Here is a 136,713-nt window from a genome sequence, read left to right on the forward strand (position 1 = left end):
CTGAGGCTAAGGCTAGGGCTCCCCTAGTCTAAGGCGAGGGCACACGTAGGCTTAGGCTAGGTCTCCCCTAGGCTTAGGCTAGGGAACCCCTAGGCTTAGGCTAGGGCACCCCTAGGCTTAGGCTAAGGCTACGGCTCCCCTAGCCTCAGGCTAGTGCACCACTAGACTCAGGCTATGGCACCCCTAGGCTTAGGCTAGGGCAATCCTAGGCTAGACTAAGGCTAGGGCTCCCCTAGCCTCAGTATAGGGCACCCGTAGGCTCAGGCTAGGGCACACCTAGGCTCAGGCTAGGGCACCCCTAGGCTTATGCTAGGGCACCCCTAGGCTTAGACTAGGGAACCCCTAAGCTTAGGCTAAGGCACCCCTAAGCTTAGGCTAGGGCACCACTAGTCTTAGGCTAGGGCACCCCTAGGCTTAGGCTAGGGCACCCCTAGGCTTAGGCGAAGGTTAGGGCTCCCCTAGCCTAACCCTAGGGCACCCCTAGGCTTAGGCTAGGGCACCCCAAGGCTTAGGCTAGGGCACCCCTAAGCTTAGGCTAGGGCACCCCTAGTCTTAGGCTAGGGCACGCCAAGGCTTAGGCTAAGGCTAGGGCTCCTCTAGCCTAAGGCTAGGGCACCCCTAGGCTTAGGCTAGGGCACCCTTAGGCTTAGGCTAGGGCACCCCTAGGCTGAGGCTAGGGCACCCCTGGCTTAGGGTAGGGCACCCCTGGGCTTAGGCTAGGGCACCCCTAGACTTAGGCTTAGGCTAGGGCACCCCTAGACTTAGGCTAAGGCTAGGGCTACCCTAGAGTAAGGCGAGCGCACCCGTAGGCTTAGGCTAGGGCACCCCTAGGCTTAGGCTAGGGCACCCCTAGGCTTATGCTAGGGCACCCCTAGACTTAGGCTAAGGCTAGGGCTCCCCTAGACTGTCCCTAGGGCACCCCTAAGCTTAGGCTAGGGCATCCCAAGGCTTAGTCTAGGGCACCCCTAAGCTTAGGCTAGGGCACCCCTAGTCTTATGCTAGGGCACCCGTAGGCTTAGGCTAAGGCTAGGGCTCCTCTAGCCTAAGGCTATGGCACCCGTAGGCTTAGGCTAGGGCACCCCTAGGCTTAGGCTAGGGCACCCCTAGGCTTAGACTTAGGCTAGGGTTAGCTAGCCTAAGGCTAGGGCAAGCCTAGGCTTAGGCTAGGGCACCCCTAGGCCTCGGGTAGGGCACCCCTAAGCTTAGGGTAGGGCACCCCTCGGCTTAGGCTAGGGCACAACTAGGCTTGGGCTAGGGCACCCCTAGGCTTAGGCTAGGGCACCCCTAGGCTTAGGCTAGGGCACGCCTAGGCTTAGGCTAGGGCACCCCTCGGCTTAGGCTAAGGCTAGGGCTCCCCTAGCCTAACCATAGGGCACCCCTAGGCTTAGGCTTGGGCACCCCAAGGCTTAGGCTAGGGCACCCCTAAGCTTAGGCTTGGGCACCCCTATTCTTAGGCTAGGGCACCCCTAGGCTTAGGCTAAGGCTAGGGCTCCTCTAGCCTAAGGCTATGGCACCCGTAGGCTTAGACTAGGGCACCTCTAGGCTTAGGCTAGGGCACCCCAAGTCTTACGCTTAGGCTAGGGCTCAGCTAGCCTAAGGCTAGGGCAAGCCTAGGCTTAGGCTAGGGCACCCCTAGGCTTAGTCTAGGGCACCCCTAGGCGAAGGGTAGGGCACCTTCGGCTTAGGCTAGGGCACACCTAGGCTTAGGCTAAGGCACCCCTAAGCTTAGGCTAGGGCACCCCTAGGCTTAGGCTAGGGCACCCCTAGGCTTGGGCTAGGGCACCCCTAGGCTTAGGCTAAGGCTATGGCTCCCCTAGCCTAACCCTAGGGCACCCCTAAGCTTAGGCTAGGTCACCGCAAGGCTTAGGCTAGGGCACCCCTAAGCTTTGGCTAGGGCACCCCTAGTCTTAGGCTAGGACACCCCTAGGCTTAGGCTACGGCTAGGGCTCCTAGCCTAAGGCTATGGCACCCCTAGGCTTAGGCTAGGGCACCCATAGGCTTAGGCTAGGGCACCTCGAGGCTTAGTCTTAGGCTAGGGATCAGCTAGCCTAAGGCTAGGGCAATCCTAGGCTTATGTTAGGGCACCCCTAGTCTTAGGCTAGGGCACCCCTAGGCTTAGGCTAAGGCTAGGGCTCCCCTAGACTAACCCTAGGGCACCCCTAAGCTTATGCTAGGGCACCCCAAAGCTTAGGCTAGGGCACTCCTAAGCTTAGGCTAGGGCACCCTTAGTCTTAGGCTAGGGCACCCCTAGGCTTAGGCTAAGGCTAGGGCTCCTCTAGCCTAAGGCTATGGCACCCGTGGGCTTAGGCTAGGGCACCCCTAGGCTTAGGCTAGGGCACCCCTAGGCTTAGACTTAGGCTAGGGCTCAGCTAGCCTAAGGCTAGGGATAGCTTAGGCGTAGGCTACGGCACCCCTAGGCCTAGGGTAGGGCACCCCTAGGCTTAGGCTTGGGCACCCCTCGGCTTAGGCTAGGGCACAACTAGGCTTGGGGTAGGGCACCCCTAAGCTTAGGTTAGGGCACCCCAATTCTTAGGCTTGGGCACCCCTAGGCTTAGGCAAAGTCTAGGGCTCCTCTAGCCTAAGGCTATGGCACCCCTAGGCTTAAGCTAGGGCACCTCTAGGCTTAGGCTAGGGCACCCCAAGTCTTAGGCTTAGGCTAGGGCTCAGCTAGCCTAAGGCTAGGGCTTCACTAGACTAAGGCTAGGGAACCCCTAGGCATACGCTAAGGCACCCCTTGGCTTAGGCTAGGGCACCCCTAGGCTTGGGCTAGGGCACCCCTAGGCTTAGGCTAATGTTGGGGCTCCCTTAGCCTAAGGCTAGGGCACCCCTAGGCTTAGGCTAGGGCACCCCTAGGCTTAGGATAGGGCACCATTTTGCTTAGGCTAGGGCACCCCTAGGCTTAGGCTAGGGCACCTTTAGGCTTAGGCTTAGGCTAGGGCTCAGGTAGTCTAAGGCTAGGGCAATCCTAGGCTTAGGCTGGGACACCCCTAGGCTTAGGCTAGGGCACCCCTAGGCTTAGGTTAGGGCACCCCTAGGCTTAGGCTAGGGCACCCCTAGACCTAGGGTATGGCACCCCTAGGCTTAGGGTAGGGCACCCATCGGCTTAGGCTAGGGCACAATTAGGCTTGGGCTAGGGCACCCCTAGGCTTAGGCTAGGGCACCCCTAGGCTTAGGCTAGGGCACCCCTAGGTTTAGGCTAGGGCACCCCTAGGCTTAGGCTAAGGCTAGGGCTCCCCTAGCCTAACCATAGGGCAACCCTAGGCTTAGGCTAGGGCACCCCAAGGCTTAGGCTAGGGCACCCATAAGCTTAGGCTAGGGCACCCCTATTCTTAGGCTAGGGCACCCCTAAGCTTAGGCTAAGGCTAGGGCTCCTCTAGCCTAAGGCTATGGCACCCCAAGGCTTAGGCTAGGGCACCCCTAGGCTTAGGCTAGGGCACCCCAAGTCTTAGGCTTAGGCTAGGGCTCAGCTATCGTAAGGCTAGGGCAAGCCTAGGCTTAGGCTAGGGCACCCCTAGGCTTAGGCTAGGGCACCCCTAGGCGAAGGGTAGGGCACCTTCGGCTTAGGCTAGGGCACCCCTAGGCTTAGGCGAAGGCTAGGGCTCCACTAGACTAAGGCTAGGGCACCCCTAGCCTTAGGCTAGGGCACCGCTAGGCTTAGGCTAAGGCACCCCTAGGCTTAGGCAAGGGCACCCCTAGTCATAGGCAAGGGCACCCCTAGGCTTGGGCTAGGGCACCACTAGGCTTAGGCTAAGGCTAGGGCTCCCCTAGCCTAACCCTAGGGCACCCCTAGGCTTAGGGTAGGGCACCCCTAGGCTTAGGCTAGGGCACCCCAAGTCTTAGGCTTAGGCTAGGGCTCAGCTAGCCTAAGGCTAGGGCAAGCCTAGGCGTAGGCTAGGGCACCCCTAGGCCTAGGGTAGGACACCCCCAGGCTTCGGGTAGGGCACCCCTCGGCTTAGGCTAGGGCACAAATAGGCTTAGGCTAAGGCTAGGGGACCCCTAGGATTAGGCTAAGGCACCTCTAGGCTTAGGCTAAGGCTAGGTCACCCCTAGGCTTAGGCTAACGCACCACTAGGCTTAGGCTAAGGCTAGGGCTCCTCTAGCCTAAGGCTATGGCATCCCTAGGCTTTGGCTAGGGCACCCCTAGGCTTAGGATAGGGCACCACTAGGCTTAGGCTAGGGCACGCCTAGGCTTAGACTAGGGCACCAGAAGGCTTAGGCTAAGGTTAGTGCTCCTCTAGCCTAAGGCTATGGCACGCCTAGGGTTAGGCTAGGGCACCCCAAGGCTTAAGCTAGGGCAACCCTACGTTTAGGCTAGGGCAGCCATAGGCTTAGCCTAAGGCTAGGGGTCCTCTATCCTAAGGCCTGGGCACCTCTAGGCTTAGGCTAGGGCACCCCTAGGCTTAGGCTAGGGCACCCCTAGGCTTAGGCTAGGGCACCCCTAGGCTTATGCTAAGGCTAGGGGACCCCTAGGATTAGGCTAAGGCACCTCTAGGCTTAGGCTAAGGCTAGGTCACCCCTAGGCTTAGGCTAACGAACCACTAGGCTTAGGCTAGGGCACCCCTAGGCTTAGGCTAAGGCTAGGGTACCCCTAGGCTTAGGCTAGGGCACTCCTAGGCTTAGGCTAGGGCACCCCTAGGCTTAGGCTAGGGCACTCCTAGACTTAGGCTAGGGCACCCCTAGGCTGAGGCTAGGGCACCCATAGGCTTAGGCTAAGGCTAGGCCTCCCCTAGCCTAAGGATAGGGCAACCCTAGGCTTAGGCTAGGGCACCCCTAGGCTTAAGCTAAGGAACCCGTAGGCTTAGGCTAAGGCTAGGGCTCCCCTATCCTAAGGCTTGAGCACCCCTAGGCTTTGGCTAAGGCACTCCTAGGCTTAGGCTAGGGCACCCCTAGGATTAGGCTAAGGCTAGGGCTCCCGTAGCCTAAAGCTAGGGCACCCCTAGGGTTAGGCTAGGGCACCCCTAGGCTTAGGCTAGGGCACGCCTAAACTTAGGCTAGGGCACCCCTAGTCTTAGGGTAGGGCACCCCTAGGCTTAGGCTAAGGCTAGGGCTCCCCTAGCCTAAGGCTAGGGCACAACTAGGCTTAGGCTAGGGCACCCCTAAGCTTAGGCTAGGGCACCTCTAGGCTTAGGCTAGGGCTCCCCTAGGCTTAGGCTAGGGCACCCTTAGGCTTAGGCTAGGGCAGGCCTAGGCTTAGGCTATGTCTAGAGCTCCCCTAGCCTAAGGCTAGGGGCCCCCTAGGCTCATGCTAGGGCATCCTTAGGCTTAGGCTATAGCACCCCTAGGCTGAGGCTAAGGCTAGGGCTCCTCTAGCCTAAGGCGAGGGCACCCGTACGCTTAGGCTAGGGCACCCGTAGGCTTAGGCTAGGGCACCCCTAGGCTTAGGCTAGGGAACCCCAAGGCTTAGGCTAGGGCACCCCTAGGCTTAGGCTAAGGCTACGGCTCCCCTAGCCTCAGGCTAGTGCACCACTAGACTCAGGCTATGGCACCCCTAGGCTTAGGCTAGGGCAATCCTAGGCTAAACTAAGGCTAAGGCTCTCCTAGCCTCAGTATAGGGCACCCGTAGGCTCAGGCTAGGGCACACCTAGGCTCAGGCTAGGGCACCCCTAGCCTTATGCTAGGGCACCCCTAGGCTTAGACTAAGGAACCCCTAAGCTTAGGCTAAGGCACCCCTAGTCGTAGCCTAAGGCTAGGGCTTCCCTAGCCTAAGGCGAGGGCACCCGTAGGCTTAGGCTAGGGCACCACTAGGCTTAGGCTAGGGCAGCACTAGTCTTAGGCTAGGGCACCCCTAGGCTTAGGCTAGGGCACCACTACGCTTAGGCGAAGGCTAGGGCTCCCCTAGCCTAACCCTAGGGCACCCCTAGGCTTAGGCTAGGGCACCCCTAGGCTTAGGCTAAGGCACCCCTAGGCTTAGGCTAGGGCACCAGTAGTCTTAGGCTAGGGCACCCCTAGGCTTAGCCTAGGGCACCACTACGCTTAGGCGAAGGCTAGGGCTCCCCTAGCCTAACCCTAGGGCACCCCTAGGCTTAGGCTAGGGCACCCGAAGGCTTAGGCTAGGGCACCCCTAAGCTTAGGCTAGGGCACCCCTAGTCATAGGCTAGGGCACGCCAAGGCTTAGGCTAAGGCTAGGGCTCCTCTAGCCTAAGGTTGGGCACCCCTAGGCTTAGGCTAGGGCACCCTTAGGCTTAGGATAGGGCACCCCTAGGCTTAGGCTAGGGCACCCCTAGGCTTAAGTTAGGGCACCCCTAGGTTTAGGCTAGGGCACCCCTAGGCTTAGGCTTAGGCTAGGGCACCCCTAGACATAGGCTAAGGCTAGGGCTCCCCTAGACTAAGGCGAGGGCACCCGTAGGCTTAGGCTAGGGCACCCCTAGGCTTAGGCTAGGGCACCCCTAGGCTTAGGCTAAGGCACTCCTACGCTTAGGCTAGGGCACACCTAGGATTAGGCTAAGGCTAGGGCTTCCGTAACCTAAAGCTAGGGCACCCCTAGGGTTAGGTTAGGGGACCCCTAGTCTTAGGCTAGGGCACCCCTAAGCTTAGGCTAGGGCACCCCTAGTCTTAGGCTAGGGCAACCCTAGGCTTATGCTAAGGCTAGGGCTCCCCTAGCCTAAGGCTAGGGCACCACTAGGCTTAGGCTAGGGCACCCCTAGGCTTAGGCTAGGGCTCCCCTAGGCTTAGGCTAGGGCTCCCCTAGACTTAGGCTAGGGCACCCCTAGGCTTAGGCTAGGGCAGCCCAAGGCTTAGGCTATGTCTAGGGCTCCCTTAGCCTAAGGCTAGGGCACCCCTTGGCTCAGGCTAGGGCATCCTTAGGCTTAGGCTATACCACCCCTAGGCTTAGGCTAAGGCTAGGGCTCCCCTAGCCTAAGGCGAGGGCACCCGTAGGCTTAGGCAAGGGCACCCCTAGGCTTAGGCTAGGGAACCCCTAGGCTTAGGGTAGGGCACCCCTAGGCTTAGGCTAAGGCTACGGCTCCCCTAGCCTCAGGCTAGTGCACCACTAGACTCAGGCTATGGCACACTTAGGCTTAGGCTAGGGCAATCCTAGGCTAGACTAAGGATAGGGCTCCCCTAGCCTCAGTATACGGCACCCGTAGGCTCAGGCTAGGGCACACCTAGGCTCAGGCTAGGGCACCCCTAGACTTATGATAGGGCAACCCTATGCTTAGGCTAGGGCACCCCTAGGCGTAGGCTAAGGCTAGGGCTCCCCTAGCCTAAGGCTAGGGCACCCCTAGGCTTAGGGTAGGGCAACCCTAGGCTAAGGCTCGGGCATCCCTAAGCTTAGGCTAAGGCTAGGGCTCCCCTAGCCTATCGCTAGGCCACCCCTAGGCTTAGGCTAGGGCACCCATAGGCTTAGGCTTGGGCACCCCTAGGCTTAGGCTAGGGCACCCCTAGGCTTAGGCTAAAGCTAAGGCTCCCCTAGGGTTAGGCTTGGGTACCTCTAGGCTAAGGTTAAGGCACCCCTAGGCTCAGCCTAAGGCACCCCTAAACTTAGGCTAAGGCTAGGGGACCCCTAGGTTTAGGCTAAGGCACCCCTAGGCTTAGGAAAGGGCATCCCTAGGCTTAGGCTAATGCTAGGGGACGCCTAGGCTTAGGCTAAGGCACCCCGAGGCTTAGGCTAGGGCACCCCTAGGCTTAGGTTCGGGCACTATTAGGCTTAGGCTAGGGCACCCCTAGGCTTAGGCTAGGGCACCCCTAGGCTTATGCTAGGGCACCCCTAGGCTTAGACTAAGGCTAGGGCTCCCCTAGCCTCAGTATAGGGCACCCGTAGGCTCAGGCTAGGACACCCCTAGGCTAAGGCTAGGGCACACCTAGGCTCAGGCTACGGCACCCCTACACTTAGGCTAGGGCACCCCTAGGCTTAGGCTAAGGCTAGGGATCCCCTAGTCTAAGGCTAAGGCACCCCTAATCTTAGGCAAGGGCACCCCTAGGCTTAGGCTAGGGCACCCCTAGGCTTAGGCTAGGGCACCCCTTGGTTTAGGCTAAGGATAGGGCTCCCCTAGCCTAAGGCTAGGGCACCCCTAGGCTTAGGCTGGGCACCCCTAGGCTTAGGCTAGGGCACCCCTATGCTTAGGCTAAGGCTAGGGATCCCCTAGCCTAAGGCTAGGGTAACCCTAAGCTTAGGCTAGGGCACCCCTAGGCTTAGGATAGGGCACCCCTAGGCTTAGGCTAGGCACCCCTAAGCTTAGGCTAGGGCACCTCTAGGCTTAGACTACGGCACCCCTAGGCTTAGGCTAGGGCAGCCCTAGGCTTATGCTAAGGCTAGGGCTTCCCTACCCAAAGGTTAGGACACCCCTAGGCTTAGGCTAGGGCACCCGTAGGCTTAGGCTAGGGCACCCCTATGCTTAGGCTAGGTACGCCTAGACGTAGGCTAGGACACCCCTAGGCTTAGGCTGGGGCACCCCTAGGCTTAGGCTAAGGCTAGGGCTCCTCTAGCCTAACGCTAGGGCATCCCTAGGCTTGGGCATTGGCAGCCATAGGCTTAGGCTAGGACACCCCAAGGCTTCGGCTAAGGCGAGGACTCCCCTAGCCTAAGGCTAGGGTACACCTAGGCTTAGGCTAGGGCACCCCTAGGCTTAGGATAAGGCTAGGAATCCCCTGGCCTAAGGCTAGGATACCCCTAGGCTTAGGTTCGGGCACTCCTAGGCTTAGGCTAGGGCACCCCTAGGCTTAGGCTAGGGCACCCCTAGGCTTATGCTAGGGCACCCCTCAGCTTAGGCTAGGGCACCCCTAGTCTTAGGCTAGGGCACCCCTAGGCTTAGGCTAAGGCTAGGGCACCCCTAGGCTTAGGCTAAGGCTAGGCCTCCCCTAGGCTTAGGCTAGGGAACCCCTAGGCTAAGGCTACGGCACCACTAGGCTCAGCCTAAGGCACCCCTAGGCTTAGGCTAAGGCTAGGGGACCCCTAGGTTTAGGCTAAGGCACCCCTAGGCTTAGGCTAGGGCACCCCTAGGCTTAGGCTAAAGCTAGGGGACCCCTAGGCTTAGAGTAAGGCACCCCGAGGCTTAGGCTAGGGCACCCCTAGTCTTAGGCTAGGGCACCCCTAGGCTTAGGCTAAGGCTAGGGATCCCCTAGCCTAAGGCTAAGGCACCCCTAAGCTTAGGCTAGGGCACCCCTAGGCTTAGGCTAATGCTAGGGGACCCCTAGGCTTAGGCTAAGGCACCCCTAGGCTTAGGCTAGGGCACCCCTAGGCTTGGGGTAGGGCACCCCTAGGCTTAGGCTAAGACTAGGGCTCCCCTAACCTAAGGCTAGGACACCCCTTGGCTTAGGTTAGAGCACCACTAGGCTTAGGCTTAGGCTACGGCTATGCTAGCCTAAGGCTAGGGCAAGCCTAGGCTTAGGCTAGGGCACCCCTAGGCTTAGGGTAGGGCACCACTAGGCTTAGGGTAGGGGACCCCTGGGCTTAGGCTAGGGCACGCCTAGGCTTAGACTAGGGCATCCCTAGGCTTAGGCTAAGGCTAGTGCTCCCCTAGCCTAAGGCTAGGGCACCCCTAGGGTTAGGCTAGGTCACCCCTAGGCTTAGGCAAGGGCAACCCTAGGTTTAGGCTAGGGCAGCCATAGGCTTAGCCTAAGGCTAGGGCTCCTCTATCCTAAGGCGTGGCCACCCCTAGTCTTAGGCTAGGGTACCCCTAGGCTTAGGCTAGGGCACCCCTAGGCTTAGGCTATGGCACCCCTAGTCTTAGGCTAGGGCACCCGTAGTCTTAGGCTAAGGCACCCCTTGGCTTAGGCTAAGGCTAGGTCACCCCTAGGCTTAGGCTAAGGCACCACTAGGCTTAGGCTAGGGCACCCCTAGGCTTAGGCTAAGGCTAGGGCACCCCTAGGCTTAGGCTAAGGCTAGGGCACCCCTAGGCTTAGGCTTGGGCACTCCTAGGCTTAGGCTAGGGCACCCCTAGGCTTAGGCTAGGGTACTCCTAGACTTAGTCTAGGGCACCCCTAAGCTGAGGCTAGGGCACCCATAGGCTTAGGCTAAGGCTAGTTCTCCTCTAGCCTAAGGCTAGAGCACCCCTAGGCTTAGGCTAGGGCACCTCTAGACTTAAGCTAAGGCATCCGTAGGCTTAGTCTAAGGCTAGGGCTCCCCTATCCTAAGGCTAGGGCACCCCTAGGTTTGGCTAAGGCACTCCTAGGCTTAGGCTAGGGTACTCCTAGGATTAGGCTAAGGCTAGGGCTCCCCTAGCCTAAGGCTAGGGCACCCCTAGCATTAGGCTTGGGGACCCTAGGCTTAGGCTAGGGCACCCCTAAGCTTAGGCTAGGGCACCCCTAGTCTTAGGCTAGGGCACCCCTAGGTTTAGGCTAAGGCTAGGGCTCCCCTAGCCTAAAGCTAGGGCACGACTAGGCTTAGGTTAGGGCACCCCTAAGCTTAGGCTAGGGCACCCCTAGGCTTAGGCTAGGGCTCCCCTAGGCTTAGGCTAGGGCACCCCTAGGCTTAGGCTAAGGCTAAGGCCCCCCTAGCCTAAGTCGAAGGCACCCGTAGGCTTAGGCTAGGGCACCCCTAGGCTTAGGCTAGGGAACCCCTAGGCTTAGGCTTGGACACCCCTAGGCTTAGGCTAAGGCTACGGCTCCTCTAGCCTCAGGCTAGTGCACCACAAGACTCAGGCTATGGCACACCTAGGCTTAGGCTAGGGCAATCCTAGGCTAGACTAAGGCGAGGGCTCCCCTAGCCTCAGGCTAGGGCACCCGTAGGCTCAGGCTAGGGCACCCCTAGGCTCAGGCTAGGGCACCCCTAGGCTTAGGTTAGGGAACCCCTAAGCTTAGGCTAGGGCACCCCTAAGCTTAGGCTAAGGCTAGGGCTCCCCTAGCCTATGGCTAGGGCACCCCTAGGCTTAGGCTAGGGCACCCATAGGCTTAGGCTAAGGCACCCCTAGGCTTAGGCTAAAGCTAGGGCTCCCCTGGGCTCAGGCTAGGGCACCCCTAGGCTAAGGCTCCGGCACCCCTAGGCTCCGCCTAAGGCACACCTAGGTTTAGGCTAAGGCTAAGGGACCCGTAGGTTTAGGCTGAGGGATCCCAAGGCTTAGGTTAGGGCACCCCTAGGCTTAGGCTAATGCTAGGGGACCCCTAGGCTTAGGCTAAGGCACCCCGAAGCTTAGGCTAGGGCACCCTGAGGCTTAGGCTAGGGCACCCCTAGGCTTAGGCTAGGGCACCCCTAGGCTTAGACTAAGGCTAGGGGACCCCTAGGCTTAGGCTAAGGCACCCCTAGGCTTAGGCTAGGGCACCCCTAGGCTAAGGCTAGGGCACCCCTAGGCTCAGGCTACGGCTCCCCTAGGCTTAGGCTAGGGCACCCCTTGGTTTAGGCTAAGGATAGGGCTCCCCTAGCCTAAGGCTAGGGCACCCCTAGGCTCAGTCTAGGGCATCCCTAGGCTTAGGCTATGGCACCCCTAGGCTTAGGCTAAGGCTAAGGGACCCCTAGGTTTAGGCTAAGGGACCCCTAGGCTTAGGTTAGGGCACCCCTAGTCTTAGGCTAATGAGAGGGGACCCCTAGGCTTAGGCTAAGGCACCCCGAGGCTTAGGCTAGGGCACCCCTAGCCTTAGGCTAGGGCACCCCTAGGCTTAGACTAAGGCTAGGGGACCCCTAGGCTCAGGCTAAGGCACCCCTAGGCTTAGGATAGGGCACCCCTAGGCTAAGGCTAGGGCACCCCTATGCTCAGGCTATGGCACCCCTTGGCTTAGGCTAGAGCACCCCTTGGTTTAGGCTAAGGATAGTGCTCCCCTACCCTAAGGCTAGGGACCCCTAGGCTTAGGCTAGGGCACCCCTAGGCTTAGGCTAGGGCAGCCCTAGGCTTAGGCTAAGGCTAGGTCTACCCTAGTCTAAGGCTAGGGCACCCTTAGGCTTAGACTAAGGCACCCCTAGGCTTAGGCTAGGGCACCCCGAGGCTTAGGCTAGGGCACTCCTAGGCTTAGGCTAAGGCTAGGGCTCCCCTAGCCTAAGGCTAGGGCACCCCTAGCCTTAGGCTAGGGCACCCCTAAACTTAGGCTAGGGCACCCCTAGGCTTAGGATAGGGCACCCCTAGGCTTAGGCTTGGGCACCCCTAGGCTTAGGCTAGGGCACCCCTAGGCTTAGGCTAAGGCTAGGGCTCCCCTAGCCTAAGGCTAGGGCACCCCTAGGCTTAGGCTAGGGCTCCCTTAGGCTTAGGCTAGGCCACCCCTAGGCTTAGGCTAGGGCAGCCCTAGGCTTAGGCCAAGGCTAGGGCTCCCCTAGCCTAAGGCTAGGGCACCCCTAGGCTCAGTCTAGGGCATCCCTAGGCTTAGGCTATGGCACCCCTAGGCTTAGGCTAAGGCTAGGGCTCCCATAGCCAAAGGTTAGGGCACCCCTAGGCTTAGGCTAGGGCAGCCCTAGGCTTAGGCTACGGCACCCCTAAGCTTAGGCTAAGGCTAGGGCTTCCCTAGCCTAAGGTTAGGGTACCCCTAGGCTTAGGCTAGGGCACTCCTAGGCTTAGGCTAGGGCACCCCTAGGATTAGGCTAAGGCTAAGGCACCCCTAGCCTAAGGCTAGGGCACCCCTAGCGTTAGGCTAGGGGACCCCTAGGCTTAGGCTAGGGCACCCCTAAGCTTAGGCTAGGGCACCCATAGGCTTAGGCTAGGGCACCCCTAGGCGTAGGCTAAGGCTAGGGCTCCCCTAGCCTAAGGCTAGGGCACCACTAGGCTTAGGCTAGGGCTCCCTTAGGCTTAGGCTAGGCCACCCCTAGGCTTAGGCTAGGGCAGCCCTAGGCTTAGGCCAAGGCTAGGGCTCCCCTAGCCTAAGGCTAGGGCACCCCTAAGCTCAGTCTAGGGCATCCCTAGGCTTAGGCTATGGCACCCCTAGGCTTAGGCTAAGGCTAGGGCTCCCATAGCCAAAGGTTAGGGCACCCCTAGGCTTAGGCTAGGGCACCCGTAGGGTTAGGCTAGGGCACCCCTATGCTTAGGCTAGGCACCCCTAGACTTAGGCTAGGGCACCCCTAGGCTTATGCTGGGGCACCCCTAGGCTTAGGCTAAGGCTAGGGCTCCCCTAGCCTAACGCTAGGGTACCGCTAGGCTTAGGCTAGAGCACCCCTAGACTTAGGATAGGGCACCTCTAGGCTTAGGCTAGGGCACCCCTAGGCTTAGGCTAAGGCTAGGGCTCCTCTAGCCTAACGCTAGGGCATCCATAGGCTTGGGCATGGGCAAACCTAGGCTTAGGCTAGGACACCCCAAGGCTTCGGCTAAGGCGAGGACTCCCCTAGCCTAAGGCTAGGGTACACCTAGGCTTAGGCTAGGGCAACCCTAGGCTTAGGCTAGGGCACCCCTAGGCTTAGGTTAAGGCTAGGAATCCCCTGGCCTAAGGCTAGGACACCCCTAGGCTTACGCTAGGGCACCCCTAGGCTTACGTTCGGGCACTCCTAGGCTTAGGCTAGGGCACCCCTAGGCTTAGGCTAGAGCACCCCTAGGCTTAAGCTAGGGCACCCCTAAGCTTAGGCTAGGGCACCCCTAGTCTTAGGCTAGGGCACCCCTAGGCTTAGGCTAAGGCTAGGGCTCCCCTAGGCTTAGGCTAAGGCACCCCGAGGCTTAGGCTAGGGCACCCCTAGGCTTAGGCTAATGCTAGGGGACCCCTAGGCTTAGGCTAAGGCACCCCGAGGCTTAGGCTAGGGCACCCCTAGGCTTAGGCTAGGGCACCCCTAGGCTTAGACTAAGGGTAGGGGACCCCTAGGCTTAGGCTAAGGCACCCCTAGGCTTAGGCTACGGCACCCCTAGGCTAAGGCTAGGGCACCCCTAGGCTCAGTCTATGGCACACCTACACTTAGGCTAGGGCACCCCTAGGCTTAGGCTAAGGCTAGGGATCCCCTAGCCTAAGGCTAAGGCACCCCTAAGCTTAGGCTAGGGCACCCCTAGGCTTAGGCTAATGCTAGGGGACCCCTAAGCTTAGGCTAAGGCACCCCTAGGCTTAGGCTAGGGCACGCCTAGGCTTAGGCTAGGGCACCCCTAGGCTTAGGCTAAGGCTAGGGCTCCCCTAGTCTAAGGTTAGGGCACCCTTAGGCTTAGACTAGGGAACCCCTAGGCTTAGGCTAGGGCACCCCTAGGTTTAGGCTAGGGCACTCCTAGGCTTAGGCTAAGGCTAGGGCACCCCTAGGCTTAGGCTAGGGAACCCCTAGGCTTAGGTAGGGAACCCCTAGGCTTAGGTTAGGGCACCCCTAGGCTTAGGTTAGGGCACCCCTATGCTTAGGCTAGGCACCCCTAGACTTAGGCTAGGGCACCCCTCGGCTTAGGCTAGGGCATGCCTAGGCTTAGGCTAGGGCACCCCTAGGCTTAGGCTAAGGCTAGTGTTCCACTAGCATAAGGCTAGGGCACCACTAGGGTTAGGCTAGGGCACCCCTAGGCTTAGGCTAGGGCACCCCTAAGCTTAGGCTAGGGCACCACTAGGCTTTGGCTAGGGTAGCATAGTCTTAGGCAAAGGCTAGGGCTGCTCTAGCCTAAGGCATGGGCACCCCTAGGCTTAGGATAGGGCACCCCTAGGCTTAGGCTAGGACAACCCTAGGCTTAGGGTAAGACTAGGGCTCCCCTAACATAAGGCTAGGGCACCCCTTGGCTTAGGCTAGGGCACCACTAGGCTTAGGCTTAGGCTACGACTATGCTAGCCTAAGGCTAGGGAAAGCCTAGGCTTAGGCTAGGGCACCCCTAGGCTTAGGGTACGGCACCCCTAGGATTAGGTTAAGGCTAGGGCTCCCCTAGCCTAAGGCTAGGGCACCCCTTAGCTTAGGCTAGGGCACCCCTAGTCTTAGGCTAGGGCACCCATAGGCTTAGGCTAAGGCTAGGGCTCCCCTAGCCTAAGGGTAGGGCACCACTAGGCTTAGGCTAGGGCACCCCTAAGGTTAGGCTAGGGCACACCTATGCTTAGGCTAGGGCTCTCCTAGGCTTAGGCTAGGGCACCCCTATGCTTAGGCTAGGGCAGCCCTAGGCTTAGGCTATGTCTAGGGCTCCCCTAGCCTAAGGCTAGGGCACCCCTAGGCTCAGTCTAGGGCATCCCTAGGCTTAGGCTATGGCACCCCTAGGCTTAGGCTAAGGCTAGGGCTCCCCTAGCCTAAGGCGAGCGCACCCGTAGGGTTAGGCTAGGGCACGCCTAGGCTTAGGCTAGGGAACCCCTAGGCTTAGGATAGGGCACCCCTAGGCTTAGGCTAAGGCTACGTCTCCTCTAGCCTCAGGCTAGTGCACCACTAGACTCAGGCTATGGCACCCCTAGGCTTAGGCTAGGGCAATGCTAGGCTAGACTAAGGCTAGGGCTCCCCTAGCCTCAGGCTAGGGCACCAGTAGGCTCAGGCTCTGGCACCCCAAGCTCAGGCTAGGGCACCCCTAGGCTTATGCTAGGGCACCCCTAGGCTTAGGCTAGGGAACCCCTAAGCTTAGGCTAGGGCACCCCTAAGCTTAGGCTAAGGCTAGGGCTCCCCTAGCCTATGTCTAGGGCACCCCTAGGCTTAGGCTAGGGCACCCATAGGCTTAGGCTAGGGCACCCCTAGGCTTAGGCTAAGGCTAGGGGACCACTAGACTTAGGCTAAGGCACCCCTAGGCTTAGGCTAGGGCACCCCTAGGCTCAGGCTACGGCACCCCTAGGCTTAGGCTATGGCACCCCTTGGTTTAGGCTAAGGATCGGGCTCCCCTAGCCTAAGGCTAGGGCACCCCTAGGCTCAGTCTAGGGCATCCCTAGGCTTAGGCTATGGCACCCCTAGGCTTAGGCTAAGGCTAGGGCTCCCCTAGCCTAAGGCGAGGGCACCCGTAGGCTTAGGCTAGGGCACCCCTAGGCTTAGGCTAGGGAACCCCTAGGCTTAGGCTAGGGCACCCCTAGGCTTAGGCTAAGGCTACGGCTCCTCTGGTCTCAGACTAGTGCACCACAAGACTCAGGCTATGGCACCCCTAGGCTTAGGCTAGGGCAATCCTAGGCTAGACTAAGGCTAGGGCTCCCCTAGCCTCAGGCTAGGGCACCCGTAGGCTCAGGCTATGGCACCCCTAGGCTCAGGCTAGGGCACCCCTAGGCTTAGGCTAATGCTAGGGGACCACTAGGCTTAGGCTAGGGCACCCCTAGGCTTAGGCTAATGCTAGGGGACCACTAGGCTTAGGCTAAGGCACCCCTAGGCTTAGGCTAGGGCACCCCTAAGTTTCGGCTAGGGCACCCCTAGGCTTAGGCTAAAGCTAGGGCTCCCCTAGGCTCAGTCTAGGGCACCCCTAGGCTAAGGCTACGGCACCCCTAGGCTCAGCCTAAGGCACACCTAGGCTTAGGCTAAGGCTAAGGGACCCCTAGGTTTAGGCTAAGGGACCCCTAGGCTTAGGTTAGGGCTCCCCTAGGCTTAGGCTAATGCGAGGGAACCCCTAGGCTTAGGCTAAGGCACCCCTAGGCTTAGACTAAGGCTAGGGGACCCCTAGGCTTAGGCTAAGGCACCCCTAGGCTCAGGCTTCGGCACGCCTTGGCTTAGGCTAGGGCACCCCTTGGTTTAGGCTAAGGATAGGGCTCCACTACCCTAAGGCTAGGGCACCCCTAGGCTTAGGTTAGGGCACCCCGGCTTAGAGTAGGGCTCCCCTAGGCTTAGGCTAAGGCTAGGGGACCACTAGGCTTAGGCTAAGGCACCCCTAGGCTTAGGCTAGGGCACCCCTAAGTTTAGGCTAGGGCACCCCTAGGCTTAGGCTAAGGCTAGGGGACCACTAGGCTTAGGCTAAGGCACCCCTAGGCTTAGGCTAGGGCACCCCTAAGTTTAGGCTAGGGCACCCCTAGGCTTAGGCTAAAGCTAGGGCTCCCCTAGGCTCAGGCTAGGGCACCCCTAGGCTAAGGCTATGGCACCCCTAGGCTCAGCCTAAGGCACACCTAGGCTTAGGCTAAGGCTAAGGGACCCCTAAGTTTAGGCTAAGGGACCCCTAGGCTTAGGTTAGGGCACCCCTAGGCTTAGGCTAATGCGAGGGGACCCCTAGGCTTTGGTTAAGGCACCCCTAGGTTTAGGTTGGGCAACCCTTGGTTTAGGCTAAGGATAGGGCTCCCCTACCCTAAGGCTAGGGCACCCCTAGGCTTAGGCTAGGGCACCCCTAGGCTTAGGCTAGGGCAGCCCTAGGCTTAGGCTAAGGCTAGGGCTACCCTAGTCTAAGGCTAGGGCACCCTTAGGCTTAGACTAGGGCACCCCTAGGCTTAGGCTAGGGCACCCATAGGCTTAGGCTAGGGCACCCCTAGGCTTAGGCTAAGGCTAGGGCTCCCCTAGCCTAAGGCTAGGGCACCCCTAACCTTAGGCTAGGGCACCCCTAAGCTTAGGCTAGGGCACCCCTAGGCTTAGGCTAGGGCACCCCTAGGCTTAGGCTAGGGCACCCCTAGGCTTAGAGTAGGGCAGCCCTAGGTTTAGGCTACGGCAACCCTAAGCTTAGGCTAAGGCTACGGCTTCCCTGGCCTAAGGTTAGGGCACCCCTAGGCTTAGGCTAGGGCACTCCTAGGCTTAGGCTAGGGCACCCCTAAGATTAGGCTAAGGCTAGGGCTCCCGTAGCCTAAGGCTGGGCACCCCTAGGGTTAGGCTAGGGGACCCCAAGGCTTAGGCTAGGGCACCCCTAAGCTTAGGCTAGGACACCCCTAGTCTTATGCAAGGGCACCCCTAGGCTTAGGCTAAGGCTAGGGCTCCCCTTGCCTAACTCTAGGGCACCCCTAGGCTTAGGCTAGGGCACCCCTAGGATTAGGCTAAGGCTACGGCTCCCCTAGCCTAAGGCTAGGGCACCCCTAGCGTTAGGCTAGGGCACCCTAGGCTTAGGCTTGGGCACCCCTAAGCTTAGGCTAGGGCACCCCTAGTCTTAGGCTAGGGCACTCCTAGGTTTAGGCTAAGGCTAGGGCTCCCGTAGCCTAAGGCTAGGGCATCCCTAGGCTTAGGCTATGGCACCCCTAGGCTTAGGCTAAGTCTAGGGCTCCCCTAGCCTAAGGCGAAGGCACCCGTAGGCTTAGGCTAGGGCACCCCTACGCTTAGGCTAGGGAACCCCTAGGCTTAGGCTTGGACACCCCTAGGCTTAGGCTAATGCTACGGCTCCTCTAACCTCAGGCTAGTGCACCACAAGACTCAGGCTATGGCACCCCTAGGCTTAGGCTAGGGCAATCCTAGGTTAGACTAAGGCTAGGGCCCCCCTAGCCTCAGGCTAGGGCACCAGTAGGCTCAGGCTAGGGCACCCCTAGGCTCAGGCTAGTGCACCCCTAGGCTTATGCCAGGGCACCCCTAGGTTTAGGTTAGGGAACCCCTAAGCTTAGGCTAGGGCACCCCTAAGCTTAGGCTAAGGCTAGGGCTCCCCTAGCCTATGGCTAGGGCACCCCTAGGCTTAGGCTAGGGCACCCATAGGCTTAGGCTAGGGCACCCCTAGCCTTAGGCTAAGGCTAGGGGACCACTATACTTAGGCTAAGGCACCCCTAGGCTTAGGCTAGGGCACCCCTAAGTTTAGGCTAGGGCACCCCTAGGCTTAGGCTAAAGCTAGGCCTCCCCTGGGCTCAGGCTAGGGCACCCCTAGGCTAAGGCTACGGCACCCCTAGGCTCAGCCTAAGGCACACCTAGGCTTAGCCTAAGGCTAAGGGACCCCTAGGTTTAGGCTGAGGGACCCCTAGGCTTAGGTTAGGGCACCCCTAGGCTTAGGCTAATGCTAGGGGACCCCTAGGCTTAGGCTAAGGCACCCCGAGGCTTAGGCTAGGGCACCCCTAGGCTTAGGCTAGGGCACCCCTAGGCTTACAGTAAGGCTAGGGGACCCCTAGGCTTAGGCTAAGGCACCCCTAGGCTTAGGCTAGGGCACCCCTAGGCTAAGGCTAGGGCACCCCTAGGCTCAGGCTACGGCACCCCTAGGCTTAGGCTAGGGTACCCCTTGGTTTAGGCTAAGGATAGGGCTCCCCTTGCCTAAGGCGAGGACACCCGTAGGCTTAGACTAGGGCACCCCTAGGCTTATGCAAGGGAACCCCTAGGCTTAGGCTAGGGCACCCCTAGGCATAGGCTAAGGCTACGGCTCCACTAGACTCAGGCTAGTGCACCACAAGACTCAGGCTATGGCACCCCTAGGCTGTCTAGGGCAATCCTAGGCTAGACTAAGGCTAGGGCTCCCCTAGCCTCAGGCTAGTGCACCCGTAGGCTCAGGCTAGGGCACCCCTAGGCTCAGGCTAGGGCACCCCTAGGCTTATGCTAGGGCACCCCTAGGCTTAGGCTAGGGAACCCCTAAGCTTAGGCTAGGGCACCCCTAAGCTTAGGCTAAGGCTAGAGCTCCCCTAGCCTACGGCTAGGGCACCCCTAGGCTTAGGCTAGGGCACCCATAGGCTTAGGCTAGGGCATCCCTAGGCTTAGGCTAAGGCTAGGGCTCCCCTAGCCTAAGGCGAGGGCACACGTATGCTTTGGCTAGGGCACCCCTAGGCTTAGGCTTAGGCACCTCTAGGCTTAGACTAGGGCACCCCTAGGCTTAGCTAGGGCAGCCCGAGGCTTAGGCTAAGGCTAGGGCTTCCCTAGCCAAAGGTTAGGGCACCCATAGGCTTAGGCTAGGGCACCCGTAGGCTTAGGCTAGGGCACCCCTATGCTTAGGCTAGGCACCCCTAGACTTAGGCTAGGGCACCCCTAGGCTTAGGCTGGGGCTCCCCTAGGCTTAGGCTAAGGCTAGGGCTCCCCTAGCCTAACACTAGGGTACCGCTAGGCTTAGGCTGGGGCACCCCTAGACTTAGGCTAGGGCACCTCTAGGCTTAGGCTAGGGCACCCCTAGGCTTAGGCTAAGGCTAGGGCTCCTCTAGCCTAACGCTAGGGCATCCCTAGGCTTGGGCATGGGCACCCCTAGGCTTAGGCTAGGACACCCCAAGGCTTCGGCTAAGGCGAGGACTCCCTTAGCCTAAGGCTAGGGTACACCTAGGCTTAGGCTAGGGCACCCCGGGGCTTAGGCTAGGGCACCCCTAGGCTTAGGATAAGCTAGGAATCCCCTGGACTAAGGCTAGGACACCCCTAGGCTTAGGCTAGGGCACCCCTAGGCTTAGGTTCGGGCATTCCTAGGCTTAGGCTAGGGCACCCCTAGGCTTAGGCTAGGGCACCCCTAGGCTTATGGTAGGCACCCCTAAGCTTAGGCTAGGGCACCCCTAGTCTTAGCCTAGGGAACCCCTAGGCTTAGGCTAAGGCTAGGGCTCCCCTAGGCTTAGGCTAGGGAACCCCTAGGCTAAGGCTACGGCACCCCAAGGCTCAGCCTAAGGCACCCCTAGGCTTAGGCTAAGGCTAGGGGACCCCTAGGTTTAGGATAAGGCACCCCTTGGCTTAGGCTAAGGCACCCCTAGGCTTAGGCTAATGCTAGGGGACCCCTAGGCTTAGGTTAAGGCACCCCGAGGCTTAGGCTAGGGCACCCCTAGGCTTAGGCCAGGCCACCCCTAGGCTTAGACTAAGGCTAGGGGACCCCTAGGCTTAGGCTAAGGCCCCCCTAGGCTTAGGCTACGGCACCCCTAGGCTTAGGCTAGGGCACCCCTAGGCTTAGGCTAAGGCTAGGGATCCGCTAGCCTAAGGCTAAGGCACCCATAAGCTTCGGCTAGGGAACCCCTAGGCTTAGGGTAATGCTAGGGGACCCCTAGGCTTAGGCTAAGGCACCCCTAGGCTTAGGCTGGGGCACCCCTAAGCTTAGGCTAAGGATAGGGCTCCCATAGTCTAAGGCTAGGGCACCCTTAGGCTTAGACTAGGGCACCCCTAGGCTTAGGCTATGGCACCCCTAGGTTTAGGCTAGGGCACCCCTAGGCTTAGGCTAAGGCTAGGGCACCCCTAGGCTTAGGCTAGGGCACCCCTAGGCTTAGGTAGGGAACCCCTAGGCTTAGGTTAGGACACCCCTATGCTTAGGCTAGGCACCCCTAGACTTAGGCTAGGGCAGCATAGTCTTAGGCAAAGGCTAGGGCTCCTCTAGCCTAAGGCCTGGGCACCCCTAGGCTTAGTCTAGGGCACCCCTAGGCTTAGGCTACGGCACCCCTAGGCTTATGGTAGGACGCCCCTAGGCTTAGGCTAGGACACCCCTAGGCTTAGGCTAAGGCTAGGGGACCACTAGGCTTAGGCTAAGGCACCCCTAGGCTTAGGCTAGGGCACCCCTAAGTTTAGGCTAGGGCACCCCTAGGCTTAGGCTAAAGCTAGGGCTCCCCTAGGCTCAGGCTAGGGCACCCCTAGGCTAAGGCTATGGCACCCCTAGGCTCAGCCTAAGGCACACCTAGGCTTAGGCTAAGGCTAAGGGACCCCTAAGTTTAGGCTAAGGGACCCCTAGGCTTAGGTTAGGGGACCCCTAGGCTTAGGCTAATGCGAGGGGACCCCTAGGCTTTGGTTAAGGCACCCCTAGGTTTAAGTTGGGCAACCCTTGGTTTAGGCTAAGGATAGGGCTCCCCTACCCTAAGGCTAGGGCACCCCTAGGCTTAGGCTAGGGCACCCCTAGGCTTAGGCTAGGGCAGCCCTAGGCTTAGGCTAAGGCTAGGGCTACCCTAGTCTAAGGCTAGGGCACCCTTAGGCTTAGACTAGGGCACCCCTAGGCTTAGGCTAGGGCACCCATAGGCTTAGGCTAGGGCACCCCTAGGCTTAGGCTAAGGCTAGGGCTCCCCTAGCCTAAGGCTAGGGCACCCCTAACCTTAGGCTAGGGCACCCCTAACCTTAGGCTAGGGCACCCCTAGGCTTAGGCTAGGGCACCCCTAGGCTTAGGCTAGGGCACCCCTAGGCTTAGAGTAGGGCAGCCCTAGGTTTAGGCTACGGCAACCCTAAGCTTAGGCTAAGGCTACGGCTTCCCTGGCCTAAGGTTAGGGCACCCCTAGGCTTAGGCTAGGGCACTCCTAGGCTTAGGCTAGGGCACCCCTAAGATTAGGCTAAGGCTAGGGCTCCCGTAGCCTAAGGCTGGGCACCCCTAGGGTTAGGCTAGGGGACCCCAAGGCTTAGGCTAGGGCACCCCTAAGCTTAGGCTAGGACACCCCTAGTCTTATGCAAGGGCACCCCTAGGCTTAGGCTAAGGCTAGGGCTCTCCTTGCCTAACTCTAGGGCACCCCTAGGCTTAGGCTAGGGCACCCCTAGGATTAGGCTAAGGCTACGGCTCCCCTAGCCTAAGGCTAGGGCACCCCTAGCGTTAGGCTAGGGGACCCTAGGCTTAGGCTTGGGCACCCCTAAGCTTAGGCTAGGGCACCCCTAGTCTTAGGCTAGGGCACTCCTAGGTTTAGGCTAAGGCTAGGGCTCCCGTAGCCTAAGGCTAGGGCATCCCTAGGCTTAGGCTATGGCACCCCTAGGCTTAGGCTAAGTCTAGGGCTCCCCTAGCCTAAGGCGAAGGCACCCGTAGGCTTAGGCTAGGGCACCCCTACGCTTAGGCTAGGGAACCCCTAGGCTTAGGCTTGGACACCCCTAGGCTTAGGCTAATGCTACGGCTCCTCTAGCCTCAGGCTAGTGCACCACAAGACTCAGGCTATGGCACCCCTAGGCTTAGGCTAGGGCAATCCTAGGTTAGACTAAGGCTAGGGCCCCCCTAGCCTCAGGCTAGGGCACCAGTAGGCTCAGGCTAGGGCACCCCTAGGCTCAGGCTAGTGCACCCCTAGGCTTATGCCAGGGCACCCCTAGGTTTAGGTTAGGGAACCCCTAAGCTTAGGCTAGGGCACCCCTAAGCTTAGGCTAAGGCTAGGGCTCCCCTAGCCTATGGCTAGGGCACCCCTAGGCTTAGGCTAGGGCACCCATAGGCTTAGGCTAGGGCACCCCTAGCCTTAGGCTAAGGCTAGGGGACCACTATACTTAGGCTAAGGCACCCCTAGGCTTAGGCTAGGGCACCCCTAAGTTTAGGCTAGGGCACCCCTAGGCTTAGGCTAAAGCTAGGCCTCCCCTGGGCTCAGGCTAGGGCACCCCTAGGCTAAGGCTATGGCACCCCTAGGCTCAGCCTAAGGCACACCTAGGCTTAGCCTAAGGCTAAGGGACCCCTAGGTTTAGGCTGAGGGACCCCTAGGCTTAGGTTAGGGCACCCCTAGGCTTAGGCTAATGCTAGGGGACCCCTAGGCTTAGGCTAAGGCACCCCGAGGCTTAGGCTAGGGCACCCCTAGGCTTAGGCTAGGGCACCCCTAGGCTTACAGTAAGGCTAGGGGACCCCTAGGCTTAGGCTAAGGCACCCCTAGGCTTAGGCTAGGGCACCCCTAGGCTAAGGCTAGGGCACCCCTAGGCTCAGGCTACGGCACCCCTAGGCTTAGGCTAGGGTACCCCTTGGTTTAGGCTAAGGATAGGGCTCCCCTTGCCTAAGGCGAGGACACCCGTAGGCTTAGACTAGGGCACCCCTAGGCTTACGCAAGGGAACCCCTAGGCTTAGGCTAGGGCACCCCTAGGCATAGGCTAAGGCTACGGCTCCACTAGACTCAGGCTAGTGCACCACAAGACTCAGGCTATGGCACCCCTAGGCTGTCTAGGGCAATCCTAGGCTAGACTAAGGCTAGGGCTCCCCTAGCCTCAGGCTAGTGCACCCGTAGGCTCAGGCTAGGGCACCCCTAGGCTCAGGCTAGGGCACCCCTAGGCTTATGCTAGGGCACCCCTAGGCTTAGGCTAGGGAACCCCTAAGCTTAGGCTAGGGCACCCCTAAGCTTAGGCTAAGGCTAGAGCTCCCCTAGCCTACGGCTAGGGCACCCCTAGGCTTAGGCTAGGGCACCCATAGGCTTAGGCTAGGGCATCCCTAGGCTTAGGCTAAGGCTAGGGCTCCCCTAGCCTAAGGCGAGGGCACACGTATGCTTTGGCTAGGGCACCCCTAGGCTTAGGCTAGGGCACCTCTAGGCTTAGACTAGGGCACCCCTAGGCTTAGCTAGGGCAGCCCGAGGCTTAGGCTAAGGCTAGGGCTTCCCTAGCCAAAGGTTAGGGCACCCATAGGCTTAGGCTAGGGCACCCGTAGGCTTAGGCTAGGGCACCCCTATGCTTAGGCTAGGCACCCCTAGACTTAGGCTAGGGCACCCCTAGGCTTAGGCTGGGGCTCCCCTAGGCTTAGGCTAAGGCTAGGGCTCCCCTAGCCTAACACTAGGGTACCGCTAGGCTTAGGCTGGGGCACCCCTAGACTTAGGCTAGGGCACCTCTAGGCTTAGGCTAGGGCACCCCTAGGCTTAGGCTAAGGCTAGGGCTCCTCTAGCCTAACGCTAGGGCATCCCTAGGCTTGGGCATGGGCACCCCTAGGCTTAGGCTAGGACACCCCAAGGCTTCGGCTAAGGCGAGGACTCCCTTAGCCTAAGGCTAGGGTATACCTAGGCTTAGGCTAGGGCACCCCGGGGCTTAGGCTAGGGCACCCCTAGGCTTAGGATAAGCTAGGAATCCCCTGGACTAAGGCTAGGACACCCCTAGGCTTAGGCTAGGGCACCCCTAGGCTTAGGTTCGGGCATTCCTAGGCTTAGGCTAGGGCACCCCTAGGCTTAGGCTAGGGCACCCCTAGGCTTATGGTAGGCACCCCTAAGCTTAGGCTAGGGCACCCCTAGTCTTAGCCTAGGGAACCCCTAGGCTTAGGCTAAGGCTAGGGCTCCCCTAGGCTTAGGCTAGGGAACCCCTAGGCTAAGGCTACGGCACCCCAAGGCTCAGCCTAAGGCACCCCTAGGCTTAGGCTAAGGCTAGGGGACCCCTAGGTTTAGGATAAGGCACCCCTTGGCTTAGGCTAAGGCACCCCTAGGCTTAGGCTAATGCTAGGGGACCCCTAGGCTTAGGTTAAGGCACCCCGAGGCTTAGGCTAGGGCACCCCTAGGCTTAGGCCAGGCCACCCCTAGGCTTAGACTAAGTCTAGGGGACCCCTAGGCTTAGGCTAAGGCCCCCCTAGGCTTAGGCTACGGCACCCCTAGGCTTAGGCTAGGGCACCCCTAGGCTTAGGCTAAGGCTAGGGATCCGCTAGCCTAAGGCTAAGGCACCCCTAAGCTTCGGCTAGGGCACCCCTAGGCTTAGGGTAATGCTAGGGGACCCCTAGGCTTAGGCTAAGGCACCCCTAGGCTTAGGCTGGGGCACCCCTAAGCTTAGGCTAAGGATAGGGCTCCCATAGTCTAAGGCTAGGGCACCCTTAGGCTTAGACTAGGGCACCCCTAGGCTTAGGCTATGGCACCCCTAGGTTTAGGCTAGGGCACCCCTAGGCTTAGGCTAAGGCTAGGGCACCCCTAGGCTTAGGCTAGGGCACCCCTAGGCTTAGGTAGGGAACCCCTAGGCTTAGGTTAGGACACCCCTATGCTTAGGCTAGGCACCCCTAGACTTAGGCTAGGGCAGCATAGTCTTAGGCAAAGGCTAGGGCTCCTCTAGCCTAAGGCCTGGGCACCCCTAGGCTTAGTCTAGGGCACCCCTAGGCTTAGGCTACGGCACCCCTAGGCTTATGGTAGGACGCCCCTAGGCTTAGGCTAGGACACCCCTAGGCTTAGGCTAAGACTAGGGCTCCCGTAACATAAGGCTAGGGCACCCCTTGGCTTAGGCTAGGGCACCACTAGGCTTAGGCTTAGGCTACGGCTATGCTAGCCTAAGGCTAGGGCAAGCCTAGGCTTAGGCTAGGGCAACCCTAGGCTTAGGGTAGGGCACCCCTAGGCTTAGGGTAGGGGACCCGTGGGCTTAGGCTAGGGCACGCCTAGGCTTAGACTAGGGCATCCCTAGGCTCAGGCTAAGGCTAGTGCTCCCCTAGCCTAAGGCTAGGGCACCCCTAGGGTTAGGCAAGGTCACCCCTAGGCTTAGGCTAGGGCAACCCTAGGTTTAGGCTAGGGCAGCCATAGTCTTAGCCTAAGGCTAGGGCTCCTCTATCCTAAGGCCTGGCCACCCCTAGTCTTAGGCTAGGGTACCCCTAGGCTTAGGCTAGGGCACCTCTAGGCTTATGCTAGGGCACCCCTAGGCTTAGGCTAGGGCACCCCTATTCTTAGGCTAAGGCAACCCTAGGCTAAGGCTAAGCCTAAGTCACCCCTAGGCTTAGGCTAAGGCACCACTAGGTTTAGGCTAGGGCACCCCTAGGCTTAGGCTAGGTAACCCCTTGGCTTAGGCTAGGGCACCCATTGGCTTAGGCTAGGGAACCCCTAAACTTAGGCTAGGGCACCCCTAGGCTTAGGCTAAGGCTAGGGCTCAGCTAGCCTAAGGCTAGGGCACCACTAGGCTTAGGCTAGGGCACCCCTAGGCTTAGGGTAGGGCACCACTAGGCTTAGGCTAGGGCACCGCTAGGCTTAGGCGAGGGCACCCCTAGGCTTAGGCTAGGGCACCCCTAGGCTTAGTATACGGCACCATTAGGCTTAGGGTAGGGCACCCCAAGGCTTAGGCTAAGGCTAGGGCTCCCCTAGCCTAAGGCTAGGGCACCCCTAGGCTTAGGCTAGGTCACCCCTAGGATTAGGCTAAGGCTAGGGCTCCCCTAGCCTAAGGCTAGGGCACGCCTAGCGTTAGGCTAGGGGACCCTAGGCTTAGGCTTGGGCACCCCTAAGCTTAGGCTAGGGCACCCCTAGTCTTAGGCTAGGGCACTCCTAGGTTTAGGCTAAGGCTAGGGCTCCCCTAGCCTAAGGCTAGGGCACCACTAGGCTTAGGTTAGGGCGCCCCTAAGCTTAGGCAAGGGCACCCCTAGGCTTAGGCTAGGGCTCCCCTAGGCTTAGGCTAGGGCACCCCTAGGCTTAGGCTAGGGCAGCCCTAGGCTTAGGCTATGTCTAGGGCTCCCCTAGCCTAAGGCTAGGGCACCCCTAGGCTCAGTCTAGGGCATCCCTAGGCTTAGACTAAGGCACCCCTAGGCTTAGGCTAAGACTAGGGCTCCCCTAGCCTAAGGCGAAGGCACCCGTAGGCTTAGGTTAGGGCACCCCTACGCTTAGGCTAGGGAACCCCTAGGCTTAGGCTTGGACACCCCTAGGCTTAGGCTAATGCTACGGCTCCTCTAGCCTCAGGCTAGTGCACCACAAGACTCAGGCTATGGCACCCCTAGGCTTAGGCTAGGGCAATCCTAGGTTAGACTAAGGCTAGGGCCCCCCTAGCCTCAGGCTAGGGCACCCGTAGGCTCAGGCTAGGGCACCCCTAGGCTCAGGCTAGGGCACCCCTAGGCTTATGCCAGGGCACCCCTAGGCTTAGGTTAGGGAACCCCTAAGCTTAGGCTAGGGCACCCCTAAGCTTAGGCTAAGGCTAGGGCTCCCCTAGCCTATGGCTAGGGCACCCCTAGGCTTAGGCTAGGGCACCCATAGGCTTAGGCTAGGGCACCCCTAGGCTTAGGCTAAGGCTAGGGGACCACTAGACTTAGGCTAAGGCACCCCTAGGCTTAGGCTAGGGCACCCCTAAGTTTAGGCTAGGGCACCCCTAGGCTTAGGCTAAAGCTAGGCCTCCCTTGGCTCAGGCTAGGGCACCCCTAGGCTAAGGCTACGGCACCCCTAGGCTCAGCCTAAGGCACACCTAGGCTTAGCCTAAGGCTAAGGGACCCCTAGGTTTAGGCTGAGGGACCCCTAGGCTTAGGTTAGGGCAACCCTAGGCTTAGGCTAATGCTAGGGGACCCCTAGGCTTAGGCTAAGGCACCCCGAGGCTTAGGCTAGGGCACCCCTAGGCTTAGGCTAGGGCACCCCTAGGCTTAGAGTAAGGCTAGGGGACCCCTAGGCTTAGGCTAAGGCACCCCTAGGCTTAGGCTAGGGCACCCCTAGGCTAAGGCTAGGGCACCCCTAGGCTCAGGCTACGGCACCACTAGGCTTAGGCTAGGGCACCCCTAGGCTTAGGCTAAGGCTAGGGCACCCCTAGGCTTAGGCTAGGGCACTCCTAGGCTTAGGCTAGGGCACCCCTGGGCTTAGGCTAAGGCACCCCTAGGCTTAGGCTAAGGCTAGGTCACCCCTAGGCTTAGGCTAAGGCACCACTAGGCTTAGGCTACGGCACCCCTAGGCTTAGGCTAAGGCTAGGTCTCCCCTAGCCTAAGGCTAGGGCACCCCTAGGATTAGGATAGGGCACCGCTAGGCTTAAGCTAAGGCACCCGTAGGCTTAGTCTAGGCTAGGGCTCCCCTATCCTAAGGCTAGGGCAACCCTAGGTTTGGCTAAGGCACTACTAGGCTTAGGCTAGTGCACCCCTAAGATTAGGCTAAGCCCAGGGCTTCCCTAGCCTAAGGCTAGGGCACCCCTAGCGTTAGGCTAGGGCACCCCTAGGCTTAGGCTTGGGCAGCCCTAGGCTTAGGCTATGTCTAGGGCTCCCCTAGCCTAAGGCTAGGGCACCCCTAGGCTCAGTCTAGGGCATCCCTAGGCTTAGGCTATGGCACCCCTAGGCTTAGGCTAAGGCTAGGGGTCCCCTAGCCTAAGGCGAGGGCACCCGTAGGCTTACGCTAAGGCACCCGTAGGCTTAGGCTAAGGCTACGGCTCCTCTAGCCTCAGGCTAGTGCACCACAAGACTCAGGCTATAGCACCCCTAGGCTTAGGCTAGGGCAATGCTAGGCTAGACTAAGGCTAGGGCTCCCCTAGCCTCAGGCTAGGGCACCTGAAGGCTCAGGCTAGGGCACCCCTAGGCTCAGGCTAGGGCACCCCTAGGCTTATGCTAGGGCACCCCTAGGCTTAGGCTAGGGATCCCCTAAGCTTAGGCTAGGGCACCCCTAAGCTTAGGCTAAGGCTAGGGCTCCCCTAGCCTATGGCTAGGGCACCCCTAGGCTTAGGCTAATGCACCCATAGGCTTAGGCTAGGGCACCCCTAGGCTTAGGCTAAGGCTAGGGGATCACTAGATTTAGGCTAAGGCACCCCTAGGCTTAGGCTAGGGCACCCCTAAGTTTAGGCTAGGGCACCCCTAGGCTTAGGCTAAAGCTAGGGCTCCCCTGGGCTCAGGCTGGGGCACCCCTAGGCTAAGGCTACGGCACCCCTAGGCTCAGCCTAAAGCACACCTAGGCTTATGGTAAGGCTAAGGGACCCCTAGGTTTAGGCTGAGGGACCCCTAGCTTAGATTAGGGCACCCCTAGGCTTAGGCTAATGCTAGGGGACCCCTAGGCTTAGGCTAAGGCACCCCTAGGCTTAGACTAAGGCTAGGGGACCCCTAGGCTTAGGCTAAGGCACCCATAGGCTTAGGCTAGGGCACCCCTAGGCTAAGGCTAGGGCAACCCTAGCGTTAGGCTAGGGGACCCCTAGGCTTAGGCTAGGGCACCCCTAAGCTTAGGCTCGGTCACCCCTAGTCTTAGGCTAGGGCACCCCTAGGCTTAGGCTAAGGCTAGGGCACCACTAGGCTTAGGCTAGGGCACCCCTAAGCTTAGGCTAGGGCACCCCTAGGCTAGGTTAGGGCTCTCCTAGGCTTAGGCTAGGGCACCCCTAGGCTTAGGTTAGGGCAGCCCTAGGCTTAGGCTATGTCTAGGTCTCCCCTAGCCTAAGGCTAGGGCACCCCTAGGCTCAGTCTAGGGCATCCCTAGGCTTAGGCTATGGCACCCCTAGGCTTAGGCTAAGGCTAGGGCTCCCCTAGCCTAAGGCGAGGGCACCCGTAGGCTTAGGCTAGGGCACCACTAGGCTTAGGCTAGGGAACCCCTAGGCTTAGGATAGGGCACGCCTAGGCTTAGGCTAAGGCTACGGCTACTCTAGCCTCAGGCTAGTGCACCACAAGACTCAGGCTATGGCACCCCTAGGCTTAGGCTAGGGCAATGCTAAGCTAGAATAAGGCTAGGGCTCCCCTACCTCAGGCTAGGGCACCTGTAGCCTCAGGCTAGGGCACCCCTAGGCTTATGCTAGGGCACCCCTAGGCTTAGGCTAGGGAACCCCTAAGCTTAGGCTAGGGCACCCCTAATCTTAGGCTAAGGCTAGGGCTCAGCTAGCCAATGGCTAGGGCACCCCTAGGCTTAGGCTAGGGCACCCATAGGCTTAGGCTAGGGCACCCCTAGGCTTAGGCTAAGGCTAGGGGACCACTAGACATAGGCTAACGCACCCCTAGGGTTAGGCTAGGGCACCCTTAAGTTTAGGCTAAAGCTAGGGCTCCCCTGGGCTCAGGCTAGGGCACCCCTAGGCTAAGGCTACGGCACCCCTAGGCTCAGCCTAAGGCACACCTAGGCTTAAGGTAAGGCTAAGGGACCCCTAGGTTTAGGCTGAGGACCCGTAGGCTTAGGTTAGGGCACCCCTAGGCTTAGGCTAATGCTAGGGGACCCCTAGGCTTAGGCTAAGGCACCCCTAGGCTTAGACTAAGGCTAGGGGACCCCTAGGCTTAGGCTAAGGCACCCATAGGCTTAGGCTAGGGCACCCCTAGGCTTAGGCTAAGGCTAGGGCTCCCCTAGCCTAAGGCGAGGGCACCCGTAGGCTTAGGCTAGGGCACCACTAGGCTTAGGCTAGGGAACCCCTAGGCTTAGGATAGGGCACGCCTAGGCTTAGGCTAAGGCTACGGCTACTCTAGCCTCAGGCTAGTGCACCACAAGACTCAGGCTATGGCACCCCTAGGCTTAGGCTAGGGCAATGCTAAGCTAGAATAAGGCTAGGGCTCCCCTACCTCAGGCTAGGGCACCTGTAGCCTCAGGCTAGGGCACCCCTAGGCTTATGCTAGGGCACCCCTAGGCTTAGGCTAGGGAACCCCTAAGCTTAGGCTAGGGCACCCCTAATCTTAGGCTAAGGCTAGGGCTCAGCTAGCCAATGGCTAGGGTACCCCTAGGCTTAGGCTAGGGCACCCATAGGCTTAGGCTAGGGCACCCCTAGGCTTAGGCTAAGGCTAGGGGACCACTAGACATAGGCTAACGCACCCCTAGGGTTAGGCTAGGGCACCCTTAAGTTTAGGCTAAAGCTAGGGCTCCCCTGGGCTCAGGCTAGGGCACCCCTAGGCTAAGGCTACGGCACCCCTAGGCTCAGCCTAAGGCACACCTAGGCTTAAGGTAAGGCTAAGGGACCCCTAGGTTTAGGCTGAGGGACCCGTAGGCTTAGGTTAGGGCACCCCTAGGCTTAGGCTAATGCTAGGGGACCCCTAAGCTTAGGCTAAGGCACCCCTAGGCTTAGACTAAGGCTAGGGGACCCCTAGGCTTAGGCTAAGGCACCCATAGGCTTAGGCTAGGGCACCCCTAGGCTAAGGCTAGAGCACCCCTAGGCTCAGGCTACGGCAACCGTAGGCTTAGGCTAGGGCACCCCTTGGTTTAGGCTAAGGATAGGGCTCCCCTAGCCTAAGGCTAGGGAACCCCTAGGCTCAGTCTAGGGCATCCCTAGGCTTAGGCTATGGCACCCCTAGGCTTAGGCTAAGGCTAGGGCTCCCCTAGCCTAAGGCGAGGGTACCCGTAGGCTTAGGCTAGGGCACCCCTAGGCTTAGGCTAGGGAACCCCTAGGCTTAGGCTAGGGCACTCCTAGGCTTAGGCTAAGGCTACGGCTCCTCTGGACTCAGGCTAGTGCACCACAAGACTCAGGCTATGGCACCCCTAGGCTTAGGCTAGGGCAATCCTAGGCTAGACTAAGGCTAGGGCTCCCCTATCCTCAGGCTAGGGCACCCGTAGGCTCAGGCTAGGGCACCCCTAGGCTCAGGCTAGGGCACCCCTAGGCTTATGCTAGGGCACCCCTAGGCTTAGGCTAGGGAACCCCTAAGCTTAGGCTAGGGAACCCCTAAGCTTAGGCTAAGGCTAGGGCTCCCCTAGCCTATGGCTAGGGCACCCCTAGGCTTAGGCTAGGGCACCCATAGGCTTAGGCTAGGGCACCCCTAGGCTTAGGCTAATGCTAGGGGACCACTAGGCTTAGGCTAAGGCACCCCTAGGCTTAGGCTAGGGCACCCCTAGGCTTAGGCTAGGGCACCCCTAGGCTTAGGCTAGGGCAGCCCTAGGCTTAGGCTATGGCACCCCTAAGCTTAGGCTAAGGCTAGGGCTTCCCTAGCCTAAGGTTAGGGCACCCCTAGGCTTAGGCTAGGGCACTCCTAGGCTTAGGCTAAAGCTAGGGCTCCCCTGGGCTCAGGCTGGGCACCCCTAGGCTAAGCCTTCGACACCACTAAGCTCAGCCTAAGGTACACCTAGGCTTAGGGTAAGGCTAAGGGACCCCTAGGTTTAGGCTGAGGGACCCCTAGGCTTAGGTTAGGGCACCCCTAGGCTTAGGCTAATGCTAGGGGACCCCTAGGCTTAGGCTAAGGCACCCCGAGGCTTAGGCTAGGGCACCCCTAGGCTTAGGCTAGGGCACCCCTAGGCTTAGACTAAGGCTAGGGGACCCCTAGGCTTAGGCTAAGGCACCCCTAGGCTTAGGCTAGGGCACCCCTAGGCTAAAGCTAGGGCACCCCTAGGCTCAGGCTACGGCACCACTAGGCTTAGGCTAGGGCACCCCTTGGTTTAGGCTAAGGATAGGGCTCCCCAAGCCTAAGGCTAGGGCACCCCTAGGCTCAGTCTAGGGCATCCCTAGGCTTAGGCTATGTCACCCCTAGGCTTAGGCTAAGGCTAGGGCTCCCCTAGCCTAAGGCGAGGGCACCCGTAGGCTTAGGCTAGGGCACCCCTATGCTTAGGCTAGGGAACCCCTAGGCTTAGGCTAGGGCACCCCTAAGCTTAGGCAAAGGCTAGGGCTCCCCTAGCCTATGGCTAGGGCACCCCTAGGCTTAGGCTAGGGCACCCATAGGCTTAGGCTAGGGCACCCCTAGGCTTAGGCTAATGCTAGGGGACCACTAGGCTTAGACTAAGGCACCCCTAGGCTTAGGCTAGGGCACCCCTAAGTTTAGGCTAGGGCACCCCTAGGCTAAGGCTAAAGCTAGGGCTCCCCTAGGCTCAGGCTAGGGCACCCCTAGGCTAAGGCTACGGCACCCCTAGGCTCAGCCGAAGGCACACCTAGGCTTAGGCTAAGGCTAAGGGACCCCTAGGTTTAGGCTAAGGGACCCCTAGGCTTAGGTTAGGGCTCCCCTAGGCTTAGGCTAATGCGAGGGAACCCCTAGGCTTAGGCTAAGGCACCCCGAGGCTTAGGCTAGGGCACCCCTAGCCTTAGGCTAGGGCAACCCTAGGCTTAGACTAAGGCTAGGGGACCCCTAGGCTTAGGCTAAGGCACCCCTCGGCTTAGGCTAGGGCACCCCTAGGCTAAGGCTAGGGCACCCCTAGGCTCAGGCTTCGGCACCCCTTGGCTTAGGCTAGGGCACCCCTTGGTTTAGGCTAAGGATAGGGCTCCCCTACCCTAAGGCTAGGGCACCCCTAGGCTTAGGCTAGGGCACCCCTAGGCTTAGGCTAGGGCAGCCCTAGGCTTAGGCTAAGGCTAGGGCTACCCTAGTCTAAGGCTAGGGCACTCTTAAGCTTAGACTAGGGCACCCCTAGGCTTAGGCTACGGCACCCCTAGGCTTAGGCTAGGGCACCCCTAGGCTTAGGCTAAGGCACCCCTAAGCTTAGGCTAGGGCACCCCTAGGCTTAGGCTAGTGCACTCCTAGGCTTAGGCTAAGGATAGGGATCCCCGAGTCTAATGCTAGGGCACCCTTATGCTTGGACTAGGGCACCTTTAGGCTTAGGCTAGGGCACCCCTAGGCTTAGGCTAGGGCACCCCTAGGCTTAGGTTAAGGCAAGGGCTCCCCTAGCTTAAGAATTGGGCACCCCTAGGCTTAGGTTAGTGCACCCCTAGGCTTAGGCTAGGGCACCCCTAGGCTTAGGTTAGGGCACCCCTAGGCTTAGGCTAGGGCACCCGTAGGCTTAGGCTAGGGCACCCCTAGGCTTAGGCTAAGGCTAGGCCCCCCTAGCCTAAGGCTAGGGCACCCCTAGGCTTAGGGTAGGGCACCCCTGCCCTTAGGCTAGGGCACCCCTAGGCTTAGGCTAGGGCACCCATAAACTTCGGCTAGGGCACCCCTAGGATTAGGCTAAGGCTAGGGCTCCCCTTGCCTAACCCTAGGGCACCCCTAGGCTTAGGCTAGGGCACACCTAGGCTTAGGCTAAGGCTAGGGCTCCCCTAGCCTAAGGCTAGGGCACCACTAGGCTTAGGTTAGGGCACCCCTAGGCGTAGGCTAGGGCACCCCTAGGCATAGGTTAGGGCACCCCTAGGCTTAGGATAGGGCACCCCTAGCCTTAGGATAAGGCTAGGACTCCCCTAGCCTAAGGCTACGACACCCCTAGGCTTAGGCTAGGGCACCCCTAGGCTTCGGTTCGGGCACCCCAAGGCTTAGGCTAGGGCACCCCTAGGCTTAGGGTAGGGCACCCCTAGGCTTAGGCTAAGGCTAGGGCTCAGCTATCCTAAGGCTAGGGTACCCCTAGGCTTAGGCTAGGGCACCCCTAGGCTTAGGGTAGGACACCCCTATGCTTAGGCTAGGGCACATCTAGGCCTAGGCTAGGGCACCCCTAGGCTTAGGCTAGGGCACCCCTAGGCTTAGGCTAGGGCACACCTAGGGTTGTGTTAGGGCACCCCTAGGCTTAGGCTAAGTTTAGGGCTTCCCTAGCCTAAGGCTTGGGCACCCCTAGCATTAGGCTAGGGCACCCCTAAGCTTACGCTAGGGCACCCCTAGGCTTACACTAGGGCACCCCTAAGATTAGGCTAGGGCACCCCTAGTTTAAGGCTAGAGCACCCCTAGGTTTAGGCTAAGGCTAGGGCTCCCCTTGCCTAACCCTAGGGCACCCCAAGGCTTAGGCTAGGGCACCCCTAGGCTTAGGCTAGGGCACCCCTGGGCTTAGGAGAAGGCTAGGGTTCCCCTAGCCTAATGCTAGGGCACCACTAGGCTTAGGCTAGGCTGGCCCTAGGCTTAGGCAAGGGTCACCCTAGGCTAAGGCTAGGGCACCCCTACACTTAGGCTAGGGAACCCCTAGGCTTAGGCTAAGGCTAGGGATCCCCTAGCCTAAGGCTAACGCACCCCTAGGCGTAGGCTAGGTGACCCCTAGGCTTATGCTAGGGCACCCCTAGGCTTAGGCTAAAGCTAGGGCTCCCCTAGCCTAAAGTTAGGGCACCCATGGGCTTAGGCTAGGGCACCCCTAGGCTTAGGCTAGGGCACCCCTAGGCTTAGGCTAGGGCACCCCTAGGCTTAGGCTAGGGCACCCCTAGGCTTAGGCTAGGGCACCCCTAGGCTTAGGCTAAGGCTAGGGATCCCCGAGTCTAAGGCTAGGGCACCCTTAGGCTTAGACTAGGGCACCCCTAGGCTTACGCTAGGGCACCCCTAGGCTTAAGCTAGGGCACCCCTAGGCTTAGGTTAAGGCAAGGGCTCCCCTAGCTTAAGACTTGGGCACCCCTAGGCTTAGGTTAGGGCACCCCTAGGCTTAGGCTAGGGCGACCCTAAGCTTAGGCTAGGGCACCCCTAATCTTAGGCTAGGGCACCCGTAGGCTTAGGCTAGGGCACCCCTAGGCTTAGGCTAAGGCTAGGGCTCCCCTAGCCTAAGGCTACGACACCCCTAGGCTTAGGCTAGGGCACCCCTAGGCTTCGGTTCGGGCACCCCTAGGCTTAGGCTAGGGCACCCCTAGGCTTAGGGTAGGGCACCCCTAGGCTTAGGCTAAGGCTAGGGCTCAGCTATCCTAAGGCTAGGGCACCCCTAGGCTTAGGCTAGGGCACCCCTAGGCTTAGGGTAGGACACCCCTATGCTTAGGCTAGGGCACATCTAGGCCTAGGCTAGGGCACCCCTAGGCTTAGGCTAGGGCACCCCTAGGCTTAGGTTAGGGCACCCCTAGGCTTGTGTTAGGGCACCCTTAGGCTTAGGCTAAGGTTAGGGCTTCCCTAGCCTAAGGCTAGGGCACCCGTAGCCTTAGGCTAGGGCACCCCTAAGCTTACGCTAGGGCACCCCTGGGCTTACACTAGGGCACCCCTAAGCTTAGGCTAGGGCACCCCTAGTTTAAGGCTAGAGCACCCCTAGGTTTAGGCTAAGGCTAGGGCTCCCCTTGCCTAACACTAGGGCACCCCAAGGCTTAGGCTAGGGCACCCCTAGGCTTAGGCTAGGGCACCCCTGGGCTTAGGAGAAGGCTAGGGTTCCCCTAGCCTAATGCTAGGGCACCACTAGGCTTAGGCTAGGCTGGCCCTAGGCTTAGGCAAGGGTCACCCTAGGCTAAGGCTAGGGCACCATTACACTTAGGCTAGGGAACCCCTAGGCTTAGGCTAAGGCTAGGGATCCCCTAGACTAAGGCTAACGCACCCCTAGGCGTAGGCTAGGTGACCCCTAGGCTTATGCTAGGGCAGCCCTAGGCTTAGGCTAAAGCTAGGGCTCCCCTAGCCTAAGGTTAGGGCACCCATGGGCTTAGGCTAGGGCACCCCTAGGCTTAGGCTAGGGCACCCCTAGGCTTAGGCTAGGGCACCCCTAGCCTTAGGCTAGGGCACCCCTAGGCTTCGGCTAAGGCTAGGGATCCCCGAATCTAAGGCTAGGGCACCCTTAGGCTTAGACTAGGGCACCCCTAGGCTTAGGCTAGGGCACCCCTAGGCTTAGGCTAGGGCACCCCTAGGCTTAGGTTAAGGCAAGGGCTCCCCTAGCTTAAGACTTGGGCACCCCTAGGCTTAGGTTAGGGCACCCCTAGGCTTAGGCTAGGGCACCCCTAGGCTTAGGCTAGGGCACCCATAGTCTTAGGCTAGGGCACCCGCAGGCTTAGGCTAGGGCACCCCTAGGCTTAGGCTAAGGCTAGGCCCCCCTAGCCTAAGGCTAGGGCACCCCTAGGCTTAGGGTAGGGCACCCCTAAACTTAGGCTAGGGCACCCCTAGGATTAGGCTAAGGCTAGGGCTCCCCTTTCCTAACCCGAGGGCACCCCTAGGCTTAGGCTAGGGCACCCCTAGGCGTAGGCTAGGGCACCCCTAGGCATAGGTTAGGGCACCCCTAGGCTTAGGATAGGGCACCCCAAGGCTTCGGCTAAGGCGAGGACTCCCCTAGCCTAAGGCTAGGGTACACCTAGGCTTAGGCTAAGGCACCCCTAGGCTTAGGCTAGGGTACCCATAGTCTTAGGATAAGGCTAGGACTCCCCTAGCCTAAGGCTAGGACACCCCTAGGCTTAGGCTAGGGCACCCCTAGGCTTCGGTTCGGGCACCCCTAGGCTTAGGATAGGGCACCCCTAGCCTTAGGCTAGGGTACCCCTAGGCTTACGCAAGGGCACCCCTAAGCTTAGGCTAGGGCACCCCTAGTCTTAGGCTCGGGCACCCCTAGGCTTAGGCTATGGCACCCCTTGGCTTAGGCTAGGGCACCCCTAGGCTTAGGGTAGGGCACCCCTAGGCTTAGGCTAAGGCTAGGGCTCAGCTAGCCTAAGGCTAGGGCACCCCTAGGCTTAGGCTAGGGCACCCCTAGGCTTCGTGTAGGACACCCCTATGCTTAGGCAAGGGCACCCCTAGGCTTAGGATAGGGCACCCCTTGGCTTAGGCTAGGGCACCCCTAGGCTTAGGCTAGGGCACCCCTAGGCTTGTGTTAGGGCACCGCTAGGCTTAGGCTAAGGTTAGCGCTTCCCTAGCCTAAGACTAGGGCACCCCTAGGCTTAGGCTAGGGCACCCCTAGGCTCTAGGCTAGGGCACCCCTAGGCTTAGGCTAGGGCACCCCTAGGCTTAGGCTAGGGCACCTCTAGGCTTGTGCTAAGGCACCCCTAGGCTTAGGCTAAGGTTAGGGCTCCCCTAGCTTAAGGCTAGGGCACCCCTAGGCTTAGGCTAGGGCACCCCTAGGCTTAGTATAGGGCACCATTAGGCTTAGGCTAGGGCACCCCTAGGCTTAGGCTAAAGCTAGGGCTCCCCTAGCCTAAGGCTAGGGCACCCCTAGGCTTAGGCTAGGGCACCCCTAGGCTTATTCTAGGGCACCCCTAGGCTTAGGCTAGGGCACCCCTAGGCTTAGGCTAGGGCACCCCTAGGCTTAGGCTAAGGCTAGGGCTCCCCTTTCCTAACCCTAGGGCACCGCAAGGCTTAGGCTAGGGCACCCCTAGGCTTAGGCTACGGCACCCCTAAGCTTAGGCTAGGGCACCCCTAGTTTTAGACTAGGGCAACCCTAGGCTTAGGCTAAGGCTAGGGACCCCTAGCCTAAGGCTTGGGCACCCCTAGGCTTAGGCTAGGGCACCCCTAGGCTTAGGCTAGGGCACCCCTAAACTTAGGCTAGGGCACCCCGAGGCTTAGGCTAAGGCTAGGGCTCCCCTTGCCTAACCCTAGGGCACCCCTACGCTTAGGCTAGGGCACGCTTAAGCTTAGGCTAGGGCACCCCTAAGCTTAGGCTAGGGCACCCCTAGTCTTAGCCTAGGGCACCCCTATGCTTAGGCTAGGGCACCTCTAGGCTTGTGCTAAGGCACCCCTAGGCTTAGGCTAAGGTTAGGGCTCCCCTAGCCTAAGGCTAGGGCACCCCTAGGCTTAGGCTAGGGCACCCCTAGGCTTAGTATAGGGCACCATTAGGCTTAGGCTAAAGCTAGGGCTCCCCTAGCCTAAGGCTAGGGCACCCCTAGGCTTAGTATAGTGCACCATTAGGCTTAGGCTAAGGCTAGGGCTCCCCTTTCCTAAACCTAGGGCACCGCTAGGCTTAGGCTAGGGCACCCCTAGGCTTAGGCTACGGCACCCCTAAGCTTAGGCTAGGGCACCCCTAGTGTTAGGCTAGGGCACCCCTAGGCTTAGGCTAAGGCTAGGGACCCCTAGTCTAAGGTTTGGGCACCCCTAGGCTTAGGCTAGGGCACCCCTAGGCTTAGGCTAGGGCACCCCTAAACTTAGGCTAGGGCACCCCTAGGCTTAGGCTAAGGCTAGGGCTCCCCTTGCCTAACCCTAGGGCACCACTAGGCTTAGGCTAGGGCACCCCTAGGTTTAGGCTAGGGCACCCCTAAACTTAGGCTAGGGCACCCCTAGGCTTAGGTTAGGGCACCACTAGTCTTAGGCTAGGGCACCCCTAGGCGTAGGCTAGGGCACCCCTAGGCTTAGGCTAGGGCACCCCTAGGCTTAAGCTAGGGCACCCCTAGGCTAAGGCTAGGGCACCCCTACACTTATGCTTGCAAACCCCTAGGCTTAGGCTAAGGCTAGGGATCCCCTAGCCTAAGGCTAAGGCACCCCTAGGCGTAGGCTAGGTGACCCCTAGGCTTATGCTAGGGCACCCCTAGGTTTAGGCTAAAGCTAGGGGTCCCCTAGCCTAAAGTTAGGGCACCCATAGGCTTAGGCTAGGGCAACCCTAGGTTTAGGCTAAGGCTAGGGCTCCCCTAGCCTAAGGCTAGTGCACCCCTAGGCTTAGGCTAGGGCACCCCTAGGCTTAGGCTAGGGCACCCCTATGCTTAGGCTAAGGCTAGGGATCCCCGAGTCTAAGGCTAGGGCACCCTTAGCCTTAGACTAGGGCACCCCTAGGCTTATGCTAGGGCACCCCCACGCTTAGGCTAGGGCACCCCTAGGCTTAGTCTAGGGCACCCCTAGGCTTAGGCTAAGGCTAGGGCCCCCTAGCCTAAGGCTAGGGCACTCTAGGCATAGGCTAGGGCACCCCTACACTTAGGCTAGGGCACCCCTAGGCTTAGGATAGGGCACCCCTAAACTTAGGCTAGGGCACCCCTAGGCTTAGGCTAAGGCTAGGGCTCCCCTTGCCTAACCCTAGGGCACCCCTAGGCTTAGGCTAAGGCACCCCTATGCTTAGGCTAAGGCTAGGGCTCCCCTTGCCTAAGGCTATGGTACCACTAGGCTTAGGCTAGGGCACCCCTAGGCGTAGGCTAGGGCACCCCTAGGCTTAGGCTAGGGCACCCCTACACTTAGGCTAGGGCACCCCTAGGCTTAGGATAGGGCACCCCTAGGCTTAGGCTAAGGCTAGGGCTCCCCTAGCCTAAGGCTAAGGCACCACTAGGCTTAGGCTAGGGCACCCCTAGGCTTAGGCTAGGGCACCCCTAGGCTTCGGCTAGGGCACCCCTAGGCTTCGGCTAAGGCGAGGACTCCCCTAGCCTAAGGCTAGGGTACACCAAGGCTTAGGCTAGGACACCCCTAGGCTTAGGCTAGGGCACCCCTAGGCTTAGGATAAGGCTAGGACTCCCCTAGCCTAAGGCTTGGACACCCCTAGGCTTTGGCTAGGGCACCCCTAGGCTTAGGTTCGGGCACCCCTAGGCTTAGGCTAGGGCACCCCTAGGCTCTAGGCTTAGGCTAAGTCTAGGGCTCCCCTAGCCTAAGGCTAGGGCACCCCTAGGCTTAGGCTAAGTCTAGGGCTCCCCTAGCCTAAGGCTAGGGCACTCCTAGGTTTAGGCTATAGCACCACTTGGCTTAGGATAGGGCACCCCAAGGCTTAGGCTAGGGCACCCCTAGGCTTAGTCTAAGGCTAGGGCTCAGCTAGCCTAAGGCTAGGGCACCCCTAGGCTTAGGCTAGGGCACCCCGAGGCTTAGGGAAGGGCACTCCTAGGCTTAGGCTAGGGCACATCTAGGCTTAGGCTAGGGCACCCCTAGGCTTAGGCTAGGGCACCCCAAGGCTTAGGCTATGGCACCCCTTGGCTTAGGCTAGGGCACCCCTAGGCTTAGGCTAAGGCTAGGACTCCCCGTGCCTAACCCTAGGGCACCCCTAGGCTTAGGCTACGGCACCCCTAAGCTTAGGCTAGGGCACCCCTAGTTTTAGACTAGGGCAACCCTAGGCTTAGGCTAAGGCTAGGGACCCCTAGCCTAAGGCTTGGGCACCCCTAGGCTTAGGCTAGGGCACCCCTAGGCTTAGGCTAGGGCACCCCTAAACTTAGGCTAGGGCACCCCGAGGCTTAGGCTAAGGCTAGGGCTCCCCTTGCCTAACCCTAGGGCACCCCTACGCTTAGGCTAGGGCACGCTTAAGCTTAGGCTAGGGCACCCCTAAGCTTAGGCTAGGGCACCCCTAGTCTTAGCCTAGGGCACCCCTATGCTTAGGCTAGGGCACCTCTAGGCTTGTGCTAAGGCACCCCTAGGCTTAGGCTAAGGTTAGGGCTCCCCTAGCCTAAGGCTAGGGCACCCCTAGGCTTAGGCTAGGGCACCCCTAGGCTTAATATAGGGCACCATTAGGCTTAGGCTAAAGCTAGGGCTCCCCTAGCCTAAGGCTAGGGCACCCCTAGGCTTAGTATAGTGCACCATTAGGCTTAGGCTAAGGCTAGGGCTCCCCTTTCCTAAACCTAGGGCACCGCTAGGCTTAGGCTAGGGCACCCCTAGGCTTAGGCTACGGCACCCCTAAGCTTAGGCTAGGGCACCCCTAGTGTTAGGCTAGGGCACCCCTAGGCTTAGGCTAAGGCTAGGGACCCCTAGTCTAAGGTTTGGGCACCCCTAGGCTTAGGCTAGGGCACCCCTAGGCTTAGGCTAGGGCACCCCTAAACTTAGGCTAGGGCACCCCTAGGCTTAGGCTAAGGCTAGGGCTCCCCTTGCCTAACCCTAGGGCACCACTAGGCTTAGGCTAGGGCACCCCTAGGTTTAGGCTAGGGCACCCCTAAACTTAGGCTAGGGCACCCCTAGGCTTAGGTTAGGGCACCACTAGTCTTAGGCTAGGGCACCCCTAGGCGTAGGCTAGGGCACCCCTAGGCTTAGGCTAGGGCACCCCTAGGCTTAGGCTAGGGCACCCCTAGGCTAAGGCTAGGGCACCCCTACACTTATGCTTGCAAACCCCTAGGCTTAGGCTAAGGCTAGGGATCCCCTAGCCTAAGGCTAAGGCACCCCTAGGCGTAGGCTAGGTGACCCCTAGGCTTATGCTAGGGCACCCCTAGGTTTAGGCTAAAGCTAGGGGTCCCCTAGCCTAAGGTTAGGGCACCCATAGGCTTAGGCTAGGGCAACCCTAGGTTTAGGCTAAGGCTAGGGCTCCCCTAGCCTAAGGCTAGGGCACCCCTAGGCTTAGGCTAGGGCACCCCTAGGCTTAGGCTAGGGCACCCCTATGCTTAGGCTAAGGCTAGGGATCCCCGAGTCTAAGGCTAGGGCACCCTTAGCCTTAGACTAGGGCACCCCTAGGCTTATGCTAGGGCACCCCCACGCTTAGGCTAGGGCACCCCTAGGCTTAGTCTAGGGCACCCCTAGGCTTAGGCTAAGGCTAGGGCCCCCTAGCCTAAGGCTAGGGCACTCTAGGCATAGGCTAGGGCACCCCTACACTTAGGCTAGGGCACCCCTAGGCTTAGGATAGGGCACCCCTAAACTTAGGCTAGGGCACCCCTAGGCTTAGGCTAAGGCTAGGGCTCCCCTTGCCTAACCCTAGGGCACCCCTAGGCTTAGGCTAAGGCACCCCTATGCTTAGGCTAAGGCTAGGGCTCCCCTTGCCTAAGGCTAGGGTACCACTAGGCTTAGGCTAGGGCACCCCTAGGCGTAGGCTAGGGCACCCCTAGGCTTAGGCTAGGGCACCCCTACACTTAGGCTAGGGCACCCCTAGGCTTAGGATAGGGCACCCCTAGGCTTAGGCTAAGGCTAGGGCTCCCCTAGCCTAAGGCTAAGGCACCACTAGGCTTAGGCTAGGGCACCCCTAGGCTTAGGCTAGGGCACCCCTAGGCTTCGGCTAGGGCACCCCTAGGCTTCGGCTAAGGCGAGGACTCCCCTAGCCTAAGGCTAGGGTACACCAAGGCTTAGGCTAGGACACCCCTAGGCTTAGGCTAGGGCACCCCTAGGCTTAGGATAAGGCTAGGACTCCCTTAGCCTAAGGCTAGGACACCCCTAGGCTTTGGCTAGGGCACCCCTAGGCTTAGGTTCGGGCACCCCTAGGCTTAGGCTAGGGCACCCCTAGGCTCTAGGCTTAGGCTAAGTCTAGGGCTCCCCTAGCCTAAGGCTAGGGCACCCCTAGGCTTAGGCTAAGTCTAGGGCTCCCCTAGCCTAAGGCTAGGGCACTCCTAGGTTTAGGCTATAGCACCACTTGGCTTAGGATAGGGCACCCCAAGGCTTAGGCTAGGGCACCCCTAGGCTTAGTCTAAGGCTAGGGCTCAGCTAGCCTAAGGCTAGGGCACCCCTAGGCTTAGGCTAGGGCACCCCGAGGCTTAGGGAAGGGCACTCCTAGGCTTAGGCTAGGGCACATCTAGCCTTAGGCTAGGGCACCCCTAGGCTTAGGCTAGGGCACCCCAAGGCTTAGGCTATGGCACCCCTTGGCTTAGGCTAGGGCACCCCTAGGCTTAGGCTAAGGCTAGGACTCCCCGTGCCTAACCCTAGGGCACCCCTAGGCTTAGGCTAGGGCACCCCTAGGCTTAGGCTAAGGCTAGGGCTCAGCTAGCCTAAGGCTAGGGCTCCCCTAGGCTTAGGATAGGGCACCCCTAGGCTTAGGCTAGGGCACCCCAAGGCTTTGGCTATGGCACCCCTAGGCTTAGGCTAGGGCACCCCTAGGCTTAGGCTAAGGCTAGGGCTCCCCTTGCCTAACCCTAGGGTACCCATAGGCTTAGGTTAGGGCACCCCTTGGCTTATGCTAGGGCACCCCTAAGCTTAGGCTAGGACACCCCTAGTCTTAGGCTAGGGCACCTCTAGGCTTAGGCTAAAGCTAGGGCCCCCTAGCCTAAGGCTAGGGCACCCCTAGGCTTAGGCGAGTGCACGCCTAGGCTTAGGCTAGGGCACCCGTAGGCTTAGGCTAGGGCACCCCTAATCTTAGGCTAGGACACCCCAAGGCTTAGGCTATGGCACCCCTAGGCTTAGGCTAGGGCACCCCTAGGCTTAGGCTAAGGCTAGGGCTCCCCTTGCCTAATCCTAGGGCACCCCTAGGCTTAGGCTAGGGCACCCCTACGCTTAGGCTAAGGCTAGGGCTCCCCTAGCCTAAGGCTAGGGCACCCCTAGGCTTAGGATAGGGCACCCCTAGGCTTAGGCTAGGGCACCCCAAGGCTTAGGCTAGGGCACCCCTAGGCTTAGGCTTAGGCTAGGGCTCCCCTTGCCTAAGGCTAGGGTACCCCTAGGCTTAGGCTAGGACACCCCTAGGCTAAGGCTAAGGCTAGGGCTCCCCTAGACTAAGACTAGGGCACCCCTAGCCTTAGGCCAGGGCACCCCTAGGCTTAGGCTAGGGCACCACTAGGCTTAGGCTTGGGCACCCCTAGGCTTAAGCTTGGGCACCCCTAGGCTTAGGCTAGGGCACCCCTAGGCTTAGGCTAAGGCTAGGGCTCCCCTAGCCTAAGGCTAGGGTACCCCTAGGTTTAGGCTAGGGCACACCTAGGCTTACTAGGGCACCCCTAGTCTTAGGCTAGGGCACCCCTAGGCTTAGGCTAGGGCACCCCTAGGCTTAGGCTAAGGCTAGGGCTCCCCTAGCCTAAGACTAGGGCACACCTAGGCTTAGTCCAGGGCACCCCTAGGCTTAGGCTAGGGCACCCCCAGGCTTAGGCTAGGGCACCACTACGCTTAGGCTAAGGCTAGGGCTCCCCTACCCTAAGGCTAGGGCACCCCTAGACTTAGGCTAGGCCACCCCAAGGCTTATACTTGGACACACCTTGGCTAAGGCTAAGGCTAGGATTCCCATAGCCTAAGGCTGGGGCACCCCTAGGCTTAGGGTAGGGCACCCCTAGGCTTAGGCTGGGACACCCCTAGGCTTAGGCTAGGGCACACCTATGCTTAGGCTAGGACAACCCTAGGCTTAGGCGATGGCGCCCCTAGGCTTAGGCTAGGGCACCCCTAGGCTTAGGCTAAGGCTAGGGCTCCCCTAGCCTAAGTCTAGGGCACCCGTAGGCTTAGGCTTGGGCACCAATAGGTTTAGGCTAGGGCACCAATAGGCTTAGGCTTAGACTAGGGCACCCCTAAGCTTAGGCTAGGGCACCCATAGGCTTAGGCTAGGGCACCCCTAGGCTTAGGCTAGGGCACCCCTAGGATTAGGCTAAGACTAGGTCTCCCCTAGCCTAAGGCTAGGGCACCCCTGGGCTTAGGCTAGGGCACCCATAGGCTTAGGCTAGGGCACCCCTAAACTTAGGCTAGGGCACCCCTAGGCTTAGGCTAGGGCACCCCTAAGCTTAGGCTAGGGCACCCCTAGGCTTAGGCTAGGGCACCCCTAGGATTAGGCTAGGGCACCTAGGCTTAGGCTAAGGCTAGGGCTCCCCTAGCCTAAGACTAGGGCACCCCTAGCCGTAGGCCAGGGCACCCCTAAGCTTAGGCTAGGGCACCCCTAGGCTTAGGCTAGGGCACCCCTAGGCTTAGGCTAAGGCTAGGGCTCCCCTACCCTAAGCCTAGGGCACCCCTAGTCTTAGGCTAGGCCACCCCTAGGCTTATACTAGGACACCCCTTGGCTTAGGCTAAGGCTAGGGCTCCCATAGCCTAAGGCTAGGGCACCCCTAGGCTTAGTCTAGGGCACCCCTAGGCTTAGGCTAGGGCACCCCTAGGCTTAGGCTAAGGCTAGGGCTCCCCTAGCCTAAGGCTAGGGCACCCCTATGCTTAGGCTAGGGTACCCCTAAGCTTAGGCTAGGGCATCCGTTGCTTAGGCTAATGCTAGGGCTCCCCTAGCCTAAGGCTAGGGCACCCCTAGGCTTAGGCTAGGGCACCCCTAGGATTTGGCTAAGGCTGGGCTCCCCAAACTTAAGGCTAGGGCACCCCTAGGCTTAGGCTAGGGCACCCCTAGCCTTAGGTTAAGACTAGGGCACCCCTACCCTAAGGCTAGGGCTCCCTTAGGCTACGGCTAGGGCACCCCTAGGCTTAGGCTAGGGCACCACTAGGCTTAGTCTAGGGCTCCACTAGGCTTAGGCTTAGGCTAGGGCTCCCCGAGCCTAAGGCTAGGGCACCCTTAGGCTTAGGCTTCGGCACCCCTAGGCTTAGGCTATGGCACTCCTAGGCTTAGGCTAAGGCACCCCTAGGCTTAGGCTAGGGCACCCCTAGGCTTAGGCTCGGGCACCCCTAGGCTTAGGTTAAGACTAGGGCTCCCCTACCCAATGGCTAGGGCACCCATAGGCTTAGGCGAGGGCACCCCTAGGGTTAGGCGAGGGGACCCCTAAGCTTAGGCTAGGGCACCCCTAGGATTAGGCTAAGGCTAAGGCACCCCTAGGCTTAGGCTAGGGCACCCCTAGGCTTAGGCTCGGGCACCCCTAGGCTTAGGTTAAGACTAGGGCTCCCCTACCCAATGGCTAGGGCACCCGTAGGCTTAGGCGAGGGCACCCCTAGGGTTAGGCGAGGGGACCCCTAAGCTTAGGCTAGGGCACCCCTAGGATTAGGCTAAGGCTAGGGCTCCCTTAGGCTACGGCTAGGGCACCCCTAGGCTTAGGCTTGGGCACCACTAGGCTTAGGCTAGGGCTCCACTAGGCTTAGGCTTAGGCTAGGGCTCCCCGAGCCTAATCTAGGGCACCCTTAGGCTTAGGCTTGGGCACCCCTAGGCTTAGGCTATGGCACCCCTAGGCTTAGGCTAGGGCACCCATAGGCTTAGGCTAAGGCTAGGGATCCCCTAGCCTAAGGCTAGGGAACCCCTAGACTTAGGCTAGGCCCCCCTAGGCTTAAACTAAGGCTAGGGCTCCCCTTGCCTAAGGGTAGGGCTACCCTAGCCTAAGGCTAGGGCACCCGTAGCCTAAGGCTATGGCACCCCTAGGCTTAGGCTAGGGCACCCCTAGGCTTAGGCTAAGGCTAGGGCTACCCTAGCCTAAGGCTAGGGCACCCCTAGCCTAAGGCTAGGGCACCCCTAGGCTTAGGCTAGGGCACCCCTAAGCTTAGGCTAGGGCACCCCTAGGCTTAGGCTAAGGCTAGGGCTCCCCTAGCCCAAGGCTAGGGTACCCCTAGGCTTAGACTAGGGCACCCCTAGGCTTAGGTTAAGGCTAGGGCTCCCATAGCCTAAGGCTAGGGCACCCCTAGGCTTAGGCTAGGGCACCCCTAGGCTTAGGCTAGGGCACCCCTAGTCTTAGGCTGGGGCACCCCTAGGATAAGACTAAGGCTAGGGCACCCCTAGGCTTAGGCTAGGGCACCACCAAGCTTAGGTTAAGGTACCCGTAGACTTAGGCTAGGGCACCCCTAAGCTTAGGCTAGGGCTCCCCTAGGCTTAGGCTAGGGCACCCCTAGGCTTAGGCTAGGGCACCCCTAGGCTTAGGCTAAGGCTAGGCCCCCCTAGCCTAAGGCTAGGGCACCCCTAGGCTTAGGGTAGGGCACCCCTGCCCTTAGGCTGGGGCACCCCTAGGCTTAGGCTAGGGCACCCATAAACTTAGGCTAGGGCACCCCTAGGATTAGGCTAAGGCTAGGGCTCCCCTTGCCTAACCCTAGGGCACCCCTAGGCTTAGGCTAGGGCACACCTAGGCTTAGGATAAGGCTAGGGCTCCCCTAGCCTAAGGCTAGGGCACCACTAGGCTTAGGTTAGGGCACCCCTAGGCGTAGGCTAGGGCACCCCTAGGCATAGGTTAGGGCACCCCTAGGCTTAGGATAGGGCACCCCTAGCCTTAGGATAAGGCTAAGACTCCCCTAGCCTAAGGCTACGACACCCCTAGGCTTAGGCTAGGGCACCCCTAGGCTTCGGTTCGGGCACCCCAAGGCTTAGGCTAGGGCACCCCTAGGCTTAGGGTAGGGCACCCCTAGGCTTAGGCTAAGGCTAGGGCTCAGCTATCCTAAGGCTAGGGCACCCCTAGGCTTAGGCTAGGGCACCCCTAGGCTTAGGGTAGGACACCCCTATGCTTAGGCTAGGGCACATCTAGGCCTAGGCTAGGGCACCCCTAGTCTTAGGCTAGGGCACCCCTAGGCTTAGGCTAGGGCACCCCTAGGGTTGTGTTAGGGCACCCCTAGGCTTAGGCTAAGTTTAGGGCTTCCCTAGCCTAAGGCTTGGGCACCCCTAGCCTTAGGCTAGGGCACCCATAAGCTTACGCTAGGGCACCCCTAGGCTTAAACTAGGGCACCCCTAAGATTAGGCTAGGGCACCCCTAGTTTAAGGCTAGAGCACCCCTAGGTTTAGGCTAAGGCTAGGGCTCCCCTTACCTAACCCTAGGGCACCCCAAGGCTTAGGCTAGGGCACCCCTAGGCTTAGGCTAGGGCACCCCTGGGCTTAGGAGAAGGCTAGGGTTCCCCTAGCCTAATGCTAGGGCACCACTAGGCTTAGGCTAGGCTGGCCCTAGGCTTAGGCAAGGGTCACCCTAGGCTAAGGCTAGGGCACCCCTACACTTAGGCTAGGGAACCCCTAGGCTTAGGCTAAGGCTAGGGATCCCCTAGCCTAAGGCTAACGCACCCCTAGGCGTAGGCTAGGTGACCCCTAGGCTTATGCTAGGGCACCCCTAGGCTTAGGCTAAAGCTAGGGCTCCCCTAGCCTAAGGTTAGGGCACCCATGGGCTTAGGCTAGGGCACCCCTAGGCTTAGGCTAGGGCACCCCTAGGCTTAGGCTAGGGCACCCCTAGGCTTAGGCTAGGGCACCCCTAGGCTTAGGCTAAGGCTAGGGATCCCCGAGTCTAAGGCTAGGGCACCCTTAGGCTTAGACTAGGGCACCCCTAGGCTTACGCTAGGGCACCCCTAGGCTTAAGCTAGGGCACCCCTAGGCTTAGGTTAAGGCAAGGGCTCCCCTAGCTTAAGACTTGGGCACCCCTAGGCTTAGGTTAGGGCACCCCTAGGCTTAGGCTAGGGCACCCCTAAGCTTAGGCTAGGGCACCCCTAGTCTTAGGCTAGGGCACCCGTAGGCTTAGGCTAGGGCACCCCTAGGCTTAGGCTAAGGCTAGGGCTACCCTAGCCTAAGGCTAGGGCACCACTAGGCTTAGGTTAGGGCACCCCTAGGCGTAGGCTAGGGCACCCCTAGGCATAGGTTAGGGCACCCCTAGGCTTAGGATAGGGCACCCCTAGTCTTAGGATAAGGCTAGGACTCCCCTAGCCTAAGGCTACGACACCCCTAGGCTTAGGCTAGGGCACCCCTAGGCTTCGGTTAGGGCACCCCTAGGCTTAGGCTAGGGCACCCCTAGGCTTAGGGTAGGGCACCCCTAGGCTTAGGCTAAGGCTAGGGCTCAGCTATCCTAAGGCTAGGGCACCCCTAGGCTTAGGCTAGGGCACCCCTAGGCTTAGGGTAGGACACCCCTATGCTTAGGCTAGGGCACATCTAGGCCTAGGCTAGGGCACCCCTAGGCTTAGGCTAGGGCACCCCTAAGCTTAGGCTAGGGCCCCCCTAGGCTTGTGTTAGGGCACCCTTAGGCTTAGGCTAAGGTTAGGGCTTCCCTAGCCTAAGGCTAGGGCACCTGTAGCCTTAGGCTAGGGCACCCCTAAGCTTACGCTAGGGCACCCCTGGGCTTACACTAGGGCACCCCTAAGCTTAGGCTAGGGCACCACTAGTTTAAGGCTAGAGCACCCCTAGGTTTAGGCTAAGGCTAGGGCTCCCCTTGCCTAACCCTAGGGCACCCCAAGGCTTAGGCTAGGGCACACCTAGGCTTAGGCTAGGGCACCCCTGGGCTTAGGAGAAGGTTAGGGTTCCCCTAGCCTAATGCTAGGGCACCACTAGGCTTAGGCTAGGCTGGCCCTAGGCTTAGGCAAGGGTCACCCTAGGCTAAGGCTAGGGCACCCTTACACTTAGGCTAGGGAACCCCTAGGCTTAGGCTAAGGCTAGGGATCCCCTAGACTAAGGCTAACGCACCCCTAGGCGTAGGCTAGGTGACCCCTAGGCTAATGCTAGGGCACCCCTAGGCTTAGGCTAAAGCTAGGACTCCCCTAGCCTAAGGTTAGGGCACCCATGGGCTTAGGCTAGGGCACCCCTAGGCTTAGGCTAGGGCACCCCTAGGCTTAGGCTAGGGCACCCCTAGGCTTAGGCTAGGGCACCCCTAGGCTTAGGCTAGGGCACCTCTAGGCTTGTGCTAAGGCACCCCTAGGCTTAGGCTAAGGTTAGGGCTCCCCTAGCCTAAGGCTAGGGCACCCCTAGGCTTAGGCTAGGGCACCCCTAGGCTTAGTATAGGGCACCATTAGGCTTAGGCTAGGGCACCCCTAGGCTTAGGCTAAAGCTAGGGCTCCCCTAGCCTAAGGCTAGCGCACCCCTAGGCTTAGGTTAGGGCACCCCTAGACTTATTCTAGGGCACCCCTAGGCTTAGGCTAGGGCACCCCTAGGCTTAGGCTAGGGCACCCCTAGGCTTAGGCTAAGGCTAGGGCTCCCCTTTCCTAACCCTAGGGCACCGCAAGGCTTAGGCTAGGGGACCCCTAGGCTTAGGCCACGGCACCCCTAAGCTTAGGCTAGGGCACCCCTAGTTTTAGACTAGGGCAACCCTAGGCTTAGGCTAAGGCTAGGGACCCCTAGCCTAAGGCTTGGGCACCCCTAGGCTTAGGCTAGGGCACCCCTAGTCTTAGGCTAGGGCACCCCTAAACTTAGGCTAGGGCACCCCGAGGCTTAGGCTAAGGCTAGGGCTCCCCTTGCCTAACCCTAGGGCACCCCTACGCTTAGGCTAGGGCACGCCTAAGCTTAGGCTAGGGCACCCCTAAGCTTAGGCTAGGGCACCCCTAGTCTTAGCCTAGGGCACTCCTATGCTTAGGCTAGGGCACCTCTAGGCTTGTGCTAAGGCACCCCTAGGCTTAGGCTAAGGTTAGGGCTCCCCTAGCCTAAGGCTAGGGCACCCCTAGGCTTAGGCTAGGGCACCCCTAGGCTTAGTATAGGGCACCATTAGGCTTAGGCTAAAGCTAGGGCTCCCCTAGCCTAAGGCTAGGGCACCCCTAGGCTTAGTATAGGGCACCATTAGGCTTAGGCTAAGGCTAGGGCTCCCCTTTCCTAACCCTAGGGCACCGCTAGGCTTAGGCTAGGGCACCCCTAGGCTTAGGCTACGGCACCCCTAAGCTTAGGCTAGGGCACCCCTAGTTTTAGGCTAGGGCACCCCTAGGCTTAGGCTAAGGCTAGGGACCCCTAGTCTAAGGTTTGGGCACCCCTAGGCTTAGGCTAGGGCACCCCTAGGCTTAGGCTAGGGCACCCCTATACTTAGGCTAGGGCACCCCTAGGCTTAGGCTAAGGCTAGGGCTCCCCTTGCCTAACCCTAGGGCACCACTAGGCTTAGGCTAGGGCACCCCTAGGTTTAGGTTAGGGCACCCCTAAACTTAGGCTAGGGCACCCCTAGGCTTAGGTTAGGGCACCCCTAGGCTTAGGCGAAGGCTAGGGCTCCCCAAGCCTAAGGCTAGGGCACCACTAGTCTTAGGCTAGGGCACCCCTAGGCGTAGGCTAGGGCACCCCTAGGCTTAGGCTAGGGCACCCCTAGGCTTAGGCTATGGCACCCCTAGGCTAAGGCTAGGGCACCCCTACACTTATGCTTGGGAACCCCTAGGCTTAGGCTAAGGCTAGGGATCCCCTAGCCTAAGGCTAAGGCACCCCTAGGCGTAGGCTAGGTGACCCCTAGGCTTATGCTAGGGCACCCCTAGGTTTAGGCTAAAGCTAGGGGTCCCCTAGCCTAAGGTTAGGGCACCCATAGGCTTAGGCTAGGGCAACCCTAGGTTTAGGCTAAGGCTAGGGCTCCCCTAGCCTAAGGCTAGGGCACCCCTAGGCTTAGGCTAGGGCACCCCTAGGCTTAGGCTAGGGCACCCCTATGCTTAGGCTAAGGCTAGGGATCCCCGAGTCTAAGGCTAGGGCACCCTTAGCCTTAGACTAGGGCACCCCTAGGCTTATGCTAGGGCACCCCCACGCTTAGGCTAGGGCACCCCTAGGCTTAGTCTAGGGCACCCCTAGGCTTAGGCTAAGGCTAGGGCCCCCTAGCCTAAGGCTAGGGCACTCTAGGCATAGGCTAGGGCACCCCTACACTTAGGCTAGGGCACCCCTAGGCTTAGGATAGGGCACCCCTAAACTTAGGCTAGGGCACCCCTAGGCTTATGCTAAGGCTAGGGCTCCCCTTGCCTAACCCTAGGGCACCCCTAGGCTTAGGCTAAGGCACCCCTATGCTTAGGCTAAGGCTAGGGCTCCCCTTGCCTAAGGCTAGGGCACCACTAGGCTTAGGCTAGGGCACCCCTAGGCGTAGGCTAGGGCACCCCTAGGCTTAGGCTAGGGCACCCCAACACTTAGGCTAGGGCACCCCTAGGCTTAGGATAGGGCACCCCTTGGCTTAGGCTAAGGCTAGGGCTCCCCTAGCCTAAGGCTAGGGCACCACTAGGCTTAGGCTAGGGCACCCCTAGGCTTAGCCTAGGGGACCCCTAGGCTTCGGCTAAGGCGAGGACTCCCCTAGCCTAAGGCTAGGGTACACCAAGGCTTAGGCTAGGACACCCCTAGGCTTAGGCTAGGGCACCCCTAGGCTTAGGATAAGGCTAGGACTCCCCTAGCCTAAGGCTAGGACACCCCTAGGCTTTGGCTAGGGCACCCCTAGGCTTAGGTTCGGGCACCCCTTGGCTTAGGCTAGGGCACCCCTAGGCTTAGGCTAGGGCACCCCTAGACTTACGCTAGGGCACCCCTAAACTTAGGCTAGGGCACCCCTAGTCTTAGGCTAGGGCACCCCTAGGCTTAGGCTAAGGCTAGGGCTCCCCTTGCCTAATCCTAGGGCACCCCTAGGCTTAGGCTAAGTCTAGGGCTCCCCTAGCCTAAGGCTAGGGCACCCCTAGGCTTAGGCTAAGTCTAGGGCTCCCCTAGCCTAAGGCTAGGGCACTCCTAGGTTTAGGCTATAGCACCCCTTGGCTTAGGATAGGGCACCCCAAGGCTTAGGCTAGGGCACCCCTAGGCTTAGTCTAAGGCTAGGGCTCAGCTAGCCTAAGGCTAGGGCACCCCTAGGCTTAGGCTAGGGCACCCCGAGGCTTAGGGTAGGGCACTCCTAGGCTTAGGCTAGGGCACATCTAGGCTTAGGCTAGGGCACCCCTAGGCTTAGGCTAGGGCACCCCAAGGCTTAGGCTATGGCACCCCTAGGCTTAGGCTAGGGCACCCCTAGGCTTAGGCTAAGGCTAGGGCTCCCCGTGCCTAACTCTAGGGCACCCCAAGGCTTAGGCTAGGCCACCCCTAGGCTTAGGCTAAGGCTAGGGCTCAGCTAGCCTAAGGCTAGGGCTCCCCTAGGCTTAGGATAGGGCACCCCTAGGCTTAGGCTAGGGCACCCCAAGGCTTTGGCTATGGCACCCCTAGGCTTAGGTTGGGCACCCCTAGGCTTAGGCTAAGGCTAGGGCTCCCCTTGCCTAACCCTAGGGCACCCCTAGGCTTAGGTTAGGGCACCCCTTGGCTTATGCTATGGCACCCCTAAGCTTAGGCTAGGACACCCCTAGTCTTAGGCTAGGGCACCTCTAGGCTTAGGCTAAAGCTAGGGCCCCCTAGCCTAAGGCTAGGGCACCCCTAGGCTTAGGCTAGTGCACCCCTAGGCTTAGGCTAGGGCACCCGTAGGCTTAGGCTAGGGCACCCCTAAACTTAGGCTAGGGCACCCCAAGGCTTAGGCTATGGCACCACTAGGCTTAGGCTAGGGCACCCCTAGGCTTAGGCTAAGGCTAGGGATCCCCTTGCCTAATCCTAGGGCACCCCTAGGCTTAGGCTAGGGCACCCCTACGCTTAGGCTAAAGCTAGGGCTCCCCTAGCCTAAGGCTAGGGCACCCCTAGGCTTAGGATAGGGCACCCCTAGGCTTAGGCTAGGGCACCCCAAGGCTTAGGCTAGGGAACCCCTAGGCTTAGGCTTAGGCCAGGGCACCCCTAGGCTTAGGCTAGGGCACCCCTAGGCTTAGGCTTGGGCACCCCTAGGCTTAGGCTTGGGCACCCCTAGGCTTAGGCTTGGGCACCCCTAGGCTTAGGCTAGGGCACCCCTAGGCTTAGGCTAGGGCACCCCTAGGCTTAGGCTAAGGCAAGGGCTCCCCTAGCCTAAGGCTAGGGTACCCCTAAGTTTAGGCTAGGGCACCCCTAGGCTTAGGCTAGGGTACCCCTAGGCTTAGGCTAAGGCTAGGGCTCCCCTAGCCTAAGACTAGGGCACACCTAGGCTTAGTCCAGGGCACCCCTAGGCTTAGGCTAGGGCACCCCTAGGCTTAGGCTAGGGCACCACTACGCTTAGTCTAAGGCTAGGGCTCCCCTACCCTAAGGCTAGGGCACCCCTAGACTTAGGCTAGGCCACCCCAAGGCTTATACTTGGACACACCTTGGCTAAGGCTAAGGCTAGGATTCCCATAGCCTAAGGCTGGGGCACCCCTAGGCTTAGGGTAGGGCACCACTAGGCTTAGGCTGGGACACCCCTAGGTTTAGGCTAGGGCACCCCTATGCTTAGGCTAGGACAACCCTAGGCTTAGGCGATGGCGCCCCTAGGCTTAGGCTAGGGCACCCCTAGGCTTAGGCTAAGGCTAGGGCTCCCCTAACCTAAGGCTAGGGCATCCGTAGGCTTAGGCTTGGGCACCAGTAGGTTTAGGCTAGGGCACCAATAGGCTTAGGCTTAGACTAAGGCACCCCTAAGTTTAGGCTAGGGCACCCATAGGCTTAGGCTATGGCACCCCTAGGCTTAGGCTAGGGCACCCATAGGATTAGGCTAAGACTAGGTCTCCCCTAGCCTAAGGCTAGGGCACCCCTGGGCTTAGTCTAGGGCACCCCTAGGCTTAGGCTAAGGCTAGGGCCCCCTAGCCTAAGGCTAGGGCACTCTAGGCATAGGCTAGGGCACCCCTACACTTAGGCTAGGGCACCCCTAGGCTTAGGATAGGGCACCCCTAAACTTAGGCTAGGGCACCCCTAGGCTTAGGCTAAGGCTAGGGCTCCCCTTGCCTAACCCTAGGGCACCCCTAGGCTTAGGCTAAGGCACCCCTATGCTTAGGCTAAGGCTAGGGCTCCCCTTGCCTAAGGCTAGGGCACCACTAGGTTTAGGCTAGGGCACCCCTAGGCGTAGGCTAGGGCACCCCTAGGCTTAGGCTAGGGCACCCCTACACTTAGGCTAGGGCACCCCTAGGCTTAGGATAGGGCACCCCTAGGCTTAGGCTAAGGCTAGGGCTCCCCTAGCCTAAGGCTAGGGCACCACTAGGCTTAGGCTAGGGCACCCCTAGGCTTAGGCTAGGGCACCCCTAGGCTTCGGCTAAGGCGAGGACTCCCCTAGCCTAAGGCTAGGGTACACCAAGGCTTAGGCTAGGACACCCCTAGGCTTAGGCTAGGGCACCCCTAGGCTTAGGATAAGGCTAGGACTCCCCTAGCCTAAGGATAGGACACCCCTAGGCTTTGGCTAGGGCACCCCTAGGCTTAGGTTCGGGCACCCCTAAGCTTAGGCTAGGGCACCCCTAGGCTTAGGCTAGGGCACCCCTAGACTTACGCTAGGGCACCCCTAAACTTAGGCTAGGGCACCCCTAGTCTTAGGCTAGGGCACCCCTAGGCTTAGGCTAAGGCTAGGGCTCCCCTAGCCTAAGGCTAGGGCACCCCTAGGCTTAGGCTAAGTGTAGGGCTCCTCTAGCCTAAGGCTAGGGCACCCCTAGGCTTAGGCTAAGTCTAGGGCTCCCCTAGCCTAAGGCTAGGGCACTCCTAGGTTTAGGCTATAGCACCACTTGTCTTAGGATAGGGCACCCCAAGGCTTAGGCTAGGGCACCCCTAGGCTTAGTCTAAGGCTAGGGCTCAGCTAGCCTAAGGCTAGGGCACCCCTAGGCTTAGGCTAGGGCACCCCGAGGCTTAGGGTAGGGCACTCCTAGGCTTAGGCTAGGGCACATCTAGGCTTAGGCTAGGGCACCCCTAGGCTTAGGCTAGGGCACCCCAAGGCTTAGGCTATGGCACCCCTAGGCTTAGGCTAGGGCACCCCTAGGCTTAGGCTAAGGCTAGGACTCCCCGTGCCTAACCCTAGGGCACCCCTAGGCTTAGGCTAGGGCACCCCTAGGCTTAGGCTAAGGCTAGGGCTCAGCTAGCCTAAGGCTAGGGCTCCCCTAGGCTTAGGATAGGGCACCCCTAGGCTTAGGCTAGGGCACCCCAAGGCTTTGGCTATGGCACCCCTAGGCTTAGGCTAGGGCACCCCTAGGCTTAGGCTAAGGCTAGGGCTCCCCTTGCCTAACCCTAGGGCACCCATAGGCTTAGGTTAGGGCACCCCTTGGCTTATGCTAGGGCACCCCTAAGCTTAGGCTAGGACACCCCTAGTTTAGGCTAGGGCACCTCTAGGCTTAGGCTAAAGCTAGGGCCCCCTAGCCTAAGGCTAGGGCACCCCTAGGCTTAGGCGAGTGCACGCCTAGGCTTAGGCTAGGGCACCCCTAATCTTAGGCTAGGGCACCCCAAGGCTTAGGCTATGGCACCCCTAGGCTTAGGCTAGGGCACCCCTAGGCTTAGGCTAAGGCTAGGGCTCCCCTTGCCTAATCCTAGGGCACCCCTAGGCTTAGGCTAGGGCACCCCTACGCTTAGGCTAAGGCTAGGGCTCCCCTAGCCTAAGGCTAGGGCACCCCTAGGCTTAGGATAGGGCACCCCTAGGCTTAGGCTAGGGCACCCCAAGGCTTAGGCTAGGGCACCCCTAGGCTTAGGCTTAGGCTAGGGCTCCCCTTGCCTAAGGCTAGGGTACCCCTAGGCTTAGGCTAGGACACCCCTAGGCTAAGGCTAAGGCTAGGGCTCCCCTAGCCTAAGACTAGGGCACCCCTAGCCTTAGGCCAGGGCACCCCTAGGCTTAGGCTAGGGCACCCCTAGGCTTAGGCTTGGGCACCCCTAGGCTTAAGCTTGGGCACCCCTAGGCTTAGGCTAGGGCACCCCTAGGCTTAGGCTAAGGCTAGGGCTCCCCTAGCCTAAGACTAGGGCACACCTAGGCTTAGTCCAGGGCACCCCTAGGCTTAGGCTAGGGCACCCCTAGGCTTAGGCTAGGGCACCACTACGCTTAGGCTAAGGCTAGGGCTCCCCTACCCTAAGGCTAGGGCACCCCTAGACTTAGGCTAGGCCACCCCAAGGCTTATACTTGGACACACCTTGGCTAAGGCTAAGGCTAGGATTCCCATAGCCTAAGGCTGGGGCACCCCTAGGCTTAGGGTAGGGCACCCCTAGGCTTAGGCTGGGACACCCCTAGGCTTAGGCTAGGGCACCCCTATGCTTAGGCTAGGACAACCCTAGGTTTAGGCGATGGCGCCCCTACGCTTAGGCTAGGGCACCCCTAGGCTTAGGCTAAGGCTAGGGCTCCGCTAGCCTAAGTCTAGGGCACCCGTAGGCTTAGGCTTGGGCACCAATAGGTTTAGGCTAGGGCACCAATAGGCTTAGGCTTAGACTATGGCACCCCTAAGCTTAGGCTAGGGCACCCATAGGCTTAGGCTAGGGCACCCCTAGGCTTAGGCTAGGGCACCCCTAGGATTAGGCTAAGACTAGGTCTCCCCTAGCCTAAGGCTAGGGCACCCCTGGGCTTAGGCTAGGGCACCCATAGGCTTAGGCTAGGGCACCCCTAAACTTAGGCTAGGGTACCCCTAGGCTTAGGCTAGGGCACCCCTAAGCTTAGGCTAGGGCACCCCTAGGCTTAGGCTAGGGCACCCCTAGGCTTAGGCTAGGGCACCTAGGCTTAGGCTAAGGCTAGGGCTCCCCTAGCCTAAGACTAGGGCACCCCTAGCCGTAGGCCAGGGCACCCCTAAGCTTAGACTTGGGCACCCCTAGGCTTAGGCTAGGGCACCCCTAGGCTTAGGCTAAGGCTAGGGCTCCCCTACCCTAAGCCTAGGGCACCCCTAGTCTTAGGCTAGGCCACCCCTAGGCTTATACTAGGACACCCTTGGCTTAGGCTAAGGCTAGGGCTCCCATAGCCTAAGGCTAGGGCACCCCTAGGCTTAGTCTAGGGCACCCCTAGGCTTAGGCTAGGGCACCCCTAGGCTTAGGCTAAGGCTAGGGCTCCCCTAGCCTAAGGCTAGGGCACCCCTATGCTTAGGCTAGGGTACCCCTAAGCTTAGGCTAGGGCATCCGTTGCTTAGGCTAATGCTAGGGCTCCCCTAGCCTAAGGCTAGGGCACCCCTACGCTTAGGCTAGGGCACCCCTAGGATTTGGCTAAGGCTAGGGCTCCCCAAACTTAAGGCTAGGGCACCCCTAGGCTTAGGCTAGGGCACCCCAAGCCTTAGGTTAAGACTAGGGCACCCCTACCCTAAGGCTAGGGCACCCGTAGGCTTAGGCGAGGGAACCCCTCGGCTTAGGCGAGGGCACCCCTAGGCTTAGGCTAAGGCTAGGGCTCCCTTAGGCTACGGCTAGGGCACCCCTAGGCTTAGGCTAGGGCACCACTAGGCTTAGTCTAGGGCTCCACTAGGCTTAGGCTTAGGCTAGGGCTCCCCGAGCCTAAGGCTAGGGCACCCTTAGGCTTAGGCTTCGGCACCCCTAGGCTTAGGCAATGGCACTCCTAGGCTTAGGCTAAGGCACCCCTAGGCTTAGGCTAGGGCACCCCTAGGCTTAGGCTCGGGCACCCCTAGGCTTAGGTTAAGACTAGGGCTCCCCTACCCAATGGCTAGGGCACCCGTAGGCTTAGGCGAGGGCACCCCTAGGGTTAGGCGAGTGGATCCCTAAGCTTAGGCTAGGGCACCCCTAGGATTAGGCTAAGGCTAGGGCTCCCTTAGGCTACGGCTAGGGCACCCCTAGGCTTAGGCTTGGGCACCACTAGGCTTAGGCTAGGGCTCCACTAGGCTTAGGCTTAGGCTAGGGCTCCCCGAGCCTAATCTAGGGCACCCTTAGGCTTAGGCTTGGGCACCCCTAGGCTTAGGCTATGGCACCCCTAGGCTTAGGCTAGGGCACCCATAGGCTTAGGCTAAGGCTAGGGATCCCCTAGGCTAAGGCTAGGGAACCCCTAGACTTAGGCTAGGCCACCCCTAGGCTTAAACTAAGGCTAGGGCTCCCCTTGCCTAAGGCTAGGGCTACCCTAGCCTAAGGCTAGGGCACCCGTAGCCTAAGGCTATGGCACCCCTAGGCTTAGGCTAGGGCACCCCTAGGCTTAGGCTAAGGCTAGGGCTACCCTAGCCTAAGGCTAGGGCACCCCTAGCCTAAGGCTAGGGCACCCCTAGGCTTAGGCTAGGGCACCCCTAAGCTTAGGCTAGGGCACCCCTAGGCTTAGGCTAAGGCTAGGGCTCCCCTAGCCCAAGGCTAGGGTACCCCTAGGCTTAGACTAGGGCACCCCTAGGCTTAGGTTAAGGCTAGGGCTCCCATAGCCTAAGGCTAGGGCACCCCTAGGCTTAGGCTAAGGCACCCCTAGGCTTAGGCTAGGGCACCCCTAGTCTTAGGCTGGGGCACCCCTAGGATAAGACTAAGGCTAGGGCACCCCTAGGCTTAGGCTAGGGCACCACCAAGCTTTGGTTAAGGTACCCGTAGACTTAGGCTAGGGCACCCCTAAGCTTAGGCTAGGGCTCCCCTAGTCTTAGGCTAGGGCACCCCTAGGCTTAGGCTAGGGCACCCCTAGGCTTAGGCTAAGGCTAGGCCCCCCTAGCCTAAGGCTAGGGCACCCCTAGGCTTAGGGTAGGGCACCCCTGCCCTTAGGCTAGGGCACCCCTAGGCTTAGGCTAGGGCACCCATAAACTTAGGCTAGGGCACCCCTAGGATTAGGCTAAGGCTAGGGCTCCCCTTGCCTAACCCTAGGGCACCCCTAGGCTTAGGCTAGGGCACACCTAGGCTTAGGCTAAGGCTAGGGCTCCCCTAGCCTAAGGCTAGGGCACCACTAGGCTTAGGTTAGGGCACCCCTAGGCGTAGGCTAGGGCACCCCTAGGCATAGGTTAGGGCACCCCTAGGCTTAGGATAGGGCACCCCTAGCCTTAGGATAAGGCTAGGACTCCCCTAGCCTAAGGCTACGACACCCCTAGGCTTAGGCTAGGGCACCCCTAGGCTTCGGTTCGGGCACCCCAAGGCTTAGGCTAGGGCACCCCTAGGCTTAGGGTAGGGCACCCCTAGGCTTAGGCTAAGGCTAGGGCTCAGCTATCCTAAGGCTAGGGCACCCCTAGGCTTAGGCTAGGGCACCCCTAGGCTTAGGGTAGGACACCCCTATGCTTAGGCTAGGGCACATCTAGGCCTAGGCTAGGGCACCCCTAGTCTTAGGCTAGGGCACCCCTAGGCTTAGGCTAGGGCACCCCTAGGGTTGTGTTAGGGCACCACTAGGCTTAGGCTAAGTTTAGGGCTTCCCTAGCCTAAGGCTTGGGCACCCCTAGCCTTAGGCTAGGGCACCCCTAAGCTTACGCTAGGGCACCCCTAGGCTTAAACTAGGGCACCCCAAAGCTTAGGCTAGGGCACCCCTATGCTTAGGCTAAGGCTAGGGCTCCCCTTGCCTAACCCTAGGGCACCCCTAAGCTTAGACTAGGGCACCCCTAACTTAGGCTAGGGCACCCATAGTCTTAGGCTAGGGCACACCTAGGCTTAGGCTAAGACTAGGGCTCCCCTAGCCTAAGGATAGGGCACCCCTAGGCTTAGGCTAGGGCACTCCAAGGCGAAGGCTAGCGGACCCCTAGGCTTAGGCTAGGGCACCCCTAGGCTTAGGCTAAGGCTAAGGCTCCCCTAGCCTAAGGCTTGGGCACCCCTAGGCTTAGGCTAGGGCAACACTAGGCTTAGGCTAGGGTACCCCTAGGCTTAGGCTAGGGCACCCCTAGGCTTAGGCTAAGGCAAGGGCTCCACTAGACTAAGGCTAGGGCACCACTAGCCTTAGGCTAGGGCACCCCTAGGCTTAGCCTAGGGCACACCTATGCTTAGGCTAGGGAACCCAGAGGCTTAGGCTAGGGCACCCCTAGACTTAGGATAAGGCTAGGGCTACCCTAGCCTAAGGCTAGGGCACCCCTAGGCTTAGGCTAGGGCACCCCTAGGCTTAGGCTAGGGCACCCCTAGGCTTAGGCTAGGGGACCCATAGGCTTAGGCTAACGCTAGGGCTCCCCTAGCCTAAGGTTAGGGCACCACTAAGCTTAGGCTAGGGCACCCCTAGGCTTAGGCTAGGGCACCCGTTGGCTTAGGCTAGGGCACCACTAGGCTTAGGTGGGAACCCGTAGGCTTAACTTAGGGCACCACTATGCTTAGGCTAGGCTCCCCTAGACTTAGGCTAGGGCACCCCTAGGCTTACGCAGGGGCACCCCTAGGCTTAGGCTAAGGCTAGGGCTCCCCTAGCTTAAGGCTAGGGTACCCATAGGCTTAGGCTAAGGCCCCCCTAGACTTAGGCTAGGGCACCCCTAGGCTTAGGCTAGGGCACCCTTAGGCTTAGGCTAAGGCTAGGGCTCCTCTAGCCTAAGGCTAGGGCATCCCTAGGCTTAGGCTAGGGCACCCCTAGACTTAGGCTAGGACACCCCAAAGGTTAGGCTAGGGCACGCCTATGCTTAGGCTAAGGCTAGGGCTCCCCTTGCCTAACCCTAGGGCACCCCTAAGCTTAGACTAGGGCACACCTAAGCTTAGGCTAGGGCACCCATAGTCTTCAGCTAGGGCACCCCTAGGCTTAGGCTAAGACTAGGGCTCCCCTAGCCTAAGCATAGGGCACCTCTAGGCTTAGGCTAGGGCACTCCAAGGCGAAGGCTAGCGGACCCCTAGGCTTAGGCTAGGGCACCCCTAGGCTTAGGCTAAGGCTAAGGTTCCCCTAGCCTAAGGCTAGGGCCCCCCTAGGCTTAGGCTAGGGCAACACTAGGCTTAGGCTAGGGTACCCCTAGGCCTAGGCTAGGGCACCCCTAGGCTTAGGCTAAGGCAAGGGCTCCACTAGACTAAGGCTAGGGCACCCCTAGGCTTAGCCTAGGGCACACCTATGCTTAGGCTAGGGAACCCAGAGGCTTAGGCTAGGGCACCCCTAGACTTAGGCTAAGGCTAGGGCTACCCTAGCCTAAGGCTAGGGCACCCCTAGCCTAAGGTTAGGGCACCACTAAGCTTAGGCTAGGGCACCCCTAGGCTTAGGCTAGGGCACCCGTTGGCTTAGGCTAGGGCACCCCTAGGCTTAGGTAGGGAACCCGTAGGCTTAACTTAGGGCACCACTATGCTTAGGCTAGGCTCCCCTAGACTTAGGCTAGGGCACCCCTAGGCTTACGCAGGGGCACCCCTAGGCTTAGGCTAAGGCTAGGGCTCCACTTGCTTAAGGCTAGGGTACCCCTAGGCTTAGGCTAGGGCACCCCTAGACTTAGGCTAGGACACCCCAAAGCTTAGGCTAGGGCACCCCTAGGCTTAGGCTAAGGCAAGGGCTCCGCTAGCCTAACGCTAGGGCATCCCTAGGCTTGGGCTAGGGCACCCCTAGGCTTAGACGAAGGCTAGGGCACCCCTAGGCTTAGCCTAGGGCACCCCTAGGCTTAGGCTAGCTCACCCCTAGGCTTAAGCTAGGGAACCCCTAGGTTTAGGCTAGGTCGCCCCAAGGCTTAGGCTAAGGCTAGGACTCCCCTAGCCTAAGGCTAGGGCACTCCTAGGCTTAGGCTAGGGCACCCCTAGGCTTAGGCTAGGACACCCATAGGCTTAGGCTAGGGCACCCCTAGGCTTACGCCTGGGCACCCCTAGGCTTAGGCTAAGGCACCCCTAGGCTTAGGCTAGGGCAACCCTAGGCTTAGGCTAGGGCACCCCTAGGCTTAGGCTAGGGCACCCCTAGGTTTTGGCTAGGGCATCCCTAGGCTTAGGCTAGGGCACCCCTTGGCTTAATCTAGGGCACTCGTAGGCTTAGGCTAGGGCACCCCTAGGCTTAGGATAGGGCACCCCTAGTCTTAGGCTAAGACTAGGGCTCAGCTCGCCTAAGGCTAGGGCACCCCTTGGCTTAGGGTAGGGCACCGCTTGGCTTAGGGTACGTCACCCCTAGGCTTAGGCTAGGGCACATCTACGCTTAGGCTAGGGCACCCCTAGAATTAGGCTAAGGCTAGGGTTCCACTAGACTAAGGCTAGGGTACCCCTAGCCTTAGGCTAGGGCACCCCTAGGCTTGGGCTAGGGAACCCCTAGGCTTGGGCTAGGGAACCCCTAGGCTTGGGCTAGGGCACCCCTAGGCTTAGGCTAGGGCTCCCCTAGGCTTAGGCTAGGGCACCCCTAGGCTTAGGCTAGGGCACCCCTAGGCTTAGGCTAGGGCACCCCTAGTCTTAGGCTAAGGCTAGGGCTCCCCTAGCCTAACGCTTGGGCACCCCTAGGCTTAGGCTAGGGCACCCCTAGGCTTAGGCTAGGGGACCCCTAGGCTTAGGCTAGGGCGCCCCTAAGCTTAGGCTAGGGCACCCCTTGTCTTTTGCTAGGGCACCCCTAGGCTTATGCTAAGGCTAGGGCTCCGCTAGCCTAAGGCTAGGGCACCCCTAGGCTTAGGGTAGGGCACCCCTAGGCTTAGGCTAGGGCAACCCTAGGCTTAGGTTAAGGCACCCCTAGGCTTAGCATAAGGCTAGGGCTCCCCTAGTCTAAGGCTAGGACACCCCTAGGCTTTGGCTAAGTCACCCCTAGGCTTAGGCTAGGGAACCCCTAGGCTTAGGCTAGGGCACCCCTAGGCTTGGGCTAGGGCACCCCTAGGCTTAGGCTAAGGTTAGGGCTCCTCTAGCCTAAGGTTAGGGCTCCCCTATCCTTAGGCTAGGGCACCCCTAGGCTTAGGCTAGGGCACCCCTAAGTTTAGGCTAGGGCAACCCTTTGCTTAGGCTAAGGCTAGTGCTCCCCTTGCCTAACGCTAAGGCACCCCTAGGCTTAGGCTAGGGCACCCCTAGGCTTAGACTAGGGCACCCATAAGCTTAGGCTAGGGCACCCATAGTCTTAGGATTGGTCACCCCAAGGCTTAGGCTAAGACTAGGGCTCCGCTAGCCTAAGGCTAGGGCACCCCTACGCTTAGGGTAGGGCACCCCTAGTCTTAGGCTAGGGCAACCCTAGGCTTAGGTTAAGGCACCCCTAGGCTTAGCATAAGGCTAGGGCTCCCCTAGTCTAAGCCTAGGACACCCCTAGACTTTGGCTAAGTCACCCCTAGGCTTAGGCTAGGGCACCCCTAGGCTTAGGCTAGGGCACCCCTAGGCTTAGGTTAGGGCACGCCTAGGCTTAGGCTAGGGCACCCCTAGGCTTAGGCTAGTGCACCCCTTGGCTTAGGCTAGGGCACCCCTAAGCTTAGGCTACGGCACCCTTAGGCTTAGGCTAGGGCACCCCTAGGCTTAGGCTAAGGCTAGATCTCAGCTAGCCTAAGGCTAGGGCACCCCTAGGCTTAGGCTAGGGCACCCCTAGGCTTAGGGTAGGGCACCCCTAGGCTTAGGCTAGGGCACACCTAGGCTTAGGCTAGGGCACCCCTAGGCTTAGGCGAAGGCTAGGGCTCCACTAGACTAAGGCTAGGGCACCCCTAGGCTTAGGCTAGGGAACCCCTAGGCTTAGGCTAGGGCACCCCTAGGCTTGGGCTAGGGCACCCCTAGGCTTAGGCTAAGGTTAGGGCTCCTCTAGCCTAAAGTTAGGGCTCCCCTAGCCTTAGGCTAGGGCACCCCTAGGCTTAGGCTAGGGCACCCCTAAGTTTAGGCTAGGGCACCCCTTTTTTAGGCTAAGGCTAGTGCTCCCCTTGCCTAACGCTAGGGCACCCCTAGGCTTAGGCTAAGGCACCCCTAGGCTTAGACTAGGGCACCCCTATGCTTAGGCTAGGGCACCCATAGTCTTAGGCTTGGTCACCCCAAGGCTTAGGCTAAGACTAGGGCTCCCCTAGCCTAAGGTTAGGGCACCCCTAGGCTTAGGCTAGGGCACCCCTATGCGTAGGCTAGGGCACCCCTAGGCTTAGAATAGGGCACCACTAGGCTTAGGCTAAGGCTAGGGCTCCCCTAGCCTAAGGCTAGGGCACCCCTAGGCTTAGGCTAGGGCACCCCTAGGCTTAGGCTAGGGTACCCCTAGGCTTAGGCTAAGGCTAGGGTTCCACTAGACGAAGGCTAGGGCACCCGTAGCCTTAGGCTTGGGCACCCCTAGGCTAAGACTAGGGCACCTCTAGGCTTAGGCTAGGGAACCCCTAGGCTTAGGCTAGGGCACCCCTAGGCTTAGGCTAGTGCACCCCTTGGCTTAGGCTAGGGCACCCCTAAGCTTAGGCTACGGCACCCTTAGGCTTAGGCTAGGGCACCCCTAGGCTTAGGCTAAGGCTAGATCTCAGCTAGCCTAAGGCTAGGGCACCCCTAGGCTTAGGCTAGGGCACCCCTAGGCTTAGGGTAGGGCACCCCTAGGCTTAGGCTAGGGCACACCTAGGCTTAGGCTAGGGCACCCCTAGGCTTAGGCGAAGGCTAGGGCTCCACTAGACTAAGGCTAGGGCACCCCTAGGCTTAGGCTAGGGAACCCCTAGGCTTAGGCTAGGGCACCCCTAGGCTTGGGCTAGGGCACCCCTAGGCTTAGGCTAAGGTTAGGGCTCCTCTAGCCTAAAGTTAGGGCTCCCCTAGCCTTAGGCTAGGGCACCCCTAGGCTTAGGCTAGGGCACCCCTAAGTTTAGGCTAGGGCACCCCTTTTTTAGGCTAAGGCTAGTGCTCCCCTTGCCTAACGCTAGGGCACCCCTAGGCTTAGGCTAAGGCACCCCTAGGCTTAGACTAGGGCACCCCTATGCTTAGGCTAGGGCACCCATAGTCTTAGGCTTGGTCACCCCAAGGCTTAGGCTAAGACTAGGGCTCCCCTAGCCTAAGGCTAGGGCACCCCTAGGCTTAGGCTAGGGCACCCCTATGCGTAGGCTAGGGCACCCCTAGGCTTAGAATAGGGCACCACTAGGCTTAGGCTAAGGCTAGGGCTCCCCTAGCCTAAGGCTAGGGCACCCCTAGGCTTAGGCTAGGGCACCCCTAGGCTTAGGCTAGGGTACCCCTAGGCTTAGGCTAAGGCTAGGGTTCCACTAGACGAAGGCTAGGGCACCCGTAGCCTTAGGCTTGGGCACCCCTAGGCTAAGACTAGGGCACCTCTAGGCTTAGGCTAGGGAACCCCTAGGCTTAGGCTAGGGCACCCCTAGGCTTAGGCTAAGGCAAGGGCTCAGCTAGCCTAAGGCTAGGGCACCCCAAAGCTTAGGCTAGGGCACCCCTTGGCTTAGGCTAGGGCACTCCTAGGCTTAGGCTAGGGGACCCCTAGGCTTAGGCTAGGGCACCCCTAGGCTTAGGCTAAGGCTAGGGCTCAGCTAGCCTAAGGCTAGTGCACCCCTAGGCTTAGGGTTGGTCACCCCTAGTTTTAGGCTAGGGCACATCTACGCTTAGGCTAGGGCACCCCTACGCTTAGGCTAAGGCTAGGGCTCCACTAGACTAAGGCTAGGGCACCCCTAGCCTTAGGCTAGAGCACCCCTAGGCTTAGGCTAGGGAACCCCTAGGCTTAGGCTAGGGCACCCCTAGGCTTGGGCTAGGGCACCCCTAGGCTTAGACTAGTGATCCCCTAGGCTTAGGCTATGCTAGAGCTCCTCTAGCCTAACGCTAGGGCATCACTAGGCTTGGGCTAGTGCACCACTTGGCTTAGGTTAGGGCACCCTTCGGCGTAGGGTAGGGCACCCCAAACTTAGTCTACGGGTAGGGCTCAGCTACCCTAAGGCTAGGGCACCCCTAGGCTTAGGCTAGGGCAACCCTAGGCTTAGGCTAGGGTACCCCTAGACTTAAGCTAAGGCTAGGGCTCCACTAGACTAAGGCTAGGGCGCCCCTAGCCTTAGGCTAGGGCACCCTTAGGCTTAGGCTAGGGCACCCCTAGGCTTAGGCAAGGGAACCCCTAGGCTTAGGCTAGGGCACGCCTAGGCTTAGGCTAAGGCTAGGGCTCCCCTAGCCTAAGGCTAAGGCACCCCTAGGCTTAGGCTAGGGCACCCATAGGCATAGGCTCGGGCACCCCTAGGCTTAGGCTAGGGCACCCCTAGGCTTAGGCTAAGGCTAGGGCTCCCCTAGCCTAAGGCTAGGACGCCCCTAGGCTTAGGCTAGGGCACCCCTAAGCTTAGGCTAGGGCACCCTTTGTCTTATGCTAGGGCACCCCTAGGCTTAGGCTAAGGCTAGGGCTCCACAAGCCAAAGGCTAGGGCACCACTAGGCTTAGGCTAGGGCACCCCTAGGCTTAGGCTAGGGCACCCCTAGGCTTAGGCTTGTGCACTCCTAGGCTTAGGCTAAGGCAAGGGCCCAGCTAGCCTAAGGCTAGGGTACCCCTAGGCTTAGGCTAGGGCACCTCTAGGCTTAGGTTAGGGCACCCTTAGGCTTAGGCTAGGGCACCCCTAGGCTTAGGCTAAGGCTAGGGCTCCCCTTGCCTAACCCTAGGGCACCCCTAGGCTTAGGCTATGGCACCCCTATGCTTAGACTATGACACCCCTAAGCTTAGGCTAGGGCACACATAGTCTTAGGCTAGGGCACCCCTAGGCTTAGGCTAAGACTAGGGCTCCCCTAGCCTAAAGCTAGGGCAACCCTAGGCTTAAGCTAGGGTACTCCTAGGCGTAGGCTAGGGGACCCCTAGGCTTAGGCTAGGGCAACCCTAGGCTTAGGATAAGGCTAAGGCTCCCCTAGCCTAAGGCTAGGGCACCCCTAGGCTTAGGCTAGGGCAACCTTAAGCTTAGGCTAGGGCACCCCTATGCTTAGGCTAGGGCACCCCTAGGCTTAGGCTAGGGCACCCCTAGGCTTAGGCTAAGGCTAGGGCTCCACTAGACTAAGGCTAGGGCACCTCTAGCCTTAGGCTAGGGCACCCCCAGGCTTAGCCTAGGGCACACCTACGCTTAGGCTAGGGAACCCCTAGACTTAGGCTAATGCTAGGTCTACCCTAGCCTAAGGCTAGGGCACCCCTAGGATTAGGCTAGGGCAATCCTAGGCTTAGGCTAGGGCACCCCTAGGCTTAGGTTAGGGGACCCCTAGGCTTAGGTTAACGCTAGGGCTCCCCTAGCCTAAGGCTAGGGCACCACTAAACTTAGGCTAGGGCACCCCTAGGCTTATGCTAGGGCACCGTTGGCTTAGGCTGGGGCACCCCTAGGCTTAGGCTAAGGCTAGGGCTCCCCTAGGCTTAGATAGGGCACCCCTAGGCTTACCTAGCTCACCCCTAGGCTTAGGCTAGGGGACCCCTAGGCTTAGGTTAACGCTAGGGCTCCCCTAGCCTAAGGCTAGGGCACCACTAAACTTAGGCTAGGGCACCCCTAGGCTTATGCTAGGGCACCGTTGGCTTAGGCTGGGGCACCCCTAGGCTTAGGCTAAGGCTAGGGCTCCCCTAGGCTTAGGATAGGGCACCCCTAGGCTTACCTAGCTCACCCCTAGGCTTTGGCTAGGGAACCCCTTGGTTTAGGCTAGGGCGCCCCAAGGCATAGGCTAAGGCTAGGGCTCCCCTAGCCTAAGGCTACGGCACCCCTAGGCTTAGGCTAGGGCACCCCTAGGCTTAGGATATGGCTAGGGCTCCCCTAGCCTTAGGCTAGGACACCCCTAGGCTTAGGCTAGGGCACCCCTAGGCTTAGGCTACGGCACCCCTAGGCTTAGGCTAGGGCACCCCTTGGCTTAGGCTAGGGCATTCGTAGGCTTAGGCTAGGGCACCCCTAGGCTTACGCTGGGGCACCCCTAGGCTTAGGCTAAGGCTAGGGCTCCCCTAGGCTTAGGATAGGGCACCCCTAGGCTTAGGCTAGCTCACCCCTAGGCTTAGGTTAGGGAACCCATAGGCTTAGGCTAGGGCACCCCTAGGCTTGGGCTAGGGCACCCCTAGGGTTAGGCTAGGGCCCCCCTAGGCTTAGGGTAAGCTAGGGATCCTCTAGCCTAATGCTAGGGCATCCCTAGGCTTGGTCTAGGGCACCCCTAGGCTTAGGCTAGGGCACCCCTAGGTTTAGAATAGGGCACGCCTAAGCTTAGGCTAAGGCTAGGGCTCCCCTAGCCTAAGGCTAGGGCACCCCTAGGCTTAGGCTAGGGCACCCCTAGGCTTAGACTAGGACACCCATAGGCTTAGGCTAGTGCACCCCTAGGCTTAGGCTAGGGCACCCCAAGGCTTAGGCTAAGGCTAGGGCTCCCCTAGCCTAAGGCTAGGGGACTCCTAAGCTTAGGCTAGGGCAACCTTAAGCTTAGGCTAGGGCACCCCTAGGCATAGGCTAGGGCACCCCATGGCTTAGGATAGGATACCCCTAGGCTAAGGCTAGGGCTCCACTAGACTAAGGCTAGGGCACCCCTAGGCTTAGGCTAGGGCACCCCTAGGCTTATGCTAGGGCAACCCTAGGCTAATGCTAGGGCACCCATAGGCTTAGGCTAGGGCACCCCTAGGCTTAGGCTAAGGCTAGGGCTCCCCTGCCTAAGGCTAGGGTACCCCTAGGCTTAGGCTAGGGCACCCCTAGACTTAGTCTAGGGAACCCCTAGGCTTAGGCTAAGGCTAGGGCTCCCCTAGCCTAAGGCAAGGGCACCCCTAGGCTTAGGCTAGGGCACCCCTAGGCTTAGGCTAGGGCACCCCTAGGCTTAGGCTAGGCAACCTCAAGGCTTAGGCTAAGGCTAGGGCTCCCCTAGCCTAAGGCTAGGGCACCCCTAGGCTTAGGCTAGGGCACCCCTAGGCTTAGGCTAGGGCACCCCTAGGCTTACGCTTGGGCACCCCTAAGCTTAGGCTAGGGCACCCTTAGTCTTAGGCTAGGACACTCCTAGGCTTAGGCTAGGGCACCCCTAGACTTAGGCTAGGGCACCCCTTGGCTTAGGCTAGGGCACTCCTAGGCTTAGTCTAGGGCACCCCTAGGCTTAGGCTAGGGCACCCCTAGGCTTAGGCTAGGGCACCCCTAGTCTTAGGCTACGGCAAGGACTCAGCTACCCTAAGGCTAGGGCACCACTAGGCTTAGGCTAGGGCACCCCTAGGCTTAGGCTAGGGCACCCCTAGGCTTAGGCTATGGCACTCCTAGGCTTAGGCTAAGGCAAGGACTCAGCTAGCCCAAGGCTAGGGCACCCCTAAGCTTAGGCTAGGGCACCCCGTGGCTTAGGCTAGGGCACTCCTAGGCTTAGGCTAGGGCACCCCTAGGCTTAGGCTAGGGCACCCCTAGGCTTAGGCTAAGGCTAGGGCTCAGCTAGCCTAAGGGTAGGGCACCCCTAGGCTTAGGGTAGGTCACCCCTAGTCTTAGGCTAGGGCACATCTACGCTTAGGCTAAGGCACCCCAAGGCTTAGGCTAAGGCTAGGGCTCCACTAGACTAAGGCTAGGGCACCCCTAGCCATAGGCTAGGGCACCCCTAGGCTTAGGCTAGGGAACCCCTAGGCTTAGGCTAGTGCACCCCTAGGCTTGGGCTAGGACACCCCTACGCTTAGGCTACGGCTCCCCTAGGCTTAGGCTATGCTAGAGCTCCTCTAGCCTAACGCTAGGGCATCCCTAGCCTTGGGCCAGTGCACCCCTTGGCTTAAGCTAGGGCACCCTTAGGCGGAGGCTAGGGCACCCCTAGGCTTAGGCTACGGCTAGGGCTCAGCTACCCTAAGGCTAGGGCACCCCTAGGCTTTGGTTAGGGCAACCCTAGGCTTAGGCTAAGGCTAGGGCTCCACTAGACTAAGGCTAGGGCACCCCTAACCTTAGGCTAGGGCACCCCTAGGCTTAGGCTAGGGCACCCCTAGGCTTAGGCAAGGGAACCCCTAGGCTTAGGCTAGGGCACCCCTAGGCTTAGGCTAAGTTTAGGGCTCCCCTAGCCTAAGGCTAAGGCACCCCTAGGCTTAGGCTACTGCACCCATAGGCTTAGGCTAGGGCACCCCTAGGCTTAGGCTAGAGCAACCCTAGGCTTATGCTAAGGCTAGGGCTCCACTAGACTAAGGCTAGGGCACCCCTAGCCTTAGGCTAGGGCACCCCTAGGCTTAGACTAGGGCACCCCTAGGCTTAGGCATGGGAACCCCTAGGCTTAGGCTAGGGCACCCATAGGCTTAGGCTAAGGCTAGGGCTCCCCTATCCTAAGGCTAAGGCTCCCCTAGGCTTAGGCTAGGACACCCCTAGGCTTAGGCTAGGGCACCCCTAGGCTTAGACTAGGGGACCCCTAGGCTTAGGCTAGGGCAACCCTAAGCTTAGGCTAGGGCTCCCCTTGTCTTATGCTAGGGCACTCCTAGGCTTAGGCTAAGGCAAGGGCTCAGCTAGCCTAAGGCTAAGGCACCCCTAGGCTTAGGCTAGGGCACCCCTAGGCTTAGGGAAGGGCACCCCTAGGCTTAGGCTAGGGCACCCCTAGGCTAGGGTTAGGGCACACCTAGGTTGAGGATAAGGCTAGGGCTCCCCTAGCCTAATGCTAGGACACCCCTAGACTTAGGCTAAGGAACCCCTAGGCTTAGGCTAGGGCACCCCTAGGCTTAGGCTAGGGCACCCCTAGGCTTAGGCTAGGGCACCCCTTGGCTTAGGCTACGGCACCCCTAGGCTTAGGCTACGGCACCCCTAGGCTTAGGCTAGGGCACCCCTAGGTTTAGGCTAAGGCTAGGGCTCCACTAGACTAAGGCTAGGGCACCCCTAGCCTTAGGCTAGGGCACCCCTAGGCTTAGGCTAGGGCACCCCTAGGCTTAGGCTAGGGCACCCCTAGGCTTAGGCTAGGGCACCCCTAGGCTTAGGCTAAGGCTAGGGCTCCCCTTGCCTAACCCTAGGGCACCCCTAGGCTTAGGCTAGGGCACCCCTAGGCTTAGGCTAAGACTAGGGCTCCCCTAGCCTAAGGCTAGGGCACCCCTAGGCCTAGGCAAGGGCAACCCTAGGCTTAGGGTAGGACCCCCCTAGGCTTAGGCTAGGGCACCCATAGGCTTAGGCTAGGGCACCCCTAGGCTTAGGCTAGGGCACCCCTAGGCTTAGGCTAAGACTAGGGCTCCACTAGACTAAGGCTAGGGCACCCCTAGCCTTAGGCTAGGGCACCCCTAGGCTTAGCCTAGGGCACACCTAGGCTTAGGCTAGGGAACCCCGAGGCTTAGGCTAGGGCTACCCTAGCCTAAGACTAGGGCACCCCTAGGCTTAGGCTAGGGCACCCCTAGGCTTAGGCTAGGGCACCCCTAGGCTTAGGCTAGGCAACCCCAAGGCTTAGGCTAAGGCTAGGGCTCCCCTAGCCTAAGGCTAGGGCACCCCTAGGCTTAGGCTAGGGCACCCCTAGGCTTAGGCTAGGGCACCCCTAGGCTTACGCTTGGGCACCCCTAAGCTTAGGCTAGGGCACCCTTAGTCTTAGGCTAGGACACTCCTAGGCTTAGGCTAGGGCACCCCTAGACTTAGGCTAGGGCACCCCTTGGCTTAGGCTAGGGCACTCCTAGGCTTAGTCTAGGGCACCCCTAGGCTTAGGCTAGGGCACCCCTAGGCTTAGGCTAGGGCACCCCTAGTCTTAGGCTACGGCCAGGACTCAGCTACCCTAAGGCTAGGGCACCACTAGGCTTAGGCTAGGGCACCCCTAGGCTTAGGCTAGGGCACCCCTAGGCTTAGGCTATGGCACTCCTAGGCTTAGGCTAAGGCAAGGACTCAGTTAGCCCAAGGCTAGGGCACCCCTAAGCTTAGGCTAGGGCACCCCGTGGCTTAGGCTAGGGCACTCCTAGGCTTAGGCTAGGGCACCCCTAGGCTTAGGCTATGGCACCCCAAGGCTTAGGCTAAGGCTAGGGCTCCACTAGACTAAGGCTAGGGCACCCCTAGCCTTAGGCTAGGGCACCCCTAGGCTTAGGCTAGGGAACCCCTAGGCTTAGGCTAGTGCACCCCTAGGCTTGGGCTAGGACACCCCTACGCTTAGGCTACGGCTCCCCTAGGCTTAGGCTATGCTAGAGCTCCTCTAGCCTAACGCTAGGGCATCCCTAGCCTTGGGCCAGTGCACCCCTTGGCTTAAGCTAGGGCACCCTTAGGCGGAGGCTAGGGCACCCCTAGGCTTAGGCTACGGCTAGGGCTCAGCTACCCTAAGGCTAGGGCACCCCTAGGCTTTGGTTTGGGCAACCCTAGGCTTAGGCTAGGGCACCCCTAGGCTTAGGCTGGGGCACCCCTAGGCTTAGGCTAAGGCTAGGGCTCCCCTAGCCTAAGGCTAGTGTACCCCTAGGATTAGGATAGGGCACTACTAGACTTATGCTATGGCACCCCAAGGCTTAGGCTAGGGCACACCTAGGCTTAGGCTGAGGCAAGGGCTCAGCTAGCCTAAGGCTAGGGCACCCCTAGGCTTAGGCTAGGGCACCCCTAGGCTTAGGGGAGGGCACCCCTAGGCTTAGACTAGGGGACCCCGAACCTTAGGCAAGGGCACCCCTAGGCTTAGGCTAGGGCACCCCAAGGCTTAGGCTAGGGCACCCCTAGGCTTAGGCTAGGGCACCCCTAGGCTTACGCTAGGGCACCCCTAAGCTTACGCTAGGGCAACCCTTGTCTTAGTCTAGGGCACCGCTAGGCTTAGACTAAGGATAGGGCTCAGCTAGCCTAAGGCTAGGGTACCCCTTGGCTTAGGGTAGGTCAACCCTAGGCTTAGGCTAGGGCACATCTACGCTTAGGCTAGGGCACCCCTAGGCCTAGGCTAGGGCAACCCTAGGCTTTGGGTAGGGCACCCCGAGTGTTAGGCTAGGGCACCCCTAGGCTTAGGCTAGGGCACCCCTAGGCCTAGGCTAGGGCAACCCTAGGCTTAGGCTAGGGCACCCCTAGGTTTAGGCTAGGGAACCCCTAGGCTTAGGCTAGGGCACCACTAGGCTTGGGCTAGGGCACCACTAGGCTTAGGCTAGGGAACCCCTAGGCTTAGGTTAAGGAACCGCTAGGCTTGGGCTACGGCACCCCTAGGCTTAAGCTAGGGCACCCCTAGGCTTAGAATAGCGCACTCCGAAACGTAGGCTAAAGATAGGGCTCCACTAAACTAAGGCTAGAGCACCCCTAGCCTTAGCCTAGGGCACCCCTAGGCTTAGGCTAGGTCACCCCAAGGCTTAGGTTAGGGAACCCCTAGGTTTAGGCTAGGGTGCCCCAAGGCTTAGGCTAAGGCTAGGGCTCCCCTAGCCTAAGGCTAGGGCATTCCTAGGCTTAGGCTAGGGCACCCCTAGGCTTAGGCTAGGACACCCATAGGCTTAGGCTATGGCACCCCTAGGCTTAAGCTAGGGCACCCCTAGGCTTAGGCTAAGGCTAGTGCTCCCCTAGCCTAAGGCTAGGGAATCCCTTGTCTTAGGCTAGGGCAACCCTAGGCTTAGGCTAGGGCACCCCTAGGCGTAGGCTAGGGCACCCCATGGCTTAGGATAGGGCACCCCTAGGCTTAGGCTAAGGCTTGTGCTCCACTAGACTAAGGCTAGGGCACCCCTAGCCTTAGGCTAGGGCACCCCTAGGATTAGGCTAGGGCAACCCTAGGCTAATGCTAGGGCACCCCTAGGCTTAGGCTAGGGCACCCCTAGGATTAGGCTAAGGCTAGGCCTCCCCTAGCCTAAGGCTTGGGTATTCCAAGGCTTAGGCTAGGACACCCCTAGACTTAGGCTAGGGAACCCCTATGCTTAGGCTAAGGCTAGGGCTCCTCTAGCCTAACGCTAGGGCATCCCTAGGCTTGGGCTAGGGCACCCCGAGGCTTAGGCTAGGGCACCCCTAGGCTTAGGCTGGGGCACCCCAAGGCTTCGGCTAAGGCGAGGACTCCCCTAGCCAAAGGCTAGGGTACCCCTAGGCTTAGGCTAGGGCACCCCTAGAATTAGGCTAGGGCACCCCTAGGCTTAGGCTAGGGCACCCCTAGGCTTAGGCTAGGGCATCCCTAGGCTTGGGCTAGGGCACCCCTAGGCTTAGACTAAGGCTAGGGTTCCCCTAGCCCAAGGCTACGGCACCCCTAGCCTTAGGCTAGGGCACCTTTAGGCTTAGGCTAGGGCACCCGTAGGCTTAAGATAGGGCACACGTAAGCTTAGGCAAATGCTAGGGCTCTACTAGACTAAGGCTAGGGCTCCCCTAGCCTTAAACTAGGGAACCCCTAGGCTTAGGCTAGGGAACACCTAGGCTTAGGCTAGGGAAACCCTAAGTTTAGGCTAGGGAACCCCTAGGCTAAGGCTAGTGCACCCCTAGGCTTAGGCGAGGGCACCCCTAGGCTTAGGCTAGGGCACCCCTAGGCTTAGGTTTGGGCACCCCTAGGCTTAGGATAAGGCTAGGGCTCCCCTAGCCTAAGGCTAGGACACCCCTAGGCTTAGGCTCAGGCACCCCTAGGCTTAGGCTAGGGCACCACAAGGCTTAGGCTAGGGCACCCCTAGGCTTAGGCTACGGCACCCCTCGACTTAGGCTAGGGCACCCCTAGGCTTAGGCTACAGCACCCCTAGGCTTAGGCTAGGTCACCCCTAGGTTTAGGCTAAGGCTAGGGCTCCACTAGACTAAGGCTAGGGCACCCCTAGCCTTATGCTAGGGCACCCCTAGGCTTATTCTAGGGCACCCCTAGGCTTAGGCTAGGGCACCCCTAGGCTTAGGTTATGGCACCCCTCGACTTAGGCTAGGGCACCCCTAGGCTTAGGCTACAGCACCCCTAGGCTTAGGCTAGGTCACCCCTAGGTTTAGGCTAAGGCTAGGGCTCCACTAGACTAAGGCTAGGGCACCCCTAGCCTTAGGCTAGGGCACCCCTAGGCATAGGCTAGGGCACCCCTAGGCTTAGGCTAGGGCACCCCTAGGCTTGGGCTAGGGCACCCCTAGGCTTAGGCTAAGGCTAGGGCTCCTCCAGCCTAATGCTAGGGCATCCCTAGGCTTGGGCTAGGGCACCCGTTGGCTTAGGCTAGGGCACCCCCAGGCTTAGACTAAGGCTGGGGCTCCCCTAGCCTAAGGCTAGGGCACCCCTAGGCTTACGCAAGGGCACCCCCAGCCTTTGGCTAGGGCACCCCCAGGCTTAGGCTAGGGCACCCCTAGGCTTAGGCTTGGGCACCCCTAGGCTTAGGCTAGGGCACCCCTAGGCTTAGGCTGGGGCACCCCTAGGCTTAGGCTAAGGCTAGGGCTCCCCTAGCCTAAGGCTAGTGTACCCCTAGGCTTAGGATAAGGCACCCCTAGACTTAGGCTAGGGCACCCCAAGGCTTAGGCTAGGGCACCCCTAGGCTTAGGCTAAGTCAAGGGCTCAGCTAGCCTAAGGCTAGGGCACCCCTAGGCTTAGGCTAGGGCACCCCTAGGCTTAGGGGAGGGCACCCCTAGGCTTAGACTAGGGGACCCCGAACCTTAGGCAAGGGCACCCCTAGGCTTAGGCTAGGGCACCCCAAGGCTTAGGCTAGGGCACCACTAGGCTTAGGCTAGGGCACCCCTAGGCTTACGCTAGGGCACCCCTAGGCTTAGACTAAGGATAGGGCTCAGCTAGCCTAAGGCTAGGGTACCCCTTGGCTTAGGGTAGGTCAACCCTAGGCTTAGGCTAGGGCACATCTACGCTTAGGCTAGGGCACCCCTAGGCCTAGGCTAGGGCAACCCTAGGCTTTGGGTAGGGCACCCCTAGTCTTAGGCTAGGGCACCCCTAGGCTTAGGCTAAGACTAGGGCTCCACTAGACTAAGGCTAGAGCACCCCTAGCCATAGGCTAGGGCACCCCTAGGCTTAGGCTAGGGAACCCCTAGGCTTAGGCTAGGGCACCACTAGGCTTGGGCTAGGGCACCCCTAGGCTTAGGCTAGGGAACCCCTAGGCTTAGGTTAAGGCACCGCTAGGCTTGGGCTACGGCACCCCTAGGCTTAGGTTAGGGAACCCCTAGGTTTAGGCTAGGGCACCCCTAGGCTTAGAATAGGGCACTCCTAAGCGTAGGCTAAGGATAGGGCTCCACTAAACTAAGGCTAGGGCACCCCTAGCCTTAGCCTAGGGCAACCCTAGGCTTAGGCTAGGTCACCCCTAGGCTTAGGTTAGGGAACCCCTAGGTTTAGGCTAGGGTGCCCCAAGGCTTAGGCTAAGGCTAGGGCTCCCCTAGCCTAAGGCTAGGGCATTCCTAGGCTTAGGCTAGGGCACCCCTAGGCTTAGGCTAGGACACCCATAGGCTTAGGCTATGGCACCCCTAGGCTTAAGCTAGGGCACCCCTAGGCTTAGGCTAAGGCTAGGGCTCCCATAGCCTAAGGCTAGGGAACCCCTTGTCTTAGGCTAGGGCAACCCTAGGCTTAGGCTAGGGCACCCCTAGGCGTAGGCTAGGGCACCCCATGGCTTAGGATAGGGCACCCCTAGGCTTAGACTAAGGCTAGGGCACCCCTAGCCTTAGGCTAGGGCACCCCTAGGATTAGGCTAGGGCAACCCTAGGCTAATGCTAGGGCACCCCTAGGCTTAGGCTAGGGCACCCCTAGGATTAGGCTAAGGCTAGGGCTCCCCTAGCCTAAGGCTTGGGTATTCCAAGGCTTAGGCTAGGACACCCCTAGACTTAGGCTATGGAACCCCTATGCTTAGGCTAAGGCTAGGGCTCCTCTAGCCTAACGCTAGGGCATCCCTAGGCTTGGGCTAGGGCACCGCTAGGCTTAGGCTAGGGCACCCCTAGGCTTAGGCTAGTGCACCCCAAGGCTTCGGCTAAGGCGAGGACTCCCCTAACCTAAGGCTAAGGTACCCCTAGGCTTAGGCTAGGGCACCCCTAAACTTAGGCTAGGGCACCCCTAGGCTTAGGCTAGGGCACCCCTAGGCTTAGGCTAAGACTAGGGCTCCTGCAGCCTAACGCTAGGGCATCCCTAGGCTTGGGCTAGGGCACCCGTAGGCTTAGACTAAGGCTGGGGCTCCCCTAGCCTAAGGCTAGGGCACCCCTAGGCTTATGCAAGGGCACCCCAGGCTTTGGCTAGGGCACCCTCAGGCTTAGGCTAGGGCTCCCCCAAGGCTTAGGCTAGGGCACCCCTAGGCTTAGGCTAGGGCACCCCTAGGCTTAGGCTGGGGCACCCCTAGGCTTAGGCTAAGGCTAGGGCTCCCCTAGCCCAAGGCTATTGTACCCCTAGATTTAGGATAGGGCACCCCTAGGCTTAGGTTAGGGAACCCCTAGGCTTAGGCTAGGGCACAGCTAGACTTGGGCTAGGGCACCCCTAGGCTTAGGCTAGGGCACCCCTAGGCTTAGGCTAAGCTAGGGCTCCTCTAGCCTAACGCTAGGGCTTCCCTAGGCTTGGGCTACGGCACCCCTAGGCTTAGGCTAGAGCACCCCTAGGCTTAGAATAGGGGACGCCTAAGCATAGGCTAAGGATAGGGCTCCACTAAACTAAGGCTAGGGCACCGCTAGCCTTAGCCTAGGGCACCCCTAGGCTTAGGCTAGTTCACCCCTAGTCTTAGGTTAGGGAATTCCTAGGTTTAGGCTAGGGCGCCGCAAGGCTTAGGCTTAGGCTAGGGCACCCCTAGGCTTAGGCTAGGACACCCATAGGCTTAGGTTAGGGCACCCCTAGGCTTACGCTAGGGCACCCCTAGGCTTAGGCTAAGGCACCCCTAGGCTTAGGCTAGGGCAACCCTAGGCTAATGCTACGGCACCCCTAGGCTTAGGCTAGGGCACCCTTAGGCTTAGGCTAAGGCTAGGGCTCCCCTAGCCTAAGGCTTGGGTATCCCAAGGCTTAGGCTAGGACACCCCTAGACTTAGGCTAGGGAACCCCTAGGCTTAGGCTAAGGCTAGGGCTCCTCTAGCCTAATGCTAGGGCATCCCTACTTGGTCTAGGGCACCCCTAGGCTTAGGCTAGGGCACCCTTAGGCTTAGGCTAGGGCACCCCAAGGCTTCGGCTAAGGCGAGGACTCCCTTAGCCTAAGGCTAGGGCACCCCTAGGCTTAGGCTAGGGCACCCCTAGGTTTAGGCTAGGGCACCCCTAGGCTTAGGCTAGGGCACCCCTAGGCTTAGGCTAAGGCTAGGGCTCCTCTAGCCTAACGCTAGGGCATCCCTAGGCTTGGGCTAGGGCACCCCTTGGCTTAGACTAAGGCTAGGGTTCCCCTAGCCTAAGGCTAGGGCACCCCTAGCCTTAGGCTAGGGCACCTTTAGGCTTAGGCTAGGGCATCCGTAGGCTTAAGATAGGGCACACCTAAGCTTAGGCTAATGCTAGGGCTCCACTAGACTAAGGCTAGGGGACCCCTAGTCTTAGCCTAGGGCACCCCTAGGCTTAGGCTAGGGAACACCTAGGCTTAGGCTAGAGCACCCCTAGGTTTAGGCTAGGGAACCCCTAGGCTAAGGCTAGGGCACCCCTAGGCTTAGTCTAGGGCAACCCTAGGCTTAGGCTAGGGCACCCCTAGGCTTAGGTTTGGGCACCCCTAGGCTTAGGATAAGGCTAGGACTCCCCTAGCCTAAGGCTAGGAGACCCCTAGGCTTAGGCTCAGGCACCCCTAGGCTTAGGTTAGGGCACCCCTAGGCTTAGGCTAGGGCACCCCTAGGCTTAGGCAAGTGCACCACTAGGCTTAGCCTAGGGCACCCCTTGGCTTAGGATAGGGCACCCATAGGCTTAGACTAGGGCACCCCTAGGCTTAGGCTAGGGCACCCCTAGGCTTAGGCTAGGGCACCCCTAGGCTTAGGCTAGGGCACCCCTAGGCTTAGGCTGAGGCAAGGGCTCAGCTAGCCTAAGGCTAGGGCACCCTTAGACTTACGCAAGGGCACCCCCAGGCTTTGGCTAGGGCACCCCCAGGCTTAGGCTAGGGCACCCCTAGGCTTAGGCTTGGGCACCCCTAGGCTTAGGCTAGGGCACCCCTAGGCTTAGGCTGGGGCACCCCTAGGCTTAGGCTAAGGCTAGGGCTCCCCTAGCCTAAGGCTAGTGTACCCCTAGGATTAGGATAGGTCACTACTAGACTTATGCTATGGCACCCCAAGGCTTAGGCTAGGGCACCCCTAGGCTTAGGCTGAGGCAAGGGCTCAGCTAGCCTAAGGCTAGGGCACCCCTAGGCTTAGGCTAGGGCACCCCTAGGCTTAGGGGAGGGCACCCCTAGGCTTAGACTAGGGGACCCCGAACCTTAGGCAAGGGCACCCCTAGGCTTAGGCTAGGGCACCCCAAGGCTTAGGCTAGGGCACCCCTAGGCTTAGGCTAGGGCACCCCTAGGCTTACGCTAGGGCACCCCTAAGCTTACGCTAGGGCAACCCTAGTCTTAGTCTAGGGCACCGCTAGGCTTAGACTAAGGATAGGGCTCAGCTAGCCTAAGGCTAGGGTACCCCTTGGCTTAGGGTAGGTCAACCCTAGGCTTAGGCTAGGGCACATCTACGCTTAGGCTAGGGCACCCCTAGGCCTAGGCTAGGGCAACCCTAGACTTTGGGTAGGGCACCCCGAGTGTTAGGCTAGGGCACCCCTAGGCTTAGGCTAGGGCACCCCTAGGCTTAGGCTAAGACTAGGGCTCCACTAGACTAAGGCTAGGGCACCCCTAGCCATAGGCTAGGGCACCCCTAGGTTTAGGCTAGGGAACCCCTAGGCTTAGGCTAGGGCACCACTAGGCTTGGGCTAGGGCACCACTAGGCTTAGGCTAGGGAACCCCTAGGCTTAGGTTAAGGAACCGCTAGGCTTGGGCTACGGCACCCCTAGGCTTAAGCTAGGGCACCCCTAGGCTTAGAATAGCGCACTCCGAAACGTAGGCTAAAGATAGGGCTCCACTAAACTAAGGCTAGAGCACCCCTAGCCTTAGCCTAGGGCACCCCTAGGCTTAGGCTAGGTCACCCCAAGGCTTAGGTTAGGGAACCCCTAGGTTTAGGCTAGGGTGCCCCAAGGCTTAGGCTAAGGCTAGGGCTCCCCTAGCCTAAGGCTAGGGCATTCCTAGGCTTAGGCTAGGGCAACCCTAGGCTTAGGCTAGGACACCCATAGGCTTAGGCTAGGGCACCCCTAGGCTTAGGCTAAGGCTAGTGCTCCCCTAGCCTAAGGCTAGGGAATCCCTTGTCTTAGGCTAGGGCAACCCTAGGCTTAGGCTAGGGCACCCCTAGGCGTAGGCTAGGGCACCCCATGGCTTAGGATAGGGCACCCCTAGGCTTAGGCTAAGGCTTGTGCTCCACTAGACTAAGGCTAGGGCACCCCTAGCCTTAGGCTAGGGCACCCCTAGGATTAGGCTAGGGCAACCCTAGGCTAATGCTAGGGCACCCCTAGGCTTAGGCTAGGGCACCCCTAGGATTAGGCTAAGGCTAGGGCTCCCCTAGCCTAAGGCTAGGGAATCCCTTGTCTTAGGCTAGGGCAACCCTAGGCTTAGGCTAGGGCACCCCTAGGCGTAGGCTAGGGCACCCCATGGCTTAGGATAGGGCACCCCTAGGCTTAGGCTAAGGCTTGTGCTCCACTAGACTAAGGCTAGGGCACCCCTAGCCTTAGGCTAGGGCACCCCTAGGATTAGGCTAGGGCAACCCTAGGCTAATGCTAGGGCACCCCTAGGCTTAGGCTAGGGCACCCCTAGGATTAGGCTAAGGCTAGGGCTCCCCTAGCCTAAGGCTTGGGTATTCCAAGGCTTAGGCTAGGACACCCCTAGACTTAGGCTAGGGAACCCCTATGCTTAGGCTAAGGCTAGGGCTCCTCTAGCCTAACGCTAGGGCATCCCTAGGCTTGGGCTAGGGCACCCCGAGGCTTAGGCTAGGGCACCCCTAGGCTTAGGCTAGGGCACCCCAAGGCTTCGGCTAAGGCGAGGACTCCCCTAACCTAAGGCTAAGGTACCCCTAGGCTTAGACTAGGCCACCCCTAGACTTAGGCTAGGGCACCCCTAGGCTTAGGCTAGGGCACCCCTAGGCTTAGGCTAAGTCTAGGGCTCCTCCAGCCTAACGCTAGGGCATCCCTAGGCTTGGGCTAGGGCACCCGTAGGCTTAGACTAAGGCTGGGGCTCCCCTAGCCTAAGGCTAGGGCACCCCTAGGCTTATGCAAGGGCACCCCCAGGCTTTGGCTAGGGCACCCTCAGGCTTAGGCTAGGGCACCCCTAGGCTTAGGCTAGGGCACCCCTAGGCTTAGGCTAGGGAACCCCTTGGCTTAGGCTGGGGCACCCCTAGGCTTAGGCTAAGGCTAGGGCTCCCCTAGCCTAAGGCTAGTGTACCCCTAGATTTAGGATAGGGCAACCCTAGACTTAGGCTAAGGCACCCCAAGGCTTAGGCTAGCGCACCCCTAGGTTTAGGCGAAGGCTAGGGCTCCTCTAGCCTAACGCTAGGGCATCCCTACTTGGTCTAGGGCACCCCTAGGCTTAGGCTAGGGCACCCCTAGGCTTAGGCTAGGGCACCCCATGGCTTAGGATAGGGCACCCCTAGGCTTAGGCTAAGGCTTGTGCTCCACTAGACTAAGGCTAGGGCACCCCTAGCCTTAGGCTAGGGCACCCCTAGGATTAGGCTAGGGCAACCCTAGGCTAATGCTAGGGCACCCCTAGGCTTAGGCTAGGGCACCCCTAGGATTAGGCTAAGGCTAGGGCTCCCCTAGCCTAAGGCTAGGGAATCCCTTGTCTTAGGCTAGGGCAACCCTAGGCTTAGGCTAGGGCACCCCTAGGCGTAGGCTAGGGCACCCCATGGCTTAGGATAGGGCACCCCTAGGCTTAGGCTAAGGCTTGTGCTCCACTAGACTAAGGCTAGGGCACCCCTAGCCTTAGGCTAGGGCACCCCTAGGATTAGGCTAGGGCAACCCTAGGCTAATGCTAGGGCACCCCTAGGCTTAGGCTAGGGCACCCCTAGGATTAGGCTAAGGCTAGGGCTCCCCTAGCCTAAGGCTTGGGTATTCCAAGGCTTAGGCTAGGACACCCCTAGACTTAGGCTAGGGAACCCCTATGCTTAGGCTAAGGCTAGGGCTCCTCTAGCCTAACGCTAGGGCATCCCTAGGCTTGGGCTAGGGCACCCCGAGGCTTAGGCTAGGGCACCCCTAGGCTTAGGCTAGGGCACCCCAAGGCTTCGGCTAAGGCGAGGACTCCCCTAACCTAAGGCTAAGGTACCCCTAGGCTTAGACTAGGCCACCCCTAGACTTAGGCTAGGGCACCCCTAGGCTTAGGCTAGGGCACCCCTAGGCTTAGGCTAAGTCTAGGGCTCCTCCAGCCTAACGCTAGGGCATCCCTAGGCTTGGGCTAGGGCACCCGTAGGCTTAGACTAAGGCTGGGGCTCCCCTAGCCTAAGGCTAGGGCACCCCTAGGCTTATGCAAGGGCACCCCCAGGCTTTGGCTAGGGCACCCTCAGGCTTAGGCTAGGGCACCCCTAGGCTTAGGCTAGGGCACCCCTAGGCTTAGGCTAGGGAACCCCTTGGCTTAGGCTGGGGCACCCCTAGGCTTAGGCTAAGGCTAGGGCTCCCCTAGCCTAAGGCTAGTGTACCCCTAGATTTAGGATAGGGCAACCCTAGACTTAGGCTAAGGCACCCCAAGGCTTAGGCTAGCGCACCCCTAGGTTTAGGCGAAGGCTAGGGCTCCTCTAGCCTAACGCTAGGGCATCCCTACTTGGTCTAGGGCACCCCTAGGCTTAGGCTAGGGCACCCCTAGGCTTAGGCTAGGGCACCTCATGGCTTCGGCTAAGGCGAGGACTCCCCTAGCCAAAGGCTAGGGTACCCCTAGGCTTAGGCTAGGGCACCCCTAGAATTAGGCTAGGGCACCCCTAGGCTTAGGCTAGGGCACCCCTAGGCTTAGGCTAGGGCATCCTTAGGCTTGGGCTAGGGCACCCCTAGGCTTAGACTAAGGCTAGGGTTCCCCTAGCCCAAGGCTACGGCACCCCTAGCCTTAGGCTAGGGCACCTTTAGGCTTAGGCTAGGGCACCCGTAGGCTTAAGATAGGGCACACGTAAGCTTAGGCAAATGCTAGGGCTCTACTAGACTAAGGCTAGGGCTCCCCTAGCCTTAAACTAGGGAACCCCTAGGCTTAGGCTAGGGAACACCTAGGCTTAGGCTAGGGAAACCCTAAGTTTAGGCTAGGGAACCCCTAGGCTAAGGCTAGTGCACCCCTAGGCTTAGGCGAGGGCACCCCTAGGCTTAGGCTAGGGCACCCCTAGGCTTAGGTTTGGGCACCCCTAGGCTTAGGATAAGGTTAGGGCTCCCCTAGCCTAAGGCTAGGACACCCCTAGGCTTAGGCTCAGGCACCCCTAGGCTTAGGCTAGGGCACCACTAGGCTTAGGCTAGGGCACCCCTAGGCTTAGGCTACGGCACCCCTCGACTTAGGCTAGGGCACCCCTAGGCTTAGGCTACAGCACCCCTAGGCTTAGGCTAGGTCACCCCTAGGTTTAGGCTAAGGCTAGGGCTCCACTAGACTAAGGCTAGGGCACCCCTAGCCTTATGCTAGGGCACCCCTAGGCTTATTCTAGGGCACCCCTAGGCTTAGGCTAGGGCACCCCTAGGCTTAGGTTATGGCACCCCTCGACTTAGGCTAGGGCACCCCTAGGCTTAGGCTACAGCACCCGTAGGCTTAGGCTAGGTCACCCCTAGGTTTAGGCTAAGGCTAGGGCTCCACTAGACTAAGGCTAGGGCACCCCTAGCCTTAGGCTAGGGCACCCCTAGCCTTAGGCTAGGGCACCCCTAGGCATAGGCTAGGGCACCCCTAGGCTTAGGCTAGGGCACCCCTAGGCTTGGGCTAGGGCACCCCTAGGCTTAGGCTAAGGCTAGGGCTCCTCCAGCCTAACGCTAGGGCATCCCTAGGCTTGGGCTAGGGCACCCGTTGGCTTAGGCTAGGGCACCCCCAGGCTTAGACTAAGGCTGGGGCTCCCCTAGCCTAAGGCTAGGGCACCCCTAGGCTTACGCAAGGGCACAACCAGCCTTTGGCTAGGGCACCCCCAGGCTTAGGCTAGGGCACCCCTAGGCTTAGGCTTGGGCACCCCTAGGCTTAGGCTAGGGCACCCCTAGGCTTAGGCTGGGGCACCCCTAGGCTTAGGCTAAGGCTAGGGCTCCCCTAGCCTAAGGCTAGTGTACCCCTAGGCTTAGGATAAGGCACCCCTAGACTTAGGCTAGGGCACCCCAAGGCTTAGGCTAGGGCACCCCTAGGCTTAGGCTAAGTCAAGGGCTCAGCTAGCCTAAGGCTAGGGCACCCCTAGGCTTAGGCTAGGGCACCCCTAGGCTTAGGGGAGGGCACCCCTAGGCTTAGACTAGGGGACCCCGAACCTTAGGCAAGGGCACCCCTAGGCTTAGGCTAGGGCACCCCAAGGCTTAGGCTAGGGCACCCCTAGGCTTAGGCTAGGGCACCCCTAGGCTTACGCTAGGGCACCCCTAGGCTTAGACTAAGGATAGGGCTCAGCTAGCCTAAGGCTAGGGTACCCCTTGGCTTAGGGTAGGTCAACCCTAGGCTTAGGCTAGGGCACATCTACGCTTAGGCTAGGGCACCCCTAGGCCTAGGCTAGGGCAACCCTAGGCTTTGGGTAGGGCACCCCTAGTCTTAGGCTAGGGCACCCCTAGGCTTAGGCTAAGACTAGGGCTCCACTAGACTAAGGCTAGAGCACCCCTAGCCATAGGCTAGGGCACCCCTAGGCTTAGGCTAGGGAACCCCTAGGCTTAGGCTAGGGCACCACTAGGCTTGGGCTAGGGCACCCCTAGGCTTAGGCTAGGGAACCCCTAGGCTTAGGTTAAGGCACCGCTAGGCTTGGGCTACGGCACCCCTAGGCTTAGGTTAGGGAACCCCTAGGTTTAGGCTAGGGCACCCCTAGGCTTAGAATAGGGCACTCCTAAGCGTAGGCTAAGGATAGGGCTCCACTAAACTAAGGCTAGGGCACCCCTAGCCTTAGCCTAGGGCAACCCTAGGCTTAGGCTAGGTCACCCCTAGGCTTAGGTTAGGGAACCCCTAGGTTTAGGCTAGGGTGCCCCAAGGCTTAGGCTAAGGCTAGGGCTCCCCTAGCCTAAGGCTAGGGCATTCCTAGGCTTAGGCTAGGGCACCCCTAGGCTTAGGCTAGGACACCCATAGGCTTAGGCTATGGCACCCCTAGGCTTAAGCTAGGGCACCCCTAGGCTTAGGCTAAGGCTAGGGCTCCCCTAGCCTAAGGCTAGGGAACCCCTTGTCTTAGGCTAGGGCAACCCTAGGCTTAGGCTAGGGCACCCCTAGGCGTAGGCTAGGGCACCCCATGGCTTAGGATAGGGCACCCCTAGGCTTAGGCTAAGGCTTGTGCTCCACTAGACTAAGGCTAGGGCACCCCTAGCCTTAGGTTAGGGAACCCCTAGGTTTAGGCTAGGGTGCCCCAAGGCTTAGGCTAAGGCTAGGGCTCCCCTAGCCTAAGGCTAGGGAACCCCTTGTCTTAGGCTAGGGCAACCCTAGGCTTAGGCTAGGGCACCCCTAGGCGTAGGCTAGGGCACCCCATGGCTTAGGATAGGGCACCCCTAGGCTTAGACTAAGGCTAGGGCACCCCTAGCCTTAGGCTAGGGCACCCCTAGGATTAGGCTAGGGCAACCCTAGGCTAATGCTAGGGCACCCCTAGGCTTAGGCTAGGGCACCCCTAGGATTAGGCTAAGGCTAGGGCTCCCCTAGCCTAAGGCTTGGGTATTCCAAGGCTTAGGCTAGTACACCCCTAGACTTAGGCTATGGAACCCCTATGCTTAGGCTAAGGCTAGGGCTCCTCTAGCCTAACGCTAGGGCATCCCTAGGCTTGGGCTAGGGCACCGCTAGGCTTAGGCTAGGGCACCCCTAGGCTTAGGCTAGGGCACCCCAAGGCTTCGGCTAAGGCGAGGACTCCCCTAACCTAAGGCTAAGGTACCCCTAGGCTTAGGCTAGGGCACCCCTAAACTTAGGCTAGGGCACCCCTAGGCTTAGGCTAGGGCACCCCTAGGCTTAGGCTAAGACTAGGGCTCCTGCAGCCTAACGCTAGGGCATCCCTAGGCTTGGGCTAGGGCACCCGTAGGCTTAGACTAAGGCTGGGGCACCCCTAGCCTAAGGCTAGGGCACCCCTAGGCTTATGCAAGGGCACCCCCAGGCTTTGGCTAGGGCACCCTCAGGCTTAGGCTAGGGCTCCCCCAAGGCTTAGGCTAGGGCACCCCTAGGCTTAGGCTAGGGCACCCCTAGGCTTAGGCTGGGGCACCCCTAGGCTTAGGCTAAGGCTAGGGCTCCCCTAGCCCAAGGCTATTGTACCCCTAGATTTAGGATAGGGCACCCCTAGGCTTAGGCTAGGGAACCCCTAGGCTTAGGCTAGGGCACAGCTAGACTTGGGCTAGGGCACCCCTAGGCTTAGGCTAGGGCACCCCTAGGCTTAGGCTAAGCTAGGGCTCCTCTAGCCTAACGCTAGGGCTTCCCTAGGCTTGGGCTACGGCACCCCTAGGCTTAGGCTAGAGCACCCCTAGGCTTAGAATAGGGCACGCCTAAGCATAGGCTAAGGATAGGGCTCCACTAAACTAAGGCTAGGGCACCGCTAGCCTTAGCCTAGGGCACCCCTAGGCTTAGGCTAGGTCACCCCTAGTCTTAGGTTAGGGAATTCCTAGGTTTAGGCTAGGGCGCCCCAAGGCTTAGGCTTAGGCTAGGGCACCCCTAGGCTTAGGCTAGGACACCCATAGGCTTAGGTTAGGGCACCCCTAGGCTTACGCTAGGGCACCCCTAGGCTTAGGCTAAGGCACCCCTAGGCTTAGGCTAGGGCAACCCTAGGCTAATGCTACGGCACCCCTAGGCTTAGGCTAGGGCACCCTTAGGCTTAGGCTAAGGCTAGGGCTCCCCTAGCCTAAGGCTTGGGTATCCCAAGGCTTAGGCTAGGACACCCCTAGACTTAGGCTAGGGAACCCCTAGGCTTAGGCTAAGGCTAGGGCTCCTCTAGCCTAATGCTAGGGCATCCCTACTTGGTCTAGGGCACCCCTAGGCTTAGGCTAGGGCACCCTTAGGCTTAGGCTAGGGCACCCCAAGGCTTCGGCTAAGGCGAGGACTCCCTTAGCCTAAGGTTAGGGCACCCCTAGGCTTAGGCTAGGGCACCCCTAGGCTTAGGCTAGGGCACCCCTAGGCTTAGGCTAGGGCACCCCTAGGCTTAGGCTAAGGCTAGGGCTCCTCTAGCCTAACGCTAGGGCATCCCTAGGCTTGGGATAGGGCACCCCTTGGCTTAGACTAAGGCTAGGGTTCCCCTAGCCTAAGGCTAGGGCACCCCTAGCCTTAGGCTAGGGCACCTTTAGGCTTAGGCTAGGGCATCCGTAGGCTTAAGATAGGGCACACCTAAGCTTAGGCTAATGCTAGGGCTCCACTAGACTAAGGCTAGGGCACCCCTAGTCTTAGCCTAGGGCACCCCTAGGCTTAGGCTAGGGAACACCTAGGCTTAGGCTAGAGCACCCCTAGGTTTAGGCTAGGGAACCCCTAGGCTAAGGCTAGGGCACCCCTAGGCTTAGTCTAGGGCAACCCTAGGCTTAGGCTAGGGCACCCCTAGGCTTAGGTTTGGGCACCCCTAGGCTTAGGATAAGGCTAGGACTCCCCTAGCCTAAGGCTAGGAGACCCCTAGGCTTAGGCTCAGGCACCCCTAGGCTTAGGTTAGGGCACCCCTAGGCTTAGGCTAGGGCACCCCTAGGCTTAGGCAAGTGCACCACTAGGCTTAGCCTAGGGCACCCCTTGGCTTAGGATAGGGCACCCATAGGCTTAGACTAGGGCACCCCTAGGCTTAGGCTAGGGCACCCCTAGGCTTAGGCTAGGGCACCCCTAGGCTTGGGCTAGGGAACCCATATGCTTAGGCTAAGGTTTGGGCTCCCCTAGCCTAAGGTTAGGGCTTCCCTAGCCTTAGGCTAGGGCACCCCTTGGCTTAGGCTAGGCCACCCCTCAGCTTAGGCTAAGGCTAGGGCTCCCCTTGCCAAACCCTAGGGCACCCCTAAGCTCAGGCTAGGGCACCCCTAGGCTTAGGCTAAGGCTAGGGCTCCCCTTGCCTAACCCTAGGGCACCCCTAGGCTTAGGCTAAGACTAGGGCTCCCCTAGCCTAAGCCTAGGGCACCCCTAGGCTTAGGCTAGGGCACTCATAGGCGTAGGCTAGGGGACCCCTAGGCTTAGGCTAGGGTACCCCTAGGCTTAGGCTAAGGTTAAGGCTCCCCTAGCATAAGGCTAGGGCACCCCTAAGCCTAGGCTAGGGCAACCCTAGGCTTAGGGTAGGGTACCCCTAGGCTTAGGCTAGGGCACCCCTAGGCTTAGGCTAGGGCACCCCTAGGCTTAGGCTAAGGCAAGTGCTCAGCTATCCTAAGGCTAGGGCACCCCTAGGCTTAGGCTAGGGCACCCCTAGGCTTAGGGGAGGGCACCCCTAGGCTTAGGCTAGGGCACCCCTAGGCTTAGGCTAGGGCACCCCTAGGCTTTGGCTAGGGCACCCCAAGGCTTAGGCTAGGGAACCCCTAGGCTTAGGCTAGGGCACCCCTAGGCTTAGGCTAAGGATAGGGCTCAGCTTGCCTAAGGCTAGGGTACCCCTAGGCTTAGGGTAGGTCAACCCTAGGCTTAGGCTAGGGCACATCTACCCTTAGGCTAGGGCACCCCTAGGCTTAGGCTAAGGCTAGGCTCCACTAGTCTAAGGCTAGGGCACCCCTAGCCTTAGGCTAGGGAACCCCTAGGCTTAGGCTAGGGAACCACTAGGCTTAGGCTAGGGCACTGCTAGACTTGGGCTAGGGCACCCCTAGGCTTAGGCTAGGGCACTCCTAGGCGTAGGCTAGGGGACCCCTAGGCTTAGGCTAGGGCACCCCAAGGCTTAGGCTAAGGCTAAGGCTCCCCTAGCCTAACCTAGGGCACACCTAGGCCTAGGCTAGCGCAACCCTAGGCTTAGGGTAGGGCACCCCTAGGCTTAGGCTATGGGACCCCTAGGCTTAGGCTAGGACACCCCTAGGCTTAGGCTAAGGCTAGGGCTCCACTAGACTAAGGCTAGGGCACCCCTAGCCTTAGCCTAGGGCACCCCTAGGCTTAGCCTAGGGCACACCTAGGCTTAGGCTAGGGAACCCCTAGGCTTAGGCTAGGGCTACCCTATCCTAAGGTTAGGGGACCCCTAGGCTTAGGCTAGGGGACCCCTAGGCTTAGGCTAGGGCACCCCTAGTCTTAGGGTAGGGCACCCCTAGGCTTAGGATAGGGCACCCCTAGGCTTAGGGTAGGGCACCACTAGGCTTAGGATAGGGCACCCCTAGGCTTACGCTAGGGCACCCCTAAGCTTAGGCGAGGGCACCCCTAGGTTTAGGCTAGGGCACCCCTAGGCTTAGGCTTGGGGACCCCTAGGCTTAGGCTCACGCTAGGGCTCCCCTAGCCTAAGGCTAGGGCACCACAAGGCTTAGGCTAGGGCACCCCTAGGCTTAGGCTAGGGCACCCCTAGGCTTAGGCTAAGGCAAGGGCTCAGCTAGCCTAAGGCTAGGGCACCCCTAGCTTAGGCTAGGGCACCCCTAAGCTTAGGGGAGGGCACCCCTAGGCTTAGGCTAGTGCACCCCTAGGCTTAGGCTAGGGTACCCCTAGGCTTAGGCTAGGGCACACCAAGTCTTATGCTAGGGCACCCCTTGGCTTAGGGTAGGGCACCCCTAGGCATACGCTAGGGCACCCCTAAGCTTAGGCTAGGGCACCCCTAGTCTTAGCCTAGGGCACCCCTAGGCTTAGGCTAAGGATTGGGCTCAGCTAGCCTAAGGCTAGGGTACCCCTAGGCTTAGGGTAGGTCAACCCTAGGCTTAGGCTAGGGCACATCTACGCTTAGGCTAGGGCACCCCTAGGCTTAGGCTAAGGCTAAGGCTCCCCTAGCCTAAGGCTAGGGCACCCCTAGGCTTAGGCTAGGGCAACACTAGGCTTAGGCTAGGGCACATCTACGCTTAGGCTAGGGCACCCCTAGGCTTAGGCTAAGGCTAGGGCTCCACTAGACTAAGGCTTGGGCACCCCTAGCCTTAGGCTAGGGCACCCCTAGGCTTAGGCTAGGGAACCCCTAGGCTTAGGCTAAGCTAGGGCTCCTCTAGCCTAACGCTAGGGCTTCCCTAGGCTTGGGCTACGGCACCCCTAGGCTTAGGCTAGGGCACCCCTAGGCTTAGAATAGGGCACGCCTAAGCGAAGGCTAAGGATAGGGCTCCACTAAATTAAGGCTAGGGCACCCCTAGCCTTAGCCTAGGGCACCCCTAGGCTTAGGCTAGGTCACCCCTAGGCTTAGGTTAGGGAACCCCTAGGTTTAGGCTAGGGCGTCCTAACGCTTAGGCTTAGGCTAGGGCACCCCTAGGCTTAGGCTAGGACACCCATAGGCTTAGGCTAGGGCACCCCTAGGCTTACGCTAGGGAACCCCTAGGCTTAGGCTAAGGCACCCCTAGGCTTAGGCTAGGGCAACCCTAGGCTAATGCTAGGGCACCCCTAGGCTTAGGCTAGGGCACCCCTAGGCTTAGGCTAAGGCTAGGGCTCCCCTAGCCTAAGGCTTGGGTATCCCAAGGCTTAGGCTAGGACACCCCTAGACTTAGGCTAGGGAACCCCTAGGCTTAGGCTAAGGCTAGGGCTCCTCTAGCCTAACGCTAGGGCATCCCTAGGCTTGGGCTAGGGCACCCCTAGTCTTAGGCTAGGGCACCCCTAGGCTTAGGCTAGGGCACCCCAAGGCTTCTGCTAAGGCGAGGACTCCCCTAACCTAAGGCTATGGTACCCCTAGGCTTAGGCTAGGGCACCCCTAGGCTTAGGCTAAGGCTAGGGCTCCTCTAGCCTAACGCTAGGGCATCCCTAGGCTTGGGCTAGGGCACCACTAGGCTTAGACTAAGGCTAGGGTTCCCCTAGCCTAAGGCTACGGCACCCCTAGCCTTAGGCTAGGGCACCTTTAGGCTTAGGCTAGGGCACCCGTAGGCTTAAGATAGGGCACACGTAAGCTTAGGCTAATGCTAGGGCTCTACTAGACTAAGGCTAGGGCACCCCTAGCCTTAGCCTAGGGAACCCCTAGGCTTAGGCTAGGGAACACCTAGGCTTAGGCTAGGGAAACCCTAAGTTTAGGCTAGGGAACCCCTAGGCTAAGGCTAGGGCACCCCTAGGCTTAGGCGAGGGCACCCCTAGGCTTAGGCTAGGGCACCCCTAGGCTTAGGTTTGGGCACCCCTAGGCTTAGGATAAGGCTAGGGCTCCCCTAGCCTAAGGCTAGGACACCCCGAGGCTTAGGCTCAGGCACCCCTAGGCTTAGGCTAGGGCACCCCTAGGCTTAGGCTAGGGCACCCCTAGTCTTAGGCTACGGCACCCCTCGACTTAGGTTAGGGCACCCCTAGGCTTAGGCTACAGCACCCCTAGGCTTAGGCTAGGTCACCCCTAGGTTTAGGCTAAGGCTAGGGCTCCACTAGACTAAGGCTAGGGCACCCCTAGCCTTATGCTAGGGTACCCCTAGGCTTAGGCTAGGGCACCCCTAGGCTTAGGCTAGGGCACCCCTAGGCTTAGGCTACGGCACCCCTCGACTTAGGCTAGGGCACCCCTAGGCTTAGGCTACAGCTCCCCTAGGCTTATGCTAGGTCACCCCTAGGTTTAGGCTAAGGCTAGGGCTCCACTAGACTAAGGCTAGGGCACCCCTAGCCTTAGGCTAGGGCACACCTAGGCTTAGGCTAGGGCACCCCTAGGCTTGGGCTAGGGCACCCCTAGGCTTGGGCTAGGGCACCCCTAGGCTTGGGCTAGTGCACCCCTAGGCTTAGGCTAACGTTAGGGCTCCCCTAGCCTAAGGTTAGGGCTCCCCTAGCCTTAGGCTAGGGCACCCCTTGGCTTAGGCTAGGCCACCCCTAGGCTTAGGCTAAGGCTAGGGCTCCCCTTGCCTAACCCTAGGGCACCCCTAAGCTTAGGCTAGGGCACCCCTAGGCTTAGGCTAAGGCTAGGGCTCCCCTTGCCTAACTCTAGGGCACCCCTAGGCTTAGGCTAGGGCACACCTAGGCTTAGACTATGGCACCCCAAAGCTTAGGCTAGGGCACCCATAATCTTAGGCTAGGGCACCCCTAGGCTTAGGCTGAGATTATGGCTCCCCTAGCCTAAGGCTAGGGCACCCGTAGGCTTAGGCTAGGGCACTCCTAGGCGTAGGCTAGGGGACCCCTAGGCTTAGGCTAGGGCACCCAAAGGCTTAGGCTAAGGCTAAGGCTCCCCTAGCCTAAGGCTAGGGCACACTTAGGCCTAGGCTAGGGCAACCCTAGGCTTAGGGTAGGGCACCCCTAGGCTTAGGCTAGGGCAACCCTAGGCTTAGGCTAGGGCACCCCTAGGCTTAGGCTAAGGCTAGGGCTCCACTAGACTAAGTCTAGGGCACCCCTAGCGTTAGCCTAGGGCACCCCTAGGCTTAGGCTAGGGCACACCTAGGCTTAGGCTAGGGAACCCCGAGGCTTAGGCTAGGGCTACCCTAGCCTAAGGTTAGGGCACCCCTAGGCTTAGGCTAGGGCACCCCAGGCTTAGGCTAGGGTACCCCTAGGCTTAGGCTAACGCTAGGGCTCCCCTAGCCTAAGGCTAGGGCACCACTAAGCTTAGGCTAGGGCACCCCTAGGCTTCGGCTAGGGCACCCCTAGGCTTAGGCTAAGGCAAGGGCTCAGCTAGCCTAAGGCTAGCGCACCCCTAGGCTTAGGCTAGGGCACCCCTAGGCTTAGGGTAGGGCACCCCTAGGCTTAGGATAGGGCACCCCTAGGCTTAGGCTATGGCACCCCTAGGCTTAGGCTAGGGCACCCCTAGGCTTACGCTAGGGCACCCCTAAGCTTAGGCGAGGGCACCCCTAGGTTTAGGCTTGGGCACCCCTAGGCTTAGGCTTGGGGACCCCTAGGCTTAGGCTCAAGCTAGGGCTCCCCTAGCCTAAGGCTAGGGCACCACTAGGCTTAGGCTAGGGCACCCCTAGGCTTAGGCTAGGGCACCCCTAGTCTGAGGCTAAGGCAAGGGCTCAGCTAGCCTAAGGCTAGGGCACCCCTAGGCTTAGGCTAGCGCACCCCTAGGCTTAGGGGAGGGCACCCCTAGGCTTAGGCTAGTGCACCCCTAGGCTTAGGCTAGGGCACCCCTAAGCTTAGGCTAGGGCACACCAAGTCTTAGGCTAGGGCACCCCTAGGCTTAGGCTAGGGCACCCCTAGGCTTACGCTAGGGCACCCCTAAGCTTAGGCTAGGGCACCCCTAGTCTTAGCCTAGGGCACCCCTAGGCTTAGGCTAAGGATTGGGCTCAGCTAGCCTAAGGCTAGGGTACCCCTAGGCTTAGGGTAGGTCAACCCTAGGCTTAGGCTAGGGCACATCTACGCTTAGGCTAGGGCACCCCTAGGCTTAGAATAGGGCACGCCTAAACGTAGGCTACGGATAGGGCTCCACTAAACTAAGGCTAGGGCACCCCTAGCCTTCGACTAGGGCACCCCTAGGCTTAGGCTAGGTCACCCCTAGGCTTAGGTTAGGGAACCCCTAGGTTTAGGCTAGGGCGCCCCAAGGCTTAGGCTTAGGCTAGGGCACCCCTAGGCTTAGGCTAGGACACCCATAGGCTTAGGCTACGGCACCCCTAGGCTTACGCTAGGGCACCCCTAGGCTTAGGCTAAGGCACCCCTAGGCTTAGGCTAGGGCAACCCTAGGCTAATGCTAGGGCACCCCTAGGCTTAGGCTAGGGCACCCCTAGGCTTAGGCTAAGGCTAGGGCTCCCCTAGCCTAAGGCTTCTGTATCCCAAGGCTTAAGCTAGGACACCCCTAGACTTAGGCTAGGGAACCCCTAGGCTTAGGCTAGGCCACCCCTAGGCTTAGGCTAAGGCTAGGGCTCCCCTTGCCTAACCCTAGGGCACCCCTAAGCTTAGGCTAGGGCACCCCTAGGCTTAGGCTAAGGCTAGGGCTCCCCTTGCCTAACTCTAGGGCACCCCTAGACTTAGGCTAGGGCACCCCTAGGCTTAGACTATGGCACCCCTAAGCTTAGGCTAGGGCACCCATAATCTTAGGCTAGGGCACCCCTAGGCTTAGGCTGAGACTATGGCTCCCCTAGCCTAAGGCTAGGGCACCCCTAGGCTTAGGCTAGGGCACTCCTAGGCGTAGGCTAGGGGACCCCTAGGCTTAGGCTAGGGCACCCCAAGGCTTAGGCTAAGGCTAAGGCTCCCCTAGCCTAAGGCTAGGGCACACTTAGGCCTAGGCTAGGGCAACCCTAGGCTTAGGGTAGGGCACCCCTAGGCTTAGGCTAGGGCAACCCTACGCTTAGGCTAGGGCACCCCTAGGCTTAGGCTAAGGCTAGGGCTCCACTAGACTAAGGCTAGGGCACCCCTAGCCTTAGCCTAGGGCGCCCCTAGGCTTAGGCTAGGGCACACCTAGGCTTAGGCTAGGGAACCCCGAGGCTTAGGCTAGGGCTACCCTAGCCTAAGGTTAGGGCACCACTAAGCTTAGGCTAGGGCACCTCTAGGCTTAGGCTAACGCTAGGGCTCCCCTAGCCTAAGGCTAGGGCACCACTAAGCTTAGGCTAGGGCACCTCTAGGCTTAGGCTAGGGCACCCCTAGGCTTAGGCTAAGGCAAGGGCTCAGCTAGCCTAAGGCTAGGGCACCCCTAGGCTTAGGCTAGGGCATCCCTAGGCTTAGGGTAGGGCACCCCTAGGCTTAGGATAGGGCACCCCTAGGCTTAGGTTAGGGCACCCCTTGGCTTAGGCTAGGGCACCCCTAGGCTTACGCTAGGGTACCCCTAAGCTTAGGCGAGGGCACCCCTAGGTTTAGGCTAGGGCACCCCTAGGCTTAGGCTTGGGGACCCCTAGGCTTAGGCTCAAGCTAGGGCTCCCCTAGCCTAAGGCTAGGGCACCACTAGGCTTAGGCTAGGGCACCCCTAGGCTTAGGCTAGGGCACCCCTAGTCTGAGGCTAAGGCAAGGGCTCAGCTAGCCTAAGGCTAGGGCACCCCTAGGCTTAGGCTAGCGCACCCCTAGGCTTAGGGGAGGGCACCCCTAGGCTTAGGCTAGTGCACCCCTAGGCTTAGGCTAGGGCACCCCTAGGCTTAGGCTAGGGCACACCAAGTCTTAGGCTAGGGCACCCCTAGGCTTAGGCTAGGGCACCCCTAGGCTTACGCTAGGGCACCCCTAAGCTTAGGCTAGGGCACCCCTAGTCTTAGCCTAGGGCACCCCAAGACTTAGGCTAAGGATTGGGCTCAGCTAGCCTAAGGCTAGGGTACCCCTAGGCTTAGGGTAGGTCAACCCTAGGCTTAGGCTAGGGCACATCTACGCTTAGGCTAGGGCACCCCTAGGCTTAGGCTAAGGCTAGGGCTCCACTAGACTAAGGCTAGGGTTTCCCTAGGCTTGGGCTACGGCACCCCTAGGCTTAGGCTAGGGCACCCCTAGGCTTAGAATAGGGCACGCCTAAACGTAGGCTAAGGATAGGGCTCCACTAAACTAAGGCTAGGGCACCCCTAGCCTTAGAATAGGGCACCCCTAGGCTTAGGCTAGGTCACCCCTAGGCTTAGGTTAGGGAACCCCTAGGTTTAGGCTAGGGCGCCCCAAGGCTTACGCTAGGGCACCCCTAGGCTTAGGCTATGGCTAGGGCTCCCCTAGCCTAAGGCTTCTGTATCCCAAGGCTTAAGCTAGGACACCCCTAGGCTTAGGCTAGGGAACCCCTAGGCTTAGGCTAAGGCTAGGGGTCCTCTAGCCTAACGCTAGGGCATCCCTAGGCTTGGGCTACGGCACCCCTAGTCTTAGGCTAGGGCACCCCTAGGCTTAGGCTAGTGCACCCCAAGGCTTCTGCTAAGGCGAGGACTCCCCTAACCTAAGGCTATGGTACCCCTAGGCTTAGGCTAGGGCACTCCTAGACTTAGGCTAGGGCACCCCTAGGCTTAGGCTATGGCACCCCAAGGCTTAGGCTAAGGCTAGGGCTCCTCCAGCCTAACGCTAGGGCATCTCTAGGCTTGGGCTAGGGCACCCGTAGGCTTAGGCTAGGGCACCCCTAGGCTTAGACTAAGGCTGGGGCTCCCCTAGCCTAAGGCTAGGGCACCCCTAGGCTTACGCAAGGGCACCCCCAGGCTTTGGCTAGGGCACCCCCAGGCTTAGGCTAGGGCACCCCTAGGCTTAGGGTAGGGCACCCCTAGGCTTAGGCTGGGGCACCCCTAGGCTTAGGCTAAGGCTAGGGCTCCCCTAGCCTAAGGCTAGTGTACCACTAGGCTTAGGATAGGGCACCCCTAAACTTAGGCTAGGGCACCCCAAGGCTTAGGGTAGGGCACCCCTAGGTTTAGGCTAAGGTTAGGGCTCCCCTAGCCTAAGGTTAGGGCTCCCCTAGCCTTAGGCTACGGCACCCCTAGGCTTAGGCTAGGCCACCCCTAAGCTTAGGCTAAGGCTAGGGCTCCCCTTTCCAAACCCTAGGGCACCCCTAAGCTTGGGCTAGGGCACACCTAGGCTTAGGCTAAGGCTAGGGCTCCCCTTGCCTAACCCTAGGGCACCCCTAGGCTTAGGCTAGGGCACCCCTAGGCTTCGACTATGGCACCCCTAAGCTTAGGCTAGGGCACCCATAGTCTTAAGCTAGGGCACCCCTAGGCTTAGGCTAAGACTAAGGCTCCCCTAGCCTAAGGCTAGGGTACCCCTAGGCCTAGGCTAGGGCAACCCTAGGCTTAGGGTAGGGCACCCATAGGCTTAGGCTAGGGCACCCCTAGGCTTACGCTACGGCTAGGGCTCCACTAGACTAATGTTAGGGCACCCCTAGCCTTAGCCTAGGGCAGCCCTAGGCTTAGCCTAGGGCACCCCTAGGCTTAGGCTAGGGAACCCCGAGGCTTAGGCTAGGGAACCCCGAGGCTTAGGCTAGGGCTACCCTATCCTAAGGCTAGGGCACCCCTCGGCTTAGGCTAGGGCACCCCTAGGCTTAGGCTAGGGCACCCCTAGCCTTAGGCTAGGGGACCCCTAGGCTTAGGTTAACGCTAGGGCTCCCCTATCCTAAGGCTAGGGCACCACTAAGGTTAGGCTAGGGCACCACTAAGCTTAGGCTAGGGCACCCCTAGGCTTAGGCTGGGGCACCCCTAGGCTTAGGGTAGGGCACCCCTAGGCTTAGGCTAGGGCACCCCTAGGCTTACGCTAGGGCACCCCTAATCTTAGGCTAGGGCACCCCTAGGCTTAGGCTTGGGGACCCCTAGGCTTAGGCTCACGCTAGGGCTCCCCTAGCCTAAGACTAGGACACCACTAGGCTTAGGCTAGGGCACCCCTAGGCTTAGGCTAGGGCACCCCTAGGCTTAGGCTAAGGCAAGGGCTCAGCTAGGCTAAGGCTAGGGCACCCCTAGGCTTAGGCTAGGGCACCCCTAGGCTTAGGGGAGGGCACCCCTGGGCTTAGGCTAGGGCACCCCTAGGCTTTTGCTAGGGCACCCCAAGGCTTAGGCTAGGGCACCCCTAGGCTTAGGCTTGGGCACCCCTAGGCTTACGCTAGGGCACTCCTAGGCTTTTGCTAGGGCACCCCAAGGCTTAGGCTAGGGCACCCCTAGTCTTAGGCTAGGGCACCCCTAGACTTAGGCTAAGGATAGGGCTCAGCTTGCCTAAGGCTAGGGTACCCCTAGGCTTAGGGTATGTCAACCCTAGGCTTAGGCTAGGGCACATCTACGCTTAAGCTAGGGCACCCCTAGGCTTAGGCTAAGGCTAGGGCTCCACTAGCCTAAGGCTAGTGTACCACTAGGCTTAGGATAGGGCACCCAAAACTTAGGCTAGGGCACCCCAAGGCTTAGGCTAGGGCACCCCTAGGTTTAGGCTAAGGTTAGGGCTCCGTTAGCCTAAGGTTAGGGCTCCCCTAGCCTTAGGCTACGGCACCCCTAGGCTTAGGCTAGGCCACCCCTAAGCTTAGGCTAAGGCTAGGGCTCCCCTTTCCAAACCCTAGGGCACCCCTAAGCTTAGGCTAGGGCACACCTAGGCTTAGGCTAAGGCTAGGGCTCCCCTTGCCTAACCCTAGGGCACCCCTAGGCTTAGGCTAGGGCACCCCTAGGCTTCGACTATGGCACCCCTAAGCTTAGGCTAGGGCACCCATAGTCTTAAGCTAGGGCACCCCTAGGCTTAGGCTAAGGATAGGGCTCAGCTTGCCTAAGGCTATGGTACCCCTAGGCTTAGGGTAGGTCAACCCTAGGCTTAGGCTAGGGCACATCTACGCTTAGGCTAGGGCACCCCTAGGCTTAGGCTAAGGCTAGGGCTCCACTAGACTAAGGCTAGGGCAGCCCTAGCCTTAGGCTAGGGCACCCCTAGGCTTAGGGTAGGGAACCGCTAGGCTTAGGCTAGGGCACCGCTAGACTTGGGCTAGGGCACCCCTAGGCTTAGGCTAGGGCTCACGTAGGCTTAGGCTAAGCTAGGGCTCCTCTAGCCTAGCGCTAGGGCTTCCCTAGGCTTGGGCTTCGACACCCCTAGCCTTAGGCTAGGGCAACCCTAGCCTTAGGCTAGGGCACGCCTAAGCGTAGGCTAAGGATAGGGCTCCACTAAACTAAGGCTAGGGAACCGCTAGCCTTACCTTAGGGCACCCCTAGGCTTAGGCTAGGTCACCCCTTGGCTTAGGTTAGGGAACCCCTAGGTTTAGGCTAGGGTGCCCCAAGGCTTAGGCTAAGGCTAGGGCTCTCCTAGCCTAAGGCTAGGGCACTCCTAGGCTTAGGCTAGGGCACCCCTAGGCTTAGGCTAGGACACCCTTTGGCTTAGGCTAGGGGACCCCTAGGCCTACGCTAGGGCACCCCTAGGCTTAGGCTAAGGCACCCCTAGGCTTAGGCTAGGGCAACCCTAGGCTAATGCTAGGGCACCCCTAGGCTTAGGCTAGGGCACCCCTAGGCTTAGGCTAAGGCTAGGGCTCCCCTAGCCTAAGGCTTGGGTATCCCAAGGCTTAGGCTTGGACACCCCTAGACTTAGGCTAGGGAACCCCTAGGCTTAGGCTAAGGCTAGGGCTCCTCTAGCCTAACGCTAGGGCATCCCTATGCTTGGGCTAGGGCACCCCTAGGCTTAGGCTACGGCACCCCTAGGCTTAGGCTAGGGCACACCTAGGCTTAGGCTAGGGCACCCCTAGGCTTAGGCTAGGGCACCCCTAGGTTTAGGCTAAGGCTAGGGCTCCTCCAGCCTATCGCTAGGGCATCCCAAGGCTTGGGCTAGGGCACCCTTAGGCTTAGACTAATGCTGGGGCTCCCCAAGCTTAAGGCTAGGGCACTCCTAGGCTTATGCACGGGCACCCCCAGGCTTTGGCTACGGCACACCCAGGCTTAGGCTAGGGCACCCCTAGGCTTAGGCTAGGGCACCCCTAGGCGTAGGCTAGGGCACCCCTAGGCTTAGGCTGGGGCACCCCTAGGCTTAGGCTAAGGCTAGGGCTCCCCTAGCCTAAGGCTAGTGTACCCCTAGGCTTAGGATTGGGCACCCCTAGACTTAGGCTAGGGCACCCCAAGGCTTAGGCTAGGGCACCCCTAGGTTTAGGTTAAGGCTAGGGCTCCTCTATCCTAACGCTAGGGCATCCCTACTTGGTCTAGGGCACCCCTAGGCTTAGGCTAGGGCACCCCTAGGCTTAGGCTAGGGCACCCCAAGGCTTCAGCTAGGGCACCCCAAGGCTTCGGCTAAGGCGAAGACTCTCCTAGCCTAAGGCTTGGGTATCCCAAGGCTTAGGCTAGGACACCCCTAGACTTAGGCTAGGGAACCCCTAGGCTTAGGCTAAGGCTAGGGCTCCTCTAGCCTAACGCTAGGGCATCCCTATGCTTGGGCTAGGGCACCCCTAGGCTTAGGCTAGGGCACCCCTAGGCTTAGGCTAGGGCACCCCTAGGCTTAGGCTAGGGCACCCCTAGGCTTAGGCTAGGGCACCCCTAGGCTTAGGCTAAGGCTAGGGCTCCTCCAGCCTATCGCTAGGGCATCCCAAGGCTTGGGCTAGGGCACCCCTAGGCTTAGACTAATGCTGGGGCTCCCCAAGCCTAAGGCTAGGGCACTCCTAGGCTTACGCACGGGCACCCCCAGGCTTTGGCTAGGGCACCCCCAGGCTTAGGCTAGGGCACCCCTAGGCTTAGGCTAGGGCACCCCTAGGCGTAGGCTAGGGCACCCCTAGGCTTAGGCTGGGGCACCCCTAGGCTTAGGCTAAGGCTAGGGCTCCCCTAGCCTAAGGCTAGTGTACCCCTAGGCTTAGGATAGGGCACCCCTAGACTTAGGCTAGGGCACCCCTAGGCTTAGGCTAGGGCACCCCTAGGTTTAGGTTAAGGCTAGGGCTCCTCTAGCCTAACGCTAGGGCATCCCTACTTGGTCTAGGGCACCCCTAGGCTTAGGCTAGGGCACCCCAAGGCTTACGCTAGGGCACCCCAAGGCTTCGGCTAAGGCGAGGACTCCCCTAGCCTAAGGCTAGGGTACCCCTAGCCTTAGGCTAGGGCACCCCTAGACTTAGGCTAGGGCACCCCTAGGCTTAGGCTAGGGCACCCCTAGGCTTAGGCTAGGGCACCCCTAGGCTTAGGCTAGGGCACCCCTAGGCTTATGCTAATGCTAGGGCTCCTCTAACCTAACGCTAGGGCATCCCTAGGCTTGGGGTAGGGCACCCCTAGCCTTAGGCTAGGGCACCTTTAGGTTTAGGCTATGGCACCCGTAGGCTTAAGATAGGGCACACCAAAGCTTAGGCTAATGCTAGGGCTCCACTAGACTAAGGATAGGGCACCCCTAGCCTTAGCCTAGGGCACCCCTAGGCTTAGGCTAGGGAACACCTAGGCTTAGGCTAGGGAACCCCTAGGTTTAGGCTAGGGCACCCCTCGGCTTAGGCTAGGGCACCCCTAGGCTTAGGCTAGGGCACCCCTATCCTTAGGCTAGGGGACCCCTAGGCTTAGGCTAACGCTAGGGCTCCCCTATCCTAAGGCTAGGGCACCACTAAGCTTAGGCTAGGGCACCACTAAGCTTAGTCTAGGGCACCCCTAGGCTTAGGCTAGGGCACCCCTAGGCTTAGGCTTAAGCAAGGGCTCAGCTAGACTAAGGCTAGGGCACCGCTAGATTTAGGTTAGGGCACCCCTAGGCTTAGGGTAGGGCACCCCTAGGCTTAGGCTAGGGCACCCCTAGGCTTAGGCTAGGGCACCCCTAGGCTTACACTAGGGCACCCCTAAGCTTAGGCTAGGGCACCCCTAGGTTTAGGCTAGGGCAACACTAGGCTTAGGCTTGGGGACCCTAGGCTTAGGCTCACGCTAGGGCTCCCCTAGCCTAAGGCTAGGGCACCACTAGGCTTAGGCTTAAGCAAAGGATCAGCTAGCCTAAGGCTAGGGCACCGCTAGATTTAGGTTAGGGTACCCCTAGGCTTAGGGTAGGTCAACCCTAGGCTTAGGCTAGGGCACATCTACGCTTAGGCTAGGGGACCCCTAGGCTTAGGCTAAGGCTAGGGCTTCACTAGACTAAGGCTAGGGCACCCCTAGCCTTAGGTTAGGGCACCCCTAGGCTTAGGCTATGGAACCCCTAGGCTTAGGCTAGGGCACCGCTAGACTTGGGCTAGGGCACCCCTAGGCTTAGGCTAGGGCACACCTAGGCTTAGGCTAAGCTAGGGCTCCTCTAGCCTAACGCTAGGGCTTCCCTAGGCTTGGGCTACGGCACCCCTAGGCTTAGGCTAGGACACCCCTAGGCTTAGAATAGGGCACGCCTAAGCGTAGGCTAAGGATAGGGCTCCACTAAACTAAGGCTAGGGCTCTCCTAGCCTAAGGCTAGGGCACCCCTATGCTTGGGCTAGGGCACCCCTAGGCTTAGGTTAGGGCACCCCTAGGCGTAGGCTAGGGCAGCCCTAGGCGTAGGCTAGGGAACCCCTAGGCTTAGGCTAGGGCAGGCCTAGGCTTAGGCTAGGGTACCCCTAGGCTTAGAGTAGGGTACCCCTAGGATTAGGCTTGGGCACCCCTAGGCTTAGGCTAAGGCACCCCTAGGCTTAGGCTAGGGTACCCCTAGGTTTTGGGTAGGGCACCCCTAGGCTTAGGCTAGGGCACCCGTAGGCTTACGCTAAGGCTAGGGCTTCCCTAGCCTAAGGCTAGGGCACCCCTAGGCTTAGGCTAGGGCACCCCTTGGCTTAGGCTAGGACACCCCTAGGCTTAGGCTAGGGCACCCCTAGGCTTAGGCTAGAGCACCCCTAGGCTTAGGTTTGGGCACCCCTAGGCTTAGGCTACGGCACCCCTAGGCTTAGGCTAAGGCTAGGGCTCTACTAGACTAAGGCTAGGGCTCCCCTAGCCTAAGGCTTGGGCACCCCTAGGCTTAGGATAGGGCACCCCTAGGCTTAGGCTAAGGCTAGGGCACCCCTAGGCTTAGGCTTGGGCACCCCAAGGCTTAGGCTAGGGCAGTCCTAGGCTTAGGCTAAGGCTAGGGCTCCCCTAGCCTGAGGCTAGGGCACCCCTAGGCTTAGGCTAGCACACCCCTAGGCTTAGGCTAAGGCTAGGGCTCCTCTAGCCTAAGACTAGGGGACCCCTAGGCTTAGGCTAGGGCACCCCTTGGCTTAGTCTAGAGCACCGCTAAGCTTAGGCTAGGGCACCCCTAGGCTTAGGCTAAGGCTAGGGCTCCCCTAGCCTAACCCTAGGGCACCCCTAGGCTTAGGCTAGGGCAGCCCTAGGCTTAGGCTAGGGCACCCCTAGGCTTAGGCTAGGGCACCCTAGTCTTAGGCTAGGGCACCCCTAGGCGTGGGCTAGGGCAACCTTAGGCTTAGGCTAAGGCTAGGGCTCACCCAGCCTAAGGCTAGGGCACACCTAGGCATAGGCTAGGGCACCCCTAAGCTTAGGCTAGGGCAACCCTAGGCTTAGGCTAAGGCTAGGGCTCACCGAGCCTAAGGCTAGGGCACCCCTAGGCATAGACTAAGGAAACCCTAGGCTTTGGCTAGGGCACCCCTAGGCTTAGGATAGGGCACCCCAAGGCTTAGGCTAAGGCTAGGGCTCCTCTAGCCTAACGCTAGGGCATCCCTAGGCTTGGGCTAGGGCACCCCTAGTCTTAGGCTAGGGCACCCCTAGGCTTAGGCTAGGGCACCCCAAGGCTTCTGCTAAGGCGAGGACTCCCCTAACCTAAGGCTATGGTACCCCTACGCTTAGGCTAGGGCACCCCTAGGCTTAGGCTAAGGCTAGGGCTCCTCTAGCCTAACGCTAGGGCATCCCTAGGCTTGGGCTAGGGCACCACTAGGCTTAGACTAAGGCTAGGGTTCCCATAGCCTAAGGCTACGGCACCCCTAGCCTTAGGCTAGGGCACCTTTAGGCTTAGGCTAGGGTACCCGTAGGCTTAAGATAGGGCACACGTAAGCTTAGGCTAATGCTAGGGCTCTACTAGACTAAGGCTAGGGCACCCCTAGCCTTAGCCTAGGGAACCCCTAGGCTTAGGCTAGGGAACACCTAGGCTTAGGCTAGGGAAACCCTAAGTTTAGGCTAGGGAACCCCTAGGCTAAGGCTAGGGCACCCCTAGGCTTAGGCGAGGGCACCCCTAGGCTTAGGCTAGGGCACCCCTAGGCTTAGGTTTGGGCACCCCTAGTCTTAGGATAAGGCTAGGGCTCCCCTAGCCTAAGGCTAGGACACCCCGAGGCTTAGGCTCAGGCACCCCTAGGCTTAGGCTAGGGCACCCCTAGGCTTAGGCTAGGGCACCCCTAGTCTTAGGCTACGGCACCCCTCGACTTAGGCTAGGGCACCCCTAGGCTTAGGCTACAGCACCCCTAGGCTTAGGCTAGGTCACCCCTAGGTTTAGGCTAAGGCTAGGGCTCCACTAGACTAAGGCTAGGGCACCCCTAGCCTTATGCTAGGGTACCCCTAGGCTTAGGCTAGGGCACCCCTAGGCTTAGGCTAGGGCACCCCTAGGCTTAGGCTACGGCACCCCTCGACTTAGGCTAGGGCACCCCTAGGCTTAGGCTACAGCTCCCCTAGGCTTATGCTAGGTCACCCCTAGGTTTAGGCTAAGGCTAGGGCTCCACTAGACTAAGGCTAGGGCACCCCTAGCCTTAGGCTAGGGCACACCTAGGCTTAGGCTAGGGCACCCCTAGGCTTGGGCTAGGGCACCCCTAGGCTTGGGCTAGGGCACCCCTAGGCTTGGGCTAGTGCACCCCTAGGCTTAGGCTAACGTTAGGGCTCCCCTAGCCTAAGGTTAGGGCTCCCCTAGCCTTAGGCTAGGGCACCCCTAGGCTTAGGCTAGGCCACCCCTAGGCTTAGGCTAAGGCTAGGGCTCCCCTTGCCTAACCCTAGGGCACCCCTAAGCTTAGGCTATGGCACCCCTAGGCTTAGGCTAAGGCTAGGGCTCCCCTTGCCTAACTCTAGGGCACCCCTAGGCTTAGGCTAGGGCACACCTAGGCTTAGACTATGGCACCCCAAAGCTTAGGCTAGGGCACCCATAATCTTAGGCTAGGGCACCCCTAGGCTTAGGCTGAGACTATGGCTCCCCTAGCCTAAGGCTAGGGCACCCGTAGGCTTAGGCTAGGGCACTCCTAGGCGTAGGCTAGGGGACCCCTAGGCTTAGGCTAGGGCACCCCAAGGCTTAGGCTAAGGCTAAGGCTCCCCTAGCCTAAGGCTAGGGCACACTTAGGCCTAGGCTAGGGCAACCCTAGGCTTAGGGTAGGGCACCCCTAGGCTTAGGCTAGGGCAACCCTAGGCTTAGGCTAGGGCACCCCTAGGCTTAGGCTAAGGCTAGGGCTCCACTAGACTAAGTCTAGGGCACCCCTAGCGTTAGCCTAGGGCACCCCTAGGCTTAGGCTAGGGCACACCTAGGCTTAGGCTAGGGAACCCCGAGGCTTAGGCTAGGGCTACCCTAGCCTAAGGTTAGGGCACCCCTAGGCTTAGGCTAGGGCACCCCAGGCTTAGGCTAGGGTACCCCTAGGCTTAGGCTAACGCTAGGGCTCCCCTAGCCTAAGGCTAGGGCACCACTAAGCTTAGGCTAGGGCACCCCTAGGCTTCGGCTAGGGCACCCCTAGGCTTAGGCTAAGGCAAGGGCTCAGCTAGCCTAAGGCTAGGGCACCCCTAGGCTTAGGCTAGGGCACCCCTAGGCTTAGGGTAGGGCACCCCTAGGCTTAGGATAGGGCACCCCTAGGCTTAGGCTAGGGCACCCCTAGGCTTAGGCTAGGGCACCCCTAGGCTTACGCTAGGGCACCCCTAAGCTTAGGCGAGGGCACCCCTAGGTTTAGGCTTGGGCACCCCTAGGCTTAGGCTTGGGGACCCCTAGGCTTAGGCTCAAGCTAGGGCTCCCCTAGCCTAAGGCTAGGGCACCACTAGGCTTAGGCTAGGGCACCCCTAGGCTTAGGCTAGGGCACCCCTAGTCTGAGGCTAAGGCAAGGGCTCAGCTAGCCTAAGGCTAGGGCACCCCTAGGCTTAGGCTAGCGCACCCCTAGGCTTAGGGGAGGGCACCCCTAGGCTTAGGCTAGTGCACCCCTAGGCTTAGGCTAGGGCACCCCTAGGCTTAGGCTAGGGCACACCAAGTCTTAGGCTAGGGCACCCCTAGGCTTAGGCTAGGGCACCCCTAGGCTTACGCTAGGGCACCCCTAAGCTTAGGCTAGGGCACCCCTAGTCTTAGCCTAGGGCACCCCTAGGCTTAGGCTAAGGATTGGGCTCAGCTAGCCTAAGGCTAGGGTACCCCTAGGCTTAGGGTAGGTCAACCCTAGGCTTAGGCTAGGGCACATCTACGCTTAGGCTAGGGCACCCCTAGGCTTAGAATAGGGCACGCCTAAACGTAGGCTACGGATAGGGCTCCACTAAACTAAGGCTAGGGCACCCCTAGCCTTCGACTACGGCACCCCTAGGCTTAGGTTAGGTCACCCCTAGGCTTAGGTTAGGGAACCCCTAGGTTTAGGCTAGGGCGCCCCAAGGCTTAGGCTTAGGCTAGGGCACCCCTAGGCTTAGGCTAGGACACCCATAGGCTTAGGCTAGGGCACCCCTAGGCTTACGCTAGGGCACCCCTAGGCTTAGGCTAAGGCACCCCTAGGCTTAGGCTAGGGCAACCCTAGGCTAATGCTAGGGCACCCCTAGGCTTAGGCTAGGGCACCCCTAGGCTTAGGCTAAGGCTAGGGCTCCCCTAGCCTAAGGCTTCTGTATCCCAAGGCTTAAGCTAGGACACCCCTAGACTTAGGCTAGGGAACCCCTAGGCTTAGGCTAGGCCACCCCTAGGCTTAGGCTAAGGCTAGGGCTCCCCTTGCCTAACCCTAGGGCACCCATAAGCTTAGGCTAGGGCACCCCTAGGCTTAGGCTAAGGCTAGGGCTCCCCTTGCCTAACTCTAGGGCACCCCTAGACTTAGGCTAGGGCACCCCTAGGCTTAGACTATGGCACCCCTAAGCTTAGGCTAGGGCACCCATAATCTTAGGCTAGGGCACCCCTAGGCTTAGGCTGAGACTATGGCTCCCCTAGCCTAAGGCTAGGGCACCCCTAGGCTTAGGCTAGGGCACTCCTAGGCGTAGGCTAGGGGACCCCTAGGCTTAGGCTAGGGCACCCCAAGGCTTAGGCTAAGGCTAAGGCTCCCCTAGCCTAAGGCTAGGGCACACTTAGGCCTAGGCTAGGGCAACCCTAGGCTTAGGGTAGGGCACCCCTAGGCTTAGGCTAGGGCAACCCTACGCTTAGGCTAGGGCGCCCCTAGGCTTAGGCTAGGGCACACCTAGGCTTAGGCTAGGGAACCCCGAGGCTTAGGCTAGGGCTACCCTAGCCTAAGGTTAGGGCACCCCTAGGCTTAGGCTAGGGCACCCCTAGGCTTAGGCTAGGGTACCCTTAGGCTTAGGCTAACGCTAGTGCTCCCCTAGCCTAAGGCTAGGGCACCACTAAGCTTAGGCTAGGGCACCTCTAGGCTTAGGCTAGGGCACCCCTAGGCTTAGGCTAAGGCAAGGGCTCAGCTAGCCTAAGGCTAGGGCACCCCTAGGCTTAGGCTAGGGCATCCCTAGGCTTAGGGTAGGGCACCCCTAGGCTTAGGATAGGGCACCCCTAGGCTTAGGCTAGGGCACCCCTTGGCTTAGGCTAGGGCACCCCTAGGCTTACGCTAGGGCACCCCTAAGCTTAGGCGAGGGCACCCCTAGGTTTAGGCTAGGGCACCCCTAGGCTTAGGCTTGGGGACCCCTAGGCTTAGGCTCAAGCTAAGGCTCCCCTAGCCTAAGGCTAGGGCACCACTAGGCTTAGGCTAGGGCACCCCTAGGCTTAGGCTAGGGCACCCCTAGTCTGAGGCTAAGGCAAGGGCTCAGCTAGCCTAAGGCTAGGGCACCCCTAGGCTTAGGCTAGCGCACCCCTAGGCTTAGGGGAGGGCACCCCTAGGCTTAGGCTAGTGCACCCCTAGGCTTAGGCTAGGGCACCCCTAGGCTTAGGCTAGGGCACACCAAGTCTTAGGCTAGGGCACCCCTAGGCTTAGGCTAGGGCACCCCTAGGCTTACGCTAGGGCACCCCTAAGCTTAGGCTAGGGCACCCCTAGTCTTAGCCTAGGGCACCCCTAGACTTAGGCTAAGGATTGGGCTCAGCTAGCCTAAGGCTAGGGTACCCCTAGGCTTAGGGTAGGTCAACCCTAGGCTTAGGCTAGGGCACATCTACGCTTAGGCTAGGGCACCCCTAGGCTTAGGCTAAGGCTAGGGCTCCACTAGACTAAGGCTAGGGTTTCCCTAGGCTTGGGCTACGGCACCCCTAGGCTTAGGCTAGGGCACCCCTAGGCTTAGAATAGGGCACGCCTAAACGTAGGCTAAGGATAGGGCTCCACTAAACTAAGGCTAGGGCACCCCTAGCCTTAGACTAGGGCACCCCTAGGCTTAGGCTAGGTCACCCCTAGGCTTAGGTTAGGGAACCCCTAGGTTTAGGCTAGGGCGCCCCAAGGCTTAGGCTTAGGCTAGGGCACCCCTAGGCTTAGACTAGGACACCCATAGGCTTAGGCTAGGGCACCCCTAGGCTTACGCTAGGGCACCCCTAGGCTTAGGCTATGGCTAGGGCTCCCCTAGCCTAAGGCTTCTGTATCCCAAGGCTTAAGCTAGGACACCCCTAGGCTTAGGCTAGGGAACCCCTAGGCTTAGGCTAAGGCTAGGGGTCCTCTAGCCTAACGCTAGGGCATCCCTAGGCTTGGGCTACGGCACCCCTAGTCTTAGGCTAGGGCACCCCTAGGCTTAGGCTAGTGCACCCCAAGGCTTCTGCTAAGGCGAGGACTCCCCTAACCTAAGGCTATGGTACCCCTAGGCTTAGGCTTGGGCACCCCTAGACTTAGGCTAGGGCACCCCTAGGCTTAGGCTATGGCACCCCAAGGCTTAGGCTAAGGCTAGGGCTCCTCCAGCCTAACGCTAGGGCATCTCTAGGCTTGGGCTAGGGCACCCGTAGGCTTAGGCTAGGGCACCCCTAGGCTTAGACTAAGGCTGGGGCTCCCCTAGCCTAAGGCTAGGGCACCCCTAGGCTTACGCAAGGGCACCCCCAGGCTTTGGCTAGGGCACCCCCAGGCTTAGGCTAGGGCACCCCTAGGCTTAGGGTAGGGCACCCCTAGGCTTAGGCTGGGGCACCCCTAGGCTTAGGCTAAGGCTAGGGCTCCCCTAGCCTAAGGCTAGTGTAAAACTAGGCTTAGGATAGGGCACCCCTAAACTTAGGCTAGGGCACCCCAAGGCTTAGGGTAGGGCACCCCTAGGTTTAGGCTAAGGTTAGGGCTCCCCTAGCCTAAGGTTAGGGCTCCCCTAGCCTTAGGCTACGGCACCCCTAGGCTTAGGCTAGGCCACCCCTAAGTTTAGGCTAAGGCTAGGGCTCCCCTTTCCAAACCCTAGGGCACCCCTAAGCTTGGGCTAGGGCACACCTAGGCTTAGGCTAAGGCTAGGGCTCCCCTTGCCTAACCCTAGGGCACCCCTAGGCTTAGGCTAGGGCACCCCTAGGCTTCGACTATGGCACCCCTAAGCTTAGGCTAGGGCACCCATAGTCTTAAGCTAGGGCACCCCTAGGCTTAGGCTAAGACTAAGGCTCCCCTAGCCTAAGGCTAGGGCACCCCTAGGCCTAGGCTAGGGCAACCCTAGGCTTAGGGTAGGGCACCCATAGGCTTAGGCTAGGGCACCCCTAGGCTTACGCTACGGCTAGGGCTCCACTAGACTAATGTTAGGGCACCCCTAGCCTTAGCCTAGGGCACCCCTAGGCTTAGCCTAGGGCACCCCTAGGCTTAGGCTAGGGAACCCCGAGGCTTAGTCTAGGGAACCCCGAGGCTTAGGCTAGGGCTACCCTATCCTAAGGCTAGGGCACCCCTCGGCTTAGGCTAGGGCACCCCTAGGCTTAGGCTAGGGCACCCCTAGCCTTAGGCTAGGGGACCCCTAGGCTTAGGTTAACGCTAGGGCTCCCCTATCCTAAGGCTAGGGCACCACTAAGGTTAGGCTAGGGCACCACTAAGCTTAGGCTAGGGCACCCCTAGGTTTAGGCTGGGGCACCCCTAGGCTTAGGGTAGGGCACCCCTAGGCTTAGGCTAGGGCACCCCTAGGCTTACGCTAGGGCACCCCTAATCTTAGGCTAGGGCACCCCTAGGCTTAGGCTTGGGGACCCCTAGGCTTAGGCTCACGCTAGGGCTCCCCTAGCCTAAGACTAGGACATCACTAGGCTTAGGCTAGGGCACCCCTAGGCTTAGGCTAGGGCACCCCTAGGCTTAGGCTAAGGCAAGGGCTCAGCTAGCCTAAGGCTAGGGCACCCCTAGGCTTAGGCTAGGGCACCCCTAGGCTTAGGGGAGGGCACCCCTGGGCTTAGGCTAGGGCACCCCTAGGCTTTTGCTAGGGCACCCCAAGGCTTAGGCTAGGGCACCCCTAGGCTTAGGCTTGGGCACCCCTAGGCTTACGCTAGGGCACTCCTAGGCTTTTGCTAGGGCACCCCAAGGCTTAGGCTAGGGCACCCCTAGTCTTAGGCTAGGGCACCCCTAGACTTAGGCTAAGGATAGGGCTCAGCTTGCCTAAGGCTAGGGTACCCCTAGGCTTAGGGTAGGTCAACCCTAGGCTTAGGCTAGGGCACATCTACGCTTAAGCTAGGGCACCCCTAGGCTTAGGCTAAGGCTAGGGCTCCACTAGCCTAAGGCTAGTGTACCACTAGGCTTAGGATAGGGCACCCCTCAACTTAGGCTAGGGCACCCCAAGGCTTAGGCTAGGGCACCCCTAGGTTTAGGCTAAGGTTAGGGCTCCGTTAGCCTAAGGTTAGGGCTCCCCTAGCCTTAGGCTACGGCACCCCTAGGCTTAGGCTAGGCCACCCCTAAGCTTAGGCTAAGGCTAGGGCTCCCCTTTCCAAACCCTAGGGCACCCCTAAGCTTAGGCTAGGGCACAACTAGGCTTAGGCTAAGGCTAGGGCTCCCCTTGCCTAACCCTAGGGCACCCCTAGGCTTAGGCTAGGGCACCCCTAGGCTTCGACTATGGCACCCCTAAGCTTAGGCTAGGGCACCCATAGTCTTAAGCTAGGGCACCCCTAGGCTTAGGCTAAGACTAGGGCTCAGCTAGCCTAAGGCTAGGGCACCCCTAGGCTTAGGCTAGGGCACCCCTAGGCTTAGGGGAGGGCACCCCTAGGCTTAGGCTAGGGCACCCCTAGGCTTTTGCTAGGGCACCCCAAGGCTTAGGCTAGGGCACCCCTAGGCTTAGGCTTGGGCACCCCTAGGCTTACGCTAGGGCACCCCTAAGCTTAGGCTAGGGCACCCCTAGTCTTAGGCTAGGGCACCCCTAGGCTTAGGCTAAGGATAGGGCTCAGCTTGCCTAAGGCTATGGTACCCCTAGGCTTAGGGTAGGTCAACCCTAGGCTTAGGCTAGGGCACATCTACGCTTAGGCTAGGGCACCCCTAGGCTTAGGCTAAGGCTAGGGCTCCACTAGACTAAGGCTAGGGCAGCCCTAGCCTTAGGCTAGGGCACCCCTAGGCTTAGGGTAGGGAACCGCTAGGCTTAGGCTAGGGCACCGCTAGACTTGGGCTAGGGCACCCCTAGGCTTAGGCTAGGGCTCACGTAGGCTTAGGCTAAGCTAGGGCTCCTCTAGCCTAGCGCTAGGGCTTCCCTAGGCTTGGGCTTCGGCACCCCTAGCCTTAGGCTAGGGCAACCCTAGCCTTAGGCTAGGGCACGCCTAAGCGTAGGCTAAGGATAGGGCTCCACTAAACTAAGGCTAGGGAACCGCTAGCCTTACCTTAGGGCACCCCTAGGCTTAGGCTAGGTCACCCCTTGGCTTAGGTTAGGGAACCCCTAGGTTTAGGCTAGGGTGCCCCAAGGCTTAGGCTAAGGCTAGGGCTCTCCTAGCCTAAGGCTAGGGCACTCCTAGGCTTAGGCTAGGGCACCCCTAGGCTTAGGCTAGGACACCCTTTGGCTTAGGCTAGGGGACCCCTAGGCCTACGCTAGGGCACCCCTAGGCTTAGGCTAAGGCACCCCTAGGCTTAGGCTAGGGCAACCCTAGGCTAATGCTAGTGCACCCCTAGGCTTAGGCTAGGGCACCCCTAGGCTTAGGCTAAGGCTAGGGCTCCCCTAGCCTAAGGCTTGGGTATCCCAAGGCTTAGGCTTGGACACCCCTAGACTTAGGCTAGGGAACCCCTAGGCTTAGGCTAAGGCTAGGGCTCCTCTAGCCTAACGCTAGGGCATCCCTATGCTTGGGCTAGGGCACCCCTAGGCTTAGGCTACGGCACCCCTAGGCTTAGGCTAGGGCACACCTAGGCTTAGGCTAGGGCACCCCTAGGCTTAGGCTAGGGCACCCCTAGGTTTAGGCTAAGGCTAGGGCTCCTCCAGCCTATCGCTAGGGCATCCCAAGGCTTGGGCTAGGGCACCCTTAGGCTTAGACTAATGCTGGGGCTCCCCAAGTTAAGGCTAGGGCACTCCTAGGCTTATGCACGGGCACCCCCAGGCTTTGGCTACGGCACACCCAGGCTTAGGCTAGGGCACCCCTAGGCTTAGGCTAGGGCACCCCTAGGCGTAGGCTAGGGCACCCCTAGGCTTAGGCTGGGGCACCCCTAGGCTTAGGCTAAGGCTAGGGCTCCCCTAGCCTAAGGCTAGTGTACCCCTAGGCTTAGGATTGGGCACCACTAGACTTAGGCTAGGGCACCCCAAGGCTTAGGCTAGGGCACCCCTAGGTTTAGGTTAAGGCTAGGGCTCCTCTATCCTAACGCTAGGGCATCCCTACTTGGTCTAGGGCACCCCTAGGCTTAGGCTAGGGCACCCCTAGGCTTAGGCTAGGGCACCCCAAGGCTTCAGCTAGGGCACCCCAATGCTTCGGCTAAGGCGAGGACTCCCCTAGCCTAAGGCTTGGGTATCCCAAGGCTTAGGCTAGGACACCCATAGACTTAGGCTAGGGAACCCCTAGGCTTAGGCTAAGGCTAGGGCTCCTCTAGCCTAACGCTAGGGCATCCCTATGCTTGGGCTAGGGCACCCCTAGGCTTAGGCTTGGGCACCCCTAGGCTTAGGCTAGGGCACCCCTAGGCTTAGGCTAGGGCACCCCTAGGCTTAGGCTAGGGCACCCCTAGGCTTAGGCTAAGGCTAGGGCTCCTCCAGCCTATCGCTAGGGCATCCCAAGGCTTGGGCTAGGGCACCCCTAGGCTTAGACTAATGCTGGGGCTCCCCAAGCCTAAGGCTAGGGCACTCCTAGGCTTACGCACGGGCACCCCCAGGCTTTGGCTAGGGCACCCCCAGGCTTAGGCTAGGGCACCCCTAGGCTTAGGCTAGGGCACCCCTAGGCGTAGGCTAGGGCACCCCTAGGCTTAGGCTGGGGCACCCCTAGGCTTAGGCTAAGGCTAGGGCTCCCCTAGCATAAGGCTAGTGTACCCCTAGGCTTAGGATAGGGCACCCCTAGACTTAGGCTAGGGCACCCCAAGGCTTAGGCTAGGGCACCCCTAGGTTTAGGTTAAGGCTAGGGCTCCTCTAGCCTAACGCTAGGGCATCCCTACTTGGTCTAGGGCACCCCTAGGCTTAGGCTAGGGCACCCCAAGGCTTACGCTAGGGCACCCCAAGGCTTCGGCTAAGGCGAGGACTCCCCTAGCCTAAGGCTAGGGTACCCCTAGGCTTAGGCTAGGGCACCCCTAGACTTAGGCTAGGGCACCCCTAGGCTTAGGCTAGGGCACCCCTAGGCTTAGGCTAGGGCACCCCTAGGCTTAGGCTAGGGCACCCCTAGGCTTATGCTAATGCTAGGGCTCCTCTAACCTAACGCTAGGGCATCCCTAGGCTTGGGGTAGGGCACCCCTAGCCTTAGGCTAGGGCACCTTTAGGTTTAGGCTATGGCACCCGTAGGCTTAAGATAGGGCACACCAAAGCTTAGGCTAATGCTAGGGCTCCACTAGACTAAGGATAGGGCACCCCTAGCCTTAGCCTAGGGCACCCCTAGGCTTAGGCTAGGGAACACCTAGGCTTAGGCTAGGGAACCCCTAGGTTTAGGCTAGGGCACCCCTCGGCTTAGGCTAGGGCACCCCTAGGCTTAGGCTAGGGCACCCCTATCCTTAGGCTAGGGGACCCCTAGGCTTAGGCTAACGCTAGGGCTCCCCTATCCTAAGGCTAGGGCACCACTAAGCTTAGGCTAGGGCACCACTAAGCTTAGTCTAGGGCACCCCTAGGCTTAGGCTAGGGCACCCCTAGGCTTAGGCTTAAGCAAGGGCTCAGCTAGCCTAAGGCTAGGGCACCGCTAGATTTAGGTTAGGGCACCCCTAGGCTTAGGGTAGGGCACCCCTAGGCTTAGGCTAGGGCACCCCTAGGCTTAGGCTAGGGCACCCCTAGGCTTACACTAGGGCACCCCTAAGCTTAGGCTAGGGCACCCCTAGGTTTAGGCTAGGGCAACACTAGGCTTAGGCTTGGGGACCCTAGGCTTAGGCTCACGCTAGGGCTCCCCTAGCCTAAGGCTAGGGCACCACTAGGCTTAGGCTTAAGCAAAGGATCAGCTAGCCTAAGGCTAGGGCACCGCTAGATTTAGGTTAGGGTACCCCTAGGCTTAGGGTAGGTCAACCCTAGGCTTAGGCTAGGGCACATCTACGCTTAGGCTAGGGGACCCCTAGGCTTAGGCTAAGGCTAGGGCTTCACTAGACTAAGGCTAGGGCACCCCTAGCCTTAGGTTAGGGCACCCCTAGGCTTAGGCTATGGAACCCCTAGGCTTAGGCTAGGGCACCGCTAGACTTGGGCTAGGGCACCCCTAGGCTTAGGCTAGGGCACACCTAGGCTTAGGCTAAGCTAGGGCTCCTCTAGCCTAACGCTAGGGCTTCCCTAGGCTTGGGCTACGGCACCCCTAGGCTTAGGCTAGGACACCCCTAGGCTTAGAATAGGGCACGCCTAAGCGTAGGCTAAGGATAGGGCTCCACTAAACTAAGGCTAGGGCTCTCCTAGCCTAAGGCTAGGGCACCCCTATGCTTGGGCTAGGGCACCCCTAGGCTTAGGTTAGGGCACCCCTAGGCGTAGGCTAGGGCAGCCCTAGGCGTAGGCTAGGGAACCCCTAGGCTTAGGCTAGGGCAGGCCTAGGCTTAGGCTAGGGTACCCCTAGGCTTAGAGTAGGGTACCCCTAGGATTAGGCTTGGGCACCCCTAGGCTTAGGCTAAGGCACCCCTAGGCTTAGGCTAGGGTACCCCTAGGCTTTGGGTAGGGCACCCCTAGGCTTAGGCTAGGGCACCCGTAGGCTTACGCTAAGGCTAGGGCTTCCCTAGCCTAAGGCTAGGGCACCCCTAGGCTTAGGCTAGGGCACCCCTTGGCTTAGGCTAGGACACCCCTAGGCTTAGGCTAGGGCACCCCTAGGCTTAGGCTAGAGCACCCCTAGGCTTAGGTTTGGGCACCCCTAGGCTTAGGCTACGGCACCCCTAGGCTTAGGCTAAGGCTAGGGCTCTACTAGACTAAGGATAGGGCTCCCCTAGCCTAAGGCTTGGGCACCCCTAGGCTTAGGATAGGGCACCCCTAGGCTTAGGCTAAGGCTAGGGCACCCCTAGGCTTAGGCTTGGGCACCCCAAGGCTTAGGCTAGGGCAGTCCTAGGCTTAGGCTAAGGCTAGGGCTCCCCTAGCCTGAGGCTAGGGCACCCCTAGGCTTAGGCTAGCACACCCCTAGGCTTAGGCTAAGGCTAGGGCTCCTCTAGCCTAAGACTAGGGGACCCCTAGGCTTAGGCTAGGGCACCCCTTGGCTTAGGCTAGAGCACCGCTAAGCTTAGGCTAGGGCACCCCTAGGCTTAGGCTAAGGCTAGGGCTCCCCTAGCCTAACCCTAGGGCACCCCTAGGCTTAGGCTAGGGCAGCCCTAGGCTTAGGCTAGGGCACCCCTAGGCTTAGGCTAGGGCACCCTAGTCTTAGGCTAGGGCACCCCTAGGCGTGGGCTAGGGCAACCTTAGGCTTAGGCTAAGGCTAGGGCTCACCTAGCCTAAGGCTAGGGCACACCTAGGCATAGGCTAGGGCACCCCTAAGCTTAGGCTAGGGCAACCCTAGGCTTAGGCTAAGGCTAGGGCTCACCGAGCCTAAGGCTAGGGCACCCCTAGGCATAGACTAAGGAAACCCTAGGCTTTGGCTAGGGCACCCCTAGGCTTAGGATAGGGCACCCCAAGGCTTAGGCTAAGGCTAGTGCTCCACTAGCCTAAGGCTAGGGCACCCCTAGGCTTAGGTTAAGGCACCCCTTGGCTTAGCCTAGGTAGCCTAGGCTTAGGCTACGGCAGCCATAGGCTTAGGTTAAGGCTAGGGCTCCCCTAGAATAAGGCCTGGGCACCCCTAGGCTTAGGCTAGGGCACCCCTAGGCTTAGGCTAGGGCACCCCTAGGCTTAGGCTAGAGCACCCTTAGGCTTAGGCAAGGGCACCCTTTGCCATAGGCTAGGGTACCCCTAGGCTTAGGCTAGGGCACCCCTAGGCTTAGGCTAAGGCTAGGGCTCCCCTAGCCTAAGGCTAGGGCACCCCTAGGCTCAGGCTAGGGCATCCCTAGGCTTAGGCTAGGGCACCCCAAGGCTTAGGCTAAGGCTAGGGCTCCCCGAGCCTAAGGTGAGGGCACCCGTAGGCTTAGGCTAGGGCACCCTAAGGCTTAGGCTAGGGCACCCCTAGACTCAGGCTATGGCACCCCTAGGCTTAAGCTATGGTAATCCTAGGCTAAACTAAGGCTAGGGCTCCCCTAGTCTCAGGCTAGAAGACCCGTAGGCTCAGGCTAGGGCACCCCTAGGCTCAGGCTAGGGCACCGCTAGGTTTAGGCTATGGCACCCCTAGGCTTAGGCTAGGGCACCCCTAGGCTTTGGCAAAGGCTAGGGCTCCCCTAGCCTATGGCTAGGGCACCCCGAGGCTTAGGTTAGGGCACCCATAGGCTTAGGCTAGGGCACCCCTAGGCTTAGGCTAAGGCTAGGGGACCCCTAGGCTTAGGCTTGGGCACCACTAGGTTTAGGCTAGGACACCCATAGGCTTAGGCTAAAGCTACGGTTCCCCTAGGCTTCGGCTAGGGCACCCCTAGGCTAAGGCTTTGGCACCCCTAGGCTCAGGCTAGGGCACCCCTAGGCTTAGGCTAAGGCTAGGGGACCCCTAGGTTTAGGCTAAGGCACCCCTAGGCTTAGGCTCAGGCACACCAAGGCTTAGGCTTGGGCACCCATAGGCTTAGGCTAAGGCTAGGGGACCCCGACTTAGGTTAAGGAACCTCGAGGCTTAGGCTAGGGCACCCCTAGGCTTAGGTTAGGGCACCCCTAGGCTTAGGCTAGGGCACCCCTAGGCTTAGGCTAGGGCACCCCTAGGCTTAGGCTAGGGCTTCCCTAGCCTAAGGCTAGGGCACCCCTAGGCTTAGGCTAGGGCACCCGTAGGCTTAGGCTAGGGCACCCCTAGGCTTAGGTAGGGAACCCTTAGGCTTATGTTAGGGCACCCCTATGCTTAGGCTAGGCACCCCTAGACTTAGGCTAGGGCACCCCTAGGCTTAGGCTAGGGCACCCCTATACTTAGGCTAGCGCACCCCTTGGCCTAGGCTAGGGCACCCCTAGGCTTAGGCTAAGGCTAGGGTTCCTCTAGCCTAACGCTCGGGCATCCCTAGCCTGGGCTAGGGCACCCCTAGGCTTAGGCTAGGGCACCCCTAGGCTTAGGCTAGGGCACCCGTAGGCTTAGGCTAGGGCACCCCTAGAATTAGGTAGGGATCCCCCTAGGCTTAGGTTATGGCACCTCTATGCTTAGGCTAGGCACCCCTAGACTTAGTCTAGGGTACCCCTAGGCTTAGGCTGGGGCACCCCTAGGCTTAGGCTAAGGCTAGGGCTCCCCTAACCTAAGGCTAGTGTACCCCTAGGCTTAGGCTAGGGCACCCCTAGACTTAGGCTAGGGCACCCCTTGGCTTAGGCTAGGGCACCCCTAGGCTTAGACTAGGGCACCCCTAGGCTTAGGCTAAGGATAGGGCTCCTCTAGCCAAAAGCTAGGGCATCCCCAGGCTTGGGCTACGGCACCCCTATGCTTAGGCTAGGACACCCCTAGGCTTAGACTAAGAGTAGGGCTCCCCTAGCCTAAGGCTAGGTCACCCCTAGGCTTAGGCTAGGGAACCCCAGGTTTAGGCTAGGGCGCCCCAAGGCTTAGGCTAAGGCAGGGCTCCCCTAGCCTAAGGTTAGGGCACCCTTAGGCTTAGGCTAGGGCACCCCTCGGCTTAGGCTAGGACACCCGTAGGCTTAGGTTAGGGCACCCCTAGTCTTCGGATAGGGCACCCCTAGGCTTAGGCTAAGGTTAGGGCTCCCCTAGCCTAAGGCTAGGGCACCCCTAGGCTTAGGCTAAGGCACCCCTAGGCTTAGGCTAGGGCACCCCATGGCTTAGGATAGGGCACCCCTAGGCTTAGGCTAAGGCTAGGGCTCCCCTAGCCTAAGGCTAGGGCACCCCTAGTCTTAGGCTAGGGCAACCCAAGGCTTCGGCTAAGGCGAGGACTCCCCTGGCCTAAGGCTATGGTACCCCTAGGTTTAGGCTAGGGCACCCCTAGACTTAGGATAGGGCAACCCTAGGCTTAGGCTAGGGCACACCTAGGCTTAAGCTAAGGCTAGGGCTCCTCTAGCCTAACGCTAGGGCATCCCTAGGCTTGGGCTAGGGCACCCCTAAGCTTAGGCTAGGGCACCCGTGGGCTTAGGCTAGGGCACCTCTAGGCTTAAGTAGGGAACCACTAGGCTTAGGTTAGGGCACCTCTGTACTTAGGCTAGGCACCCCTAGACTTAGGCTAGGGCACCCCTAGGCTTAGTCTGGGGTACCCCTAGGCTTAGGCTAAGGCTAGGGCTCCACTAGCCTAAGGCTAGGGTACCACTAGGCTTAGGCTAGGGCACCCCTAGACTTAGGCTAGGGCACCCCTAGGCTTAGGCTAAGGCTAGGGCTCCTCTAGCCTAACGCTACGGCATCCCTAGGCTTGGGCTAGGGCACCCATAGGCTTAGGCTAGGGTACCCCTAGGCTTAGGCTAAGGTTAGGGCTACCCTAGTCTAAGGTTAGAGCACCCTTAGGCTTAGACTAGGGCACCCCTAGGCTTTGGCTAGGGCACCCCTAGGCTTAGGTTAAGGCTAGGGCTCCCCTAGCTTAAGGCTAGGTCACACCTAGGCTTAGGTTAGGGCACCCCTAGGCTTAGGCTAGGGCACCCCTAGGCTTAGGCTAGGGCACCCCTAGGCTTAGGCTAGGGCACCCCTAGGCTTAGGCTAGGGCACCCCTTGGCTTAGGCTGAGGCACCCCTAGGCTTAGGCTAAGGCTAGGGCTCCTGTAGCCTAATGCTAGGGCATCCCTAGCCTGGGATAGGGCACCACTAGGCTTAGGCTAGGGCAACCCTAGTCTTAGGCTAGGGCACCCCAAGGCTTCGGCTAAGGCGAGGACTCCCCTGGGCTAAGGCTAGGGTACCACTAGGCTTAGGCTAGGGCACCCCTAGACTTAGGCTAGGGCAACCCTAGGCTTAGGCTAGGGCACCCTTAGGCTTAGGCTAAGGCTATGGCTCTCCTAGCCTAAGGCTAGGGTACCCCTAGGCTTAGGCTAGGGTACCCCTAGACTTAGGCTAGGGCACCCCTAGGCTTAGGCTAGGGCACCCCTAGGCTTAGGCTAGGGCACCACTAGGCTTAGGCTAAGGATAGGGCTCCTCTAGCCTAACGCTAGGGCATCCCTAGGCTTGGGCTACGGCACCCCGAGGCTTAGGCTAGGGCACACCTAGGTTTAGACTAAGGCTAGGGCTCCCCTAGCCTAAGGCTAGGTCACCCCTAGGCTTAGGCTAGGGAACCACTAGGTTTAGGCTAAGGCGCCCCAAGGCTTAGGCTAAGGCTAGGGCTCCTGTAGCCTAATGCTAGGGCATCCCTACCTGGGCTAGTGCACCCCTAGGCTTAGGCTAGGGCACCCCTCGGCTTAGGTTAGGACACCCGTAGGCTTAGGCTAGGGCACCCCTAATCTTAGGATAGGGCACCCCTAGGCTTAGGCTAAGGCTAGGGCTCCCCTAGCCTAAGGCTAGGGCACCGCTAGGCTTAGGCTAGGGTACCCCTAGGCTTAGGCTAGGGCACCCCATGGCTTAGGATAGGGCACCCCTAGGCTTAGGCTAAGGCTAGGGCTCCAATAGTCTAAGGCTAGGGCACCCCTAGCCTTAGGCTAGGGCACCCCTAGACTTAGGCTAGGGCACACCATGGCTTAGGCTGAGGCACCCCTAGGCTTAGGCTAAGGCTAGGGCTCCTGTAGCCTAATGCTAGGGCATCCCTACCTGGGCTAGGGCACCCCTAGGCTTAGGCTAGGGCACCCCTAGTCTTAGGTTAGGGCACCCCAAGGCTTCGCCTAAGGCGAGGATTCCCCTGGCCTAAGCCTAGGGTACCCCTAGGCTAAGGCTAAGGCACCCCTAGACATAGGCTAGGGCAACCCTAGGCTTAGGCTAGGGCACCCCTATACTTAGGCTAGCGAACCCCTTGGCTAAGGCTAGGGCACCCCTAGGCTTAGGCTAAGGCTAGGGCTCCTCTAGCCTAACGCTAGGGCATCCCTAGCCTGGGCTAGGGCACCAGTAGGCTTAGGCTACGGCAGCCCCAGGATTAGGTAGGGATCTCCCTAGGCTTAGGTTAGGGCACCTCTATGCTTAGGCTAGGGACCCCTAGACTTAGGCTAGGGCACCCCTAGGCTTAGGCTGGGGCACTCCTAGGCTTAGGCTAAGGCTAGGGCTCCCCTAGCCTAAGGCTAGAGTACCCCTAGGATCAGGCTAGGGCACCCCTAGACTTAGGCTAGGGCACCCCTAGGCTTAGGCTAGGGCACCCCTAGGCTTAGGCTAGGGCACCCCTAGGCTTAGGCTAAGGATAGGGCTCCTCTAGCCTAACGCTAGGGCATCCCTAGGCTTGGGCTACGGCACCCCTAGGCTTAGGCTAGGGCGCCCCAAGGCTTAGGCTAAGGCTAGGGCTCCCCTAGCCTAAGGCTAGGTCATCCCTAGGCTTAGGCTAGGGAACCCCTAGGTTTAGGCTAGGGCGCCCCAATGCTTAGGCTAAGGCTAGGGCTCCCCTAGCCTAAGGTTAGGGCAGCCCTAGTCTTAGGATAGGGCACCCCTAGGCTTAGGCTAAGGCTAGGGCTTCCCTAACCTAAGGCTAGGGTACCCCTAGGCTTAGCCTAGGGCACCCCTATGCTTAGGCTAGGGCACCCCATGGCTTAGGATAGGGCACCCCTAGGCTTAGGCTAAGGCTAGGGCTCCAATAGACTAAGGCTAAGGCACCCCTAGCCTTAGGTTAGGGCACCCCTAGACTTAGGCTAGGGCACCCCTTGGCTTAGGCTGACGCACACCTAGGCTTAGGCTAAGGCTAGGGCTCCTGAAGCCTAACACTAGGGCATCCCTAGCCTGTGCTAGGGCATCCCTAGGCTTAGGCTAGGGCACCCCTAGTCTTAGGCTAGGGCAAGCCAAGGCTTCGCCTAAGGAGTGGACTCCCCTGGCCTAAGGCTAGGGTACCCCTAAGCTTAGGCTAGGGCACCCCTAGGCTTAGGCTTAGGCTAGGGCTCAGCTAGCCTAAGGCTAGGGCAAGCCTAGGCTTAGGCTAGGGCTCCCTAGGATAAGGCTAGGGCACCCCAAGGCTTAGGCTAAGGCTAGGGTTCCCTTAGCCTAACCCTAGGGCACCCCTATGCTTAGGCTAGGGCACCCCTAGTCTTAGTCTAGGGCACCCCTAGGCTTAGGGTAGGGCACATCTAGGCTTAGACTAGGGCACCCCTAGGCTTAGGCTAAGGCTAGGGCTCCTCGAGCCTAACGCTAGGGCATCCCTAGGCTTGGGCTAGGGCACCCCTAGGCTTAGGCTAGGGCACCCTAGGCTTAGACTAAAGCTAGGGCTCCCCGAGCCTAAGGCTAGGTCACCCCTAGGCTTAGGCTAGGGAACCCCTAGGTTTAGGCTAGGGCGCCCAAAGGCTTACGCTAAGGCTAGTGCTCCCCTAGCCTAAGGTTAGGGCACCCCTAGGCTTAGGCTAGGGCACCCCTAGGCTTAGGCTAGGACACCCGTAGGCTTAGGTTAGGGCACCTCTAGTCTTAGGCTTGGGCACCCCTAGGCTTAGGCTAAGGCTAGGGCTCCCCAAGCCTAAGGCTAGGGCACCCATAGGCTTAGGCTAGGGCACCCCTAGGCTTAGGATAGGGCACCCCTAGGCGTAGGCTAGGGCACGCCTAGGTTTAGGCTAGGGCACCCCGAGGCTTATGCTAGGGCACCCCAAGGCTTAGGCTAAGGCTAGGGCTCCACTAGACTAAGGCTAGGACACCCCTAGGCTTAGGCTAGGGCACCCCTAGGCGTAGGCTCGGGTACCCCTAGGCTTAGGCTAGGGCACCCCTAGGCTTAGGCTAGGGCACCCCTATGCTTATGCTAGGGCACCCCAAAGCTTGGGCTAGGGCACCCCTAGTCTTAGGCTAGGGCACCCCTAGGCTTAGGCTAAGGCTAGGGCTCAGCTAGCCTAAGGCTAAGGCACCCCTAGGCTTAGGCTAGGGCACCCCTTGGCTTATCCTGGGCACCCATAGGCTTAGGCTAGGGCACCTATAGGCTTACGCTAAGGCTAGGGCTCAGCTAGCCTAAGGCTAGGGCACCCCTAGGCTTAGGCTAGGGCACCCCTAGGCTTAGGGTAGGGCACCCCTAGGCTTAGGACAGGGCACCAAAGCTTAGGCTAGGGCACCCCTAGGCTTAGGATAAGGCTAAGGCTCCCCTAGCCTAAGGTTAAGGCACCCCTAGGCTTAGGCTAGGGCACCCCTAGGCTTAGGCGAAGGCTAGGGCTCCCCTAGCCTAACCCTAGGGCACCCCTAGGCTTAGGCTAGGGCACCCCAAGGCTTAGGCTAGGGCACCCCTAAGCTTAGGCTAGGGCACCCCTAGTCTTTGGCTAGGGCACGCCTAGGCTTAGGCTAAGGCTAGGACTCCTCTAGCCTAAGGCTAGGGCACCCCTAGGCTTAGGCTAGGGCACCCTTAGGCTTAGGCTAGGGCACCCCTAGGCTTAGGCTAGGGCACCCCTAGGCTTAAGGTAGGGCACACCTAGACTTAGGCTAAGGCTAGGGATCCCCTAGACTAACCCTAGGGCACCACTAAGTTTAGGCTAGGGCACCCCAAGGCTTAGTCTAGGGCACCCCTAAGCTTAGGCTAGGGCACCCCTAGTCTTAGGCTAGGGCACCCCTAGGCTTAGGCTAAGGCTAGGGCTCCTCTAGCCTAAGGCTATGGCACCCGTAGGCTTACGCTAGGGCACCCCTAGGCTTAGGCTAGGGCACCCCTAGGCTTAGGCTTAGGCTAGGGCTCAGCTAGCCTAAGGCTAGGGCAAGCCTAGGCTTAGGGTAGGGCACCCCTAGGCTTAGGGTAGGGCACCCCTAGGCGTAGGGTAGGGCACCCCTGTGCTTAGGCTAGGGCACATCTAGGCTTAGGCTAGGGCACCCCTAGGCTTAGGCTAAGGCTAGGGCTCCACTAGCCTAAGGCTAGGGCACCCCTGTGCTTAGGCTAGGGCACCCCTAGGCTTAGGCTATGGCACCCCTAGGCTTAGGCTAGGGCACCCTTAGGCTTAGGCTAGGGCACCCCTAGGCTTGGGCTAGGGTACCCCTAGGCTTAGGCTACGGTTAGGGCTCCCCTAGCCTAAGGCTAGGGCACCCCTAGGCTTAGGCTAGGGCACCCCTAGGCTTAGGATAGGGCACCACTAGGCTTAGGCTAGGGCACCCCTAGGCTTAGGCTAAGGCTAGGGCTCCCCTAGCCTAAGGCAAGGGCACCCCTAGGCTTAAGCTAGGGCACCCCTAGGCTTAGGCTAGGGCACCCCTAGGCTTAGGCTAAGGCTAGGGCTCCCCTAGCCTAACCCTAGGGCACCCCTAGGCTTAGGCTAGGTCACCGCAAGGCTTAGGCTAGGGCACCACTAAGCTGAGGCTTAGGCTAGGGCTCAGCTAGCCTAAGGCTAGGGCAAGCCTAGGCTTAGGGCAGGGCACCCCTAGGCTTAGGGTAGGGCACCCCTCGGCTTAGGCTAGGGCACGCCTAAGCTTAGGCTAGGGCACCCCTAGGCTTAGGCTAAGGCTAGTGTTCCCCTAGCCTAAGGCTAGGGCAAGCCTAGGCTTAGGCTAGGTCACCCCTAGTCTTAGGCTGGGGCACCCCTAGGCTTAGGCTAAGGCTAGGGCTCCTCTAGCCTAAGGCTATGGCACCCCTAGGCTTAGGCTAGGGCACCCATAGGCTTAGGCTAGGGCACCTCGAGGCTTAGGCTTAGGCTAGGGCTCCCCTAGACTAACCCAAGGGCACCCCTAAGCTTAGGCTAGGGCACCCCAAGGCTTAGGCTAGGGCACCCCTAAGCTTAGGCTAGGGAACCCCTAGTCTTAGGCTAGGGCACCCCTAGGCTTAGGCTAAGGCTAGGGCTCCACTAGCCTAAGGCTAGCGTACCCCTAGGCTTAGGCTAGGGCACCCCTAGACTTAAGTTAGGGCACCCCTAGGCTTAGGCTAGGGCACCAGTAGGCTTAGTCTAAGGCTAGGGCTCCTCTAGCCTAACGCTACGGCATCCCTAGGCTTGGGCTAGGGCACCCCTAGGCTTAGACTAAAGCTAGGGATCCCCTAGCCTAAGGCTAGGTCACCCCTAGGCTTAGGCTAGGGTACCCCTAGGCTTAGGCTAGGGCACCCCTAGGCTTAGACTAAAGCTAGGGATCCCCTAGCCTAAGGTTAGGGCACCCCTAGGCTTTGGCTAGGGCACCCCTAGTCTTATTCTAGGGCACCCCTAGGCTTAGGCTAGGACACCCGTAGGCTTAGGCTAGGGCACCTCTAGTCTTAGTCTTGGGCACCCCTAAGCTTAGGCTAAGGCTAGGGCTCCCCTAGGCTAAGGCTAGGGCACCCCAAGGCTTAGGCTAGGGCAACACTAAGCTTAGGCTAGGGCACCCCTTGTCTTAGCCTAGGGCACCCCTAGGCTTAGGATAGGGCACCCCTAGGCTAAGGCTAGGGCACCCCAAGGCTTAGGCTAAGGCTAGGGTTCCCTTAGCCTAACCCTAGGGCACCCCTAGGCTTAGGCTAGGGCACCCCTATGCTTTGGCTAGGGCACCCCTAGTCTTAGTCTAGGGCACCCCTAGGCTTAGGGTAGGGCACATCTAGGCTTAGGCTAGGGCACCCCTAGGCTTAGGCTAAGGCTAGGGCTCCACTAGACTAAGGCTAGAGCACCCATAGCCTTAAGCTAGGGCACCCCTAGGCTTATGTTAGGGCACCCCTAGTCTTAGGCTAGGGCACCCCTAGGCTTAGGCTAAGGCTAGGGCTCCTCTAGCCTAACGCTAGGGCATCCCTAGGCTTGGGCTAGGGCACCCCTAGGCTTAGGCTAGGGCACCCCTAGGCTTAGACTAAAGCTAGGGCTCCCCTAGCCTAAGGCTAGGTCACCCCTAGGCTTAGGCTAGGGAACCCCTAGGTTTAGGCTAGGGCGCCCAAAGTCTTACGCTCAGGCTAGTGCTCCCCTAGCCTAAGGTTAGGGCACCCCTAGGCTTAGGCTAGGGCACCCCTAGGCTTAGGCTAGGGCACCCCTAGGCTTAGGCTAGGACACCCGTAGGCTTAGGTTAGGGCACCTCTAGTCTTAGGCTTGGGCACCCCTAGGCTTAGGCTAAGGCTAGGGCTTCCCAAGCCTAAGGCTAGGGCACCCATAGGCTTAGGCTAGGGCACCCCTAGGCTTAGGCTAGGGCACCCCATGGCTTTGGATAGGGCACCCCTAGGCGTAGGCTAGGGCACCCCTAGGTTTAGGCTAGGGCACCCCTAGGCTTATGCTAGGGCACCCCTAGGCTTAGGCTAGGGAACCCCTAGGTGTAGGCTCGGGTACCCCTAGGCTTAGGCTAGGGCACCCCTAGGCTTAGGCTAGGGCACCCCTATGCTTACGCTAGGGCACCACTAAGCTTGGGGTAGGGCACCCCTAGTCTTAGGCTACGGCACCCCTAGGCTTAGGCTAAGGCTAGGGCTCAGCTAGCCTAAGGCTAAGGCACCCCTAGGCTTAGGCTAGGGCACCCCTTGGCTTATCCTGGGCACCCATAGGCTTAGGCTAGGGCATCCCTAGGCTTACGCTAGGGCACCCCTAGGTTTAGTCTTGGGCACCCCTAGGCTTAGGCTAGAGCACCCCTAGGCTTAGGTTAAGGCTAGGGCTCCCCTAGCTTAAGGCTAGGGCAACCCTAGGCTTAGGTTAGGGCACCCCTAACCTTAGGCTAGGGCACCCCTACGCTTATGCTAGGGCTCCCCTAGGCTTGGGCTAGGGCACCCCTAGGCTTAGGCTAAAGCTAGGGCTTCCCTAGCCTAAGGCTAGGGCACCCCTAGGCTTAGGCTAGGACACCGTATGCTTAGGCTAGGGCACCCCTAGGTTAAGGTAGGGAACACCAAGGCTTAGGTTAGGGCACCCCTATGCTTAGGCTAGGCACCACTAGACTTAGGCAGGGCACCCCTAGGCTTAGGGTGGGGCACCCCTAGGCTTAGGCTAAGGCTAGGGCTCCCCTAGCCTAAGGGTAGGGTACCCCTAGGCTTAGGCTAGGGCACACCTAGACTTAGGCTAGGGCACCCCTTGGCTTAGGGTGGGGCACCCCTAGGCTTAGGCTAAGGCTAGGGCTCCACTAGCCTAAGGTTAGGGTACCCCTTGGCTTAGGCTAGGGCACACCTAGACTTAGGCTAGGGCACCCCTAGGCTTAGGCTAGGGGACCCCTAGGCTTAGGCTAAGGCTACGGCTCCTCTAGCCTAATGCTAGGGCATCCCTAGGCTTGTTCTACGGCACCCCTAGGCTTAGGCTAGGGATCCCCTAGGCTTAGACTAAGGCGAGGGCTCCCCTAGCCTAAGGCTAGGTCACCCCTAAGCTTAGGCTCGGGAATCCCCAGGTTTAGGCTAGGGCGCCCCAAGGCTTAGGCTAAGGCTAGGCGTCCCCTAGCCTTAGGGAAGGGCACCCCTAGGCTTAGGCTAGGGCAACCCTAGGCTTATCCTAGTGCACCCCTAGGCTTAGGCTAGGGCACCCCTAGGCTTAGGCTTGGGCACTCCTAGGCTTTGGCTAAGGCTAGGGCTCCCCTAGCCTAAGGCTAGTGCACCCCTAAGCTTAGGTTAGGACACCCATAGCCTTAGGCTAGGGCACCCCTAGACTTAGGCTAAGGAACCCCTAGGCTTAGGCTAAGGTAAGGGCTCCCCTAGCCTAAGGCTAGGACACCCCTAGGCTTAGGATAGGGCACCCCTAGGCTTAGAATAGGGCACCCCTAGGCTTAGGCTAAGGCTAGGGCTCCCCTAGCCTAAGGCTAGGGCACCCCTAGGCGTAGGCTAGGGCACCCCTAGGCTTAGGTTAGGGCACCCCTAGGCTAAGGCAAGGGCACCCCTAGGCTTAGGCTAAGGATAGGGCTCAACTAGCCTAAGGCTAGGGCACACCTAGACTTAGGCTAGGGCAACCTAGGCTAAGGATAGGGCACCCCTAGACTTAGGGAAGGGCACCCCTAGGCTTAGGGTAGGGCACCCCTTGGCTTAGGCTAGGGCACGCCTAGGCTTATGCTTGGACACCCCTAGGGTTAGGCTAAGGCTAGTGTTCCCCTAGCCTAAGGCTAGGGCATCACTAGGGTTAGGCTAGGGCACCCCTAAACTTAGGCTAGGGCACCCCTAGGCTTAGGCTAGGGCACCCCCAGCCTTAGGCAAGGACACCCCTAGGCTTAGGCTAAGGCTAGGGCTCCCTTACTCTAAGGCTAGGGCACCCCTAGGCTTAGACTAGGCACCCCTAGGATTAGGCTAGGGCACCCCTAGGCTTAGGCTAGGGCACCCCTAGTCTTAGGCTAGGGCACCCCTAGGCTTAGGCTAGGGCAACCCTAGGCTTAGACTAAGGCTAGGGGACACATAGGCTTAGGCTAAGGCACCCCTAGGCTTAGGCTAGGGCACCCCTAGGCTAAGGCTAGGGCATACCTAGGCTCAGGCTTGGCAACCCCTACACTTAGGCTAGGGAACCCCTAGGATTAAGCTAGGGCACCTGTAGGCTTAGGCTAAGGCTAGGGCTCCTCTAGCCTAACGCTAGGGCACCCCTAAGCTTAGGCTAGGGCACCCCTAGGCTTAGGCTAGGGCACCCTTAGGCTTAGGCTAGGGCACCCGTAGGCTTAGGCTAGGGCAACCCTAGGCTTAGGAAGGGAAACCCTAGGCTTAGGTTAGGGCACCTCTATGCTTAGGCTAGGCACCCCTAGACTTATGCTAGGGCACCCCTAGGCTTAGGCTGGAGCACCCCTAGGCTTAGGCTAAGGCTAGGGCTCCCCTAGCCTAAGGCTAGGGTACCCCTAGGCTTAGGCTAGGGCACCCCTAGACTTAGGCTAGGGCACTCCTAGCTTATGCTAGGGGACCCCTAGGCTTAGGCTACGGCTAGGGCTCCTCTAGCCTAACGCTAGGGCATCCCTATGCTTGGGCTATGGCACCCCTAGGCTTAGGCTAGGGCACCCCTAGGCTTAGACTAAGGCTAGGACTCCCCTAGCCTAAGGCTACGTTACCCCTAGGCTTAGGCTAGGGCACCCCTAGCTTAGTCTAGGGCACCCCTAGTCTTAGGCTAGGGCACCCCTAGGCTTAGGCTAAGGCAAGGTCTCCCCTAGCCTAAGGCTAGGGCACTCCTAGGCTTAGGCTAGGGTACCCCTAGGCTTAGGCTAGGGCACGCCATGGCTTAGGATTGGGCACCCCTAGGCTTAGGCTAAGGCTAGGGCTCCACTAGACTAAGGCTAGGGCACCCCTAGCCTTAGGCTAGTGCACCCCTAGGCTTTGGCTAGGACACCCCTAGGCTTAGGCTAAGACTAGCGCTCCCCTTTTCTAAGGCTAGGGCACCCCTAGGCTTAGGCTAGGGCACCCCTAGGCTTAGGCTAAGGATAGGGCACCCCTAGGCGTAGGCTAGGGCACCCCTAGGCTTAGGCTAGGGAACCCCTAGGCTTAGGCTAGGGCAACCCTAGGCTTAGACTAAGGCTAGGGGAGCCCTAGGCTTAGGCTAAGGCAGCCCTAGGCTTAGGCTAGGGCACCCCTAGGCTAAGGCTTGGCACCCCTAGTCTCAGGCTAGGGCACCCCTAGGCTTAGGCTAGGGAACCCCTAGGCTTAGGCTAAGGATAGGGCACCCCTAGGCGTAGGCTAGGGCACCCCTAGGCTTAGGCTAGGGAACCCCTAGGCTTAGGCTAGGGCAACCCTAGGCTTAGACTAAGGCTAGGGGAGCCCTAGGCTTAGGCTAAGGCAGCCCTAGGCTTAGGCTAGGGCACCCCTAGCCTAAGGCTTAGGCACCCCTAGGCGTAGGCTAGATGACCCCTAGGATTAGGCTAGAGCACCCTTAGGCTTAGGCTAAAGCTAGGGCTCCCCCAACCTAAGGCTTGGGCACCCCTAGGCTTAGGCTACGGCACCCCTAGGCTTAGGCTAGGGCACCCCTAGGCTTAGGCTAGGGCACCCCTAGGCTTAGGCTAGAGCACCCCTAGGCTTAGGTTAAGGCTAGGGCTCCCCTAGCTTAAGGCTAGGGCAACCCTAGGCTTAGGTTAGGGCACCCCTAACCTTAGGCTAGGGCACCCCTACGCTTAGGCTAGGGCTCCCCTAGGCTTAGGCTAGGGCACCCATAGGCTTAGGCTAAAGCTAGGGCTTCCCTAGCCTAAGGCTAGGGCACCCCTAGGCTTAGGCTAGGGCACCGTATGCTTAGGCTAGGGCACCCCTAGGTTAAGGAAGGGAACCCCAAGGCTTAGGTTAGGGCACCCCTATGCTTAGGCTAGGCACCACTAGACTTTGGCAAGGCACCCCTAGGCTTAGGGTGGGGCACCCCTAGGCTTAGGCTAAGGCTAGGGCTCCCCTAGCCTAAGGGTAGGGTACCCCTAGGCTTAGGCTAGGGCACACCTAGACTTAGGCTAGGGCACCCCTTGGCTTAGGGTGGGGCACCCCTAGGCTTAGGCTAAGGCTAGGGCTCCACTAGCCTAAGGGTAGGGTACCCCTAGGCTTAGGCTAGGGCACACCTAGACTTAGGCTAGGGCACCCCTAGGCTTAGGCTAGGGGACCTCTAGGCTTAGGCTAAGGCTACGGCTCCTCTAGCCTAATGCTAGGGCATCCCTAGGCTTGGGCTACGGCACCCCTAGGCTTAGGCTAGGGATCCCCTAGGCTTAGACTAAGGCGAGGGCTCCCCTAGCATAAGGCTAGGTCACCCCAAAGCTTAGGCTCGGGAATCCCCAGGTTTAGGCTAGGGTGCCCCAAGGCTTAGGCTAAGGCTAGGGGTCCCCTAGCCTTAGGCAAGGGCACCCCTAGGCTTAGGCTAGGGCAACCCTAGGCTTATCCTAGTGCACCCCTAGGCTTAGGCTAGGGTACCCCTAGGCTTAGGCTTGGGCACTCCTAGGCTTTGGCTAAGGCTAGGGCTCCCCTAGCCTAAGGCTAGGGCACCGCTAAGCTTAGGCTAGGACACCCATAGGCTTAGGCTAGGGCACCCCTAGGCTTAGGCTAAGGCACCCCTAGGCTTAGGCTAAGGTAAGGGCTCCCCTAGCCTAAGGCTAGGACACCCCTAGGCTTAGGATAGGGCACCCCTAGGCTTAGAATAGGGCCCCCCTAGGCTTAGGCTAAGGCTAGGGCTCCCCTAGCCTAAGGCTAGGGCACCCCTAGGGGTAGGCTAGGGCACCCCTAGGCTTAGGTTAGGGCACCCCTAGGCTAAGGCTAGGGCACCCCTAGGCTTAGGCTAAGGCTAGGGCTCCCCTAGCCTAAGGCTAGGGCACACCTAGACTTAGGCTAGGGCAACCTAGGCTAAGGATAGGGCACCCCTAGACTTAGGGAAGGGCACCCCTAGGCTTAGGGTAGGGCACCCCTTGGCTTAGGCTAGGGCATGCCTAGGCTTATGCTTGGACAACCCCAAGGCTTAGGCTAAGGCTAGTGTTCCCCTAGCTTAAGGCTAGGGCATCACTAGGGTTAGGCTAGGGCACCCCTAAACTTAGGCTAGGGCACCCCTAGGCTTAGGCTAGGGCACCCCCAGCCTTAGGCAAGGACACCCCTAGGCTTAGGCTAAGGCTAGGGCTCCCTTACCCTAAGGCTAGGGCACCCCTAGGCTTAGACTAGGCACCCCTAGGCTTAGGCTAGGGCACCCCTAGGCTTAGGCTAGGGCACCCCTAGTCTTAGGCTAGGGCACCCCTAGGCTTAGGCTAGGGCAACCCTAGGCTTAGACTAAGGCTAGGGGACCCATAGGCTTAGGCTAAGGCACCCCTAGGCTTAGGCTAGGGCACCCCTAGGCTAAGGCTAGGGCATACCTAGGCTCAGGCTAGGCAACCCCTACACTTAGGCTAGGGAACCCCTAGGATTAAGCTAGGGCACCCGTAGGCTTAGGCTAAGGCTAGGGCTCCTCTAGCCTAACGCTAGGGCACCCCTAAGCTTAGGCTAGGGCACCCATAGGCTTAGGCTAGGGCACCATTAGGCTTAGGCTAGGGCACCCGTAGGCTTAGGCTAGGGCAACCCTAGGCTTAGGAAGGGAAACCCTAGGCTTAGGTTAGCGCACCTCTATGCTTAGGCTAGGCACCCCTAGACTTATGCTAGGGCACCCCTAGGCTTAGACTGGTGCACCCCTAGGCTTAGGCTAAGGCTAGGGCTCCCCTAGCCTAAGGCTAGGGTACCCCTAGGCTTAGGCAAGGGCACCCCTAGACTTAGGCTAGGGCACCCCTAGCTTAGGCTAGGGGACCCCTAGGCTTAGGCTAAGGCTAGGGCTCCTCTAGCCTAACGCTAGGGAATCCCTATGCTTGGGCTATGGCACCCCTAGGCTTAGGCTAGGGCACCCCTAGGCTTAGACTAAGGCTAGGACTCCCCTAGCCTAAGGCTACGTCACCCCTAGGCTTAGGCTAGGGCACCCCTAGCTTAGGCTAGGGCACCCCTAGTCTTAGGCTAGGGCACCCCTAGGATTAGGCTAAGGCAAGGGCTCCCCTAGCCTAAGGCTAGGGCACTCCTAGGCTTAGGCTAGGGTACCCCTAGGCTTAGGCTAGGGCACGCCATGGCTTAGGATTGGGCACCCCTAGGCTTAGGCTAAGGCTAGGGCTCCACTAGACTAAGGCTAGGGCACCCCTAGCCTTAGGCTAGTGCACCCCTAGGCTTAGGCTAGGGCACCCCTAGGCTTAGGCTAAGACTAGCGCTCCCCTTTTCTAAGGCTAGGGCACCACTAGGCTTAGGCTAGGGCACCCCTAGGCTTAGGCTAGGACACCACTAGGCTTAGACTAGGAGACCCCTAGGTTTAGGCTAAGGCTAGGTCCCCCTAGCCTAGGGCTAGGGCACTGCAAGGCTTAGGCTAGGGCACCCCTAGTCTTAGGCTAGGGCACCCCTAGGCTTAGGCTAGGGCACCCCTAAGCTTAGGCTAGGGCACCCTTGGCTTAGGCTAAGGCTAGGGCTCCCATTGCCTAACCCTAGGGCACCCCTAGGCTTAGGCCAGGGAACCCCTAGGCTTACGCTAGGGCACCCCTAAGCTTAGGCTAGGACACCCCTAGTCTTATGCTAGGGCACCCCTAGGCTTAGGCTAAGGCTAGGGCACCCCTAGGCGTAGGCTAAGGCACCCCTAGGCTTAGGCTAGGGCACCCCTAGGCTTAGGCTAGGGCACCCCTAGGCTTAGGCTAAGGATAGGGCACCCCTAGGCGTAGGCTAGGGCACCCCTAGGCTTAGGTTAGGGCACCCCTAGGCTAAGGCTAGGGCACCCCTAGGCTTAGGCTAAGGCTAGGGCTCCCCTAGCCTAAGGCTAGGGCACACCTAGACTTAGGCTAGGGCAACCTAGGCTAAGGATAGGGCACCCCTAGACTTAGGGAAGGGCACCCCTAGGCTTAGGGTAGGGCACCCCTTGGGTTAGGCTAGGGCATGCCTAGGCTTATGCTTGGACAACCCCAAGGCTTAGGCTAAGGCTAGTGTTCCCCTAGCCTAAGGCTAGGGCATCACTAGGGTTAGGCTAGGGCACCCCTAAACTTAGGCTAGGGCACCCCTAGGCTTAGGCTAGGGCACCCCCAGCCTTAGGCAAGGACACCCCTAGGCTTAGGCTAAGGCTAGGGCTCCCTTACCCTAAGGCTAGGGCACCCCTAGGCTTAGACTAGGCACCCCTAGGCTTAGGCTAGGGCACCCCTAGGCTTAGGCTAGGGCACCCCTAGTCTTAGGCTAGGGCACCCCTAGGCTTAGGCTAGGGCAACCCTAGGCTTAGACTAAGGCTAGGGGACCCATAGGCTTAGGCTAAGGCACCCCTAGGCTTAGGCTAGGGCACCCCTAGGCTAAGGCTAGGGCATACCTAGGCTCAGGCTAGGCAACCCCTACACTTAGGCTAGGGAACCCCTAGGATTAAGCTAGGGCACCCGTAGGCTTAGGCTAAGGCTAGGGCTCCTCTAGCCTAACGCTAGGGCACCCCTAAGCTTAGGCTAGGGCACCCATAGGCTTAGGCTAGGGCACCCTTAGGCTTAGGCTAGGGCACCTGTAGGCTTAGGCTAGGGCAACCCTAGGCTTAGGAAGGGAAACCCTAGGCTTAGGTTAGGGCACCTCTATGCTTAGGCTAGGCACCCCTAGACTTATGCTAGGGCACCCCTAGGCTTAGGCTGGTGCACCCCTAGGCTTAGGCTAAGGCTAGGGCTCCCCTAGCCTAAGGCTAGGGTACCCCTAGGCTTAGGCTAGGGCACCCCTAGACTTAGGCTAGGGCACCCCTAGCTTAGGCTAGGGGACCCCTAGGCTTAGGCTAAGGCTAGGGCTCCTCTAGCCTAACTCTAGGGCATCCCTATGCTTGGGCTATGGCACCCCTAGGCTTAGGCTAGGGCACCCCTAGGCTTAGACTAAGGCTAGGACTCCCCTAGCCTAAGGCTACGTCACCACTAGGCTTAGGCTAGGGCACCCCTAGCTTAGGCTAGGGCACCCCTAGTCTTAGGCTAGGGCACCCCTAGGCTTAGGCTAAGGCAAGGGCTCCCCTAGCCTAAGGCTAGGGCACTCCTAGGCTTAGGCTAGGGTACCCCTAGGCTTAGGCTAGGGCACGCCATGGCTTAGGATTGGGCACCCCTAGGCTTAGGCTAAGGCTAGGGCTCCACTAGACTAAGGCTAGGGCACCCCTAGCCTTAGGCTAGTGCACCCCTAGGCTTAGGCTAGGGCACCCCTAGGCTTAGGCTAAGACTAGCGCTCCCCTTTTCTAAGGCTAGGGCACCACTAGGCTTAGGCTAGGGCACCCCTAGGCTTAGGCTAGGACACCACTAGGCTTAGACTAGGAGACCCCTAGGTTTAGGCTAAGGCTAGGTCCCCCTAGCCTAGGGCTAGGGCACTGCAAGGCTTAGGCTAGGGCACCCCTAGTCTTAGGCTAGGGCACCCCTAGGCTTAGGCTAGGGCACCCCTAAGCTTAGGCTAGGGCACCCCTAGGCTTAGGCTAAGGCTAAGGCTCCCATTGCCTAACCCTAGGGCACCCCTAGGCTTAGGCCAGGGAACCCCTAGGCTTACGCTAGGGCACCCCTAAGCTTAGGCTAGGACACCCCTAGTCTTATGCTAGGGCACCCCTAGGCTTAGGCTAAGGCTAGGGCACCCCTAGGCGTAGGCTAAGGCACCCCTAGGCTTAGGCTAGGGCACCCCTAGGCTTAGGCTAGGGCACCCCTAGGCTTAGGCTAGGGCACCCCTAGGCTTAGGCTAAGGATAGGGCACCCCTAGGCGTAGGCTAGGGCACCCCTAGGCTTAGGCTAGGGAACCCCTAGGCTTAGGCTAGGGCAACCCTAGGCTTAGACTAAGGCTAGGGGAGCCCTAGGCTTAGGCTAAGGCAGCCCTAGGCTTAGGCTAGGGCACCCCTAGGCTAAGGCTAGGGCACCCCTAGTCTCAGGCTAGGGCACCCCTACACTTAGGCTAGGGAACCCCTAGGCTTAGGCTAAGGCTAGGGATCTCCTCTCCTAAGGCTAAGGCACCCCTAGGCGTAGGCTAGATGACCCCTAGGCTTAGGCTAGAGCACCCTTAGGCTTAGGCTAAAGCTAGGGCTCCCCCAACCTAAGGCTTGGGCACCCCTAGGCTTAGGCTAGGGCACCCCTAGGCTTAGGCTAGGGCACCCCTAGGCTTAGGCTAGAGCACCCCTAGGCTTAGGTTAAGGCTAGGGCTCCCCTAGCTTAAGGCTAGGGCAACCCTAGGCTTAGGTTAGGGCACCCCTAACCTTAGGCTAGGGCACCCCTACGCTTAGGCTAGGGCTCCCCTAGGCTTAGGCTAGGGCACCCCTAGGCTTAGGCTAAAGCTAGGGCTTCCCTAGCCTAAGGCTAGGGCACCCCTAGGCTTAGGCTAGGGCACCGTATGCTTAGGCTAGGGCACCCCTAGGTTAAGGTAGGGAACCCCAAGGCTTAGGTTAGGGCACCCCTATGCTTAGGCTAGGCACCACTAGACTTAGGCAGGGCACCCCTAGGCTTAGGGTGGGGCACCCCTAGGCTTAGGCTAAGGCTAGGGCTCCCCTAGCCTAAGGGTAGGGTACCCCTAGGCTTAGGCTAGGGCACACCTAGACTTAGGCTAGGGCACCCCTAGGCTTAGGCTAGGGGACCCCTAGGCTTAGGCTAAGGCTACGGCTCCTCTAGCCTAATGCTAGGGCATCCCTGGGCTTGGGCTACGGCACCCCTAGGCTTAGGCTAGGGATCCCCTAGGCTTAGACTAAGGCGAGGGCTCCCCTAGCCTAAGGCTAGGTCACCCCTAAGCTTAGGCTCGGGAATCCCCAGGTTTAGGCTAGGGCGCCCCAAGGCTTAGGCTAAGGCTAGGGGTCCCCTAGCCTTAGGCAAGGGCACCCCTATGCTTAGGCTAGGGCAACCCTAGGCTTATCCTAGTGCACCCCTAGGCATAGGCTAGGGCACCCCTAGGCTTAGGCTTGGGCACTCCTAGGCTTTGGCTAAGGCTAGGGCTCCCCTAGCCTAAGGCTAGGGCACCCCTAAGCTTAGGCTAGGACACCCCTAGGCTTAGGATAGGGCACCCCTAGGCTTAGAATAGGGCACCCCTAGGCTTAGGCTAAGGATAGGGCTCAACTAGCCTAAGGCTAGGGCACACCTAGACTTAGGCTAAGGCAACCTAGGCTAAGGATAGGGCACCCCTAGACTTAGGGAAGGGCACCCCTAGGCTTAGGGTAGGGCACCCCTTGGCTTAGGCTAGGGCACTCCTGGGCTTATGCTTGGACACCCCTAGGCTTAGGCTAAGGCTAGTGTTTCCCTAGCCTAAGGCTAGGGCATCACTAGGGTTAGGCTAGGGCACCCCTAAACTTAGGCTAGGGCACCCCTAGGCTTAGGCTAGGTCACCCCCAGCCTTAGGCAAGGACACCCCTAGGCTTAGGCTAAGGCTAGGGCTCCCTTACCCTAAGGCTAGGGCACCCCTAGGCTTAGACTAGGCACCCGTAGGCTTAGGCTAGGGCACCCCTAGGCTTAGGTTAGGGCACCCCTAGGCTTAGGCTAAGGCTAGGGCTCCCCTAGACTAAGGCTAGGGCACCCCTAGGCGTAGGCTAGGGCACCCCAAGGCTTAGGTTAGGGCACCCCTATGCTAAGGCTAGGGCACTCCTAGGCTTAGGCTAAGGATAGGGCTCAGTTAGCCTAAGGCTAGGGCACCCCTAGGCTTAGGCTAGGGCAACCCTAGGCTTAGACTAAGGCTAGGGGACCCCTAGGCCTAGGCTAGGGCACCCCTAAGCTAAGGCTAGGGCACCCCTAGGATCAGGCTAGGGCACCCCTAGGCTTAGGCTAGGACACCACTAGGCTTAGACTAGGAGACCCCTAGGTTTAGGCTAAGGCTAGGCCCCCTAGCCTAGGGCTAGGGCACTGCAAGGCTTAGGCTAGGGCACCCCTAGTCTTAGGCTAGGGCACCCCTAGGCTTAGGCTAGGGCACCCCTAAGCTTAGGCTAGGGCACCCCTAGGCTTAGGCTAAGGCTAGGGCTTCCATTGCCTAACCCTAGGGCACCCCTAGGCTTAGGCCAGGGAACCCCTAGGCTTACGCTAGGGCACCCCTAAGCTTAGGCTAGGACACCCCTAGTCTTAGGCTAGGGCACCCCTAGGCTTAGGCTAAGGCTAGGGCACCCCTAGGAGTAGGCTAAGGCACCCCTAGGATTAGTCTAGGGCACCCCTAGGCTTAGGCTAAGGATAGGGCACCCCTAGGCGTAGGCTAGGGCACCCCTAGGCTTAGGCTAGGGAACCCCTAGGCTTAGGCTAGGGCAACCCTAGGCTTAGACTAAGGCTAGGGGAGCCCTAGGCTTAGGCTAAGGCAGCCCTAGGCTTAGGCTAGGGCACCCCTAGGCTAAGGCTAGGGCACCCCTAGTCTCAGGCTAGGGCACCCCTACACTTAGGCTAGGGAACCCCTAGGCTTAGGCTAAGGTTAGGGATCCCCTAGCCTAAGGCTAAGGCACCCCTAGGCGTAGGCTAGATGACCCCTAGGCTTAGGCTAGAGCACCCTTAGGCTTAGGCTAAAGCTAGGGCTCCCCCAACCTAAGGCTTGGGCACCCCTAGGCTTAGGCTAGGGCACCCCTAGGCTTAGGCTAGGGCACCCCTAGGCTTAGGCTAGGGCACCCCTAGGCTTAGGCTAGAGCACCCCTAGGCTTAGGTTAAGGCTAGGGCTCCCCTAGCTTAAGGCTAGGGCAACCCTAGGCTTAGGTTAGGGCACCCCTAACCTTAGGCTAGGGCACCCCTACGCTTAGGCTAGGGCTCCCCTAGGCTTAGGCTAGGGCACCCCTAGGCTTAGGCTAAAGCTAGGGCTTCCCTAGCCTAAGGCTAGGGCACCCCTAGGCTTAGGCTAGGGCACTGTATGCTTAGGCTAGGGCACCCCTAGGTTAAGGTAGGGAACCCCAAGGCTTAGGTTAGGGCACCCCTATGCTTAGGCTAGGCACCACTAGATTTAGGCAGGGCACCCCTAGGCTTAGGGTGGGGCACCCCTAGGCTTAGGCTACGGCTAGGGCTCCCCTAGCCTAAGGGTAGGGTACCCCTAGGCTTAGGCTAGGGCACACCTAGACTTAGGCTAGGGCACCCCTTGGCTTAGGGTGGGGCACCCCTAGGCTTAGCCTAAGGCTAGGGCTCCACTAGCCTAAGGGTAGGGTACCCCTTGGCTTAGGCTAGGGCACACCTAGACTTAGGCTAGGGCACCCCTAGGCTTAGGCTAGGGGACCCCTAGGCTTAGGCTAAGGCTACGGCTCCTCTAGCCTAATGCTAGGGCATCCCTAGGCTTGGGCTACGGCACCCC

The sequence above is a fragment of the Tenrec ecaudatus genome (genome assembly GCF_050624435.1).
Source record: "Tenrec ecaudatus isolate mTenEca1 chromosome 14 unlocalized genomic scaffold, mTenEca1.hap1 SUPER_14_unloc_3, whole genome shotgun sequence".
In the NCBI taxonomy this organism is placed as follows: Eukaryota; Metazoa; Chordata; class Mammalia; order Afrosoricida; family Tenrecidae; genus Tenrec; species Tenrec ecaudatus.